Source organism: Sarcophilus harrisii, chromosome X (assembly GCF_902635505.1).
Source record: "Sarcophilus harrisii chromosome X, mSarHar1.11, whole genome shotgun sequence".
Classification (NCBI taxonomy): Eukaryota; Metazoa; Chordata; class Mammalia; order Dasyuromorphia; family Dasyuridae; genus Sarcophilus; species Sarcophilus harrisii.
The window spans coordinates 79266631-79410809 of record NC_045432.1 but is presented as its reverse complement, the minus strand read 5'-3'; the positions used below and the strand labels follow the sequence as shown (position 1 = coordinate 79410809).

Genomic DNA, 144179 nt, shown 5'->3' with positions numbered 1-144179 from the left:
AACCGGAGCCCTCACTCTGGCTCATCACGCTGGAACCAACTAAGCCACACAAGAGTCAAAAGTAATCGAGAGCAACTCCAGGTGACGGCTCCTTGGTTTCCGCAGATGCTGGGCCAGCCGGGTATTTTCATGTCTCGTTTACACCATTTTACAAAAGGTGCTTGGTCTAAGAAAGGAGGAGGGGGGAGGAGGAAGGCTGTGAGACACATAGGATCTCATTTGATTCTTCCCCTTAAGGCTAACCAAAGCCTGCACAAACAAAAGCAAAGCAGGTAGAATAAATAATAAACAATAATCTGTAATAATAATATATTATGTTTAAATATTCACAATCATAATAAAATCATAATAAAGCAAAGCAGCTGCCATTCAGAAGCTATCAAAAGAGGGAAAATGTTTTGCACTGATCACCTCTGAGAATATTCTGATATCCTATGCAGACCATTGAATATATATGTATATATATGTGCATACATACATACATACATATATATGTACACATGTGTGTATATAAATATAAGGCTAAGAGCCATTCTCCATGAGATAAAGCAATTAAAGGATATGAAGAGTTTTCGGAAGAAGTGCAAAGGATGAACCATAAAAAAATCTTCAAAATTACTAAATAATAGCGAAAACAACCTTGCAATAGGATACTGTGGGTGTAGAATGTTACATGTGTGACAAGACATAACGTCAGTTGATTTCACTTAATGGATTTTCTGGTATAAGTAAGGGTTCTATTGGGGCAGACTGGGAATATACCTAAAGACTGGCAGTCAGTTATCGGGATATGTGTTCCAAAAGATGGCCCGATGGCAGCAGAGTGAGACAGTCGATGCCTGGCTCCTACTCTGGGGGTGATTAAGGCTAAGGAGCAACTGAGGCAAAGAATCTTAGTAAGTGGCTACTGTGTGCCAGGCACTGTGCTAAAGGCTGAGGATATAGAAGAGGCAGAAGACAGTCCCTCTAACCTCAGGGATCTTTTCATTTAATGGGAGTGAAACTACACAAACAAATACATACAGAGCGAGTGATACACAAGATAAAGAGGAACAGGCTAACAGAGAGAAGGCACTGGAAGGAAAAGGGATTAGGAAGGCTTCCTGTAGAAGGTGGGATTTTAGCTGGAACTTAAAGTCAAGTTGATCAGGAGGCAGAGCAGGAAAAGAGGATTCTGGGCCTGGAGGACAGCTAGAGAAGATGCCCAGGGCTGAGGGGAGGAGGGACTTGTGGGTGAAACAGCCAGGAGACCAATGTCACCAGACGGAGGAGGAGGAAGGTGCAAGAAGACCAGAAAGTAGATCCTTTGCCTCAATTGCTACCCAGCCTCAATCACCGAATGGGTGTTGCTTTAGTCAAACTGAAACTTGTTGAAGATCTTAGTTTAAAAAGACCAAGGTCCCCCATTTCATCCGGGGCCATCTCCAGTCGTCTTGATCTATGTCTTGCCACTGGTCCCAGGTGGTTCCGGAGGGGAAAGTGAGGGGGATGCCTTTCTCCAGCCCTCCCTCCCTCAAATCCAATTCACTTGCATGTCACGGCTCCCTGACATCATGGGCCTCTTCCACTAACAACCCCGAGCAGCTCTTTCCTTCCAAACTCTAAAGCCATGGGAGGAGACCTAGTAGAAAGTGGAGACTGAATACTAATGATGACCCATTCGCATAATCAATTAAGGTTTACATAAGTGATCTCTTTTAATCTTCCCAATCACCAGGGAGTTGGTGGTGAAGTGATCTGCTCAGAGTCACACAGCTAGGAAATGTCTGAGGCTCCATTTTGAATTCGGGTCTGTCTGCCTCCAAGTCAGGCTCTCTCTTTCTTAGACTCGATATCTTATTCACAATCTGTGCAACCTTAGAAATAGTGAATTAGTACATGGAAACCTACTTTTTGCTCTTTGCTGCTGGAGGTGGGAGGAAAGAAGTAGTGGATATAGTCAGGAGGCAGATTTCAACTCTATGGAGGAGCGGTTGAGGAGCAGCTTGGTTTGGAGTAGGTCTGCCTCTGGCAAATATTCAGTTGGCCAAGTCCAACTTTTACCAATGAACTCAAAAGTTCAGCCCTCTTCAAAGGGACTGATTGCATAAAAATGTTCTTCTTTATGACCTATTACTGATTGTTGTCTCATATCTTTCAATAAGGCAGTTTAAAAATTCACACACTTGGTTAGCTATTTAAACCAAATTAATTGAATAATTACCCGATGACTAGTTTTAAGTAACTGTCCTGTGTACTGGGACATACACAGGGCTTTTAAAAAATAATAACAAAGCATATTTAATCACATCGTTCTCACTGAAAAAAAATTAATATTTTAGTGGGAGAAAAAAGTTTTTATGCCATTAACAAACAAAAGAAAATTTAAATTTATTTGTGTCATCTTTAACTCCTTTTTCCATGTCTATTTTTGTGTGTGTTTCATAATGTAACATGTTAGAATGGTTGTACATGCATGAAATTGATACAGAAACACAATTTGTTTTGCTGACGACATTGGTCTGCCCAAAGAATTTAGTCCTTCTTGCTCAAAGAGGGTCAATGACATCTGGAGGGTGCTGTCTTGATTTGTTTGGGGAAACAAGTCAGCTTAAAGCCGTAGATGAGCATTCTAATCGATTTTTTCCCGATTTATCATTGTTTTTCTTTTTGGATAAACTGAGACAATTAACTTTTTTGTCTCATGTAGTTTTGGGGTTTTTTTCCTTCTGTACATATTTTCACATTTACCAAGCTACATAAGAAAAATCAGATCAAAAAGGAAAAAAAAAAAAAAAGAGAAAAAAAACAAGCAAACAACAACCAAAGGTCAAAATACTATGTTGTGATCCACATTCAGTCTCGGTAATTCTCTCTCTGGATGTGGATGGCTCTTGCCATCAGAAGTGTATTGGAATTGCCCGAAGCACCTCAATGTTGAAAAGAGCCAGGTCCATCACAGTTGATCATCATATAATCTTGTTGTTGCTGCGTACCATGTTCTCCTGGTTCTACGCAGTTTTCATTTCTAATTTCTTGAAATATAGCTCTGAAAAATCAGGCTTTGAAAAAGCCCAATATGATTCAAATACTCGATTATCTCTTTAAACCCTTCAGCTCACACAAATTGATCCATGAGGGCTCTGAGTGAGTGTAGACAGCAATTGTTTCTGTTCTGGCCAGAAACCCTGACGGTCTCCCTTGCCAAACGGATTCTTTTATGAGGGCAAACTAGGGTATCTGTGGACTCAAATCTTACCTAGCCTTTAATTGCATTGCCTCGGGCATTGGCTCAGACAAGATGAGACCTGGGAATGATCTTAATTTGAAAAGGCCAAGGTCCCCCACGGTGTCGGGGACCATTCCTAGTCATCTTGACTTATCTTGCCATAGGATTTGGGTGACTCTGGAGGAGTCACTTAAGCCTCACTTAAATCCCACTTGCAAATCAAGACATCACCCTCCAGATTTGGGCGACCGATCCCATCAGTAAACCAAATTGTGTTACAAATTATATGCATTAGCCCTCTTTGTGGTGACTAGAAACTGGAAACTGAGTGGATGCCCATCAGTTGGAGAATGGTTGAATATGAATATTATGGAATATTACTGTTCTGTAAGAAATGACCAACAGGAGGATTTCAGAAAGGCCTGGAGAGACTTACACGAACTGATGCTGAGGGAAATGAGCAGGACCAGGAGATCATTCTATACTTCAACAACAATACTAGATGATGACCAGCTCTGCTGGACCTGGCCATCCTCAGCAACGAGATCAACCAAATCATTTCCAATGGAGCAGGAATGAACTGAATCAGCTACGCCCAGAGAAAGAACTCTGGGAGATGACTAAAAACCATTACATTGAATCCCCAATCCCTCTATTTATGCCCACCTGCATTTTGGATTTCCTTCGCAGGCTAATTGTACAATATTTCAGAGTCCGATTCTTTTTGTACAGCAAAATAACGGTTTGCTCATGTAGACTTATTGTGTATCTAATTTATATTTGAATATATTTAACATCTACTGGTCATCCTGCCATCTGGGGGAGGGGGTGGGGGGTAAGAGGTGAAAAATTGGAACAAGAGGTTTGGCCATTGTTAATGCTGTAAAGTTACCCATGCATATAACCTGTAAATAAAAGGCTATTAAATAAAAAAAAAACAACAAATTATATGCATTTCCAACTATACTAATATGCTACATTATGAAACGGATACAAAAATAGACATGGAGGAGTTAAAGGTGAAGTAAACAATTTAAAATTTTATTTTATTTGTTAATGGCACAAAAACCTTTTTGTTCTCACTAAAATATTAATTTTTTTCAGTGAAAAGAGTATGATTAAATATGTTTTATCACTATTTAAAAAAAAGTTTTGTACATGTCCCAGGAGACAGGACAGTTACTTATAAATAGTCATTTGGAGGGTAATTTTTTAGTTAATTTGGTTTAAGCAGTTAACCAAGCACATGAATTTTTAAAGCTACTTTATTGAAAGACATATGAGACAGAAATCAGTAATAGGTCATAAATAAAGGAACACTTTTATATTCCCTTTGAAATCCCTTTGAATCAATCCCTTTGAAAATGGTGGCTGAAGACTGAACTTTTGAGTCATTGGTAAATATGGAGGAGGGAGTTCCCCTATACCCTCCTACTCCTCCCTTCCCTCACCACTGATGCATCTTCTTTATCATCTCCAAACTGGCACTGAAAGCTTTGGACTTCCTCAGGATTGTATGTGTCAGAGGCTAGGTTGGCTCCCTCTGGCTCTTTTTTTTTCACTTAATAGTATTTTTTCCCAATTACATGTAAAGATAGTTTTCAACATTTAGTTTTTAAAATTTTTCCTTTTTTATTGTGGTAGGTTTATTTTAAATACACATTGCTTTATGAATCATGTTGGGAGAGAAACATCAGAGCAAAAGGGAAAAACCATGGGAGAGATAAAAAAAAAAACAGAAAAAAGTGAACATAGCCTGGGTTGATTTCCATTCCATCTCCATAGGTGGTATTTTCTGGCCAGAGTATATTGGGATTACTCTGAGTCACTGAACCCCTGAAAAAAACTGAGTCTTTCAGAGTCGATCATCCCACGGTCTTGCTATTATTGTGTACAACGTATCCTTGGTTCTGCTGGTTTTGCTCAGCAGCAGTTCATGTAAATCATTCCAGGACTTTCTACAATTGGCTTGTTCGTAAGTTTTTATAGAACAATAATATTCCATTACCTTCATCTACCACAAGTTGTTCAGCCATTCCCCAACTGATGGGCAGCCACTCAATTTCCAATTCTTTGATACCACAAAAAGAGCTGCTACAAACATTTTTGTACTTGTGGGTCCTTTTCCCTCCTTAATGATTTTCTTGGGATACAGATCCAGTAATGGCACCATTAGGTCAAAGGAGATACGCAGGTTGATAGCCCTTTGGGCACCGTTCTAAATTGCTCTCCAGAATGGTTGGATCATTTCACAACTCCACCAACCATGCACTAGTGTCCCAGTTTTCCCACATCCTCTCCAACATTTATCATCTTTTCCTGTCATCTTAACCAATCTGAGAGGAGTGAGGTGCTACCTCAGTTGTTTTAATTTTCATTTCTCTAATCAATAGTGATTTAAGAGCATTTTTTCATATAACTATAAATGGCTTTAATTTTATCATCTGAAAATTGTTTTCATATCCTTTGACCACTTATCAATTGGGGAATAACATTCATTTTTGTAAGACTTTCAGCTCCAATTTTTTCTCCCTACTTTCTTTGCCCCCCTAAGACAGCAAGCAATCATGTTAAGCATATTTTGACATTAGTTTTGTTGTGAAAGGAAAATCTGAACAAAAAGAAAAAACCCTGAGAAAGAAAAAGCAAAAAATAGTCTGCTTTGATCTAGTTCTTTCTCTGGGTGTGGATAGCATTTTCCATACCAAGTCTATTGATGTCCTTCCTAAAATGCAATACCATAATCTGGCTGACCTCCAAGCACGGCAGGACTTACTCTGAGCCCTCTTCTCTTTATTCCTGAAAGTTCTGCCACTTTTCATGCAATCATGCTAAACATCATCTACCGTGAACTCATATGATGCTTGCATTCGACTTCAGGCCCTTTTTAGAACAACTGCTATCTAGCCGGGTCTCTCTTCCATGCTGTATTTGTAAAGGTGATTTTTAAAAATTCAAGCATAAGGCTATCACAACCACCCTTTCATTTTACAGATGAGGAAACTGAAGCATAGAGAAGTTAAGGGACTTGCCCAGTGTCCCAAAGCTGGGAAATGTCAGAGGCAGGATTTGAACCTTAAGTCTTCCTGATTCTAAATCCCAGATTCTATCCACTGGCCCTTGTTGCTTCTCACTTATCCCTATTACATTTAATCTCATTACATGGAATCCAATATGCTATCTAACCTGTCAAAATTTGGGGTATTCCTGACCTGGGTCCAGTGGCAAGATATAGTTCAGGACAGCTGTAGGTAAAAAAGGCCATTCTCCGCCTCATTTCTGCCCGAACCTCCATCACTGAATGGGTGTTGCTTCAGTCAAACAGACCTGTTGAAGACCTTTGTTTAAAAAGGTCAGTGTCTCCCACTGCATCCGGGGCTATCTCTGGTCATCTAATCTCCGTCCGGCCACTGGACCCAGATGGCTTTGGAGGGGAAAGTGAGGCAGGTGATCTGGCACAGCCCTCTCACACTTCAACTCAATTCACTTGCATGTCACTGCAATCGCTCCCTGATGTTATGATCCTCTTCCAGAATGAAGGACAAACAACAAACCCTGTTTAGGAGCTGTCCCACTAGAGACCCAATGGGAACGGGCTAATTGGTCAACCCAGATCTTTTCCTTTCCTTTTCTTTTGTCTTTCCTTTCTCCTTTGTCCACAAAGGGGATCATACCATTACTTTTGGGTGCTCTGCCCAAAGAAATGTAAATTTTGATCTCTGAAACCTCCCAAGATGTCTTGAGATTTATGGGCTATCTTACCTTGGGTAGCTGCTCTCTAATCAGCTGTTTGTTTTTTCCTTTATAATCTACATCTTAGCAGAGAACACAGAAGTAAAGTAAGGGTGGAACAGCTCTGCTTTCCTATCTTGTTGATTTTTATTCTCAGTCTTTCCAGAGTGGATCCATTCCATGTCTGATCCTTTTATTTCCCCCAATATAGTCATGATATCCCCGCCTTCGAAAAACGAATCCTTTTATCCTTAGCTTTTCTCGTTAACCTTAGTACCACCTGACCTTTTTCTTAATAGCGGTTTTTTCTCTCCATCACACATCAAGACAAATGCTAATATCCACTTAAATTTTTTTGTGTGTTCCGAATATTTTCCTTCTCTCCACCACCTCTCTCCTTCCCAAGACAATAGACAATTTGATGGAGGTTTTATAGCTATCTCACCCGAGCTTTGAAGCTCCCCAGACTATTTTGACAGGAGTGGACCATGCTTGGATATTCACCCTTTGTTCCTCTCCCTCTCCTGCTTCTTCTTCATTGAATCTGAGTTGGGTGGGGAGTTCCCTGTGCATCCACACCCATTTTTTCCTTGGCCGAAATGTCCCCTTTTGGCTTCAGAATTTCCTTTCTGAGGTACCCATTTTCATATATGGCAAATGTGATTATTTGTTCTGCTCAAGGGTACTTCTGTTATTACAGGAGGGGAGAGGGGACAAGTCACTGGGGTATGGACAGTAAACAAAAACAAAGAGTGGAAAATAAAGCCTTTCTTCTATTTCCTAATTTCCTCATTTCTTTATCTATGCCCCCCCTCCCAGAAGCCAAATTCCTTTAGAGAGGGGAGCCACTCTTTTTTGACTTGGTACCCCCGGGGCCCAGCATGGAGGAGCCTGGCTCTTCATTAATGTTTGTGGAGTTGGAATGACTTGAATAACAGCAAAAGGGGCAGCTGCCCCAGGGCCCCAAAGCTCCATTTTGCATTACAAATTGCAAAGTAAGTATTAATTTACAGGGGCCTCTTGGGCCTGTGTTGGCCCAGGCCCCCACCTGTTCTTAATCTGCTCCAGCTTGAAACCCAGAACATCTTTCCAGGAATATGGGGGCAGCAGACCCCCTGGGACTCAGGGGCCTCGGGCCCCCTGGGAATGGGGCAGTCCAGGATAGGGCTGTGCGGTGCCTGGCCACTTGCCCCCCGAATGGGCCTTCGGCCTTGGAGACCACTTCTCAGTGAAGAAGGTCCAGGTAAACTCACTCTGGTGGCTGCCCCGGTGTCATCAGCTCAGCCTGGGCCCTGGACAAACTGGTGCTGTCATTGTTTTTCGCCACCTGTCTCTCATCTGGCTGTTCTGAAAGGAAATAGGATCTGCTCTGAGGCCGCTTGGCAATTGTCGCCTAGTAGCTAGAGGGGAAAGGGATTTGGGGGGCCCTGAAAATAACTCTTGAGCCAGCCAGCTCCAGGGGCGAAAGGAGAAGGCTCTGGAGGAGCTGGGGATGGGGAGGGGTTGAGGGGGAATGTTCCCAGGCGTCAGCGGCTCCTATTTCACTAGGGCCTTAGGTTACGGTAGTGGTTCCCAAGCTCCTTCCTTTCAATAGCCCTGCCTGCCTCAGAATCTGTGCCAGGCTCAGCATTCCCATTTTACAGATGAAGAAGAAGCTGCTCCTCCGAGACAGTGAGTTAGCGGCCAGTAAAAGAGCAGATCTGCCATAGGAAAGCCGGTGTTACGACTTGAGCCCTTTTCGCTTGACTCCTGCTGCGTTTCAAAGTGGGAAAAGGCCCCGGTGCCATAGATCTCCCCAGCCCCAAGGAGAGATGGGAAGCAGAAACCACCTGGCTGCCTCGGCCCCAGTCTGGTTTTTAGTGGGCGCTCTGGACTTGACAAACGAATGAGTCAGACCCCGTGGACTGGGGAGAAGGGGCTGGAAGGGAGAGCAACTTAGTCTAGTTTGGAAAGTCTGGAATAGATCACAAGTGGCCCAGGTCAGCCCCAGCTCCAGTTTGGTCCCCCCCCCCCATCCCCTCCATTCACAATCAGAGATTATGGGGGCTTCTAAGTCTCTGGTGCTGAGTATCCCGATCAGACATCCTGCTGTGTACTAGGCAGCCTACTAGGGAAGGATGATACGGAGATGAGTGACCTTTGACCCCTGATCCCTGGTCGCATGAGGCTCATGGCTTAGCAGAGGAGGCAGCAGAGCATTGGACTTGGGGTCAGAAGGACCTGGGTTCAGATCTCATCTTAGACCCTGGGTTCTGTGACCCTGGACAAGTCCCTTGACCTCCCTGGGCCTGTTTCCTCATCTGTGAATTGAAAGGATGGGTCTTGATGACTTGCCATGATCTTTCCAGCTCTCTAAGTGATTAAGTGCCAAAAGTCAAATGCCAAACTAAGAAACCCAGACTTTATTTGTTTGCAGGCGAGTGAGATTGGACAGCTGGGTGGGGCTGCAGTGGATAGAGCACTAGCTCAGGTCCCGCAGTCAGGAGAAACTGAGTTCAAATCCTGCCTCAGACACTTCCTAGCTATGTGACTCCAAGCAAGTCACTTCACCCTGTTTGCCTCAGTTTCCTCATCTATAAAAATGAGCTAGAGAAGGAATAGCGAACCGCACCAGGCTCATTACCAAAAAACCTCCAAATGGAGCCATGTAAAGCCAACCATGACTAAAATGACCTAACTTCAGAAGTGTAATAAATGCCCAGTTTGGTACATCTCCCCGCCTTCCGTAGGGAAGGGGTTTGACCCTGGAGATGCAACCAGTCTGCGGCTTGCCCAGCGGGCACCTTGTCTGGCTCCAAACCTTCCATGCCTCCCACCAGAAAAGTATGAGAGCCTGACTACCAGGAGGATTGAGGAGTTGAGCCATTCCCCATGTCTCCAGTCCTTCTAAAGGAGGAAGTGAGGTTTCTGGGCACAATTTCTCAATGAGCCCCTGCTAGGTCTTATCCTAAGGACTCACTGGTCTATAGTTTGCAGATCCCACCCTTTTCCACGTGGGGGAAATTGGGATTTTCAGTTCTACTAATACTTTCCAGTTCTCCCCAGCTGGAAAAAAGAAAAAGGTCCCCAATAGCAGCCACTGCAGAGATGGGCTCCCACACCCCTGTTCTTCCACAGGCTGGGCTGCAGCTCCTCTAGGCCTGGGGCTCTCTTTCCATCTTCTCATCATCTTGGAGTCACCCTTTGGGTTCCTCCTCGAAGGGATGGCAGTTCTGAAGATTGATAAGCAATCCCATCATATCATAAGCTTAATTTTCATTGGCTCTTCAAGAAAGAGATGAGCTTCTGGAGGGTCCCAGGAAAGTGTCTTCCTCTAAATGTCTGATTAAACATCCAGGACCGTAAGCAACTGCCAAAACCGGCAGCAAAGCATGTATGTCAGGGAATAGCGCCTTGACCCTTGGTCCAGACTGCTTTGCTGTTATGACTCCCTTCTCATACCTGGGCTGCAAATGAGAAAGTGGGATGAGGGGATCTTCAGGGCCCTTTTCCACCGGCACGCCTTCTCTTCTATTCTAAAATCCTTTCTAGTTCAGGCTTTATTTGTCATAACACAGTTTGGGCCTTCTCACCTGTAGGGTCTCTTCCCACTCGAACAAACTGGACTTCCGCCATCCTGTCCTGTGGCCCCTTCCCACTCCACCATTCTGTGCTGTATCCTGAGCTCTGAGACACTCCATCTTGTGTCCCCTCCTGCGTCTGATGTTCCATTTTGGGCAGGCCCCTCCCCAACTGGACAATCTCTGTTCAAAGGTCCTTCCTACCTCTGACGTGTCATGGTCCATGTCTGACAGTCCCTTGGGCCTTAATGATTGGGTGCCATCTCTTATCATTTAATTCAGAAGGAAGGGCAGAGAAATATCTCTTTAGGCTCTGCCAGCCCTGCCTGCGGGGACTCCCCACAGAGACCTCCAAGTTGCCTGCCTGCCTCCCCCAAAGGCCAAAGTCCAGAACTGAAGCTGGGAGCCTCCTTTAGGGCTCCCCTCCCCATGGAGCCTCTCGCCGGCTGGCACCCCGTCCCTCAGCGCTCACCCGCCAGTGGCGCTTCACGGGGAAGCGTGCCCATGGCTTGCAACGATGCACCCTGCTGGGCGAGAAGCGAGGGCGCTGCTGAGTCAGGAACGAGCCCCCACCCACATCTCCTGGCTTCGGCTTCTCCTTCCCCTGACCCTTATTTGGGACTCAAGTAGGGGCCGGGAATAGGAGATGAAGGAAGGGGGGGAGGAGAGGAAAGGAAGGAAGGAAAGAGAAGTAATTTTAGAGCACAGGCTATTCCCGGGAAAGTTCAGGGGGCTGGGTGGGGTAGTGGAAGCTAAGAGTCACGAGCAGTGAGAAAGTGGCTTATGGGCAAAGGATGCCCAGGGGCGGAGCCATGCTAAGAGAGGAGCAGGTGTTTGTGGACATATCTGCTCCCTTCTTAGATGCTAAGCTCCTCCAGGCCAGGGACTGCTGCCTTATGTGGCCGGGACACCCCCTGACACCTGGCACATACAGTACTCGGCACGTAGGCCATGTCCAATTCACGTCGGGTGAGTTGCACGGAAACAATGTGGCCCAGAATGGCCCTGCCCTCTTCCCTCAGCAGCTAATCCATTTGCCAGCTCTACTCTGGGGAAGAGACTTAGCGCCAGGGTGAGAAGGTGTGCGAGGCGCCCAAGGTGCTCAGCAGGAGACACTTATTAATGTAACGCTTAGAAAAGCCATCAATTTTTGTGCCAGAAAAACGAATTTTCCAGGGCCTGTATGTGTTAGCTGTTAATCCTGACAGCTGCCATTGGCAGTGGATTGATAGTTTACCAAGTGCCTTCCAGAGAGTATCCCAGTTTAGCCTTACAGTGGCCCCTAGGGAAAAGAAACAGGCAGGCCTCCTCCTCCTTCTCCTCCTTCTCCTCCTCCTCCTCTTTCTTGTCCTACTCCTCTTCCTCTTCCTCCTCCTTCTCTTCTTCTGTCTCTTTCTCCTCTTCCTCAGAGCCTGATGTTCAGAGAAGTTAAAGGACTTGCCCTCTAGTTTGAAAATAGAGCCAAGGCTCAAAGCCAGTGGTTCTGCCTTCTGGGTTCCCTCCATTCTTGCTGAGTACTACGCTGAAAGCTTGAAGACCCAGAGAACCTGGAACATGACTTGTGGGGAGCCCCGGGTCCTTGGCACGGGCTGCATAGATGCCTTGCCCTGCCCATGACCAGGGATCATCCTTCAAATTCAATTGGATTTGCTCCACCAGGAGCACTTGCCCCGTATCCTCTGGCAGAACCTTTGGTGTTGGGAAAGTTTTCTTCCCCACCATGCCCAGGAGCTCCCTGGACACCAAGAGGAGAACTGAATTCACTGTACCAGAAACCGCTTTCAGGTGTTTGGGAGGAAGGTGATCCCGAGCCAAGAGATGAAATCAAACCTCCTGGGCTCCTGCCTTAAATCTTTATAACTCTTTACAATTTACAGAGACATGTCACAAAGCAAATCCCAGGCAGCTGTCCTCAAAATGACCCTAGGAGGAAGTCTGGGGCAGGGGCCCAGACTCATTTAGTACATGAAGAAAGGGAGCTTGGCAGAGAAGTGCATGTGATGGTGGCGAGAGAGAGAGTGAGGGCTTCCGGGTGTGAACACTTGGGCCTCGGACTAGTGGTCTCGTCTCGGGTAAATCCTTTCAGTTCTTTTATCCTCTGTGAAATTGAGGGGGGGGGGTAGGAGGATTGGACTCACTCATGTTGGAAGTCACTTCCAGCTCTTTCTGATATCCTAGGATCCAATGACTTGTCAAGTCACTTCCTGGCAGAGGCAGCGTTGGAACTCAGCCCCGTCTCTCACCTTCTTCAGGAAGGGGACCACTGGATTACGTGCCAGGCTTTTGGGTGGGATCTTCTATTCCCAGTGGCTACTTGATCAAAAAATGCCGATTCCCTGGAGACAAACTCTCTACCAGGAGGCCAATCATCCAGAAGCCCAACATACAAACGCCCCTTCTCCCAGAACCCTCTTCCCCAAGTCTAGATGTGGCAAGTAGGCACTAGCTCCCAAAGGGTGAGGGCCAATGTTCCTGAAGCTTTATCAGATCTGTATCGATGGTTACCCAAGAAGGGCAGGAACCCCAGGCAACAGGAAGTGGCTCTGGGCACTCATCCTAATTCAGTAAACTGATCGATTTGAGAGACGCTGGGCTGTCTTGTTGCCAGTTCCTACTGCATTAGAACGAGAATTCCTATTTTAAGCAAAGAAAGAAAGGAGGGGAAAGCAGTAGTTCTAGGCTGGCTCTGGAGGTGGCGACGAGCTAGCAAATCATTCCCCCGTCCCTGGCCAGACAGATTTGCAAAGCTGACAAATGGTCAGGAGCTCAGCGGGCCTGCCCCACATGCAAAGGCCATGCCGTTTCCTTTGGTTTGTCTCGTGGCCGGGTGAATATTTCAGCTGACATTTGGACCGGGTTCTCAAGTAGTTTCCTAGTAAGCCGATGGTTTTTCCATCCAGTTTCACCAGTCTATACTGTCTACCCAATGAGTAGGAACAATATGGTAGAGCTCACTTTATGGGCAAAGAGAGGGGAAGGTTTTGAAAACGCTGGCCCAGGGTTCTGGCCAAGAGCCTCCACAGAAGGTGGCAGAATCACTAGGGCATTCACCTAGTCTGCCCAGTCTGATCCCGGCAACAATGGGGGCCCCAGGAAATGACCCAGTCTTGGACCTAGCAGAGCCTGCTACCAAACTTGAGAACAAGGATGGCTATACTTGATGGTGGCTGAGAAGAATGGATGGGGAAGGGAACCGAGGAAGGCTTCTGTCCAAAGAAGGATTTGCACTGACACCTGAAGGAGGCCCGGGGGCCAGGATGGAGAGGAGGAGGAGGGAGTGCCCGCCTTCCAGGCATGGCAAGCAAGCCAAATCACGGATCCAGGAAATGGCTGATCAGGGGCCAGCTAGGGAAGAAATCAGGTGTAAGGAGGCTACAAAGGTAAGATGAGAATAAGTAACGAAGGGCTTTTAAAGTCACAATGGTGGGGAGCCATTACACTTGTGATGTGATCCTCCTGGTGCTTTAGAAAGGTGGTCTGGAGGGCTGACTGGAAGAGGGACTGGGGTAAAAAGAAACTGAGGCAGGGAGACCGACCGGAAGGCAGCAGGCATGAGGTATCGCAGGATGATAGAGCAGAGAGAACGTATTGAAGAGCTATTGTGAAGGCAGAAATGACAAGACTTGGCATTGCATTGGATCTGTGGATGGAGGCCCAGTGAAGACCAGAGGATGCTACTGAGCCTGAGCGACCGGTAGGATGACAGGTCCCTTGACAGCAATCGGGAAGTTGGGAAGAGAAGAAAGTCTGGAGGGAAAGATAGAGTTTAGTTTGGGACATGCTGAAGTTAAGATCCCCCTACTCCTTTGGTGGGACAGCAGCTCATCCAGCTTTGGAGTCCATCTCTCACCGGACCCTCACTCCGAGAAGCAGTAGCCTGGATGTGGCCACACCCTGGTAAAACTGTCTGGGCAGGCGGGTTAAACGAGGATGAGAGCAGCCAACGAGCCTTAAAGTCATCATTGAGTTAGAGGGCATGTGAAGACTTCCCCCGGCAGAATGGATAGACGAGAATAGCTTGTTCCAACAGTCATGAAGGTGGCTGAAGAAGGCACCGTGGAACAACACTCAGAGCTTGGTCAGACGTCAGTGATCCCAAGGTCATCCCCTGCATCTCAGGCCATCGTCTGGCATCCTGACTTTGGTCTTGCCACTGGACATCTAGGACTCTGGAAGAGAGAGCGACTCCATCTCACTTAAATCCAGTTCACGAACAAGTCACGAACCATCCCGTGACGACCCCGGTTTTCAAAAATGAAGGACAAACAACAATTCCAACAGGTGAGATGCCTGATCAGAGACTATGACCCCTCACATCCCCAGGCAAATGGAAATGCTCCCTAGTTATGGCTCTGTGTGCTATGAGCAGGCAGTAATAACTGGTGAGGGACAAGGGGGAGGGAGCAGTGTGAGAGGATCTTCTTCCATATGAAGGCTTGAAGATTGGAGACCATTCCCCCTCCCCATTCCCTCTTGGAAGGGTCAAAGCCATTTCTGGTTCTGCTCCTAGACTCCAGGGATATAAATAACTACTGGGGAAATAATCCGGATGGAAGGGATGGAGGGAGAGGGAGGGAGACTCTGAAATGCTGCAAGTATAGAATCAGATTACTTGGAAAATCTGGGAATGGAATTTCTAGTGTCTTTCCAAAAGTTTATCAGAAGCCTTGGTGATCATGGTGGATTAGGATTTTTTAATCATGGTGGTTTTCTAAATTATGAATAAATGCTAATAAGTTAAAAAAAAACCCAAAGCAACCTCATATTCTAGGAGGTTTAAATACAACTTCTATTTAGGGCCCGGCTACTGATCCCTAAGTATGGGCGATGGTCGGTGCCATATGGGAATGGTCCGGAAACCCTGGCTGTCTTTCACAGGTTTGCCAAATGTTTCGCCACTAGTAGAGATAGTGTGTTTTGTGATTTGAAGCTACACAGTATTACTGGGAAAATGATGGTGTAACAAAGGCAGGTTTTTATAGCAGAGAACAATCTGAGGGAAGGTGATACTTAAGACTGCTGCAGTTTGCTTTTTTCTCACTCAAACCCATCCACTGTGTGTGGCCATGGAAAGTGTTTTGTGTACGGATGGACTGACTGGATGAGCAAGTCATCCAGCTACACGGTCTGTACTCTGGACAAGAGGTTGGGCTTTAAAAATATCTTCCAATGGGAATTGTTAAGCTGAGCTGTCTTGAGTGGTTATGAATCAAGTTTGAATTCATTAATGTGGAGAACTTCCTAAGTATGGAAACTCTCTCCACCTGTGCAAAAAAGAGACTTGCCTCTAGCTTAAAAGTATTAGATGTATGTCTGGGGGACACTGCAAGCATCATTATGTTGCCTGTGTCAGAAATGGGACTTGAAACGTTGTTGTTCAATCAAAACTGACTCTTCGGGACCCCGTGCTCCCTACTGTCCATGGGGTTTTCTTGGCTAAGATCCTAGTGTAATTGGCCATTTCCTTCTCCTGTAGATTAAAGCAAATGACCTGCTCAGAGACACACAGCTAAGTGTGGGAGGCTGGATTTGAATCCAAGTCTTCCTGACTTGGAGCCTGGCACTCTCTCCACTGTGTCTCTACTTCTGAAATAAGATGACATAAGTCATAAGCGTTTCTGGACATTACCAACAAAATCTAGCAAGAAGAGAAAAAGAAATTATGTTTAAAATAACAACTGATAATATAAAATACTTGGGAATTTACCTGCTAAGACACACACAGGAACTCTATGAACATGGCTTCAAAACACTTTGTACATAAATAAAGTCATCTCAAAAATTGGAGAAAAAGGAATTCCTTATGGGGGGGGGCAAAGATGCCAATACTGCTTACATTCATTTACTTATTCAGTACCACACCATTCAGCCTACCAAAGGATCACTTGATAGAGCTAGAAAAAATAACAAAATTAATGTTCAAGAAGGAAAGGTCAAGAATCTCGAGGGAATCAAGGCAGAACGTTGGGAAGTGGGGGAAAAGGGGAGCTAACAGTCCCAGACCTCAAAGTGCATTAGAAAGCACTAATTCTCTCTCTCTTTTTATTTAATAGCCTTTTATTTACAGGTTATATGTATGGGTAACTTTCCAGCATTAACAATTGCCAAACCTCTTGTTCCAATTTTTTACCTCTTACCCCCCACCCCCTCCCCTAGATGGCAGGATGACCAGTAGATGTTAAATATATTAAAATATAAATTAGATACACAATAAGTCTACATGACCAAACCGTTATTTTTCTGTACAAATAGAATCAGACTCTGACATATTGTACAATTAGCTTGTGAAGGAAATCCAAAATGCAGGTGGGCATAAATATAGGGATTGGGAATTCAATGTAATGGTTTTTAGTCATCTCCCAGAGTTCTTTCTCTGGGCGTAGCTGGTTCAGTTCATTAGAAAGCGGTCATTCTCCAAATGCTTTGGTACTGGATAAGAGAGAGTTTGATCAGTGGAATAGATTTGTTCAGTCACTTCAGTCCTGTCTGATTCTTCCTGAACTTATCTGGGGTTTTCTTGGCAAAGACAATGGAGTGTTTTGCCATTTCCTTCTCTAGATCATTTTACAGATGAGGAAACAGAAGTAGGGTGAAGCGACTTGTCCAGAGTCACACAGGTAGTAGGATCTGAGGCTGAATTTGAACTCAGCTCTTCCTGACTCTAAGTTCAGCTGTCTTAATTGCAGCACCACTTAGCTACCTCCAATCTGGTGCTCTTAATTTTAAGGTCAGCTCTTTATCCACTGTGTCGGGCTGCTCTCTGACTCAAAATATTTAAGTCAGTCAATCAGTCAATAAATATTATGCATATACATATGTCAGGAACAAATCCTAGGAATACAAAGAAAAGGCAAAAGCCAGTGCCTGTCCTCCCAATCTATTGGGGGAGATGAGAAGTCAACATATATGTGCAAACATGCCGTATCCATGATAAATGGGCAAAATGAGCAGAGGGAAAGCATTAGAATTAGGTGTTGGGAAAGACTTCCTGTAGAAGAGGGGATTCTAGTTGGTACTTGGAAGAAGCTGGGGAATAGGAGGCAGAGATAGGGAGGAGAGCATCACAAGGAGAGAGCTGAGAGATCATGGGTCTTGTATGAGATAGAAGAAGCCCTTCAGTTATGAAGGGCTTTGAATACAAAGTTGAACATTTTATAGTTGATCCTGTAGGTGACAGGGAGTCACTGGCATTTAATGAGGAGGGGGATGAGAAGCTTTGGGAAAATCACTGCGGTGGCTGAATGGAAGACGGAGGACAGACTGCAGTGGAGAGGGAGTAGAGGCAGGCAGAACCACAATCAGGGGCGAGGTGATGAGGACCTGTCCTAGCAGAAGGGCTGTGTCAGAGGAGATATGAAAGATGTACTATCCGAGGAGTGGGTGTATCAAGAGCAGGTGGTCTGCCTGAGGGTATCGCTGAGACCCAGGGAATGTTTGGAGAAAAAGGCTCCCAGTGCGGTGGATAAATCCTTAGTGGAAGAGTGATGAGGGACTCATAAAAACAATTGCACGGGATGAGATGATGAAGATGGTTATGTTCTCCCCCAGATGAGCTCATGAAACCACTGTTGATATTATTGCCCTACCAGGAAAGTCTGGCCTAGAAGAAAGAGTCAGAGGAGAAGCTGACTTAAAATGGTGCCGTAGCAGGAAGAAGTCAACCCTAGTCTTTTCACAAAGATCTAGAAAATGTACCCGACTGAGTCCCAACTGAGAATAAGTCCCAGTGAGTCATTTTTTCCTGCCCAGGTTGGAACAGGGAGGAAGACTGAGAGGTTTGTGAGCACAAGGGGCGGAACTGTGTCCAGGGCAAATAGAGGTCCAAGATCCAGGATAGAAGGGCCTACACTTGTGCAGAGGGCACGAACAGGTGTCAAGTGGCAGCTCTGTTGGTCATTGCCCAGTTCTGGGTCACAGATCCAGGGTGGACTGAGGAGGGGACCGGCCCTTAAGGGTGCTATTCCAGGCTAAGGTGTGGCTGTGGGCTCCGAGCTGCTCTCTGAACCAGATATAAGTTCACAAGCAAACAGAAGCTCTTTGGCTTGGATCCCAGGAGCAGAGAGGGGTCTCAGCTCCAGGCTAAAGCCTGCAGGAATAAATAGGACAGGAATCCCAGACCAAAGGAGAGCCTGCAGTTCTGTCTCTCTGGACCGGTAGAGCTTTCCAATTGGCTGATAGCGGCTGAATCCAGCCAAACTACAGGAACTTCCAACCTGGGGCTAAACAGCAGAAGTGCTGTATAGATCCAAACCTATAACAGGAACTTGCAGAGATCAGATGAAAAGGGCAGTGATCAGATTGAGTTAGAGCAGTGAAAGTTTACATATCCCCAGGCTGATCAGTCCTTGAGATCCTAGAATAGCACAATATTCAATATCCCTAAGCAAGCAACAGAATGACCCAAGAAAACAAAAGTTCAACTGAGACATTTCTTTCAGAAAGGCACAGTGTAGCTTTACCGTAAAACATGAAGTCGAAAAGTAGGTTATAAGAATGAGCCAATGAAAAATAGAATCCCATCATAAAAAAGCTATTGTGGTGGCAGGAATACTCAAGACACAAACCCTATAGAAAGGAATGACTCCTCAATACCCACAAGCAAAGCCTCAAAGAAAAACACAATTTGGCCACAAGTGATGCCAGAATTCCTGGAAAAGATGAAATAAAAGGTTGTTGTTTTTTTTTTTTTTTTAAATAGCAAAAGTGATGTCAAAAAACAAGTGATAATACCAGAGAAAACATGGGATAAGAAATGAAAGCTATGGAAGAAAGATATGAAAAAAAAAAGAATTATCAGTTTGCAACAAGAGAGACAAAATCTTACCCAAGTGGAAAAAAGAACTCTCTGAAAAATCAGAATTGATAATAATGAGAATAGAGCCAATGACTCCATAATGTAACAAAAAACCTTCCAAAACAGTTAAAAGACTGAACAAAACTCCCAGAAGACAATATAAGGTATCTTACAGCAAAACCAAGTGATATGAGAAAAGAGATCAACGAAAGGTAATTGAAGAATTATTGGATTATGATAAATGTGGAAATATGTTTAGAAGAATCGCACATATTTAACCTATATTGGATTACTTGCTGTCTAGGGAAGGGGGAAATTGGGGAGGGAAGGAGAAAAATTTGGAATGCAAGGTTTGCAAAGGTGAATGTTGAAAACAATCTTTGCATGCGTTTTGAAAAATAAAAAGCTATTATAAAAAGTAAAATAAAAAGAATTATTGGATTAAAGTCAGTTCCCTATTAGTATAAATAATTAATATCCTGAAGTAGACACATTATTCAAATTCCCACTGCAAACTTCATTGTTCCATTGACTTGGAACCAAGTTCAATATTTTATACAATTATAACTTTGAGTAGTGCAAATTCGAATACGTCCGACCACTTCCCAGAATCCTTTGTTCACATGCGACAAGATAATCAGGTCCCAGACTCATAAAAGAGAGTAGATACCATATTTCCAAAAAATCATGAAAACTTTCAGAAATGTCCATCAAAATCTAGAGCTTTAAAGTAAAAGGAAAAAAAATACTGCAAGTAGTCAGAAAGAATTCAAGTACTGAGGTGTCATAGTCAAGAGAACACATGGTTTAGCAACCATTACTTTGAAAGAGTGAATATCTTGGAATATGATAGTACAGAAGACAAAAATACATATAGGCTTATAACAAAATACAGTTACCCAACAAAATTGATTATAATCCTTCAGGGGGAAAATGGATTTTTAATAAAAGAGAGGACTTTCATGGATTCCTGATGGAAAGATCAGAGCTGAGCACAAACTTTGAAAATACAAACACAGAAGTTAGGAGAAACACAAAAAGAAAAATAATAGGCTAAACAAAGACAAACTGTTTACAGTTTAATATAGGGAGATGATGCATAAATCCCCTCAGAACTTCATCATCAGTGTAATTGAGGAAATCTAGTTAGACAGAGGCCCTGGGAAAGATTCTGTTATATCTTGATGATTTTAAAAGAAAGATGGAAATAGAGAAGAAGATGAATACATGAAGAGGGGCTGGAAGAAAGGAAGAAGGAGCATGGAGAGAAGTGTTTCACTTAATTGTCTAAACAAACAGGGAGAAAAGGATGGAGGAGGATTTGTAAATGACACTTGATCCTCCTCATCTGAACTGTTTAAAGCAGAGAAGAATTTACACATCATTGAATATAGAATTACATTTTACTCAACAAAAAACAAGGAGGAAAGTGGGGAATATACGGGGAGGGTATATTAAGAGAGGAAAGAATAGTCTTAGGCAAAGGAAACTCAAAAAGGGGATGGGAAACAAAGGAAAGGAAAAGTTTAAAAAATAGGATGAAATCAGTTCCAATAGAGCAATAATGAACTGAACCAGTTACACCCAGGGAAAGAACTCTGGGAGATGACTATGAACCACTACACAGAATTCCCAATCCCTCTATTTATGTCCACCTGCACTTTTGATGTCCTTCACAGGCTGATTGTACACTGTTTCAAAGTCCGACTCTTTTTGTACAGCAAAATAACTTTATGGACATGTATACATATATTAAATTTAACTTAAACTTTAACATATTTAACATGTATTGCTCAACCTGCCATCTAGGGGAAGGGGTGGGGGGAAGGAGGGAAAAAGTTGGAACAAAAGAATATGCAAATGTCAATGCTGAAAAATGACCTATGCATATATCTTGTAAATAAAAAGCTAGAATAAAAAAATAGGATGGAAGGAAATACACAAGTAACAATCATAATTGTCAATGAGAATGGGATGAATTCACTGCTAAAATGGAGAGAATAGTTGAATGAATCTAAAAAAAAATCAACAATATGGTGTTTATAAGAAACAGCCTTGAAAAGAGGATGACGTACACAGAATTAAAATGAGGGCCAGAAAAATCTATTAAATTGTCACTGAAGCAAAATAGGCTGGGATTGCAACCATGACCTCAGACAATATAACAAGAAAAATAGATTAAATTAAAAGAGAAAACGGGGAAATGGCATTTTGCTAAAAGGTGCCATAGACACTGAATTAATATAAATACTAAACACATAATGCACCAAATGCCATTCACATTTCAGAATTAGAATTTGGTGAAACTGGATCTCGAGCTCCTCAATACCTTCACTCGCCACATTTTTATCCCTTCCTGTCTGTCAGTGGCCATCCCCCATTGAGTCCTCAATCCTGAATACTCTACCTTTTCCTGTGCAGGACCAGAGACCAAATCTAGGGGTTTTCTTTGCAACAGCATCTCTGAAATCCACATATTCCTATCTGTCTCCACTGTCTTTCCTTCTCCTCCCTCTTAAGCTGCAGTGCAATGCATTTTCCTTGCCCATCACTTCCATGGTCTCTATTCCAACTTCAAAATGCTATACATATTTTAATAATAAAGACACTAGCTGACATCAATGCCCTTTCTAAGCATCTCACTTGGGCCTCCAGATCACACTGTGCTTTGTTATTCATGTTCTGTAAATGAATGGACCAAGGCACAGGAAAGTGAAGGGGCTCAGCCATGGTCACAACTACCATTTGTCAGAAGCAGGATTCGAATCCTGAGCCCAGCTCTCTTAATGTAGTTTCTCCTGAAATAAACACAAACGTGCACTTGCCCACTGCTTTCCAAAGCAGCTGCCAGCCACACAGTACGGTCTGGCTTTTGCCTCTTCTTCTACAACAGGCTCCTTTTTAGGTGTGTTCACTGAATCTGGGCTCCATCGCTCTCATCTCCCTGAGCCTAGGTCCCTAGCGTCTGGAATTGCACACAACACCCCCTATTTTGCAGCCTTCCCATCTTATTTTTGAAAATGGTTTTTGAGGCTTTTATGTTTTATAATCACTTTCCAAAATCTTCCCACACGTTACCACAGCGAAGGGAAAATAAATCCTGTCGGATAGGATATGCAACATTCCACACCCACAGCCAGCATTTCTCTAATAAAAGTTAGAAGGTACACTTCCTTATCTCTTCTGAGGGAACAACTTGGTCATTATTGTAACAACTATGTCCTTTTCCTTCTTCAAATGCAAATGCAGGCCCACTTTCTTCCTGATTAATTACTTCTAGCCCATCACAAGATCAGTACCTTCTCCCTAAGACAGATTGTCCGGGAAAATTCCCATAGGTTTCAAAGGATTTACAAAATTGTACATTTGCTTCTCCCACGGAATTGGAAAGGCTCCATGCCAGAGACAAGGTCTGATCACCGACATCAGCCCTTCTCTTCCCCGGCCCAGCCCCGGTCCCTTTACTGTTTACTCCCTGAATTTGCTTTTTGTTATATCCCATCTTTTGCTCCCCTGAAGTTGACCACACTTCGGATAAGAAGGAAGAGAAGCGAGAGCAGAGGATGATGGAGCTGTGAGAGCCACTGAAGATGAAGGGAATCATTCCCCAAAGGCCCGATTGACAGCCACAGGGTTTTAGTAGGTGACCAACCAAACCCAAGGCCACTTAGCTGCTTTACCAGCCATCTGGGCTGCTTCTGCTCCTCCAGCTGTCCCCCTCGGGCTCCACAATGTTCAGGGACACGCTCTGGCATTTGTGAACTGATGGGTTATTTTTCTGAGTGGCCAAAAGACTTGAATCTGAAATTCGGATTCTCTTGGCCTGTCACTCGAAAGGACAAATACAAGTTGTGTTAAGGAGTTTAAGTTATTATTTTTTGATGATGCAGCTGCTTTGTCAATAGGAAATGATGGGGGAGAAGGAGGAGAAGATTTTTATTTTTATTTTATTTTTTAACAAATTGTGGCTATCCGGAAAATTTGTCCCAGAGAAACAGCAAGTGGTGGTTTAGTAGAGTGTAGAGCATGGAGTTAAGCACAAACCATAGGTAAAACACTTGGATTCCTCCTCTTAAGTATCTGAATGTGATCCTTAGGAGGAAAAACAGTCTAGTAAAGAACATTAATTCTTCATGACCCTCAAACTTGTCCAAATCACCCAGCTCTTTGACGGTCTGAAGACAGATCATAATACAAGGATCCATTTTGGGCACCTGATGGTTATACGCCAAGATCTGGTCCTGAACTTGGAAAGTTAGGACATTTTGATTCAGGTCACCCAGGAGAGATAAGGCTTAGGGACAGAGATTGAGGCTAACCAAGTTCCTATGGAGCACGTTGATTATTCAGAATGACATCAGATTGGTTTACATTTGGTGACAGCCTCTTCCAGGGACGAGAATATTCCCCTCTTCCCAGTGGTAACAATCTCCTGAACCATCCCCCAGAAAGTTGCTTTATGAGCAAAAGCAGTTGGATGAACCTGCGATAGAGATCGGTGGCCTAGTGGCCATGGACAGGCCGAGACAGTCACTATTCCAGCCACTGGAATACTCTGGTGTGGCAGCCAGGTGCCATGTTTCTCATCCCCGGACAGTGTTGGATAATCTCAGAAATATCTTTCCTTCTCCGGCCTCCTTTTTTACCCTTATCTTCATAAGGCTGCCTGCTTCATGATCTGCCAAGTCTAATGCCATCTTGCTAACTGATCTCAAAGTTATTTTATCATTATACCTAAGCCCTGAATTGTCACCATAACACCATGAAGAACCAGAGTGACAAATACTGTGTTTCTCATGGAAAGAGAAGGAATAAATGGTAAAGAAAATCAGAGTCATTTGTTCACACCCTATCGCAGGGCTTCCCCTCTGATACTGTCACCACCTTGGTGCAGATCCTTCTCATGTCTGGTGTTGGTCTCCCCACCTCAAGATGCTCCCCACTGCAATCCATCCTGCCCTCAGTTATGGAAGTGATCTTTCTAATGGGCAGGTCTGACCATACCACCTTCCCCTTCCCCATTAAGAACCAAGAACTTCCCTACTTCAGTGTGGCAGACACCATCAAAAGCAAGAGTTTTTAACATTTGTTTGTGTTCAGGGCCCTATAAAAGTTCTGCCCCTTCCTTCTCAGCATAAAATAAAATCCATAGGATTATAAAGGAAACAAACGATTCTGAAAAAGGTGTGTGTGTGTGTGTGTGTGTGTGTGTGTGTGTGTGTGTGTGTGTGTGTGTGAGAGAGAGAGAGAGAGAGAGAGAGAGAGAGAGAGAGAGAGAGAGAGAGAGAGAGAATGAGAATTAGGGTTAAATGATTTGTCCAGGGTCACACAGCTAGGAAGTATTAAGGAAGTATTAAGAGGCCAGATTTGAATCCAATTCTTCCTGACTCAAAGGCTGCTGCTCTATCCATCATCTGGCTGCCCCTTCCCCCATAGATTTTTAAAAAGAAGTTCACAGATCTCAGGTTAAGAAATTCTGCTTAAAGAACCCCTGCTTGAAGCCTCTCCATCTTAGGTAGAATCAGACACTGGAGGAGGCCTTTGGCCGAAGACCAGTGAAATGAGTGAGAAACAAGGCAGCAAGTGCAAGGTGATGTCATCTGTGTGGACGGTGGGTTTCCCAAGCACTTTAACAATGGATCACTTGGCTGTTAAAAATATTTATAGAGTCATATAGCATTGGAGCCGCAAGGGATAATGGAGGCCCTGTAATCCAGTCCAATTGTTGATTCACTACCTACTCTGTGCCAGCATTGAGCTGAGTGCTGGGAACACAATGAATAAAAAGCTAGCCCCTGCCCTCAAAGAGCTTGAGTCTTCTATGAGGGAAGGAGGTTAGTATTCCTCCCTCAGCCCACTGATCAGAGAAGACCCAGAGAGATGGAGGGGCCTTCAAGGTCTGAGCTAGCAGCCAAGGGCTAAGTGTAGAAGTAATGAGTTGAGACCAAGCAGAGCAGCAGATGCAAAGTGAAGTGGCACCCTATGGAGTGGTACCTTACAAGTCTGGAAAATGAGGTTCAGAGTCTGTTTTTAGGCTCAAATTTTCTGACTCTTTTTCTTGTTTATTTTAGTTTTAAAGATGTCTCTTCTCTTCTTTCTATCTTCCCCTCTCCACTGAGAAAGCAAGGGGAAAAAAACTATTGCCAACATATATAGTCAAGTAAAACAAATGCCCACCTTGGCCATGTCCGTCAAAATCTTACAATGATTTCTGAGTCCCTTATCTCTTTCTTAGGAGATAGAAAGCAGGTTCTATCATGAGTTCTCTGGAATCGTGGCTAGTCATTGCTTTTGTCAAGTCTTTTCAATGTTGTTGTTATTAACTAAATTATTTTCCTGGTTCTGCTCCCTTCATACAAGTCTTCCCAGGTTTCTTTGAAATTATTCCCTTTATCCCCTCTGAGGCTGTTCAAGATTAAGATAGAATTGAGAAATGCTTAAAAAAATAAACATAAAATATGATGTACTGTTTTCTTAATGTGATTTTCTTTTTTTCTTTTTTCCCCTGAGGCAATTGGGGTTAAGTGACTTGCCCAGAGTCACACAGCTTGGAACTGTTAAGTGTCTGAGAACAGATTTAAACTCAGGTCTTCCTGACTTCAGGGCTGGTGCTCTATCCACTGTGCCATCTAGCTGCTCCTAATTGGTGGTTTTCTAAGTCAATATGCTGCCTTTGGTGTTTGTTTCTATTTGAGTTTAACACCACTGCCTTCTTAAAGCACTATAATATGCATCACATTCATATATCACAACTTGTTTAGCTATTCATGTCTATATAAATATACATAGGCATGTATGTATATACACCTATAAGAAGTACACACATTTTAGTTGCTAATTCTTTGCTACCACAAAAAGAGTTGAGATAAAAATTTTTGCATATATGAGTCCTTTTCCTCTTTCTTTGATCTTTGGTGTATAGTCCTAGTAATGGGACACATTAAAGGGTCTGCATAGGTTAATAGCTTTTTTGGTAAAGAGTTCCAAATTGCTGTCTGGAATGGCCAGTCCTGTCCACAGCTCCACCAACAGTGTGTTAATGCACTTGTTTTCCCACAGCCCCTCCAGTATTGTCATTGTTTGGTTAACTTTGCCAATCTGATGGATGTGAAGTGGAACCTTAGAGTTGTTTTAATTTGCACTTCTTTAATTATTACTGATCTAAAACATTTTTACAAATATGGATATTGACAGCTTTGATTTAGTTCTCTGAAAACTGCCTATTTATATCTTTGACAATGAATAATAATAATAATAATAATAATGGTACTGGTAACAATAGCTAACATTATACAGCGTTTACTGTGGGCCAGCCATTGTGTTAAGCGCTTCAGAATTATTATCTCTTTTGATCCTCACAAAAATCTTGGAAAGTAGGTATTACTATTATCTCCATTTTGCAGATAAGGAAATGGAGGCAAACAGAAGTTAAATAACTTGCTCGGGGCACATATCTAGTAAGTGGTTGAGGTTCAATTGGAACTCAAGTCTTCATAACTCCAGGCTGAGGATTTTATACATTATGACACCTAACTACCAACTAAAAATTGAGAGATGGTTCATTCTTATATATTTAAATCAGCTTCCCATATATCTTAGAAATATACTCTGATATTTTATCAGAGATACCTATTGCAAAGATTTCCCCATACACACATTTACAAGTACTTCTCTTTTCATTTTAGTTGCATTGGTTTGTGCAAAAACTTTTAATTTTTCGTAAACAAAATTGTTCATTTTGCCTTCTGTGATCCTTTCTATCTCTTGTTCACAAATACTTGCCTATTCATAAATGTTTCAGATATTTCTTCTTTTTTTCCTCTAATTTGTTTATGATGTCATCCTTTTTTGTTTAACTCATGAACACATTTGGAGCTTGTCTTGATGGATGGTGTTAATATTGCCCTATACCTAGTTTTTGCCAGACTGCTTTCCAGTTTTCCTAAAAGTTTTTGTTGAATGGTGAGTTCTTGTCCCAAGAGTCAGGATCTTTGGGTTTATACCACAGTAGGCTACTGTGCTCATTTGCTTCTGTATATTGTGTGCCTAATCTATTTCATGGGCATCGAGGTGGCATAGAAGAGAGAGCTCCAGCCTGGAGTCAGAAAGAATTGAATTCAAATATAGGCTCAGACACTTACTAGCTGTGTGATCCTGAAAAAGTCACTTCATCCTGCTTGCCTTAGTTTCCTCATCTGTAAAATAATCCGGAGAAGGAAATGGCAAATCACTCCATTGTCTTTGCCAAGAAAATCCCAGGTAAGTTCAAGAAGAGTCAGACAGGACTGCAGTGATTGAACAACAAATTTATTCCACTGATCAAGCTCTCTATTTCTTGTCCAGTATCAAAGAATTTGGAGAATTGCTGCATTCTAATGCAGTTTGAGGTCTGGGACTGTTAGCTCCTTCTTTCCCCCACTTCTCAACATTCTGCACTGATTCCCTTGAGATTCTTGACCTTTTATTCTTCAGATTAATTTTGTAATTTTTTTCTACCTCTGTGAAGTGATCCTTTGGTAAGCTGAATGGCATGGTATACTGAACAAGTAAATGAATGTAAGCAGTATCGTCATCTTTATTATATTGGCTTGGCCCCCCATAAGTAATTCCTATTTCTCCAATTTTTTAGATAGCTTTATTTATGCAAAAAGTGTTTTGAGGCTGTGTTCACAGACACAGTCAGGTCTTCCTGACTTCAGGGCTGGTACTCTATCCACTGTGCCATCTAGCTGCTCCTAATTGGTGGTTTTCCAAGTCAATATGCTGCCTTTGGTGTTTGTTTCTATTTGAGTTTAACACCACTGCCTTCTTAAAGCACTATACTATGCAGTACAACTTGTTCAGCTATTCATGTCTATATAAATATACATAGGCATGTATGTATATACACATATAAGATGTACACACATTTTAGTTGCTAATTCTTTGCTACCACAAAAAGAACTGAGATAAAATTTTTGTATATATGAGTCCTTTTCCTCTTTGATCTTTCTTGAATAGATCTAGTAGTGGGACACATTATGTGTCCCTATGTGTGTCTTAGCAGGTAAATTCCCAAGTATTTTATACTGTCAATTATTATTTCAAATATAATTTTTCTTCTTGCTAGACCTTTGTTGGTAATGCACAGAAATGCTTATGATTTATGTCAGTTTATTTCATATCCTACAACTTTGCTGAAGTTGTTAACTGTGTTGATTAGTTGTTTAGTTGACTTTCTAGGGTTCTCTAAGTAAACCCTCATGTCTCCAAAAAACAATGATTTTGTTTCCTCTTTGTCTATGCTTATTCCATTTTTTTCTGATTAATATAGTTAGCAAGTCAAGTACTCTATTGAATAATAGTGGTGATGATGGATATCCCTGATGTTATTTGAAAGGCCTCTAGTTTATCCTTATTATAGATAATATTGGCTTTTGGTTTTAGATAGATACTACTTATATTAAGGAAATGTTTATTCTTTTATCATTTTTTTAAAAACAGGTATGGGTATTGGAACTTGTCAAAAGTTTTTCCACATCTATTGACATAACCTTATGATTTTTTATTGTTATGATTAATATGGTCACTTCTTTTTGTAATCTTTTTGATAATGAATCAGCCCTGCCCTCTTGGTATAAATCCAAGCTTTGTGATTTGTGGCTCTATACTCTTTGCTGATTTTTTTTTTTGCTTTAATATTCTGTTTTGTCTTCCCCTGGTATAAGTATCAAGACCATTTTTGTATCATAGAAGCAATTTGATTTCCACCTTGTCCCAGTTTTTCAACTATTTTAGGTAATACTAGAATTAATTATTCCTTTAAAATTTCCTTATAAATCCATCTGGACCTGTTTTTCCCCTTATGGTATTTATATTTGCTTTGTTCAATTTCTTTTCCTAAAATTGTATTATTTAAATCCTCTAGTTCTTGTTCTGTTAATCTGTGATCCAGGGAACACAGAGAGCATTGTATCTGGAGTCAGGAAGACCAGAGTTCAAATCATACCTCAGATAACTATTCATTGAATGTGAGACATTGCCCCAAGTCATTAATGAGAGAAATAAAAATCAAAACAACTCTGAGGTTTTACCTCACATTCAACTAATCAGACATGATAAAGGGTAGGAATAGTCAATGTTTAAGGGGATGGTAAAAGATAGTTATACTTTGTGGCCTGAAAAACCCAAAAGGTATTAATGAAGACTTTTTAAGATTAAGTTGACAAAGGTGATTGGACTGACCTGACCAAATACAAAAGAAACCTGCGAGAGTAGTGATAACATTTTCAAGGTACTCAGATCTACTTGGAGGTTATCCTGAAGAGATATTTTCCATAGAATGGAAAAGAACACAGAACATTATTACCTACTAAAAGGCAATTCAGAACACGTCACCAACTAGTGAGCACAGGAGGTCCTACTATTATCTCTGGCAAATCTGTATGAGAAAGATTTATGCATGTCATGGAGGGCTTCCTTGGTAAAAACATGAGAAAGATGAAGAAAGATTTTCACAAATAATTTTTAACAATACATCATATCTTTAGTTGCACAGTGGAAGAAGTACATATATATATATTATATATATGCTGTGCTCATAATTTCTTAAAAATTATTTTTATTGATATATTCTGTTTTTTACATCACCATAGTTTTTCTCAGTATCTCTTTCCCTCCCAGAGACCTACCCCATAAAACAAGTAATATTTTAACAATTAAAAAAAGAAGAGAAAAAAAAATCAGTATAATTAGTTCAGTGAAAAATTGTGCAAACCTGTCATGTGTAATGCCTGTGGCCCCTTCACATCTGGGAAGGGGTTGTTTGGAAGCATCCTTTCCTACCTCTTCATTTGAGTCACTGTTAGTCTGGCTACATTAATTTTTGACTTGCTTTGTTGACTTGGCTGTGTCCTCTGTCAGAATGGAAGCTCCCTGAGAACAGGTATTGCTCCATTCTTTGTATTTGTTTCCATGCCCCCCCTCGCCCAGCACAGGGCCCAGCTTAGAGCAGGCACTTAAATGGATGCTTGCTAATCCATATATTTTCATTACATAGGTAAGTAAAGTGCAACTTAGAGAGGTGACGTTTATGGTCATATGACCACTAAGTGTTATATTGAAATTAACCTCTAAAAATCCAATCCTTTCCACAAGACCTACCACAAATACCCAGCTGGGAGAAGGGAAGAGAAACTGATCTCAGGGGCAGGCCAGAGAAGGATGAAACAGTCATCTCTGCCTGACCTGAAGGACAGATGGGTTTGAGGGCACACATGTGGAGCTAAAAGGGGCCTGGGGAAGCCATGGAATCTTCTGTAGAGGAGGACATTGAGGTCTAGAGAGAGATGAAAGGACTTAGATGAGGTCACAAAGGGATTAAATGGTAAAACTGAGATATGAAGCCAGACCCCTCTCCTTCTCCATCTTATACAACTGCCTCTTTTGTAAACTAGCTTATGCATTTAATTACCAATGGTAGACCTTTCTCCAATTACACAGAAAGTGCCTTGCGCTTGCTCAAAGGATGGGTGACCTATTGCTTGGGTCTTGAGTTATTTTTATTCACACACTCATACACACACGTGCACACACACATGCACACACACACACACACACACACACACATTACTTCCTCTAAGTCCTGCCAAAAGAGTACACTTTCCTTGCTGTGATTTTGACCCTCCTGGTGTATCATGTGCTGTTTGCCATGGTTACTACTTGTTACTTGGTTTTATAAGGATGCCCTATCTGTCTGTCTGCCCCCTCTCTTTCCACAGCTGTACCCCTATCCACTGTACTAGGTGCCAGCCTGAGCCATCCTGGGGGCTAGAACCAAAGGCAGGGCAGGCTGAAGTCCATTTAGGACAGTGGCCTTCATCCCCACAGGCTCAGCTCCTCCTTATCACACATGCAACTGGGGCCCCCTAGTGATCAAAGGACATCCCTGGCCACTGAGGCTGACCCTTCCAGTTTCTGGTACTTTCCCCTGCATCCCACTACCCAAAAGAACTCGACCCTCACATGTAGGAACATGGGCAGAGTCAGGTGTTATCCTAGATTTAGAGAAGGATAGTCAGGCTCGGAGAAATTACCCAGAATTACCCAGTTACATGTCAGAGACAGGCACCAAACAGGTTTTTCAGAGCCAAGTCCAACCTGATGGGTAAGGGCCCCCTGGTACTTCATGTACCTTTTATCCACCCTCTGCTAACCAGTACGTATGCATACTCCTTGATCATTCCTCTCCTGCTCATGAAATCTTCCCCGATCTCCCAAACTGACAATTAATTCCTCCTGTGTGGCCTTTGCTCACATTCTGTATTGCATTGTCACTTTGTGCAAGTCTCATCTTCCATACTGGTTTCCAAGCTTCTCGGGGGATATATAGTATCCCCCTCCCATTATCTAATCATTATATGTCTCTTGAATGGAACTGTCTAACCAGATCCCCTCATGGCACCTTAAAGGGTGGGACGGAATCTTAAAGAACCTTAATTCCTGCAGCCCGGTGCAAAACCATGCTCAACTAAAAACCAGCTTTCAGTCAAATTATCACTCAATATTAATTGGTTTGATTTCAGAAAACCACCAGTCTATTTAGTTCTAACTGGGTATTATAACCTAAAATCTCTCTATATAGATCATACACGGTTTATTTTGCAACAGTGATCATTTAAAAACCCCTCACATTTGTTGAGCATTTTAAAGGTTTGCAAAAGGCAGTAAAATATTCTGTACTGTTCTTGTGAATTTATTTCTCATTTTAATTTCCTTTACTCTTCTTCCCAGACTTCTGCTAACCAGGAAGCTCTGGAAGACAGGATTTCAAAAGTGTTTTGAGTAGTTGAGGAATAGGAGATGAACATGAACATGACCACGCAGAACATTTAAGGAGGAATACTGAGAACTTTTGGACCCTGGTGGTCAAGTCCCATTCATTCGTGAACATGCAAGTTCCAAATGTTCCCAAAGCAGTGTCCACCTTTGTTAATAACTCTATTAAGTGGTCGATTCAGCCAGAATCTAAAGATTATTTGTTGCTGCTAGAAAGCATCACACCATCATCCAAGGGTTTATATAACCTGAAGGTCAGTGTCATCACATCAGCTTGTAAAAGACCCATGCTTGAAGTGAACCAAACCAACATAAGATCATTGCAAAATGGTAATAATTGTAAATACAAGTGCAGTTATATTCAGGAAGCATCTAAATAGTGAGGGCCCTTTTCTTGTTTCCCTTTCTACAATCTTACTTGGTGAACTAGCTTATCAGTTCCCACAGTTTCAATTTTCCAATGTCAATGCAGATGACTCAGATCTCCTTTTCCAGCCTTTAAATCCATCTGCTGACCTTCAGCTTCACATCCCCAAATGCCTTTTAGATTTCAAGAACTAGATGTTCCATGGACATCTTAAAGTCAACATGTCCAAAACCGAATTTCGTATCTTTCCTCCCTTCTTAATTTTCTTATTACTCTTCAGAGTACCACCATCCTTCCAGGCTCACCCCACAAATGTCACCCTCAGCTCTTCCTCCTCTTTCATTCCTCCATTTCCAGTCAATGACGAGTCCACCAATTTCTACTTTCATAACATTTATTGTTTACTCTTCCTTCTCTCCTCTTGCACTGATGCCATCTTGGTACAAGCAGCTTTACCACCTCATTCCGAGACTATTCCAATAGCCCGATGGTGGGTCTGCCTGCTTCAAGTGTCTCCCACTGCAGTCCATCCTGCTGCCGAGGTGATCATCCTACCATGCAGGTCTGACCGCACTATTCAATAAACTTCAGTAGATTCCTATCAACTCCAGGATCAAATAAAAAATTGGTTTTCAGAGTCCTTCATCAGCTGCTCTCTTCCTAGCTTTCCAGTTTTCTTATACCTTGTTTCCATGTTGCCTTCCTCAACAGATTGGGAGCTCTGTGAGGGCAAGGACTATTTGTTTTTTGTCTTTCTTTTTATCTCTAGCACATAGCACAATGCCTGGCATACAATAAGTACTTTATTTTTTAAAAATTTTATTTATTTATTTTTTAAAATTATAACTTTTTATTGACAGAACCCATGCCAGGGTAATTTTTTACAACATTATCCCTTGCACTCACTTCTGTTCCAATTTTCCCTCTCCCTCCCTCCACCCCCCCAGATGGCAAGCAGTCCTATACATGTTAAATATGTCACAGTCACAATAAGTACTTAATAAATGCAAGTTGACTAACAAATATTGATGCTGAAATCCAAAAACTCCTTCAGGACTGCCCTGGATCTATCCCTTGCCTGTCTAACACTTTCTCTTCTTTCCTGGACACTTACATCCTTCATTGTTGTACAACTATGGTTTCCCCCAGTCAACTAGGATGGGAAATCCATCATATATAGCGGTGAGAACACCCCCCCCCATAAAACCCATGACCTTTGGGCTGCCTTGAGGCAGCCTTGTCCTGCTGGTGAGTGGATGAGACCCCATCTGTCCTACACATTGGCTAGGTGAAATGCTAGTGAGCTTGACCAAGATGAAGGTGCAGAGTTTGAGAGCAGTCTCTGGGAGGGGTAATAAGTGGCCTCCCAACACCTATTCTTCCTCCTCCTGTTGTGTCTATGAGACCACTGTAGCCAATGTTCTCTCTAGCTCCATGACTACAGCCATTGGTAATTTGTTTAAGGTTTTAAGCCACTCCTTGGGTAGGTTAATCATGATATAACAATATAAATGGTCAGGTCTAGGGAAGTGAGTGTCCCACAGTATTCCAGCCTCATAAAATCACATCTGTAATATTATATTGAGTTCTGGGTATTACAGGTTTGGAAGGGCATTGGTATATGGGTAATCTTCCAAGGGAGGGCAGTCAGAATAGTGAAGAACATGGCCAATTAGCTGAAGAGACTAGAAGGAGAGTCGGCCCTGGAGAAAGGAAGACTTAGGGGGGGACACAAATGCTATCTTCAAATTCTGGAATTGTTATTATTTGGTGTATAATGTGCTACCATCCTGTCAGTCTCCCACCCCCAGTTTTTTCCCACAAGTTCGTTACTAAAGAGTCATCCAATTAGATTTTCTTGGGGCTTTATAGACTGCTCTGTGCTTATGTGATTCTTGCCAGGTGCTCTAGATTGGGGATTGTATAGTTTCCTTATAGATCAGTCCATAGTTTTCAGGGTTTCTCTGGAGAATTCTAGAATCCATCGTTAAACATGGAAGACACTGATACTGGACCATCCGGTCTGGCATGCCCGCATTGAACAAGGCACTGTGATCTATGAACCAGGCAGAATTTCATTAGCTTAAAAGCAACGTGAGATGAACAAATTCAGATCTATCTCCATTCCAAATGTGCACAGGAACTATTTGTGCCCAATTTGTGGGAGAGCCTTCTGACCTAATATCAGGCTGATCAGCCACAGTTGGACACACAGTACCTTGACCCCAACATCATGATGTTATTTTGGTCCTTTCTGAGATCAAAGGACAGCAACCCACAAACTGTGTGACAAGCACCGGGTAAAGTTTTCAGAGATACAGAGAGAGACAAGAGACAAGGATATGTCCTCAAGGAGGGCGTATTTGTTGGGTGAGACAACAAGCGAGCTACCTGCAGGATTAATTAGAAATAATAAGCAGAGCAAAGGGACTGGGGCTAAGGGGGCTTGGGAAAGGTTTTGTAGAAGGGGGGGTTAGTTGGGGCTTGAAGGAGGACAGGAACAGAATTAGGCTGAGATGGAGAGGAAAAGCATTTCAAGCATGGAGAAAAGGTCCAAAGTCCTAAGATGGTGGGGCTGGTTCATGGAATAGCCTGGGGACAGCATCTCTGGCTTGAAGAGAATGTGTCAGGGACATAAGAAGAATGGAAAGGGAGAAGGGGGCTAGATTACCAAGGGCACTGGATGCCCAACAAAGCATCTGCAATTTGGTTCTGGAGGCAATACTGAGCCACTGGAGTTGACTGAGTGTGTATGTGTGGGGTGGGGTGGACATAGGTAGACTTGAACTTAGGTAAAATCACTTTGGGGGCTGCTCATAGTTTATATTTATGTATGTAGGTTTACTCACATTGTACAAATCAGATTGGAAACTTGACTCTGGAAAACATGACACCTTATCTCATGCTACTTAGGCTAAGGGAAATGATGAGAAAAGCATACTGAATGGAGCATTTTCCTAACCCAACTCTTCTATCCTAACCACCATTAAATAAAGAAAGAAAAACATCCCAAACAACAGAACGCTGCCCATGATGGTCAGTCATTTCATAAAGTTGTGTATTAATAAGAGAAAGTTGAGGGCCAGGAACACCACTGAAGAACAGAACCTCCAGAATGTGGAGGGGACTTTTCTAAGGGAAATGATGAGAAAAGCATATTGAATGGAGCATTTTCCTAACCCAACTTTTCTATCCTAACCACCATTAAATAAAGAAAAACATCCCAAACAACAGAACACTGCCCCATGATGGTCAGTCATTTCATAAAGTCATGTATTAATAAGGGAAAGTTGAGGGCCAGGAACACCATTGAAGAACAGAGCCTCCAGAATGTGGAGGGGACTTTTCTAAGGGAAATGATGAGAAAAGCATATTGAATGGAGCATTTTCCTAACCCAACTCTTCTATCCTAACCACCATTAAATAAAGAAAAACATCCCAAACAACAGAACACTGCCCCATGATGGTCAGTCATTTCATAAAGTCATGTATTAATAAGGGAAAGTTGAGGGCCAGGAACACCACTGAAGAACAGAGCCTCCAGAATGTGGAGGGGACTTTTCAAACTCAGCCTTCTTCTTTGGCGAGGGGGCATGAAAATATGCACAGATTCGAAAGAGTTCTTTGTATCAACAGGTGACCTCTTCCCACAGTTGCCGTAATTAGCTGAGAATTGAAAGTTGGTTGGTTTTTCAGATTCTTTGTCAAAAGAGGCAGGTCTCGGATTTTCAGAAACAAGGGTCTACTATACTTCCAGGACAGTGCATTATTGTGATTGGCACATCTCTCAACAAAATGGTATTGAGTGGCGAGGATGGGATTTTGATTAGGTGGAATGACTCAGCTTTTGCCATCAAAGAAGGGAGGCTCTGACGGTCCTACCTCATGATCTAGGATCTCAGAAGACAGTGTTCTCTTTAGGATGACCCCAGGCAAGTATGTCCAGCACCGGGGGGTAGCCTCCTACCGTCGTCAAGAATTGGGAAATTAGAAGGAAGTCAGAAACCATAAGGAAAAAGAAGAGGGTTGGAGTAAGAAAACATTTTATGGACAAGAAAACCTCATGGTCCAACAAGACACTTTCAAATCACGTAGCACATAAGTGAGAGTCTACAAAGATCACATAAGCTCTCATTTTGGAACATACAAATCTACCTTAAGTCTAGGCAAAGAGATCAACAAAAAGTTAAATGGGATCATCAGGATCTCATGAAGTAACCAACTCAAAATGAAAGGCTTCTTAGCAGAAAACCATGGTCATAGTCTTTACCCTCCAGACAGCTGAAATAGGGTCCATATTTTAAAACTGTTGGTCCAAACCCAGAAGACAGCATATTCCATTTGCATTATGCTTGGCAATTTTCAAAGTGCCTTCATATATACAAGTATTCCCCAAATTTTAGTGCAGTTTTAAGTTTCAATAGCCTGAAACTTTAATTGAGACTTTTGGAATATCCTGTGTTATGTGACTGGACCCTTACAACAACTTTGAAAATAAAAAAGAATCTATCCTTCTTGTCATGGTCACTTTCTTAGCCCCTAAAAAAGAAACTTCCATTGCACTGGATCTCTTGGCCTTTCCTTGAGCATGCTAACTTCTCATATAAACTATTGGGTGGGGACTCAGGAACTTGTCACTTCTGGAATCACTTCTGCCCAAGGTCTAGCATTATCACAACCCATATAATCATGTTCTCAGACAAAGCAAAAAAAAAATTAGTTCTAATTAAGAGACGAGGAAGAAAACTACATCTTGCTAGACAATGAAGTAATAGTGATACTAAATACACACACACACACACACACACACACAAACACTCCCCACAAGTGATATAGCATCCAAATTCTTAAAGAAAAATTTAGGTGAGTTAGAGGAGCAAATAAACAATGAAACTATCCTAGTCGTGGACCTCAACTTTCCTCTCTTATAACCAGATAAATCTAGTCACAAAGTAGAATTTTTAAAAAGTTAGATATGATAGACCTCTGGAGAAAACTGTATGGGGATAGAAAAACATATCTTTTTCTCAGTGGTATATGGCACATACACAAAATTGACCGTGTATTAGGGCATAAAAACCTCACAATCAAATGTAAAAAAGCAGAAATATTAAATGCTTCCTTTTCAGGTCATAATGCAATATAACAATTACATTCAATAAAGGACAGGGGAAAGACAGAGTAAAAATTAATTAGAAACTAAATAATCTTATCCTAAAGAATGGGCAGGTAAAAGAATCACAAGAAACAATAATTTCTTTAAAGATAATGACAATAATGAGAAAACATATTAGGATTTATGGGCTGCATCCAAACCAATAGTTTGAGGAAAATTTTAGAGCTAGAAAAATTCATAACAAAATTCATTTGGAAGAACAAAAAGTCAAGAATATCAAGAGCATTAATGAAAAAAATGTGAAGGATGGTATCCTAGAAGTCCCAGATCTCAAACTTTATGATAGAGCAGCAATTGTCAAGACTATCTGGTACTGGCTAAGAAATAGAGTGGCACAACAGAGGAATAGATTAGGTACAAGAGGCATAGTAGTAAATGGCGATAGTAATCTAGTATTTGATAAACCCAGAGATGCCAGATTCTTAGACAAGAACTCATTATTTGACAAAACTGCTGGGAAACCTGGAAAACAGAGTGGCAGAAATTAGGTATAAATCAATATATCATACTATATATGAGATAAGGTCAAAATAAGTATGTATGATATAAGCAAACTAGGAGAGCAAGTCACCAGTCAGATCTATAGAGAAGGAAAGAATTGATGATCAGAGATAGAGAGCATGATGAGATGTAAAATGGATAATTTTAATTATATTAACTTTTTTCCACAAATGAGAAATACATTTTACAGCAACTGTCTCTTAAAGGCTTCATTTCTCAAATATTTAGAGAACTGAACCCAATTTATAAAAATACAAGTCATTCCCTATCAGAGCAGCTAATATGACAGAAAAGGAAATGTTGGATGGAGAGCGATTTGGAAAAAGTCCAAAGAGTAATCAAACTCTGTAACCCTGTGATTTAGAAATACCACCACTAGCTCTATATCCCAAAGAGCTGAAAAAAAGGAAAAGGGTCTATCTGTGTTGTGTCCTGCTTTCTAGAACCCCATGCTGGGGTGATTAAAATATCCTGCTTTCTAGAGCCCCCAAGTTGGGGCGACAAAACCTACCATTGCTTTCTGGAGCCCCCACGCTGGGATGATTAAAATATACCTTTCTAGTGGAGAAGTGTTGAAGATGGACTCCTGAGGATGGTGGGAAAATGGAGTCTGTTTATTTCAAGGACTTTCCCCTTTAACAAAAACAACACTGTGCATATGGGACCACATAAACAACTTGCAATGGTACATAGTTTGCCACAGAGTATCACTCTTCCACCTGCTTTCACTCTGCTTCAATCACAACACAGGTTGTCACCACCCCCACCCCCTGACTTCTCAGGAAGGCCAAGAGCCCTTACGGGAGATGGGGAACCAAACCAGACATTGATAGCAGGTTCACTCTGGGCTGAAGCGTCTTCTACCTCACCCAGAGTTCCCCCACTGTCTGTGACCCTCTACATATTTGTATAAAAATATTCCAAGCAAAGTTTTTTGTGGTGGAAAAGAATTAGAAAATAAGGGGATGATCATCAGTTGGGGAACAAGTTGTGTATGAAGGTAACAGAATACCATTGTGCTTGAAGAAATGACGACTAGGTGGATTTCAGAAAAATCTGGACTTGCACTAATTGGTATAAAATGAAATGAGCAGAACCAGGAAAACAATGTGTACAATAACAGCAACATTGTGTGATGATCAACTCTGATGATTTAGCTATTCTCAGCGGTACAATGATCCAAGACGATTCAAAAAGATACATGAAGAATGTTATCCACATTCAGAAACAACTGATAGAGTCTGAATGCAGACCAAAGCACACTATTTGTCACTTTTTATTTTTGATGTTTTCTTTTTGTCTGTTTCTTCTTTCCCAAGACTAATATGGAAATGTGTTTTTATGATTGCACATATATAACATAGCAAATTGCTTATCTTAGGGAGGGGGAGGTGAGATAGGGAGAGAAAATTCAAAACTCAAAATTTTAAAAAAATCAATGTTAAAAATTTGTCTTTACATGTAATTGAAGAAAAATATTATTAAGGGAAAAAATCTCAAAGAACTAAATCAGAACTAAAATATGTGGGTCTTCATAATTAACATTTAAAGGAAGATAATTCATTTTTTTTCTTCCTTTTAAAAGTAAAAGATCCTTTAGTGAGACTATAGTGACAACATTCATGTTACAAGTCTCTACTCTTATACCATCTGAGTATAGTTACCTCACACTACCACAGAAATTTAGCATTACTTATGGGAATCTAGACCTAAATGATCTAAATTCATCTAAAATGAATTAACTGGATAATCGAGAAAAGCTAATCACACTTGATATCTATTATGGAGAATTAGAAAAAACTAAGTAAATTGGAGTCAAATGAGCTTGAGGCCAGTTTGCTTTAAAATATTACAAGAAAAACAAGGCCATATTTAGAGATTAGTATAAAAATGGACCCTTCGTCACATTTTGTCTAAGAATTAAAAAATGACTTTTGTCAGTAAACATGAGTCAGGAAAAACTGGTTTGACAGTATAGTCCCAACTTCTCAAGATGCATGTTTTCAGTCAGATCTGACTTATTTAAAGTTTTCTGGACAGATACCATAATGCAGTGGTCCTCAAAGTGTAGTCCAAAGAATTGTTGGGGGTCTCTGAAACCCTTTCAGAGGGTCTACAAATTCAAAATTATTTTTTGTTTCTAATATGGTAAATAGCTATAAATATAACCCATGTGAACAAAAACTCTTTAAACAGATCCTCCATAGTTTTGTTTTGTTTTGTTTTTTAACAACATGAAGATACTGAGAACAAAGGTTTGAGAACCACGGCCATAATGGTTTGCCATTTCCTTTGCTCTATCCACTGAGCCAATCAGTTGCCCTTAATAACCAAGGAGATTGGTCATTAGCCCATTGCCCAACCTGCTAATTAAGTTTCCCAGGCCCCTGGCCCTGATTTCTTATTGGGAAACTTGATGGTTTTGATTTCACAGTTGGTGACAGGGAAGTCTTCTATTGGCTTTTTTTTTTCTTAAACATAATATAAATTTAAACCTGGTAGGGCTTTAGGCTTTTTACTGGAGTATGAATACCATTGCACGTTCAAAGCTACCCTACTATGTGCTGCCGATGGCAATGGAAGCCATGCACCTATGCTATCCCCCATTGTCAACCCTATCATTGGGGGTAGCCATAAAGTTTTGATTTTATCTCCGTGTGGCGCAGTTGCTCTTTGCCGGAACCACTCCCTCCCTCTGCTCGGCAGTTAATAAAAGGTAAATTCCATTTTATTTGCAGATCTCAGGTGTTTGATAATTTTTTTTTTTACCTCCAGCAAACATTATACTTGAAAAATTATTAAAGTCTAACCTGAAACAGAAAGTATTTAAAATAAATTTTCCACTGACTTCTTTTACAAAACAAATGTACCATTAAAGGTCCTTTTAAATGACCCAAACTAGAAGGCACTGTTACTTTCAGCTAAGCTATCTGTACCTCCTGAAATGAATAGGTCATTGACCAAGATGCAGTACTTGATAATTCTTGGCAATAAAATTATTCAGATGACCTAGAGTTAACTCAGGAGCAAAAAGGAAAAAAAAAACCTTCTTAACATGAAATAATGCTAACATATTTAATTTGAAGTAAAGCAATTAGAAGTGAGCTTAATTGATTGGGCCCAAGAGAAATAAATAGTTTGCCAGTACATGGAGGGCAGGAGGTCAAAGTTTACCCTTATAAAGTAGCATTCTTACTTTCATCCCATAATATTTCCACCATTGAGCTTCAGCTAGCCAGCAGTAGAGTTTGACTTTTCTTAAAGCTTGAGTTTCATATAATAACTACTCAAACGAGCATAAGCAGTCTATAAGACTTAAAAAAGTCTGTGTATCTTGAACATACAAACCAATGGAAATCGTTGTATCATTCTGTCATGTTAGCAAAAACTTGTGAATAAATCTAATTCTTCATCAATAACACAAGCTCCAGCTGGGGTGGCACTTCTATAGAAACAGCATTGCTTTTTTTGCACTAGCAGATCTGGAACCTCTTAAGTTCTAAAGGGATTTTACATTAACATTTCATATGATTCCAGCTCCTACCAGAGTGGGTGGCTTGTTTAAAAAATTGGGGGATTTTTTTGCAATATAAAACATGGGCTTTTGATTGTTTGTGCTTCCAAAATGACTCTTTTTCTAGTAAGCTTTTTGTTTCCTAATTCCTATATGAAAGATAAAACACCTCTGATATTATCTGCTTCTGCTTTTCTCTGTTATAGTCAAAAGCAGCATCATATGACTTAGATGTTTGTGAATTTTGTAAATTATATTTCATTTCTATTTCAATTCTCAGCCCGAGGAAAATTTGGTATATGCATGTTTCTTTTATAAGTTTTCATTGATATCTTCTGTTTCTTACATCACATTAGTATACTTAAGTATCCCTTTCCCTGGCCCTTCTAGAGAGCCATTCCATATAGTATTTCTTAGAGAGGGAAAAAAAAATCAGTTATCACTACATTGAGAAATCTGAAAACTTGTGTAGTGTGTAACACTCATGGATCTCTCACCTCCTCAGATCAAATTGCTTACCAGCTCAGGGAGGAGGGATGGGAATGAGGGAGATAGATAATTTGGAACTAAATTAAAAAAATAAAACAAATGTTAGAAACTGCTTTTACATGAAATTGAGAAGAAAATTAAATATGACTGTTTCTATTTTTGAAAATCCAGAAGGGGGGGGGTATGTTGGAATATCTTCTCATATGTCTTTATTCAAGTCATGCTTTTTCTTGATATTGTTCCATTCCCCTTTGTATTGGTATATAATTCTTTCCATTATCATTGTTATAGTACTGTGTATATTATTTTCTTGGCTATGCTCACTTCCTTCTGAATCGGTTCTCAGAGATCTTCCCAGGCTTCTCTATATTCAACACATTGCTATAGAACAGCAATATCTCATAGCATTCCAGTACCACAATTTGTTTATCCCTTACTCGGATGATGAGTATCTACTTTGTTTTCAATTCTCAGCTATCACAAAAGTGTAATTATAAGTGTTCTAGAGAACATGGGGCCTTTTTCCTTATTGATGATTTCCAGGGGGGTAGAAATGTAATTAATGGAGTCACTGTAGTTACTTTTCATAATTCCAAATTATTTTCCAAAATGGTTGCACTATTTCACACTCCAGCAATTTTCATTTATCACCCCACAACCCCTCCTACATTGTTGCCATTTTGTGTAATTTTAATTTTCAATTTCAGGGTTGTTTTGAGTTACATGTATCTTATTAGTGATATGAACATTTTTAAATGTGATTGAAAATACTTGGAAGTTCTTTTGAGGACTTTTTGTTCACATTCTTTGATAATTTATCTACTGGGTATGGCTCTGTGTGTGTGTGTGTATGTGTTTGTGTGTGTGTCTATATACATATATATATGTATTAACTTTTTATATATCTTAAATACCAAATCCTTCTAAGTGAAATATCATGCAAAGTTGTTTTCTCCCCCACTTGCCGACTTCCCTTCTTATCCTAAATGATTTATTGTAGTCTGTGCTGGAGTTTTTCAGTTTTGGCCCCACCAGATGGCTTTAACGACTTTCTTTTTTTAAAAAAAATTATTTTCTCCAGTTATAGGTAAAAACACCATTTTTATACATGTACATTCATTTTTTTACACATTTCCTTATGAATAATGTTGGAAGAGAAAAGTCAGAACAAAAGGGAAAAAACACAAGAGGAAAAAATAGAAGAAAAGGGCAAAAAAGGTGAACATAGCATGTGTTGATTTCCATTCAGTCTCCATAGTTCTCTCTCTGGATACAGATGGTATTTTCCATCCAAAGTTTATTAAGATTTTCTTGGATCACTGAATTGCTGAGAAGAACTGGGTTCTTGCTGTTGCCATGGACAATGATCTCCTGGTTCTGCTTGTTTCACTCAGCATCAGTTCATGTAAGTCTCTCTGAAATCAGCCTGTTCATCATTTCTTACAGAACAATAATATTCCATTACTTTTATATACCATAGCGCATTGAGTCATTCCCCAATTGATGGGCATCTACTTATTTTCCAATTCTTTGCCATCACAAAGGGAGCTGCTACAAATACTTTTGCACATGTGGGTCCTTTTCCTTCTTTCATGATCTCTTTGAAATACAGACCCAGTAGTAGAACTATTGGATCAAAGGGTATACACATTTTGATAGCCCTTTGGGCAGAGTTCCAAACTGCTCTTCAGAATGGTTGGATCGGTTCACAACTCCACCAACTAATGAGTGTCCCAGTTTTCCGACATCCCCTCCAACATTTATCATTATCTTTTGCTGTCATCTTAGCCAATCTGATAGGTGTGAAGTAGTAGTTTAGGGTTGTTTTGATTTACATTTCTCTAATCATTAGTGATTTAAAGCATTTTTTTTATATGACTATAGATGACTTTCATTTCTTCATCTGAAAATCTTCTGTTCACATCCTTTGTCCATGTTAATTGAAAGGCTTGTATTATAAATCTGACTCAGTTTTTTACATATTTTAGAAATGAGGCTTTTATCAGAAAAATACTGGCTATAAAACTTTCCCCCTAGATTTTTACTTCCTTTGTAATCTTGGCTGTGTTTGTTTTGTTTGTGCAAAACCTTTTTAATTTAATGTAATCAAAGTTATCCATCTTGCATTTAATAATGTTCTTTAGTTCTTCTTTGGTCATAAATTCTTCCCTTCCCCAAAGATCTGATAGGTAAACTATCCCTCACTCTCCTAATTTGCTTATGGTAACACTCTTCACACTTAAATAATGTATCCATTTTTGATCTTATTTTGATATGAGGCTTGAGTTGTAGGTCTATGCTGATTTTCTGACATCTTATTTTCCAGTTTTCCCAGCAACTTTTATGACAGCTTCTTTAGAATATAGAGGTCCCAAAATACTATTTACCCTTTGCTCTTACTTCTTTTCATCATTTTCATGGATATTTTAGATTTTTTGCTTTTCCAAGTGAGTTTTGTTATTATTTTATCAGGTTCTATAAAGTACCCCCTCGGCAATTTGGTATTAACTTGATGTGACATTAAAAGTATAAGTTAATTTTGGTCATATTGTCATTTTTGTTATATTGGAATGATCCAGCCATGAATGCTGAATGTTCCTCCAGCTATTTAAGTTGTTCTTTAAGGAGCATTTTGTAATTTCATCCAGACAAGTCTTTTATGTACTTTGGTTTGTTGATCATCAGATATTCTATACATTTTGTAGTTAGTTGGAATGGGATTTCCTTTTCTGTAATTGATGTATATTTTGTTATTATATTGAAATGGTATTGATTTTTGAATATTTTTTGGTAGACTGCAACTCTACTGAAGCGACTGTCTCAATTAGCATAGTTGCTGATTCCACTGTATTTTCCAAGTAAACCATATCATCAGAAATTAGGGATGGTTTTATGAATTCTTTACTTATCTTTATGATTTTAATTTCTTTCTTTTGTTTTATTGCTATTGCTAACATTTCCAGAACGATATCAAATAATAGTGGGGGGAATGGACATCCTTGCTCCGCTCTCATATTTATTGGAAAAGATTTTAGGGTATGGCATTGCATATGATGCTTGATATTTATATTTATATAAATCATATGTATGAATATATGTATGTATATTCTCTGCCAAAACTCTGTAGAGTGAATTGATTTCCAAATACCTGGGCTTCTTGACATGCTATTCTCCTTAATGGGTTATCATAGAATGTCCCCTACAAAGGCAATGTAATCCCCAGATCAGAAGGAAGGCGCCAACTGTTGTTTTCTTCCAGTGATTCTGAAAGGTTTTGACAAGTTGAACCATCTTCAAGCACCCAGCAGCACCTGGTGAAACAGCACCATCTTCTGGTGAAGCTGATAAAAGGTGACAAGAGAAAGTCTATCTCCCCCAAGAGATTTCTTAGATGAGAATTTTTAAAAGGTTGGTTCCAGACAGAAAAGAACAACAAAACCAAAGGGAAATAGCAGTACAACTGCTTCATCTAGTTCAAGACCATTTAAGAGGATGGTCAGAAGCAAGTAGGAGTTCTAGTCCAGGAGATGGAGAGGGAAACTATGGACTGAGAGAGGGAATGAAACCTGGTTCTGGTTCCTAAGCCTTGTTGGGCTTTGAAACCTACTTTTGTTAACCTACTTTTACTCCTCTTGCTTGTATTGGATGAGCCATTTATCCTGTCCTGACACTTGGGTTTACCACAACTTCCATATGGTAGTTTCTTAGGAGATCATTTTCCAGAAAAAATGATAAATTTAGAAGCCTGGATATTGCAAGAAATCATACAAGAAGACTACACAGACATTTTGAAAACATACAGCAAAGTACTGATTAATAGCATCCACAGATCTCTGCCAGAGAAAAATTCACTTCTTAAAACTCTAAGTCATGCAGTGCTTGAACTTAATTTCCATCACAATGATTCTGCAAGCATCCACAAAGAAGGAGAGGTCTTCAACTATAGAGGAAATTAAACTTGAAAAGCCAAAAATACTCTCTATATCTAGCAATCAGAGGAGATATTACAATAAGATATTCTAAAAGCAAATAAGAACGAACTATCCCGGCCCAAACATATCCTCCAAAGCTGAGTCTAATAATCAATCCGTGAAATTTATGGACTTTGAACCAAAGATAAAAATTAGTAGGTACTTAATAAAAGTTTCTTGATTGATTCTTGCAAAAGAAATCAGAGGTAATCAGGACATTCTATTCAAACATGATAAACAAAAGAAACCTAAGGGAGGAAAAGATCACTTATCAAGAAAAGAATGAAATAAATAATTTGCATCTTTCTCAGGCAAGGCTACTGTTGGTTTAAAACCCAATGAAGATTTAAAATAAAGGACAAAGAAGAATCAAGAGACAAAGGATCTAAAGGACTAAAAATTTAAGAGGAATTTCAGGAGTCAAGGGAAGGGATGGAAGAAAACCTATACTCCCTTCTATGTATAAGAATTATTTTTCTGATCCAGCCATTCTGGAGAGCAATTTGGAACTAGGCTCAAAAAGTTATCAAATTGTGCATCCCTTTGATCAGCAGTGTTTCTACTGGGCTTATACCCCAAAGAGATACTAAAGAAGGGAAAGGGACCTGAATGTGCCAAAATGTTTGTGGCGGCCCTGTTTATAGTGGCCAGAAACTGGAAAATGAATGGATGCCCATCAGTTGGAGAATGGTTGAGTATATTGTGGTATATGAATGTTATGGAATATTATTGTTCTGTAAGAAATGACCAGCAGGATGAATACAGAGAGGATTGGCAGACTTACATGAACTGATGCCGAGCGAAATGAACAGAACCAAGAGATCATTATATACCTCAACAACAATACTGTATGAGGATATATTCTGATGGAAGTGGATTTCTTCAACTAAGAGAAGATCTAACTCAGTTTCAGTTGATCGAGGATAGACAGAAACAGCTACACCCAAAGAAGAACACTGGGAAATGAATGCAAACTGCTTGCATTTTTGTTTTTCTTCCTGGGTTATTTATACCTTCTGAATCCAATTTTTCCTGTGCAATAAGAGAATTGTTCGGTTCTGCACACATATATCGTATCTAGGATATACTGTAATCTATTTAACATGTATAGGACTGCTTGCCATCTGGGGGAAGGGGTGGAGGGAGGGAGGGGAAAAATCGGAACAGAAGTGAGTGCAAGGGATAATGTTGTAAAAAATTACCCAGGCATATGTACTGTCAATAAAAAGTTATTTAAATAAAAAAAAGAATTATTTTTCTGGAGTTAGGAAAAAACATAATCAGTAGTCACTTAAGAGGGGAGAGTCGGGAAAGAGCCAGAGAGAAGAGAGTGTTTTAAGTGAAAAGGAAAGTCATATCTTCAGATCATGCTTCATCTTATGTCATATCATCGTATGTCATACCATTTCATACCATTTGCTTTAATTATTTATTATCCTTTTTCCTTACCTGGACCCAAATGCCCGAAAAAACAACCAGTTTCCAGAAGGTGGAATATACTCAGCCCTGGTATTCCCACTCTAGGGCTGAGCTTTCGTAAGTGATGAGTAAACTCAACTAATGCCCTATAGCTAGCATAATGATTGTGTGTATATGTATATGCACATATAAAAATATACCTATGTATCTACAACCATATATGTATGGTCATAATTCATTCTTCTGAGGAGTTTATATCCTACTGGGAAGTAATGAGACATATGGGCAAAACCATACATATCCACATATAAACAACTATGATTGTTAGCAGGAGAAAACTTTGGCTGGAGACTCAGAAGGACAGTCTTCTCCATTTAACCACCCTTGTTAACTGGGGGACAAATCACTTAAAATAACTGAGTTTCTGTTTTCTTATGAGTAAAATGAGGATAATAAAATATACCCCTACTATCTGATCTGATAGCTGTGACAGGAAAATTGTTAATACGATATTGTTGTTTGCCCTGCATTATCAAAGAGGGCCAAGATATCATGGAGGTGATACTGTGGCATGCAGGTGAATTGGATTTAAGTGAGAGAGGTACCTGCCTCACTTTTCCCTCCAGAGCCATCTGGGTCCAATGAGCAGATAGAGATTAGGATGACTGGAGATGAACCTTAATGCAGGGGGAGACCTTGGCCTTTTAAGGGAAGGTGTTTCATAGGTCTGTTTGACTGAGGCCACACCCATTCAGTGATCAAGGTTAAGTCAGAAATGAAGCAAAGAATGGCCTTTTTAACCCTGTCAAAAAAGAGAAAAGTTATCTGGGAGGGGTAGGCCCTTAGAGTTTTGGGTCCAAATAGAAGCAGTCGCTATTTACATTCAGTCTGAGGCAATGACAGAAAATTGTTAATAGCAAATGTAATATTACTTGCCAAGTCTCTTAAATATCCTAATTAATGTCAAAATTTTAGTAATATCTTGCATTCCTATTCTTAAGATACTTGCCCTCAATTAGGCTGAGCTGAACCCTACCCCAAATCCCACTCTGGGATCTTACCCTGTAAACAAAGCCAGTTTCCAAAGTAGCTGCTCTTACTCTTGTGCCCCTTCCACTGGGATTCATGGCATGGAGGACAGAAGAGCTAGAACGAAATGGTTTTCCTTGCTTGGACAGCTAGAGTGACTAGTATCACGTGATCAGGTCTAATAGGGTCTACACGGTTTCCATTCCTCTTTCTCCTAAAAGTACAAGACCCTTTTTCACGAGTCTCCCAGTTGGGAAAATCCATAAAAGATCCACGAGTGCTCTGCACTCGTGGGACATCCCCCAGGATGGCAGGCTTGATACCCTGTTATCTTGATTAAAAGATACCTTATTTCTTCTCTTACATGTTTATTTCAGGATTTGACAGCTGCAAGCAAAGCTTTATCAACTGTAAAGCTTGGGAGCAACAAATGCTACTGGACTAGATGGCATCTTCTTTCTCTCTAAATATCTCATCCAGCCCTGAGATTCTGTGACCCTATTATTATCTCTAATGCCAGGCTTCCTATACAAATTCAGTAACCACTTATTAAGCAATTTATTATGCACAGTGTTCAGTGATTCTAATCCAGCCCTAATTGATTTCCCTTCTCTCTTAATAACAGTTATAAGCTCAACAAATTTGGATCTTTATCATATGATATATACTCAACGTCACTTATGGCTTTCATGTTTATTTCCCGTGTGATACTGGGCAATTCGCTTTCGCTCAATGGATGTCAGTTTCTTGGTCTGGAAACAACAGGTTTGGATTAGATGAACTTTAGAGATCTCCTCCAACTCTAGATCTATCATCATCTGTGGATTCGTGTTGTCTAAACTAGATTATGAGGTCCTTATAGTCAATGACTTTTTCATATTTTTTTTTCATATCTCCTGAGGTGGCGTGTAAATGGATACTTCCTTTAGGAAAGCTGCTCAACAAAGCCCAAAGCTGCCTGCTCTTTTTCACAATGCTCAAAGCCTATAGGAAATAAATGCTGATATGTAGCTCCACTAAAGATAAGCCCGACTTGCCCCTGTTCCTTGTCTCCAAAGTATAGAACCGTTCTCAGCTTAATTACCTGAAATTACATCTGTCCCAGCCTAGCAAACTAATTTGTTCTTTCCCCTTGCCTCACCTCTTCCAGACTTTTGGTTCTACCCTCAAAGCAGACAACTGGGGCTTCTCCCAAATTCAGAGGAGGTCATTCAGGTGTAGCTTTCTTGTCCTACTGAGGCACCTCCACGTTTTTTAAAATGCTAAGCAGTTTGATTTTAATAAGGAAAGAATTTGCCAATGATTGGTAGAGTTGTGGATAAAAATAAACCAAACTCCTTCCTTCCTGAATTGGCTAGGAGCCCTCAGATTTCCTCTCATTCCCACTACCCATCCATCCCTAGTCAGACTGCTAGCTGTGGAATGGGATTCAGTCAGCCAGAGTGGTAGAGCTCTCCTACCCCTGGGGATAGAAGGGAGGGCCATAGAGAAGTCACACCTTGAAAGTGGAAAAGACCTTGGGGTAAGAGGACTTGGGCTCCATGCCTGGATCGAGTCAAGTCACTACCATTCACTGAACCTCAGTTTCCTCGTCTGTCAAATGAAGGGATTTCACTAAATTATATCTCTGGTCCTTTCTGATTCTTGCTAGAAAGTTGTCTGAGCTCTTAAATCTCTGCTATGTGCTCATCCCACTGTGAGAAAAGATATGAAAAAAATATGAAAAAGTCATTGACTATAAGGACCTCATAATCTAGTTTTAGACACCACGAATACACAGATGATATGGGAGGACCGAGTTAACACCCTGGATACTTTAGAATCAGCCAGAGTCAGGATAAGCAAAAGTCCTTGGTCTTTATTCTTGGTCGAAATGAGAGGAATGGACACAGGAATCTCCACACCTCTCTTCTTCATCTCCCGGTCAGAAGTGACTCTGGCTTGTCTTACTCCACCCTCTAATCCCTCCTCCAAATCTCTCTATACACCAATAGATCGAGCCTGCACAGAATGGTGGGAAGGGCCATTTTCCAAGCATATGCTAATAGAGTATTGTCCAATTGGTAGTTAGCCTTAAGTGCTCAGTTGTCTGACCTCGGTGCATGAACTCAAGAGTTTCAGCCCTTTTCAATCATAGATCTAGAGTCGGAGGAGACCTCTAAAGTTCATCGAATTCCCCTATCACCCAGGCCAAAATCAAAACAAAACTAGAAGTATAAACTTTCTTGAAGAAGATATATGTTGCCACATTGACCAAGCCCGAAAAGTTTCATACTTTCCTGAATCGCCCATTGGTCACATCTGGCTCTAGGCTGTTTGTGGTTGCCTTGCTAAACCTAAACCTAAATGTTACAAAAAGAACATGGAAGAAGGTTAGATTATTTGTTATTTTTTTTATAAAGTAAAGGATAATTTGCATGCCACAAGCTTGGTGGCTCAAGACATTCGAGACCTGCCATTTCCCCAATCTTTTATGTGAAGCAATAAACAGATTGGTTTATTTCTGATATTAAATGAAATGTATGCCCTCATCACTATTGATCAGAAAAATTCAAACTAAGACAGCTCTGAGGTACCACTATACTCTTCTTAGATTGGCTAAGATGATGAATGTTGGAGGCGATGTGGGAAAACTGGGACACTGATACATTGTTGGTAGAATTGTGAATACATGCAGCCATTCTGGAGAGCAAACTAGAACTATGTTCAAAAAGTTATCAAACTGGGCAGCCCCTTTGACCCAGCAGTGTTTCTACTGGGCCTGTATCCCAAAGAGATCTTAAAGGAGGGAAAGGGACCCACATGTGCAAAAATGTTTGTGGCAGCCCCCTTTTGCTATTGACAATTTTTTTTTTAATTTGGGTTAAGTTCACACAACTATTATGTGTTAAATGTCTGAGGTCGGATTTGAACTCAGATCTTCCTGACTCCAGGGCCAGTACTCTATGCATGCCACCATCTAGCTGAGCTATTGACTAAATTTTTAATGTTTTTTTTTTTATTATAGCTTTTTATTTACAAGATATATGCATGGCTAATTTTTCAGCACTGACCCTTGCAAAATCTTTTGTTTCAACTTTTCCCCTCCTTCTCCCCACCCCTTCCCCCAGATGGCAGGTTGACCAATACATGTTAAATATGTTAAAGTATAAGTCAAATACAATATAAGTATACATGTCCTAACAGTTATTTTGCTGTACGGAAAGAATCAGACTCTGAAAAATTGTACAATTAGCCTGTGAAGGAAATCCAAAATGCAGGTGGATAAAAATAGAGGGATTGGGGATTCAATGTAGTGGTTCATAGTCATCTCCCAGAGTTCTTTCACTGGTGTAGCTGGTTCAGTTCATTACTGCTCTATTGGAACTGATTTGGTTCATCTCATTGCTGAACAGGGCCACGTCCATCAGAATTGGTGATCATATAGTATTGTTGTTGAAGTATATAATGATCTCTTGGCCCTGCTCATTTCACTCAGCATCAGTTCGTGTAAGTCTCTCCAGGCCTTTCTGAAATCCTCCTGTTGGTCATTTCTTACAGAACAGTAATATTCCATAATATTCATATACCACAATTTATTCAGCCATTCTCCAACTGATGGGCATCCACTCAGTTTCCAGTTTCTGGCCACTACAAACAGGGCTGCCACAAACATTCGTGCACATACAGGTCCCTTTCCCTTCTTTAAAATCTCTTTGGGCTATAAGTCTAGTAGTAACACTGCTGGGTCAAAGGGTATGCACAGTTTGATAACTTTTTGAGCCTAGTTCCAAACTACTCTCCAGAATGGCTGGATCCATTCACAACTCCACCAACAATGCATCAATGTCCCAGTTTTCCCACATCCCCTCCAACATTCCGCATGATCTTTCCCTGTCATTCTAGCCAGTCTGACAGGTGTGTAGTGGTATCTCAGAGTTGGTTTATTTGCATTTCTCTGATCAATAGTGATTTGGATGTTTGTGGCAGCCCTGTTTGTAGTGGCCAGAAACTGGAAACTGAGTGGATGCCCATCAGTTGGGGAATATCTGAATAAGTTACGGTAATTGAGTATTATGGAATATTATTGTTCTATAAGAAACAACTAACAGGATGATTTTAGAGAGGCCTGGAGAGACTTAACAGGAACTGATGCTGAGTGAAGTGAGAACCAGTAGGTCATTGTATACAACAACGACAAGATTATACAATGATCAGTTCTGAAGGACATGGCTCTCTTCAACAATGAGGTGATGCAGGTGAGTTCCAATAGATTTCTGATGCAGAAAGCTGTCTACAGCCAGAGAGAGGACGATGGGAACTGAGGATGGATCACAACATAGTATTTTCATCTTTTTTGTTATTGTCTGCTTGCGTGTTGTTTTCTTTCTCATTTTCCCTCCTTTCTGACCTGGTTTTTCTTGTGCAGCATGATAATTGTGGAAATATGGATAGAAGAATTGCACATGTTTAACATGTTCTGGATTACTTTCATCTAAGGGAGGAATAGGGGAAAAGAGGGAGTAAAAATCTGGAACACAAGGTTTTGCAAGTGTGAATGTTGAAAACTATCTTTGCATGTATTTGGAAAGATAAAAAGCTATTAAAAAAAGAAAGAAAACGAGGGCAAAGAGGCAGCAGGTGACAAAGCTAGTTAGTGTTCAGTTTTCTGTTCTTTTGCCTTGACTTTTCAAAATTTCAAATAAAGGCTATAATTTTTTTAAAAGCAATGTACTATTAGTAATTACTGGAATCTTGTCAGGAATCACCTTCATGCCAAAGGATCAGTGGTTCAAGACTCTCAATACCTAGGAAGTATGTGATGAAACACCATTTTCAATCTTTTATTTAAACAAATAAATTTGTTTCTGATTTTAAAGAAAATAGTTATCCATTTTGTAAACTGAAATTTATTCATGTTTTTTTCAGTAAACAAATCGAATCACTCATTTTAACAAAAAATATATTTCTCTATATTTTTGGACAGCTTTTACAAAATGATACTGCCCAGCCAGCCCCATGGAACAAACTTCGAAAAATGTCCAAAAAATTCTTGCCAAACTTAAAGCCAAATCATTATCATAAAGCAGCCTGGGAAAGAAATGACTCTTGGCACATTGGCCATGCCTAAAATCATATGATGCTGCATTTGAAATGAATCACCTCCCTAACAGCAAGTAGCAAGGATCTTCAAGATTCTGTTCTTTTGCTTCAATATTGCCATAATTCCAACAAATGCTATAAAAACCGTAAGGAAAGACAAGGTGACTTTTATGATTTCCTGTTACCTTGACAGGAATTCTCCTATTGTCATGAAGACTGGGGGTAGGGGCTCAAAACCCCCAGCACCAGAAGACACTATTATGTTTTAATCTTTTTTTTTTTTTTACTATTATTTAACCATTTTAAAAACCCAAAGGATCAGCTAGTTTAAATCTAGTTTTTAAAGGAATATTTTCATTGATTTATGTTAGCAAATTTATTAATTTGTTCTCAGCAAATTTATTCCATTATTTTTGACAAAAAAATTGATTTCCCTATTTTTGGGGGAAGAGGGAACAAATTTGTCAAAATGGTGTTTTTAAACACCCTCATCCCCGTGAAACAAAATTTGGAAAATTTTCTAAATACATTAAAAAAAACACTTGGATCCAAGCCTATATGACCAAGCAGTCTGGGCAAGGAAATAGCTTTGCCATATTGACCATGTCACAAAACTGCATGTACTTCACTGCCATTTTAAATGAATATCAACCATGGTAGAAAACATGGAAAAGTCTTCAATTCTGTTAGCTTAACTGTACAAAACCTCAAAATAAGGGACACAAAAGTGTTAACAAAGGGCCAGGTATCCTTTGCTAAAGATTTCTGATTTGCCAGGAATCATCCATGTCTCTTGGAGTTACAAATTAAAGAACTTTAACATGATTATAGCTACACTTTCAAAAATCTGTTCTTTCGCCCTATAGCCTAACTCGTTTCTGATTTGAAATGAATAAATTTCCACATTTCTTTTAATAATCGAATACATTTATACATTTAGTTCATTATACAAATTTATCCCATTACTTTGCATTTTTTAGAAAACTTGTTCAAAAGAGTCATTCCCAGCAACCCCAACAACATGCAAGAAAAGTTGGGAAAATGTCCAAAAATATCCTTGAAAAAAGTCCAATCAAATCTACATTTCAAAGCTTCATAGGTAATTAAAAAATCCTTGCTGGCTAAGTCAAAAATACAATGTAATTTGCTGCATTGTTAAGTAAACTCCATCATAGCAGGTGACAAGATTACTCTCTGGTCTTCTATTATTTTTGGTTTAGTTTTGCCAAAGTTCAAATTAAGACATTTAAAAAAAACACTAAAAAAGGGGGGGAGGTGAAATACTTCTTAGAATCTTGCCAGGAATCACTGTTGTGCCAACAGTGCAGATTCAAGACTTCTAACACTGCTCTATACTTTATTCAAACTTTTATTTAAACAAATAAACCATTGGTTTACTTCTGCTTTGAAAAACATAAGTTTAATTTTTTTTCAGACTAGAAATTATTTCCTTATTTTGACAAAGAAGTAAATGCATTTGCCTAATTTTTTGACAACTTATAGAAAATGGTGCTTCTTAGCAACAAAAACACCATGGAGAAAAAAATAGGAAAAACATCCCAAAATAACCTCAACAAATGCTGAAGATGGGCAAGGAACCCATCATGATTTCTGTGACCTTATCAAAAATCAGCCTTTTGTTAAGAGGCCAGGGTAGGGAGGCCCTGCTGCTCTATTGTCTACTTTATTGAACAGATTCAATGTTCAATTTTTGCATTATGAGAATAAATTTATCAATTTATTTTAATATATTCATTTTTATTCAGCAAAAAATTATTCCTTTATTTTGATTAAGAAAGATTAAGGTTTTTGGGGGGGTGGATTTTTTTTCATCCACCAGACTCCTACATATACTTTTTTTTCCCCCCGAGACAATAGGGGTTAAGTGACTTGCCCAGGGTCTCATCTACATATACTTTTAAAGTTCTTAAAAAGGAACATAGGATCCCGTACATTTTTCTTTCTTTTTATTATTAAAGATTTTTATTTTTAAAACATATGCATAGATAATTTTCAACATTCACCTTTGCAAAACCTTGTTCCACATTTTTCTCCCCGCCCAACGGCAAGTAATCCAATACTTGTTAAACATGTGCAATTCTTCTATACGTATTTTCACAATGATCTTGCTGCACAACCAAAATCATATCAAAAAGAAAAAAAAATGAGAAATAGAAAAAAAGGCAAGCAAACAACAAAAATAGTGAAAACACACTGTTGTGATCCATACTTAGTCCCCACAATCCTCTCTCTGGGGGCTGATGGTTCTCTCTATCACAAATCTATTGGAATTGCCCTGCATCACCTCATCATTGAAAAGAGCCACATCCATCAGAATTGATCATTGTCTAGTCTTGTTGTTGCCATGTACAATGATCTCCTGGTTCTGCTCATCATCAGTTCCTGTAAGTCTCTCCAGGCATCTCTAAAATCATCCTGATGATTGTTTCTTATGGAAAAAGAATATTCCATAACCTTCATATACCATACATAATTACTCTCCAGCTGACAGACATCCAGTCAGTTTCCAGTTCCTTGCCACCACAAAAAGGGCTGCCACAGACATTTCTGCACCTGTGGGTCTCTTTCCCTCCTTTATGATTCCCAGGACATTTTTCTACCCCAAACTGTCTACCATTGCATAACCAAGCAAATGTGTACACAAACTGCTCCAAAGCTGAAAAACCCAAGAAAGGCACATCCTGATCTAATGCATCATTCTGAGTAGAAACCATGCCCAAACTTGGAACTCAGGGATAACGTCAAACAAATGGGGTAGCAGAGATCCACACTGCCTGTTGCCCTCTTCAGTTGGGCCAGGGGAAATTAGCAACATGCAGTACCCATGAGCAAACCACTCAAGCTGTTGCCCATGTTTCTTTGAATGATTTTTATGGAATTTTCTGGGGGCAGTTCCTTTTCTTCCCCCCAGATAGCCAATAAAGTTATTTCACAGGGATACAGAATCCTAGTCGATTTTTCTAAACAAACTGATAGTCCATCTTTGGGCTGCCAAATAAAAGTGGCTACAATAGTTCAAAGCTGGATAGGCCAGAGAAGGCACATCTTGATCCAATTCATTGTTCTAATTGAAGTCTGTTATGAGATCAAACCCCAAAACCTGAAGTGGTTTTTATAAAGAACTTTATTAGCTAATTTGGGATAGTCGAGAGCTAGAAAAAGGTGAGTGGCTCTTTCTGAAATATTTGTGAGTTCAGACAAAGTCACAAAGATATATGTCTCACTGTCTGCAGGTAGGCAGTAGGCAATGTACTGAGACAGACTGAAATGTGTATCAGTAGCAAAGTATAACTACTCAAATTTGGGGAACCCAAAACACAAGCTTTAGGTGGAATCTAAGCATTCCCTGCAGCCATCCTGTTTCCCCAGAGCTCGAAATTCAGCCAGATCTCTAAGGTAAACTTCTGGGTTAGACAATTTTCTAGCCACATAAAGCTGGATTCAGGCAATATGGACAAAGGATAAATAATAGACTTTTCTCACAATTCCTCTCTCTTGGAGCCCTTTAAAGCCCAACATTGTCATAAGCAAAGAACCAAATCAAGTTCTCAAAGGCAGTTCATTAAAATAACCCAACTCATTAGAGATAGCCTCCTCACTATCTATCTTGTCTAGAGCTTAACAGAATTCCTTTAAGGAGGGGTAAGGGCCAGATAGGTAGCAAACTTTTCCCAACCTCTCATGGTCAGGGGAATCTATCTGAATAAATCGTAGGGGTTGTAAATGAGGGAGTATTCAATTTACACCAGGAAACAAGTGCCCTGTACTCATGAGAATTAAAAAATACTTCTTGTCTTAAAAATTAAACAAATCTGAATCATAATCTCATACGTTCCTTAAGGAGAGAGATCTCATTAAACAGACTTGATAACCTGTTTACAGACTAAGTCAGGTTACAGAAGAAATGATATTTAGAGGGGTCACGATGGACTGAGAGGAGAGACTTAGCTAGCACCAAGATAATAGCTTGTCAGGGAAATTCTCCCTTATACAGTTAGCTGCGCTAATAACTAAATCACTTTGCGGAGTTCAAACTTCCCTTTGGTTTCTACCCAAAGAATGTCAAAAAGAGTTGCCAGTATTATTCCATAAGTTGGGTTTTGGTTCGGTGAGGCTAATATGAACACAAGACAGGCTTTCAGTTGACCAAAAGTTGCAGGAGGAATGGCTCTAAGCGCAAAACAACAAAAAGAAATGGGGCATATCTCTTCTGCAAGCAAACTCACACCATGAAATAGTAAAATCAAAGTAATTGATATTAAATAACAAAGTCTCCCTAGGGTCTGGTAACTCACTCCAAATGACCGTTTAATCATCACATTTCATCTTGAGAACCAGCTGTCTGATGTAGTCATCTGATCCCTGGAAACATCTTCCCATGAAAATTCTGCAATGGGGTTTGTTCTCATCATAGGAATGTCAATCCAATTTAGTACATCCTCTTAAATCTGGTTTTCCTGAAACTACTTTGTGTGATGAAAACCAGTCCAAACCTTATGGAGCTAACTCTATTAATGACTCTCCAAGAACAACGTCAAATTGGGAGTCTATAATTCACATGAAATCAGAAAACACGTTTTTACATATTATTTGCTCTATCTTTACTTGATCCTCATACCTTATGTGAACAATGCCATCTATAAGCAAAAGGAAGAATCTTACCAAGGACCCAGAAGGGCTTGATTTGTAAAAGGAGCCCTTCTCTTTCTTAATATTATCAAGATAGAAACTTCAAAATATTAAATTTTCTTTACATCATTATCAATGCAATTTGATGTATAACATTCATAATCCAACTTTGAGAATTTATTACTAAGACTTGATTCAAAGCTTATATATCCCATTAGAAACATATGGAAGCCATCTAATCATATTCAGTGCCTCTCACGCACAAACACAAGTTCTCAGAGAAAAGTCTAATCTTGTTGCTTTTTAAAATCAATATTTACTATTTCATTAAAATCTGAAAACTTTAACATCTGTAACCCATCCTCACCTTTAAAAATATATATATATATATATATATATATATATATATATATATATATATTCCTCATTTCTAGGAAGAATGAGATACTTTAAGGACCTACTTTTTATATGTGAATATATAGTCATTAGCAAAGGGATGACCTCTAACAGTTACTACAGTAGTTCTTAATCTGTTCTCCCTTTGGGAAGTCTATGGGACTTCTCTTCTGAATGGTAGACTATTCACACCAATTCAGACAGTCATAACTGAAATCAAACCTCAGAGCAACATCAGATCACAGTCCCAAGAAATGTTATTTCAAATGGAAAAATTTCCCTAATCACAGCTTAGGGCTACATTCCTTTTGTTTTTCATGTTTCAGTAACAGTGAAAAAAAAACACATATAAGTCTTATCTTATTTGTCCTTTCTAGTTTAATCCATTTTGGAGCAGAAATCAATCATTACAAATTAAGAATAATCACATTCTATAGTTTCTCATATGTGGTGAATACATGGTATTCATGTATCACACAATGGTCATTCAAAAACCCTGAAAAATGTTGGCTATCATAAGCCCACAGACCATCAGATAAGCACAGTGCCTATTAACTCTTAAGGAAAAATAAAAATTTCAGAACTAGGTCTCTGTTGATACTAAATTGGCTGAAAAGTGTAACTTCAACATGTACTTTGCTAGTTACAATTTTATAATTTTTATAAGCAATGAGCAAACAATATCAGATAAAAAACATTTTTATAGAAACTGGAAAATGAATGGATGCCCATCAATTGGAGAATGGTTGGGTAAATTGTGGCATATGAATGTTATGGAATATTATTGTTCTGTAAGAAATGACCAGCAGAAGGAATACAGAGAGGCTTGGAGAGACTTACATGAACTGATGCTGAGTGAAATGAGCAGGACCAAGAGATCATTATATACCTCAACAACAATACTATATGAGGATGTATTCTGATGGAAATGGATTTCTTTGACAAAGAGAAGATCTAACTCGGTTTCAATTGATCAAGGATGGACAGAAGGAGCTACACCCAAAGAAAGAACACTGGGAAATGAATGTAAACTGTTTGCATTTTTGTTTTTCTTCCCGGGTTATTTTTTACCTTCTGAATCCAATTTTTCCTGTGCAACAAGAGAACTGTTCGGTTCTGCACACATATGTTGTATCTAGGATATACTGCGACATATTCAACATATATAGGACTGCTTGCCATCTAGGGGAGAGGGTGAAGGGAGGGAGGGGAAAAGTCGGAACAGAAGTGAGTGCAAGGGATAATGTTGTAAAAAAAAATTACCCAGGCATGGGTCCTGTCAATAAAAATTTATAATAAAAAAAAGCTAAATATAAAAAAGTAAAAAAAAATAACATTTTAAAATTGAAGACTTTTAAGCCCTTCAAATTCAGTTATGAGAAGTCCCAGTTTCTAAAACAATTTTTTTACTTATAACTTCATAACATGCTGTCAGCAGCTTCTCTCACAGAACTAAGATCTACCCAAATATGTCCTATTTGGGTAGATCTTACCCAAATAAAAGATCCCAAAGAGCCTCACAAAGACAATTTACAAGATCCAGGATCTTTCTCTTTACCAAAAGTAAATTATTATTATCATAGGAGATATACTCACTTAAATATTCAGTTTAACCTAACATCATAATGAGAATTTTCAACTATTTCAAATAATATAACCACAATACCTTCTAGGTATCACTTCTCAAATTAACAGAATTTATTATACAACTATTTCCCAAAATTCACAATGCAAGAAAAATGAGAAGCCTAACATTTTGTCAAATTATATTTTTAAAGCATAATACAAAACTTTTTGACAAAAAGCACTGATTTACTTTAATGCATTTGTGAATCTTCTTGCTAATGGGATTCAAAAACTAATAAAGAATTATTATCATTAAAATAATAATCATAACAATAACTAACATATATATAGCACTAAGTGCCAGGAACTTTGGTAAGCACTTTATAATTACTATGCATCTGGTCTTCACAATCCTCTCCGGGAGGTAGATGTCATTATTATCATCCCCATTTTACAGAAGAGGAAATAGAAGCAGCAAACAGAAGTGAAGTGATTTCCCCAGGATCACACAGCACATTTGAACTCAGGTTTTCCTGAACCATGCTGTTTTTAAGTTTATGAGCTTCAATATCGAGAGTGCTTTCTTTACATTAAGTTTTTATTCACCACAATGATCCTAACAGGAGACAGAATACATTTCACTTTAAACAAGACCACTTTTTAATCTAGTTTCAGGACAAACTCCGACCAAATTAAAGCTGGATTGACAATCCCAAATGATAACATTCAAAGTCTCTATTTTCCCTGAAGCCCAGTACCTAAAATTCTAGAGCTTGCTGATTTCAAAGCGTTCTTGGCGGCAGTCTCACATTCCCATACTCCTCTTCTGGAACCCATGAGGCTGTAAAGATGGGAACGCCCCTTCGAATGGTCCTTAAAGGCCAGAAGTTTAGTAGGCTATACAAAAATTATTCCATGCTGTAAATTTGTTTCTATGCAGCATGTTCATGTAATCTGACAGAATATATGATTCATTTGGAATTGTAACTGATTTCTGGAAAATTTTTCCACCTCCTTCCTCTATCAGATATTTACAAAATCTCAATTCTTCCCAAACTTCCAAACCTTATATATCACACTATCCTCCATTCACAAGGTGAGTGCAAAAAGATTCCACCTTCCCTTAATATTCTACCCATTCCTCTTCATCTCTACTTACTTAAAACTTTCTGACATGTATTAGTAGCACACAGTCTCATTAGATACCTCCACAAAGGTACGGGGGGGGCAGCAAATAAATAAATGGGCAGCAAAAAAAATTATCCACACTGTCTGATGCCCTCTGTGCTTGAGACATGTTGAAAAACCCATCAACAAACCACTAAATTTGCTGCATGTTTTTTTTTATTTTTTTCAAAGGGCTTTGGGGGACAATTTTTTTTACCCCAAACTCCTACATATCACCTTTAATGTTTCTCACTGGGGATACAGCATCAGTTCTTTTTTCTACACATACTGATTCTCTATCCTTGGAAAACCAAGACAATATAGATATCAGAGTCCAAAATTGGATAGATCTGTGAAGGCACACAGCTTGATCTAATTTGACATTCTGATTGAGCAGAAACCTTAAGACCAGTTCTATAATCGGTACAGAAACAGCGAAGAAGAGATGTATTGCCTGCTGAACCCTTCACGTGAGCCCGAGAAAATGCCATAAGATTAAAATCTCCCAGCAAACCAATCAAAATGATCCTTATCTTCTCTTTCATAGGTTTTTGACAGAGAGACTTAGTCGTATTTAGGATAGCCTTTGGACCAATACTCATCCATACTTCAAGAATGCTGAAAAAAGACAGACTTGCACTCATCTAGACTGCATGTTTACCCACTTTCCATCTGTCAACAAAATTGTCCCTAGTCCTAAATCATTCTCTTCTTTGAAGCTAGTATTCGGTCTCCTGAAGCTACCCTTCAACCCTCTTAAATGGCTATACATTTTAATCTTTTTTATAGGCATTTTCTAAAAATCATTCATAGTTGGTTTCTTTCCAGGACTTTTTCCTCTGAAGCTCACCAGCATCCCCACCCAAGGCTTTTCCAGGATTTCTCTAACCACTCTAAATGCTTAGACCTTACCCTGAACCTAACTTACCCATAGCTCAATGGTCTCCATACAGACAAATTACTGGTCATTTACATTTCCTACTCTCTCCTTTCCATGTATCATGGACGTTCTCTCAACTGCAAAAGGCTAAATTAATCACAAGGTATTGATACACATTTTTATTCTAAAATTTTTTTCTCTACTGGCCACAATGGCTATTTGGAGGAAGGGCAGCCTGCCTGTGTTCCATGTACCTACCCAAGGTTTACCAGGATCAGTATTATTTCCAAATCCATGCATATACCCTTTGATCCATTACTAGGTCATATCCTGAATAGATCCCAAACCAATATGTCCACAAATATTTATAGTAGCTCTTTTAGTGGTGGCAAAGAATTGGAAATTGAGAGAGCAGCCCATCAACTGGGTGAACAACAGTGTGGTATATAATTGTGATGGAATACTATTGTACTACAAGAGATAAAGAGTAAGATGCTCCCCCGGGAGAATATTGTTCATAGTAACACTGGACGACGATCAACTGTGAATGACTTAGCTATTTTCAGCAATGCAATAATCCCAAGACAATTTCAAAGGACTTATGAAAACTGCTGTCCATCTCCAGTTAAAGAACTGATCGAGTTTGAATACAGATATGGCCATACTTTTTTTTTTTTACTTTCTTTATGTTTCTTGGTTTTTTGACCTATGCTTTCTTTTACAACATTAATAATATAGAAATACATTTTGCATAACTGCACATGTATAACCTATGTCAAACTGCTTGCCCTCTTAATGGGAAGGGGAAGGAGGGAAAGAATAGGAACTCAAAATTAAAAAAAAAAGAACCTTAACAATTGTTTTTATATATAATTGGGGGAAATTAAATATTAACTATTTTTTGAAAAGAAAAAAGCTTTTGACATTTCTATTAAAACATTCCTATTAAAAGACTCACAAACACAGGAATAAATGAAGATTTTCTAAAAATGATGAATAGTATCTGTCTAAAACCATCAACAAGCATTATGTGTAATGGAGATAAATTTGAACCAGCACTATTATTCGATATTATACTAGAAATGGTAGCTATAGCAATAAGAGAAGAAAAAATACAATAACAATTTTTTTTACATAAGTTTTTTCCTCTCCATAAATATAATGAACACTATCAAAGGCGATTATGAAAAAGATGTACATTTATTTGTCCATTCACCATCTTCTCAGTCCCTTCCCTTGCAGCCAGAAGATATAACAGCTAAGGACTAGCACCTTGCTGGATTTCACTGGACTAGAGTTCAAACCTCAGTTTACTAATAGTTAACTACAAGACATGACAGAAGTTCTCCATGTGGACTACTGTCAACTTTAAAAGGGGTACCACTGAACTCCAGATGTGCCATGTAAAGACCCGCAAACTTTGTAAAAATCCCATTGAACCTGTTTCTCTAATTCAAAATTCAATGAAAGTGCAGTTTTTCCTCAGTCTTTCCCATGAACATGAGGCTTTCGAGGGGATTTGATAAAAGTGAGACATCTGTCTATCCTCAATAGTTTGTTTCTTGGTTTCCATTAAAAAGAACAACATTTCTCTATTTTGCCAAAAGATGGGGGCTCAAGTCCCTTAGGTCTGGGTTACTCGATCAGTTTCAGTGGTCTCGAGGCAGGGGTTCCAAGCAAACATTTGTAACTACATCACAGGCCAGGCAGCGGTCAGCCCAAGTGCCTGCTGCCCATCCAACAAGGGCTACCACTGTATGGAACAAACACCATATTAAAGTCATCATCTGCACAGCTTTCAAACAATCCCCTGGAGCTCTGCCAATGGTAAAAAATGCAATGAGAGCACGATATGTTTAGTTTTCCTCCAAACATCCCACAAATCCCGTGAACACTTTCAAAACCCCTTACAGGAGGTGCTCATTTGTGTCTCCATGATATTCTCACCACATTATTCACTATCCTTTCTATTAAAATTGTTCAAAGAAAAATCTAGGCTGGTCACAAATCGGTCTAAACTTGTTCAGATTTACTGATCTTAAAGAATAAAGTTAAAACTTAACCTTTCGGCCTCCTATCTCCTGGGTGGGGCACAAGACACGGCACCCGTTCTGTACCCTGCTGGCCGCCAGCTCAGTGTGTGCCCTCGTAATGTTTATCACGTACAAAGTCTGCAAAGGAGCCCTTGGAGCAAGGCTTCTTTCTCAAAATTCAAACAGGATATTTTTGTCCAATCTTGCCACATCTCTCTTTTTCCTGTGATCTGGGGTGAGGTAGGCTTTGGCCATCCACCTTCCCACCAAAACATGGCTTCTGCCTGGCACCAAATATTTCAAGGATAGGGCTCCTTCCCTCCACTGCACTCAAGGGTTGGAGCCCGAGCTGAACTTGATGGGCCCATACCTTTTGGGGGCACAGCTCAACAGGGAAGCCATTCTTCACTGCTTGGGGAAACTCCCTCAGTTTCAAAAAACAACCTGCCACAGGTTCCTACTTTATTATATTCCAGTGGAAGCAAATTCATTCATTTTGGGGTTTTCCAGGACTTTGTCATCCCCCCCTTTCTGCTTCTCACCACATCCCTTTTCACAGCTATCATTGCCGAGGAACCTCATTTGTACAAGAACTTTTCTCAGTTTCTTGGCTTCCGCTGACACTGTGACTCCTGATGGCTCTAAATGGGTAGGCCACCAAGCTAGGAACCCTGATTTTCAATTGCATCTGGCTGATGACCCCAGTCTAGGTCTACTTTCCCTCATCTGGTTTTCCATCCTGCCACCATAGTCACACATGTGCCCTCTTGCCCACTTGGAGCTGCTGCTCCTCTTTCTGTTTTCAAGAGTGAAAATGGAATTGATCCGTCTACAAACATTTTTCTACATCATCTGTCCTAATAACATGTCTCTTGGCTTTCAGCCCCCAAATGGGCGGACCCCTAAAGATCAGCCACCCTGACCTTCCTTGCATGGCTGGCCAGTTGATCTCCCTTGGGAAGCGCCACATGTGAGAGCATCAGATGCTCCAGTTCATCACGTGCCTGCTCAGAGGGGTCTAGCAGGGCAATACTGACTCTTTGCATACACTGTTGCCCATTCCCCACAGCATCTTGGGAGGGCTATCAATTTCAAGAGCTTGTCAAAATGTTTCCTTTGGCTAACCTCTTTCTCTCAAGTTCACCCCAATTAACACACCCTTGCAAAATAAGCAAGAGGAGACCTGTCTCTCTGCTGCTCCTCTCTGAGGAGCCAGACAGCACTGCAATCACCTGCTTCTTCTGGGCTCTTTGGGGTTTCATCTAGTGTTCTTTATCTGAGGCTTGGTAATGCGCCATTCACATCTGTCCAGGGTTTTCAGCATCCTCAGTGCCCACCCGATTCTGAGACCCGAGCTTAGACTACTCCCCCATATCCATACACAGCACAGACCTGAACTCCAAATCTGCCTTCAGGCCTGCCCGTTCCCCCATACAGAACCAAGTCTGGCAGTCGATTAGTTCCATCCCACTCCACAGCTGACAGATTATTCATAGTCCCTTTATCCAGCCACATTATTCTCATTCTTTCCATTCACAGTATCTAAGTATCTACCCCTAACTCAATGCTTCTCCTTCCCCTGTCACTCAGGGGTTGCCTATTATTATTCTCCCATTAAGTGATGCTCGGTGGTCAGAGCTTTATAACCCCAGAGGAAATGGTTTCCCAGCACAGCTTTATCGTGTGCTCACCTTAGCAGTTTCCAGCTTTTTAAGCAGAATTAAAAAGGGAAATGAGCAAAAAGTAAAGACTAAATCAAATCTATTTGAAGTAACAAACCTGATGTCTATGAGCTGGCTCTCCAGGGAAGTCTAGATTCTGTCATATAAATGGAGGCTATACCAACCGAAGCCATTAACACATCTGCACTTGCTTTCCTTGACTGGATCGTTTTCCCCACAAATTAATGCCAAATATTAATAGCTGACACTCACAGGCAATTTAAGGTTTGCAAAGTACTTACGATTATTTCATTTGAACACAAGGTCTTTGTTATTTAAACCCGACGGGCATCATTCCCTACACTTCACAATAAGGATGCTAACCAGCAGAGCCACTTGGCCACAGTCGGTGGCACAGGTGGGATCTGGGTGTTTTAAGTCTTCTATTCAAGCGAGCGGGCTGCACGCTCAGTGGAAGAGTCGAGATGAGCACATAAGGCATCGGGGAAGAGCTCATTTTCAGCCACCTCTCCCACACGCAAGCCTTTCTTGGCTCCGCTTCAATCCAGCCTGGATTATTAATCTGCAGGTGAAAGTCCCCTGAGGTCCACATCTTAGCCAAACTTGCCCCATGCCACTTGCTAATGGTGAGAAAAGAGGAATAACTGCGTGTTGAAAAGGAGGCTGGGACGCCTGCTGAATTCACTTAGCCAACTCTGGACCAAAGGAACATGCTTTGAAATCTTTCATTTAGTTTTGAGCTTTTGTTTATTTAAGCTTTCCTCTGCCCATATGTAAACAAGATCCTATTTTTACAAATATAAAGAACATAAAATAAGCTAAATAAACTAACCCTCACAGTGAACACTCACCTTCTGCCAAAATGCGGGTCACCAGCTGCCACTGAAGGATGTACTTAAGACTCCTGCCAAGAGCCACTGCAGTCATCCTGAATGAACACATAGGGGCTCCCGCTATTGCATCCACTCCCAGCTGAAAAGCGGCTGCTTTGGGATTCAAATGTCATAAAAGAAACATTAGAATGGTAAACGGCAAAGGAAAAAAATATTTGCATCAAGGAAATACTTTTTAAAAAAAAAGACACAAAAGCACACCTTTGCATTCATGTTTATGTTTTAATCCAAAGCACTTAAAGCTTCTAAATCCCAGGCTTTCTTCCAGATTCGGCTCAGGTGACACCCCTCTCTCCCCCCATGGCACAGCTGGGGTTTCCTTCCTCCACAACTTACTTTCCATGTACTTATCTTTGTGTGGATTCACACACATACACACACACACATAGATTCACACATGAACATGTGTGGGTACATGCATCCCCACCCCCCCAAAAGACAATGGAACAGGTTCAAGAACAATCTCACAGGAACCTAACATTCAATAAACCCAAGAATACAAACACAGGGTAAGAGCTCTCTGTCCAAGATCTGCTAGGAGAACTGAAATCCAGTTGACAGAAATTAAGGTTAGACCATTACTTATATTCTATATACTTACCGTAAGATCCAAGCAGGTGAGAAACTTAGATGCACAAGGTCACATCACAGCAACTGGAGAATACGAAGAGGAGCCTTTGAGATCAGTTAGGAAGAGGATTAGAAAGGGCTAGAAGTGATCACAAAGGACACTTTTTATTACAATTTAAATTACAATATTAAAATTTAAATTTTATTACAAATTAAATTTACATTAGGTGCCATTAAAATAAGAAACGACTGAGGAGGGGCAATGTTTCCTCAGATAGTCTTGTTAATTCTGAGAGACAAGATATATAGAGAATTGATAAACAGGCAACTCAATCAATAGATAAAGGGTCAAGAGGCAAAAAACTATCAACAGTCAAAAAAATTCTCAATGACTATTACTAATAATGCAAATTAAAATGACTCCAGGTTTTACCTTACAGGCAGCAAATAAGCAAATGTTGTTAATAGACAAAAATAGTTAATGTTGAGGAAGATGAGGGACAACACTAACAGTTGTTGGAGCTATGAATTAGTTAAACTTTTTGGAGAAATACTTGGGAATTAAGGAAGATGTTCCCTAAGGGTTCCTCCCCTTTTACCCAATAATCACGGTACTGAGCAAAATCCAAGAAAGTCCAGTTCAGAAAGAAAAATCTCAGAGACTAGTATTTTTTTCTGTTAAACAAAAAGAAAATGAAATAACTGTGCCCACTGACTGTGGAATGGCTAAGGAAAATGTGGCGTATGAATGCAACAGAAAGCAAAAATGCTCAGTAAGATATAACAGCTTTAAACTATTCCAAAAATCATGAGAAGATATATCAACCTTTACAGAGGGAAGTAAGTAGAATCACAAGTGTGTGTGTGTGTGTGTGTGTGTGTGTGTGTGTGTGTGTGTGTAAGACACTAACAAACAGAAAACAAATGACAACCCCAATCCAATTAATATCAATGAGCAATTTACAATCTCTGCCCTATTGAAGAGATAAGAAAATAGATTTCCTTCCTCCAGTTAGGTGGGCTGAGTGTTGTGAGTACACTCAGTTGTATTTGACAATTTTTTTTTCTTTCAAGTAAGAATTTAAGTAAAAGTTGAGAGAAATTTTGAAAAAGTTTAAATACATTTAAACTTTATTTAGTTTAAATAAATATATTTATTTATTAATACATTTAACTCGCACATCAGTCAAACTCTTAAAAAGTTCCTCATCCTACATGGCAGCCTGTGATAAGTGAAACGGTAGTCGTCCTCACAGCTTATGGCCTAACGGGGAGACGATCTGCACGTATATAGATACATCCCAGAGACAAATTTGATGTAAATGGCGTGTGAGGAGCACCAGGTGGGAAGCAGCATAGGGGGATAATAGAGTGCATGAAGGGGACTAAATGTGAGAACACTAACAAGACAGGAAGGGCCCGGCAGTTTGTGAAGCAGTCTGAATACAGGAGGGCTGTACATTTGATCCAAAGGAATTTCCCAAACAGGGAACTACTGGACTTTCCAAATGGGGGGAGAGGAGGTGAGATGGTGATATTAAACATGAGCATTGGGAAAATCTCTTTGGGAGCTGAAGGATGGGCTGGAGTGGGAGGGGCTTGGAACAGAGACATTCACTGGGGAGGCTGGTGCAGGGAAGAGATGATGAGGGTCTGGACTAGAGTAGTGGTTGTCTGAGCAGATGGGAACATATGGACTTCTGTGCTGAGGAAAGACAAAGGCCGAGATATGTGGGATGAGAGAGAACAACTGGGTTTCTGATCAGAAGTGGCAGCGAATTTGGAAGGAGATGGCTTTGTGGGAAAAGTTAGGAGTGTTAATTTGAAGTTGTCATGTTTTCTCTATCCACAGGATACCTAATTCCTAATATTGAATAAGACTCAAACTGGTAAATAATCAAAAGGTATGAGCAGGCCCTTCTCAAAGGAAGAGATCCAAGCTATCGACAACTTTTAATGTCCAAATTAAAAATGATTAACAAAAGGAAAATTAAGGCAACTCTGAAGTTCTAATTCATACCCATTAGATTGTCAAAGGGGACACAAAGAAGAACTGTGCCTTATGGGTAGGGTTGTGAGCTATGATGCAGCCATTCTGGAAAGTCATTTGGACCTGTGCCCACAAAATCACTACACTGACCGTACCTTGTGACCCGTGATACCACTACCGGCTTATATCCCAAAGAGATCAAAGAAAGAGAAAACAGATTCATGAGTACAAAAATATTTATAATAGCTTTCTTTTTGTAATGGCAAAAGACTGGAGACTAGGGGTGCCCATCAGTTGGGAAATGGCTAAACAAGTTCTGGGACATGCATGGAAATGAGGCAGGATTGTGCTGAAAGAAATGAAGGGGAAGGCTGAAGGGTTCAGAGAAATCTGGGGGGACTTTTAGAAAGTCTGACGCTCAGGTGGTGTGAAGGGGGCAGAAATAATGTACACCAAAAGAACAACTTTGAAAGACTTTCCAACACTACTGACATTCAAAGATTCCAGAGGAGGAATGAGGAAGCCCATCCCAACCTCCTAAAAAAACAGCTACAGAATGGGACCCGAATTTTAACAAGGCCATCAGGAAAACTGATTGTGATCGGTATATATATGTATGTATGTTATGTTTCCCCCCAATTTTAGGGGGGAGAAGTTAGAAGCAGTACAGATTTTTAAAAAATTTTGAATAGCTTTTTATTTACAAGTTATATGCATGGGTAATTTTACAGCATTGACAGTTGCCAAACCTTTTGTTCCAGTTTTTCCTCTCTTTCCCCCCACCCCCTCCCCTAGATGGCAAGATGACCAATACATGTTAAATATGAGAAACAGTATAGATTTTTCAATTTCATTGAAAAAAGACAAAAGTAAATTTTAAAAAAAGAACCAAATGTTCTTCAAGATATGGGACCAGAACTAAGGAAAGGGGAAAGAGGGGCGTCTTCAGCATAGACATGGAAACAACCCATGAGAGGATCACCAAGAGAAAAGAGGAGGGTCCTAGATAGCTATGTGGGTCAATCAAAGTATCCAGGAGAGAGTCTTCAGTGTTGAGGAGAGGTCAAGGAAGAGAAAAGGTAGCTGCCTGAAGGGGAGGTGGACGTCCCAGCTTCCAAATACCTATTTCCATCCCACATGTGGCAGTCCACAATAGAGTGAAAATAATCCAGAAATCCAATGTGAAACTATAGTTAGACCACCTTATTTGACCTCAGAACTCCACATATAACAGCTAAAAATTGCTACCATTGCAAGAATGGCTTAGAAGTGCTAACCTTACCCAATCATGGGCTCCCCTCTGAAGGCTAGAACAGACCAAATTGAAAAGCCATGATTCCCTGCCACATGCACCCTCTAACTCCGTAATCTCCAGTGGCTCTCTATTGCCAGGATCAAAAACAAAATGTTCTTGTTCACCAAAGCCCTTCATAACCAGCCCCCTCCTACTTCCAGTCTTCTTTCTCCCTGACAAATCCTCTTCAATCTCTTTCTTTTTTTTTTAATTATAGCTTTTTATTTGCAAAACACATTCATGGGTAATTTTTTTTTTTAACATCGACCCTTGCAATACCTTCCGTTCCAAATTTTCCCCTCCTTCCCCCCACCCCCAGTCAAATACATGTTAAATATGTAAAAATACATGTTAAATTCAGTATATGTATATATATTTATACAGTTATCTTGCTGCACAAGAAAAATAGGATCTATAAAGAAAAAAAAAACCTGAGCAGGAAAACAAAAATGCAAACAATAACAGAGAGAGTGAGACTGCTCTGTTATGGTCCATACTTAGTTCCCATAGTCCTCTCTCTGGGTGCAGATGGCTCTCTCCATCACAAGCTCATTGGAACTGGTCTGAATCATCTCATTGTTGGAGAGAGCCATTTCTGTCAGAATTGATCCTCATATAGTATTGTTGTTGAAGTGTATAAAGATCTCCTGGCCCTGCTCGTTTCACTCGGCATCAGTTCCTGTCAGTCTCTCCAGGCCTCTCTGAAATCCTCCTGCTGGTCATTTCTTACAGAACAATGATATTCCATAACATCCATATGCCATCACTTATTCAGCCATTCCCCAACTGATGGGCGTTCATACAGTTTCCAGTTTCTTGCCACTACAAAAAGGGCTGTGACAAACATATTTGCACATGTGGGTCCCTTTCCCTCCTGTAAGATCTCTTTGGGAGACACGCCCCGTAGAAACTCTGCTGGATCAATGGGTATGTACAACTTGCTAACTTTTTTAAGCATGGTTCCAAATTGTTCTCCAGAATGGTTGGATTTGTTCACAGTTCCACCAACAATGTATCAGTCTCTCTTCCCTCTTGATTCTGGGCATTTTCTCTGGCTCCCTTTTCCCCTTCCACCTTGGCTCTCTCTTCCACCTACAATTCCACTTCCTCTAGCAAGCCTTTCCCAGTGCCTCTTTCTTCTAATGCCTTTCTTAATATTTCCTTTTTATCCTGCATCCATCAGATGGCACCTAATTGCATGTTGCCCCTCCCCTTAGACTGGGAGTTCCTTGAGGTCAGAGACTCTGATTTGTCTTTCTGTATCCTTAGCGCCTAGCAGAGACTCTAGCAGTTGTCTTTGTCTGCCTCAGTTTCCTGAATTGTAAAATGGGGATAGTAGTCCCTACCTTCCAAGGCTATTGTGAGCATCAAATAAGATTGTTTTTATACACACAGGATGGGACATACAGTAAATATCTAATTTAATATTTTTCTTGTACTTTAAATTTTTTTAGCTTTTTATTTTCAAAATGCATGCATAATTTTCAACATTCACACTTGCAAAACCTTGTGTTTCAAAATTTTTCTCCCTCCTTCCCTCACCCCCTCTCTTAGACAGCAAGTAATCCAAAATGTTAAATCTGTACAATTCTTCTATACATATTTCCACAAATATCATGTTGCACAAGAAAAATCAGATCAAAAAGGAAAAAATGAGAAAGAAAACAAAATGCAAACAAACAACAAAAGGTGAGACTACTCTGTTGTGAATCACATTCAGCCCCCATAGTCTTCTCTCTGGGCGCAGATGGCCCTCCCCATCACAAGACCATTGGAACTCGCTTCAATTATCTCATTGTTGAAAAGAACCACAGAATTGATCATTGTATAATTTTTTATTCATTTATTTTTTATTATTCAAACTTTTTATTTACAAAGCATATGCATGGGTAATTTTTCCAACATTGACCCTTGCATAACCTTTTGTTCCAAATTTCCCCCTCTTTCCCCCCACCCTCTCCCGTAGCTGGCAGGTAGTCCAATACAGGTTAAATATGTTGAATACATGTTAGATTGATCATTGTATGATCTTCTTGTTGCCGTGTATAATGATCTCCTGGTCCTGCTCATTTCCCTCAGCATCAGTTCATGTAAGTCTCTCCAGGCCTCTCTGAAATCCTCCTGCTGGTCATTTCTTACAGAAAAATAATATTCCATAACATTCATATACCACAATTTATTCAGCCATTCTCCCACTGATGGGCAGCCACTCAGTTTCCAGTTTCTAGCCACTACAAAAAGGGCTGCCCCAAACATTCGTGCACATACAGGTCCCTTTCCCTTCTTTATAATCTCTTTGGGATAGAAGCCCAGTAGAAACACTGCTGGATCAAAGGGTCTGCACAGTTTGATAACTTTTTGAGCCTAGTTCCAAACTGCTCTCCAGAATGGTTGGATTCACTCACAACTCCACCAACAATGCATCAATGTCCCAGTCTCCCACATCCACTGCAACATTCCGCATGATCTTTCCCTGTCATTCTAGCCAGTCTGACAGGTGTGTAGTGGTTAGGTTTGTTTTTTTTTTTTTTTTTTCTTTTCCTGAGGCAACTGGGGTTAAGTGACTTGCCCAGAGTCACACAGCTAGGAAGTGTTAAATGTCTGAGGTCAGATTTGAACTCAGGTCCTCCTGACTTCAGGGCTGACCTTCTTTCCATCCACTAGCTGGCTAGTGTTTAATTTTAAATGCTCAGCTGGATTTGATTCTCAGTTCTACCTGCTGAGATCATTTTGGTAAAGCACTAATAAGCACCAAGCAGATGCCCCTCCCTTTCCTTATTCCCTGTGTGACCTCTGCCACTTAACTACTCCGTGCCTCAGTTTCCTCCTCTTTCACACGAGGGCATTAGCCTAGTTACTTCCAGGGTCTTCGGGATCTGGCAGCAGGAACCAGACAAGGGATGCTGAGCAGAGCAAAGCTGGGGGGGGCTCCCCCTTCTTCCTCCAAACTTGCTATGGGAAAAAAGAAAACAAAACAATGGAGGCTCCTTACATCGCTCTGGGGCCAACCTTGAGCCGGGCCTGCGGTCCCTCGGGGCTCCGTCCCTCCCACCGTCCCTCCCCAGTGAGCAGCTGAAACTGCCCTATCCCCGCCCCAAGGGAGCCTCCTTCCAGCGCGGGGCGCCCCGGGGCCTGCCGGGACCTACGGGAGGGCGGCCTCCAAGTCCCCGAACTCAAGAAGCGGGTACCTGCCCGCAGGGCCTTCTGTTCCCCAGGAGCCCCCCCCAAACTCACCAGGAACATTCCCGGGCCGCAGCAGCCAGGCCGCAAGGCGCTCAGCCCAGCCCACCCTCCTGCCAGCGAGGCCGGCCTGGCCCGGGGCTCCCCGGCACTGGCCCTGCCCGCGGGGTCCCCTCGGCTGAGCCCCGCTTCCCCGCCCCGGCCAGAGGCGCACGTGCCGCCGCCCCCACCGGCCTCGGCCCGACGAGGAAAGTGTGCTCCGGTCTCTCTCTCCCCCAGCAAAGACGCCTCCCCCCCCGGGGGCGCTCGCCCTCACCCCGCCCTGCCAACGCGGCGGGAGTTTGGGACACTAGAGCTGCCGGCCGGGTCCCCCCCTCCCCAAGCTCCCCGCTGCTCCTGCTCACCCGCCCCGGGGCCGCCGAGCCCCATGACCGCCGCTTTCAGCTATTTCTCCGCTTTCCAAGCGGCCGCTGAGGCTCGGGGGCGAGCTCGGGCTGTCACTCGCCGGCTGCACCCCAGCCTCGCCTCTGCCCACCTAACCTCCGTCTGACCCTTGGGGGCTGCCCGCCCCCGCCTCTCCCTCAGACAGCCTGTGGAGAGCCCCTCGAGGCATGCCGGGACTTGTAGTTTCCCAGCAGCAGCTCCTGGCTGGACGGACACCTGCCCCCTCATGCCCACCTGCCCCGCCCCGGCTTCCCTCCCACAGTAGTTGGTTCGCTCCCCTGGGCCGACCTCCATCTACAATCTTTCTCATTACCAGGGGTCAGATGGGCATAGGAGGCCTGGGGGAGGGGCAGGCATCCCGCAGGTGACTGTGCTGAGGGCCCAGCAAGGGGAGACCTGATCACCAAACCCCTTGGCCCTGTCCAGGGGCTCCTGGGAAGAGTGACCCTTTCCTGGCTTGCTGCTGCCCCCAAGAACCAGGGGACTTACTTTGCATCTGATTGGAAGCTGAGACCTTCTCCCTGGTCCTTGTGAGACTGAACTTCCTGAGGGCAGCTTTCTTACCTATTTGTACACAGTAAGCGCTTAATAAAAGTTTCATTCAAAATTTGCTAGGGGGTGCCACAGTGGTGAGAGCTCTGGGCTGGGAATGAGGAAGTCCCGAGTTCAAAATCCAACTCGGACAATTAGCTGTGTAAGCCAGGCCAGTCATTTAGCCTCAACTTCCTCATCTGTAAAAATGGGAGCAAAGGATGGAATGATGCTGTAGCACATGGCAAGTGCTATAGAAATGCTAGTTGTTATCACTATTATTCCCAAGGAGCGACTGAGCTCATTTTACAGATGAGGGACCTGGACTCCCCACTCCCTGGAGTATCCGGGCTCTGCTTCATCCCAGGGACTGAGCTGGGCGAAGGACGGCTGGCATTTACCCACCAAGGGGTACTTTTCCTCCTGAGGACAGGACGAGCTTCCTAATGAGCAGAGCGGTCTGAAAGGGGCCCAGCCAGTCCCTAAACAGAAATCTCGCTCGCACAATCCCCGAATTGTCTCCCATTTGAGGGTCTCTGTTAAAGGGAAGCCCGGCCCCTTCCCATCAGGGACGTCTCTCATTAGAAAGCCCTCCCTGACATTAGGCCGAAATTTCACTCTTTGCCTGTTCTGCCCAGGGTCACTCCTGATTCTGTCCTCCGGGCCCAAGCAAGGCAAGCCCATTGCCTCTTCCACTCAAAGAGGGCTCGCATGTCCCTCTGAGCCTTCCCTTCTTCCGGTTAAATGTCCCCAGTCCCTCCATCTGCATTGATATTGTAGTCGTTGCTGACTTTTGAACCCTTTCAATCTGAAAACGTGATGGCCGGAGCCGAATACGACCCAGCGGGCCCCAACGGCTGAAAACGCCAGGCCAAGTCCGAGATGTTGGCGGCAAGGACACAGACAAGCACTGGGCTTATTTTACTTTTATTCTGTCAACTTCCACAACATGGCAGCTTTCTTTTTAAACAAACCAAAAGGCTACACACACCGTCAGTGTCAAGTGCTTCCAGGTGACTGCTGACGTTAAGTCAGTGAAACGCCATTGTGTGAGGGGGCACTGGCAAGGACGCGGCAAGGAGACCCAGAAGTCCCAGCGCTGGGAGCCCTAAGCACACGCCAAGCCGAGCTGAGCTGGCAAACAGCAGTCCAGGCTGTGGGCTCCGTGGGGGAGGCCCGGGGGCCCACCTCCAGGGCAGCTTCATCTCTCTAGCTGCCTCTTGCCCTCTGACAGTGAGTGGGCAGAGGGAGGTCTTCTTCCCCCCTGGGGTTCCTGACACCCACTGCTTGTTCTTCTGTACCCTGAGCTTGAAGCTTCTCTCGGTACCAAGGACACTGGCTCAGAGTTGTTCTCCAAGCCTAGAATGATTGTCGGGAGAGGGGAAGGGAGAGGGAGGAAGAGCCAGGAGAAAGGGAAATCAGAAGGAAGAGATGGAAAAACCTTTAGATGAGGTGACCTAGGTATAGGAGCAGGGCCAGAGAACTGAACTTAGGGCAAGGGTTCAGGAACCCCACCCTGAGAAATCCTGCTGGGCTAGAACCCTCCCATCAGGCCCACACAGGCACAGTGAGAGTCCCATCCATGTGCACACTCAGCTGCAGCCAGATGTGTCCCACACCCTCTAAGTGCCTATGGAGAAAGTGAGGGGAGGCTGGAGGCTGGTGGCTGGAGGCCCGGAAGACAGTGAGATGGAGCAGGACAGCCCGGAACCTCCTTAGGGAAGGAGGACGGAGTCTGCCCATTGACCTGCCCGGCCTGGGACCCCACAAGACAGTAACCTGAGAGGAGAGGAATAAGTTAGGCTGAAAACCGGGAAAATGAGTCAGGAGTGGACTTAACATCAAGCCAGCGCACTGGGAGCCGTCCCTGGTGAAAGGGTGCCAGGGACCGCTCTAAGTGAGCTTCTAGACTTTGCTTCTGCCCAAGCTTGTGGTAGGGGCTTCCCCTCTAAGCTAAGGAGGAAAGGGGAGGGAGGGCACGCTCAGCCTCCTGCAGCAGCCCCCGGCCGGACAGAGGCCTCACTGCATGGCGCAGACGCTGTGAGGCAGGAACTCTTGCACGTAGGTAGCTGCAGCTTTCGAGAGGTAGGTCATGGTGCCGAACCTGCCACTGGGGGCGCTGTCGTACAGGAGGGTACAGATGCCAGACGACGGATCCTTGGCCAGCATGCTGTCGTCTGCCCCGAGCGCTTTCTGGGTGGGTGGGTGAAGGAGAGGGAAAAACATGACTTGCTGGTTGCTGATGCTGCCCAAGTGGCTCCCCCCACCGCACCCGCCCAGTGCCCAGCCAGATCTTGGGACGGGATGTAAGGCCCAAGGGCGTGAGGATGGGGCTCTGTGTATGTGTAAGAAAGAACCCGTCCTTTTTCTGAGTCTTTGCGGCTCCAGTCTCTTCCAAGTGGAGTTTAGTGTCTGCAGGCAAATCTGTGTGGTCAGGGAAGAGCAACTTTGGCTCACTGAGACTCTGTTTTCCCCTCTGTGAAGTGGGGACAATGATGACCCTCAAGGTCCTTGCTGTTCACCTCTACTACCCTGGTAGCTGTTGTCTGCAGACCCCCAGATCACTTCCCTTCCCTCCTCAATGAGTTCAGTATCTGGCTACCGGTCTTTCTCTCCTCCTCAACTCTTGCCCACATACTAGAGCACTTCCACACACCCAGGGAGCCTCCTTCTAACACCCTAACTACTGAGCTCCCCAGCTACTGCCTCTCTACGCCACCTCAGCCGCACATAAACATGGGCGTAGCCCTGGATCTTGCCATCTCTCACAAATGCACTGCCTCCACCTTCAGGATTTCAGAGCCTTCACGCCAACCATAACCTACCAGCTTTCTACCTCTGCCTTCCCTTACATTCCCTAACGTCTGTCCACATCATGACCTCCATCATTTGACCCTTCAATTCTCTCCCCACTCACGTTCCTGACTAGCCATTCCCTCTCCTTTCCCCGTCTAAGCCCTCGGTGAGCCAATTCCACACTACGCTGACCTTCTCTCGGGACTCACTGGCCCCCTTATCACAGCTCTGGCTCGCTCCCACCACTGACCGACTTCATTTCTACACGGCATTCTATCCACGTGATGTTGGAAGATGTTCACTGGCCTATGGGGAGCACCGATATCCAGGCTCTCCTGCTAAGGCCTAAGACAGGTCACGTCCCTTACGTTATCCTCACCTGCCACATATCCAGTCTATAAAAGGGCTACCTAGCGTCATGTGGACTTGGGCAAGGTCTGTCCCCTCTTACCTCAGTTTCCTTGGCTATATAACGAGGGAGTTTGACAAAAGGCCTTTCAGCTCTACGTCCTCTAGGAATACTTGTCAAGACCCTTGGGAAACTACCCCCCCCCTTCCACTAATGTAATGCAACTCAAATCGAAAAATGCTGTGCTGTTCTCTCTATTGTAAATGGCTCCGGGCTAGGAAATCCGAACGAGTACTGCAGCCCAGCAAACGTCTGCAGGGGCCGGACAGCGGAGCGGAGAGTGGACCAGGCCACCTAATTGTTTGCAAGAGGCTGGATGGTGGTGCCCGCTGTACCCAAACCCTTCTGCCCATACAGCGGTCCAGCTCTGTGGATAGAGCCATGGAGAAGGCCATGAGAAAGTGAGTTCTGCCCCCCCTCAAGGGTTAGGAAGTCACGAGGCTCCCTGTCCGAGCTCGGTTTGGGAAGAGAAGGGAGCATGCAGGAGAAAGCCAAAGAATGAAATAAAAACCGGCTGCCCTGGCATGATTAAGCCAACATGGCCCGGCTGTCAAACTCTGGCTTGGCCGACTCTGTTCAGACCCAAAGGGCCGCACATGGCCCACCCTGCACGGACCTGCTCTTGGAGGAAGAGCTCGTTGGCGATGTGCACGATCTTTTCCACAGCGATGATGCCACCTACGCTCTGGATTTCAATGTCTGCCAGCATGGTCAGGACGAGGATGGCTTCAACCAGGAGCTGCCGGTATTCTGGCTGAGGAACACGGTTGAGGACGGACTCCACGTGAACCGAGAACTTGATCTCCCCTGGTGTCATCTAGGAGAAGGGAAAAGAGCACCATTGCCACGCTGGAGATGCGTGAATCATGGATCTGTGAAGGCAGAGAAGCCACCGGAGCCACCAGCAATGTCTTAGCCCCTTCCCAAGTGCTCCTTAGGAACTAGGCCCGCTGGCTCCCGCTGGGCACTTTGACCTGGCTTCTGGGTGAAGAAGGGAGGCAATAAGCATTTATATAGGACCTACTATGTACCAGGTAGAGTGCTAAGCACTTTTTCCTTTAAAATAAATATCCTGTTTGGCTTTAAGAGAGAGGAAGTGGAGGACACACAGAGCGTTCTCAACCCTGGGACCAGGAGCAAAGCCTGGAACACTCAGCCCTCTTCAGCAGACGAGAGGCTGCCCACACTGACTACGGTGGGGCCTCCTCCATAGCCAGGCCCATGGGCCATTCTGATTCCCCCATCTCTGTCACCACTGTTCTCTCACCACCATCGACCCCAGTGGACAGCGGGCAGGGAGGCTGCCCTGCTCCCACTCTATGCCCGACCTGGGGCTGGGGGCTTCCCGTTGCTCAAGCAAACATTTCTCCTTTTTCTTGATGTGATCCCTGAGAAAGAAGCCTAGAAACTCTCTGCCCACGTCCAGGACTTTGCCGAGTGGCCACAGCATGCATCACCCCAAGGCAACTCGGGGCTGGGAAGCCACCGGGCTCTTACCTCTCTGGTCGTCGAAGAAGGGAGAACGAAGCCTTCCACGGAGAGACCGTGGCACTGCACAAGAGGAAAACTTGGGTGACTAAGCAGAAATGGCAGACTTCAACACTCTTTGTCGGGCTATGTTAACACCTGGGCATTGCAACACTGGGTATGGTCAAGGATCACAGGGCAGAGGAGGAAAAGCTTCTGGAAGGCCGGGACTTGGCGTCACATTTGCCATTCTCTCTGTAGCACCTGGACCAAAGAAGGTGCTTGGGAAAACCTGGTTGGCCTGGGAAGCTCTGAAGCCCAAATACCCAGGACATGGGCTGGGACCGCAAACCCAGAAGCCAAGATGGCACGGGACTGTACAGTAACTCTTCTGCCCCGTGTGGGTTTGTGTTTGGGAAAATGTGCATGTGAGCAGGTGTGCAGGGCCAGGCTAGGCCCATGGATCCAGGGAATACCGGAAAACTTGGCAGTTCTACACGCCACCTACAGGGGTATCAGCAAGCCAAACAACCCCAAAGTGCCTCAATGCTTCTGGGGGTGCCCCCAGGTTACTAAGGGGGATCTGGAGTTCCTGGCCCAGCTCCCTGCCACACTCCACCTCCATTCTCTAGGTCTCCAGCAGGACAAAGTCCGGCCCCGTGCCCATGTTACACAAAGAGGTCACGTTAGGTTAGAAAGCCAACATGGTCGCCCCGAGAAGGAACGTCCAAAAGACCCAAGAGAACCCTGGTGAGAAACAGCTGCCTCCCAGGGGCGGCTCCCTGCTACTGAGGACAGAGGGGCAAGTGACCGTGTGCAGCCCCACAGCTCATGGCAGAACAGAGCCTCACACCCAGGTCCCTCTCCTGATTTGGCCTCTTGTGATTTTGTTTCTATGCTATGCTAGGGGCCCTACTTAGCCTGAGAGTTCCCTGGGTTCTAGAGCTTTCTGTCTAGCATCCCACCCCCATCATAATCGTGTCCTCCCCTAGTCCCATCTCTTGTGTAGGAGGGTAGAGGGGCACCAGACTTCAAGGAGAATGAATCCACTCCCCCAAGGGATGAGGCACCTCAGTGGTAACAGGAGGTCCCAACTATGAGGCTCAACCATCCCATGAGTCTCTCCTTCACATTTGCCAGAAGCAGTCCATGGGATGTAGCATTAGAAACGTCAAGCACGTGTGTAAGTTGGCTAGAGGGGAAGTCAGTTCTAGGGGAAAGTCATCCAACCTGAGGGAAGACTTCCTTTGCTGGCAGACAGAGAAGTCCCCTCCCCCTTTCCCTTCCCAAGAGACCTTATTCCTGGGAGAAAGTGAGAGCCAGTGAGTGAAAGCTATCCCTTGAGCTTGGAAAACTAGTTCTCTAGGGAAGAGAGTCTTTTGTGGTAGTAGGGAAAAGGAGAAAAGGGGATACGGAGTGAGGGAGTAGGGAAAAGTCAGGCCTCTGACTACCACGAGAGCCCAGCGCTATTCTGGCTGAGGGCTTACAGGGGACACGAAAGGGAAGCCAGACCCAAAGCCACATGGGGTCAAACCTTCTGCAGGACTTTCCACACTTTCTGATAAAACCCGATGGGGACCCTGTTCAGGGCTCCATCGAGCCTGCGCCGGCGCTGCCACTGGCCCTGGCGAGAGTCTTTCCAGGCCTGCTCTCTGAAGGTGCCTGTGAAGGAGCTCCCACTTGGGCTTAATGAAGGTCCGGGAGACTGAAACAGAAAAGAGAAAAATCCAGTGGAGCCAAAGGCAAAAAAAGGGGCACGGCTGCCACGCTCGAACCTGGTGTTCCAACTGCCATGGCGTCCCAGGGCACTGCCATGCTCTCAATCACCCAAGCTCCCAACCTCAGAGGTGTCCTCTATTCCATTCTCTCATGCCTTTACCCTACATCGTGCCCTCTCTCGCTAACTTAGGTTTGTCGAAAGCCATTGGACTAGAATTCCATCAAGGAAAGGAACTTGGAAGCTAAAAACTGAAGTGGGTCGAGTTCATGGGAACGACAAAATCCCCAGTAACTTGGAGTGCTGCCCTTCCCCCCCCCCCAAACTCCAACCAGAATATCGGCCTTCTTGCCCCAACCCTTCTTCTCTGTTACATTTCTGACAACGACGACATACGCACGAAGTGGTTATTAATGACATAAAGCGATTCGTGTTTTTCAACTTAAAAGTGGGCAGAGGGAGGTAGCCGTACTCCCACCTCTCTCAGAACTTCTTCCAGCTCTAAATCTACAATCCCAGGAGTCCCCCAAAGCAAGCTTCTTTAGCTCGTTTTGGCCCTCAACAAGAGTTACCAGAAAAGGCGAGGATGTTGGCTCAATACTCAGGCCATGGCCACCACTGGGCTAGGGAAGCAAATCAAAGAATACCAATTTCAAAGGAATGGGTCACTTAAAAAATAAAGCGATTAATAAATGCAAAGAATGGGTTAGTATATTATCATCGAAAAGCCCAAAAGAATACTACTAGTCAAAGACAAACCGCAGGGAAGGCAGCCGGCCCACAAACACATCCAATAAGCCTTTTAGTAGAGCCGATGTATCGATTAAATTCCTTTTAGAAGGAGGATCAGTGGGAGGAAAGCAGAAGTAACGGGACACAGTGGGATGAAGCTTCTAAGAGCCCCTCAGCAGAAGAGGGCAGAAGAGATTGGCAACTCGCTCAGCACTTCACACGCAATACTCCCACCTCCCTGTCTTTGCCCCCGAGAAATAGAAAATTAGCAAATTGAAATAGCAGGACTAGTTTTTCTAAATCCCACAGAGCCCCATCTATGAGTCTAATGGTAAACAGACACTTGAGGCTTGAAACCCCAGGAGCACCCACTATTTCTCTCTGATCTGGCGATTTGTAGTCAATTCCTCTCGATCACTATCGATCACTGTGAGTATTTTTGACACACAAAGTCAGTTGAATTGTCCTCTGGTAAATGGGGCCCATCCCCCTTTCCAATTTGAATCTCTCTTCCTTGTCCTGGTTTTCTTCCATTCTCCAGGATAAAGACACTTGAATCATAATTATACTGAGCCCCTCTCTCCTTTTCTTCCTCGACTTACTCTCTTTTCCTTCTACCATTGGCTATTTGAAAATGTTCTTTTGGGATGATCTGGATTTTCCCTCCCAGCCTACCTATGGCTGCCTTCCTGCACACCCTCATTACCGTATATGAAGGAGTGCACAGCTACAGTAATAAAGGCACCTAGTCAGGTGTATATTTATTTTTGGTCTGGACCTGTGAAGTCGTCACTTTGGGGAAGTCCCTAGTGGTGAAACTCCCTTTACCAATGCATATTGGCCAGCTGTCTCTTACTTCTGGCTGCTGTACTGAGGTGCTTTCTCTAGAGGATTTCTTCCCACCATTTCTCCTTGTCTCTTGGCTGACCACAAACCTACCCATGTCCCCCCCCGTGCTGAACCCCCTCCCACTCGATCCATCCATGCCCACTAGCTCTCATTCCACATCTCTCCATTGTCTAAATTCCCTGAGAAAGTTGCCTGTAATCGCAGCCTTCACTTCCCCTCTAACCCATCCCAGTTTAGCACAATGGCTGGCACAAAGAAGGCACTTAATAGATATTGATTGATTTACTGACTAAAGCCTCTGCCATCTGGTTCCTGATCTCAGCAACTCAAACCGTAATGCTTTTGACTTTCTCGTTCCACTGAGGCGCTCACCCCAAATTCACCGGGCATCTCTTAACAGCCAAAGCCAGTGGTCTGTTCTCAGGCTGCATCCTTCCTGACATCTCTGAGACCTTGGACTCCATCCATTTCTCCTTGACACTCTCTTCTGGTTCTCCTCTAATTTAACAATCTCCTTTGGTGGAGTCAAAACCAGGTTACACCTACTAACTCCAGGAGGCCCACCAGGCTCTCTCCAGGGCCCTCCGTTCTTTTCCCTTTATGCCATTTCATCAGTTCCCAGAGTTCAATTAAATCTATGGAACTGATTCTCAGATCAATTTTTCCGGCCCCAACTCTCTGCTGACAGCCAATCTGGCACCTGCAAACACTTATTCATCGTATTGAACTGGATGCCACATAGACATCTAGAACCCAACATGTCCCAAACTCAATTCATTCTCTTTTCTGCCAAGTCCTCCACACTTACGAGTTTGCCTTCTCCAGTTGAGGGCACTGCCATGCTCTCGATCACCCAAGCTCCCAACCTTGGAGGTGTCCTCTATTTCATTCTCTCATGCCTTTACCCTATATTGGATTTGTTGTCATATTTGATCATTTCTACCTTGACAACGTCTCTCCCCTATGTCTTCTTTTCTCCTCTCCCACTGCCCCGACCCTGGCCCTCATCACCTCCTGCCTAGACTGCTGAAATAACCACTGGTACAATATCTGCCTCGGGTCTCTCCCACTCTGACCCATACTCCACTTGGCTACCAAAGGGAGGTTCCTAAATCAACTCCAGACTGACCATATTACCTCGCTGCTCAATATACTCTCAAAGACCAAATGCTTGGCTCTAAAGCCCTTTCTAAGCTGGCCTCTTCTTACCTTTCTGGTATTCTTACATCTTCCTCCCCTCTATGATCCATCGATACTGGTCATCTAGCTGTTCCTCCACACGGTAGCCCATTTCTCCTTTCCGTGACACTATCCTGGCTGTACCCCATGCCTGGAATGTCGTCCCTCCTCAACTCTGCTTTTTGGCTTCCTTCAATACTCAACTCAAACCTTGCTCTCTTCAAGAAGCCTTTCCCGGTTCCCTGCCCTTCCCCTGTACACATCCCCAAAGCCCTCCCTCTCTCTCCCTTATAATGTTTTGTCCTTTTCTGTATGTCCCCACTGCGTTGCACGGGTCCTGGCCCACAAGTTCTTGCTAAATGCTTGTTGACTGGCTGCCTGAGATTAGGTGATTTTAGGGGGCTCTGTTTCTGAACTAGAAAACCGATCATATGACTACTCATTTCTGAAATAAGACATTTTATAGGGAGGTTGAAATTGCATTTGGCCATTGATCCTCTGTCGTGCGGGACCCAACGTAGTGTTCAAATTTTTCTGGAAGAAGGATATGTCGATCTGTACTTTCCCAATTGAGAACACAAATCTGGCACCAATGTGAAGTGCTCCCGATTTCGTAGGGGACCAACCAGAAAGTCTTCTCTGAATCATCCCTTTGTGCTTGCCAGACAACTCATCCCTCCATTGCTCTGGGTCCGATGGGTAAATGGGTTGTTATCTATACCTACTGGCCATTCACAATTATGGAAACCAAGTCTTTCCTTAAGTTAGATCTCAAGGAGAGCAGAATATTCCATTGGTGTCTGTTGAGTGAAAGCAAAGGCCCTCCTTGCAACATGAGCTGCTGGGGCTTTAAAAACAATCCAGCCTGTCTTTGGTCAAGTTCACAGACCGTACCCAGAGAGACATGTATCCAGAACAGGCCTCTCTGGGAATCTAGAACTCTTTCTACTGCTTCGTCCTATGGGGCCAGACAATAACTTCCCCAAAGACAACTGAGCAGGTCTCAACTTTTCAGGATCTAGAAGGGGGACTGGTGATGGACAAGATGGTGGCTGGGTTCTTTTCCACAGCTGCTCCAAAAGCACTAGTATCTAACTGAGAACTATATTTGATTTGCTTATCTGTGGGCACCTTGCGCCCCCTGCCTAGTAGAATGGGAAGCCCCTTAGGAGCAGGGCCTAGCTGCCTTTGGAATGTATAGGTCACACACAGAGAGCACACAGTAGGTACTTAATACATGCTCCCTGGATGATTGTTTGAAAGGGGGCTTAAGCACACACAGCCATCTAGTCTAGAGCACATTTAGCCATGGCGGAAGGGGGGAGCGGCAGCAGAAGCTAAATAGCTAACGTATTTTACCTGATTCTCAACTGAGATAGAATGCCGGCGTAATTCCACCTGGAAGATAAATGGATCTGCCTGAGTTCCGAGGGGAAGCTGAGGCCCTAATGAGCTTCCTCCCAGCGCTGCTTTACCTGCTTTATGTCACTTTTTAACTGCATGATTCCGGCCCGTTCGGTTCGGCTCACTCCCACAGCGCCGACTTCATGAATGGAAATAGCGGGGCTGACATTGGAATCGGTAGGACGCACTATGGGTTAGAGTGAGACAATGAGAGTGACAGCAGGAGACAGAGGAAGGAAGGGAGGGATAGATGACAGATGGAGGGAGGGTCAGAGGGAGAGAAAGGGGGAGGAAGAGAGACACACACACAGACAACCTATGGAGAGAGGAAGAGACACTAACACTCTCACACACACACACACACACACACACACACACACACACGCACATACAGAGGGAGAGGGAGAGTGAAAACATGGGGCTCCGAAAACCAGAGGCCACTTGGCTCTTGCCAGGGCTTTCAGTTAACCAATCAGGCCTCTTTTACTTCTCCACCAGCTCCAGACACCTCCTCTGAGTTCCTCACTGAGGATGACCCAGGGGCAGCTCAAACCTGCCATGTGCCAAAGCACCTGCCCTGAAGCTGCAAGTGCTTTTTTCTGACATCTCTCACTCAGACCTCCAGGGGAATTGCCATGGCACCCTCTCTGGCTCTCCTTCTCGGCCACATCTCCTCTAGTCACTTGCTAAGCTCTGTTGATCGTACCCGTGACGTGACCTGCATCGTCCTCCCCTCGCTGGACCGCTGCCCTAGGACAGGTCCTTGGCCCCACCTTACCGGCCAGCCGGCGGCAAGGCCATGTAGCAAGTGGTGGCCAAGCTGAGCTCCAAGGGCAGCACACGGCTCAGGAGGGATGGCACCGAGGAGAGCTCCCGCACTCTTGGGACGTGAAAGCCCCAGGCCATATAAGAAAGGAGGGCCACCCGATAACTAAAAGCTTAATGCTCATATGTATGCATGTTTTCCAGGACAGGGGGATTTGAAAAAAAAAGGAGAGAAAGATGCCAGTGGAAGGCAGCAAGCCAGGTTACAGAACAAATGACACTGAATTTCCACTGTGCTCAGATCCAGTGGGAAGTCCACATACCTGTTGGCGCTCCCTGGTACCCTCTGGCCTCCACGCTCATGCTTACGTTGTTCTCATTCTGAAAAGCCGTCCTCCCCAGCTCCCTGCTTGAATTCCTGCCCATCCTCAAGGGCTTGGGCAAATATCCCCTCCAGAGGAACACTGTCAAGGGGCACTGCCCGCCCACCCTCCAAACCCACCGTGTTCTACTCATCTGGGCCCTGGTTGTATCAAGTTGGCCATTAGAGTCATGTCTGTTGGTTCTCCTACCAGAATGGGAGCCTGCATCCTGACTCAAGACTGCCCTCTGGTGCCATACCTGGTACATGGAGGCACTTGGGAAGCACCTGCTGTGGCAGGATGTAGTGTGTGTGATATTGAACTGCCTTCTCTCACTCCCCTCCCACCCTGGCACCAGAGCAAAACTGAGCAAGGCGGAACATCCCCTTTGTCTGTTCTTCTTGAACCACAGGCACAGATGAAAACTAGCTAAAGCCTGGGACCCTGGGGCAAAAGTGAGGGCCAAGTGTAAGTAGGTGCCCCAGAGGCTGAGCAGGTGCAGCTGGGAGCCCAGAGCCATTCAGGCCTCCGCTTGGGCCTCTGGGGGCAGAACTGCAGAAACGGGATCCTGACTTCCCACTGTGACAGTCACAAAAATGAGTTCCCAGAACCCCACACACAATTTTCTCTGGTAGAAACCGGCACAGACTGGAGCACTTCAAGCTTACCACTTCTTTCCACGCCAAACTCTTTGCCACTGAGAATGTGGTGCAATAGGTTCTTCATGGCCGAAGGACTGAGGTTCATCAGGCTCTCTGTGGCTTCTTGAGCTGCACATGAGAAAACAAGGATGGAGGGGGGAAGGCCATTGGGGCTAATGGGCTCTTCCCCCTCCCCACTTTTCTCTAGGATCCGTTTCCATTGTCAAGATCCACAGGGCTGTATGGGTGTATTCCTTGCCTATATCAATTGCCCCAGAAGCATCTGTTAAAGATGGTTGAAGGTCCCCAGCCTCCGAGTCAGGAAGGGCCAAATCCAAGCCCTGCTTCTGAGACTCCTGGCTGAGTGATCCCTCAACAGGCCTTTTAAACTCTCAATGTTCTGGGCAGCTCTGAGACTTGACACTGAATGGGAGGCACTGACCTCCATGGGCAGCAGAGAATCACAGGCCTGGTCTAATGCTGTATGCCAGGCCCTCTGCCGGGTACCGGGGATCCAGGGATGAGAAGGGACTTGGCCCATACTCTACAAAATGGATACTGCTCTTGGGATTGTGGGAAGATTGGGTCCTGACTCAGGGGCTTGGCAGCATGGCTCCATCATTGCTTGGTCATGGAGAAAGACCAAGGAATGGAAGGCATCAGGGTATCTTAAGTGTTAGGGTGGAAGGATCCTGCAGTTCAATTGTTTTCAGCCATGTCCACCTCTCCATGACCCGTTTGAGGTTTTCTTGGTAGGGACACAAGAGTGGTCTGTCATTTCCTTCTCCCTAACTTATTTTACCAAAGAGGAAACTGAGGCAGATCGATTTCCAAACCTGCATGGTTACCCTCCCTCCACTTTCCTCCAGTGCTCCAACTGCCTGTTGTCTGTCTCCACTTTGCTATTCCCCATCAGGACTTCTGATTAAGCCGAATTCATCGACTAAACCTCAATACTTTCCTGTGCCCTTTGGGCCTCTATTTTTGCTTATGAAATCACTACCTTACCAGGCTTGCAGGCCCAAACCATCCAAGGGATTACTGAACTTCCTTTTCTTTCACACCTCATGCCCAATTAGTCCCTTGCCCATATCTGACAGAATGGGGACCAGCCAGCATAACAGCAGGTTTGCCAAGGGCAGTTTGGGGGTTCATGCCACAGGCAGCAGATGTACCAGGCTACATTGCCCTTTTCTGGAAACAAGAGACTAAATAACAAAAGTAAAGGCAATCTCCCTTAAGAGTATCACTGAATGAGATACCTGAGCAGTTAAGCGACTGCACCAGTTCCGTCGCCATCACCTGGATGATGAGACCGATCCGGAGCCGGAACATCTCCGCAAAAAGGCTGGGTTGAGTTCGCATGTACATGGCCAGGTACACCAGGATTTCCTGGATACAGAACAGTTTAGACAAGAGGGGAGAAAAGAACAGGGGACTCGACTCTGGGGCTCTTGGCAACCAACAATGAAGCCAGCCCTCCCTTGAATGTGCTTGTCCCCAGTGCCAGCCACTTTGCTCACCTGGGTGAGGATGGAGATGTTTACATCGTTCTCACTTGCTTCATCGATCAGCTTGGTGAGCTCTTCATAGGGTAGGGGACTAAGGAATGAAATCTTCCATCATTGAAAACCATATTCTAGTCTCACTGGGACCTTCCTACCACCTCCCACATCCAAAAACAGACTGCGACCCAAGGGATTGTCTTCCACTTGCCCATCACTCCTGTCCAGGGCCCAGGCCCTTCAGCACACTATCCAGTTCACTCTCAAGAGTGAAAAAATAGCAAGAAATGCTAAACAAAATTAATGAAAAGTACCTGGATCTATTAGAACCAGAAGAGATAAAAATAATCCACTAGTTACCTCCTAAAAGGAATCCCCCAAAGTCTGAAAAAATCTCAGGAAGAGATCCCACAGAAAAAATATCACAAACATCTAGAAAAAAGGAATTCAAGTACCAAAGAACCAGGATTACACAAGATTTGACAGCTTCTTCCATAAAGAAAAGGAGATCTTGGATTATAATACCACAAAAGGCGACATACAGACTCGCAACCAAGAATAATTTACTCTGAAAATGTGAGTATCCGGGGGAACAATGGAGGCCAGAAAAAGACCCATATATTTGGATGTAACATCTGAGTAGATAAATTTTGCTTAACTATGTTGATTTTTACTAGGAACTTTTCCTCCTTTCAGTTTTTTAACTAAAAAAGGAAGAAGAAAAAAGATTAACAGTAATGATACTCAAAAAAGGGACCATTGAATCATTTTTTTCAAATACAGAGAGGAGAACAGAAAGAAGTAGATAAGCAGGACAGTTCTGAATATATGTGGAATTTATTAGAAAGAAAAAGACAACGTGGAGATTCAGAATTTCATATACATTTTGTGTGATGCTGTGGATATGGAAATGCTCCTTCAGGGGTGATAAGAATAAACAAATAAAATTAAGAAAAAAATAGAGGCTTTTCTGGAGTTTTGCCAGGAATCTCATATACCTAACAGCATAATCAGCAGTGTCCACCACAAGAGAGGCCAAACTGGTCAATGGAAAGGGCCAAACTGGGCAGAAGGAAGACCGGAAGAAGGGCAGGAGTTAAGAGTAGTGGGTCTGGTTCCCTGGGATTGGTGTGCAGGGTCATGATTAACCTGGAATAATTGCTGCAAATTGGAAACTTGTCCATTTCGGTCTAGGACCTTACTTTCCTCCACCCATGTTTCTCCGGGATATTTTGCAGTAAGTGACGAAAGTATCAAGGTGGTGGGATGATACTCCAGGGGATTGGGATAAAAAATAAGGGCACAGAGGAGGTTTTTTTCCTGGGAACAGGAATTTCAGAAAACAGAATCGCTCAGAATTAGATCAGGTTGGCTGAGAATGCTACAGACAACCAAAAATGGGTGCTTAAGAGTCATATAGGGGCAAGAAAGGTCAAAGAGATACCTAGGGAGGATGGGAGAATAACTGATAATAGATGATAAAAATGCTCTCTACACTACAAAGGACAGACCAAAAATGCCTAACAGAGAACTGAAATGCAAGATAAGGAAGGAGAGAAGAGAGCACCTAACTGCCCTTGATGAGTTCAGATTTTCAGATGAAGTGCATCCCCAAATACTTAAAAGAACTCAATGACCTGGCACCTATGATTGCTCCACCAATTCTGTATTCAAAGAAAGTGGGAGAGGTACTGCAGGGCTAGACAAGGACAAACGTCCCAGTTTTCTTTTTTGCCCCCAGTTTTCAAAAATAAAAAGACAAGAAAACTGAGTCTCTAAACCATAGGCCAGTGGGCTTAATTTTAACTATGGCCAATGAGCTTGACTTGGATTCCTGGAAAAAATCCTAGAATATATTTGAAAAAGAAGAGCTCTTGAGAATCTAGCAACAGAATCAATGATCACAAAGAGAAGTATGCTTCTGCCAGAACCCTTTGCTAACTAGAAGGTACCTGAGGACAGATAAGATGTTGCAGATATCATTAGCTTGATTTTAGAAAAGTATCTGGCAAAGGTCTCATGCTTTCCTTATAGATCAAACAGAGGTCTCTCCATGAGAAGTTGGATGGACTGAGCCTGGAAGACTGGCCAGACCTAAAGGGTAGATCCAGCTTGGAGGATGGTCTTTCTAGGAGTTCCCCCAGGAAATACTGTTTCAGCCTGATTTAATTTTGCAGTAATGGAGGTGCAGGGGTTTGCTCTAGGGGACTCGCTTTGAAGCTTGGGGATGCTGAGTTTTATGACTGGCTAATGTCTATGCTTGGTGGGAAGGGATATGGGAAAGCTTGGCCTGAGAAGATGCTTCTGCTTTTTTGGGGACTTGCTTCAGGGGCCATGTGATATAGTCCCCGAAAGCCTAGGCTTCCCACAATGCACCTTAAGCTATCATTAATATTTAATCACCTTCAGGCCAGTTCTATTGGACTGGTGATGGAGAGAGCCATCAGCACCCAGAGAGAGGATGGTGGGGACTGAGTGTGGATCACAACATAGTGTTTTCACCTTTGTTGCTTTTGTTTGCTTGTTTTTTTTTATCTCAATTTTTTCCTTTTCCTTTTTGGTCTGATTTTTCTTGTGTACTATGATAATTGTAGAAATTCATATAGAAAAATCGCATATGTTTATTCTATATTGGATTACTTACCATCTAGGGGAGGGATTGGGAGGGAGAAAAAAATTTGGAACACCAGGTTTTGCAAGAGTGAATGCTGAAAACTATCTCTGCACATGTTTTGAAAATAAAAAGATTTAAAAATAAAAAAATTATCACCTGCTGATCTGATGTTTATAATGTGTTGTGATGGTACTATGGATGGCTAATGGGAAGACCTAGTGGATGGGCCCAGTAACAGAGAGGAGGATGGGAGCCTAGTAGCCTCATTCTCTCAGTTATTAGCACCATGGCTTTCCTCACTTCCACCCAATTAATTTGCCCATACCTAGGCCTAGGTGCACATGTACTGAATGGAAGCTCTCTGAGAGCAGGGAGTAATTCTCCCTTGTCTTCGTATCCTATCACCTTGCACAGTGAGTGGTGCATAAATAAGCGTTGCCTAAATGCTTACTGAATTCACTGCCTTTCTCTGAGGAAACTATGGCCTGACTCTCATGTACAAAAAAGAGACAAAAGTGAAACACAATTATTATGAGCTCGTGTTGGTGCTAGTGTGGGAATATATGAAAGGCCTGCATCCCAGAGCATGGGGCCCATGGGTGGCTTAGGACATGGGATGGGTCCTCCAAAGTCACTGCACAGCATCATATTCCACAGCTCAGACAGGCTACTGTGAGTTCCTTACAAGCCCCAGCTCAAGGCCTCAGTTTTATATTCCCTGCCACTACCCTACCTGAATGGTAAGGACCAGAGGGAATTTAACCTCAGAACACGGGAGCATGAGCAAAGATACAGCATGGAGTCGAAGTAGTATCTTACAACCCAAGAGATAGTAACGTGAATCATGTAAGAGGGCAAAGCTTGGATGGTGCTGCTGCCAAAGGAGCATGTGCATATGTGGATGGGTCTGCATCAACGGGGAGGAGGAGAGAAAGTATGCATGTATATGAGTGTCAAAAAGCACACCTGCATGGGCACCTGCCTGGGCACCTACAATGCCTCCTAAAATCACAACTCTATGAGTCGGCAGGCTGCAATGATGGCCAAATCTAAAAAATGGCACTTAGGCTTAATGTGTGTTTCATATGGAATAAAAAACAATCTACTCCAGAAGTAGAGGCAAGGAAGAGACACAGCAAGACAATAGTTCAAATGACAACAATCTGGGTAGAATCTAGAGGACCACCAAGAAATCTGATGCCATCCGAAGGGACAGTAAGAGGGAAGAGGTAGTTGTGCTGTCTCTCCCGGCTGGGCTGGGTCACATCTGACAGGACCCACTTTGTTCCAGATGCCACTTTTATGAAGGCCACTCATAGGCTAGGAGCAGGGAAGGAAACTGAGGGAAGCTATCCAGCTAAGGTCAAGGATTTAGCCATTGGCAGAATCAGGCCCAGAACTCAAAGCACGTGCTATTGTAGCTATTTACAACCCCACTGGCTGTGTGTGAGCTTATACACACACACACACACACACACACACACACACACACGTACACGTACACACCCTCCCCCCATAAGCCTGGCAAGCTGAGTGTGCCAGATGAGCGGGCTCAATCAAACCAACCAGTTCTCACAAACCAAGCAGCTGACTCACGCATTGATGGTCTTCTCCCGTGGCTCTGGAGGGAGTCCCACCGTCAGGTGCTTCTGGTGAGACAGCAGATCCGTGCAGGCCTAAAAGACAGCCAAATATGCCAGGCAAGTCCATGGCCAGCTCCCTCTCTTGCCCTGAGAGCCAGAGCAGGGGCTCAGTGAGAGCTGGCCTGGATTCCCCTGTGTTCCTCTCACCAACCTCACATCCCTTGACACATCTACCGGCCTCCCCCAATCACATCAGTTCTCCAAGTCAGTCTTATACATGTAACATGCCAACTCCAAATGAATTCACTTCTCCAGCCCCCTAGGGTGAAATGGACAGGGTTCCCTCCTGGAGAACTGTCTTTTCAAAAAAAATTTAGAAATCATTCACTTGGTGATTGTCAAAAACTGGTCCAAATTCAAAGCCATTGTCCAAAGTAATTCCATCTAAGGAGAAGCCAGGGTAGGGTGAGTGACTGGAAAGCAGCCCTCAGAATAGGGCAGCCCTGGGTTCAAATTCTGCTTCTGTCACACACTGGCTGTGGGACCCCAGGCAGTGTTCCAAGATCATAATTAGAAGTAAATTGCCATTGTTCACCAGCAAAAGGAGTTTCTGAACTGGAAGGTCCCGATACCAATGAAGTCATTGATCCAAGCCCTCTTCTCCTCCAACAGATGCATCCAAAACCAAAAAGCAACATCAAATCAGAATGTATTTGGCAGTGATGATGACATGGTTAGCTCTGTGCCAGGCATCGTGGGTAAAATGAAGCCTAAGATGTGGCTTTTCAAAATCTGTGAGGCCACCAGAGCCTTTCCTGTGGTTTCTTTCCCACATCCTCAAAGCAAGGAGGGCGGGACAAGGATTAGGGTTTACCTCATCCAGGGCTTCCACTTTCTTCTTCAGAATGCCAGAGATGTAGCGGATCAGGCCCCAATGGCGTGCTTCCCCGGCTTTGCCGTACAGGGCAACGAGGAGCTCCTGGACCGTCCCACTTTCCTCACCGCCAGCTATGGAAGTGTTCCAGTCAGGACCCCTATTTTTGGAAAAACAGGAAGAGAGAAAGCATAGTTAATTTGGGAAAGTGTCCAGCGCTTGCAAATATGTTAAGCAGTCCCACAACAAACACGTCTTTAAAATATAAAACAAAAGGATTCCCCAGTCTTGCACGGCCGCAAATCATCTTTGGACAAGCTAAACCGTGGGTGACCCAAAGGGCAGAGGAGAGAGATGTGCGTGGGGGTGTCATTGTCAGGAAAAGACCACAGGCCACACTGGGACGGGGGGTGGGGTGGCAGGCCCAGAGACCCAGGAAGGATTTAGCCACAAATTGCCTAGGACAAGAAGGCCTGGGGTATTGGGCTGTGGACTGGGGAAGGGAACCCCTCATGGAGGAGCTACATCCTTCAATCACTGAATACGCTTTTGTTAATAGGCACTTACTGTATACCAAGCACTGGGCTAAGCCATTGGGACCAAACAGTTCTTGTTCTCAATGAGCTTATAATCTTTTGAGGGGGAGAAACCAGATGTCTACTTTTCCCTCTAGGGGAGAGTATAGCAACAATTGGGAGGAATCTTCTCTCCTTGGATTGATGTGGTCCAGCCCTTAGGAGTGATGGAGTAATAACCCCAGGCTACCTGGCATTGAGAATGATGGAGTAGAGACGCCAGTAGCAGTAGAGACCCCCTAGACCTTTCAAGAAACCCCAGACCATTTGGCCTTGGAAAATGATGAAGTCCCCCTGGGAATGTAGCTCTCAGGAATAATGGGGCACAACCTTGGAGAATGTGTGTGAAAGAAAGGGAGCTGGGCCTGATACTTTTACTCCACCAAGCTAGCCTCCGGGCACGGCTGGTTTGTCGCCCAAGAGTCCAGGCACCTGGACCCGAACAATGAGCGTTTCTCAGTTTCGTGAGAGAAGGAAGGGGGTCATCGTCAGCCCCCGTGACCAAACTTCCCACTGATGGTGCGAACCTCAGCCCCGTGATGTCTGGCTCTGTTCTTTGTTCTGTATTGCCTAAATCCCTATAAATGTATCTGCTTATCCCCTACTCTTGCTGCCTTCCTCTCTTGAAATCTAGCCCACTTTAATTACAATTACAATAAAAATCCACTCTTAACTTGGAGATTATCTAAGCCTCTAAATTCTTTTAGGCACCTGCATCACTGGCTTATAATACCAATATTCTGGGGTCCCCCCAAACCAAAAGCTTAGTCCCCAGACTTCTGCCCTCTGGAGCAACGGTCCTGTCTCTACGTGTCTCCCATCCCTCCCTTCCCTTCCCTCCCCTCCCCTCTCTGTGGTGAAAATACCCATTCCCTTGTTGGGCATCAGGCAGCTCAAAGGGAGAACAAATCTGAAGGGGGGCATCCTTCTAGAACAATCTGAATCTTAAAAGATGATACTTTTAAAGTCAAATAAATGAAATCTATGTAAGTGTAATTTGGGGCACCACAAAGAGCCAGTGGGGAAATTTTCCAGCAGCTACTCCCCAAGTCGATTCTGCTAACTTCATCACACCCCAGTAGCCCTTGATTATGTGACTCCAAACTCCTCTGTCAGCTTCAATGGTCACTGCTCCCCATTCCATGCACCATAATCTAGCCCAACTGGCCTTCTCTCTGCCCTTCCACCATGGTCCGGCCTTGTCTTCCCTTAGAGAGTCCTGTCTTCCTTCAGCTGCATTTTGTGTGTAAAGGTGCTCTGGTTCAGTCTTCATCTCGAACCCAAGTCTAGTTCTCCCATTAGAGGGCTTCAGGTCACATACTGACACTCTCCCCAAAACCCTCGCCTCCCAGTTCCTTAACTCACTCATTTCTCATAAACTCCTTCCCCACCCAATCTCTGCCACACACATAAATTACTACACCCTTGACCCTGCCATGACCTTGAAATGTTCTATTTCCAAGGTCCCATTATCTAATCATAATCCTCAACCATTCCATCTTTCTTTCTGTCTTAACCCTAACCCTACCCTCCATTCTCACCGTGACCTCTAATCTCCTCTCCTACCCCCCAATTCTTTCCTAGGCCATCACCCTGTACCGCTCCATTCTCCTCCCTTCCATATCTTGCCCCGTTGAGGAATCTGGATCATCCTCTGCACTTGAGACCCTTGTACCCTTAACCCCTGGTCAACCTTGGATCCCAGCCAACATCCACTGCCCTGTTCCTACTCATAAGCTGCTTGATGGAATTGTGCAAAGGGATGATCCAAATTGATGTTATGGAATCTCAGCTGGGCCCTCGCTGCCACAAAGCAATCATTTTAAATGGTCCCTCCTCCATTTACTAACCCGACTCAGAACATGCCTATTCCCAACCTTTTCATCCTATCTCAAACCTTCCACGGCTCCTCTTCCATCTTCTCAGATGAGGACTTTGGTTCACACTTCACTGAACAATAACTGGAGCCCACTCACCAAGAGCTCTAACCCTCCTGCTTTTTTCACTTCCCCCAGATGCCTTCTGCCAGTCTTCTCCCTCTCTCCTGTCTCCCTGCCAGGGCAAACCCCCAAATATCCCATCTGATCTTTTTAGCAAGAGGACAATCTGCTTGTCCTCACTTTCTCTCTAATTTTCAATCTCTTCCTGTGTCCCGGATGCCTCCCTAATGTCTACAAACATGGCTATGTCTCCCCAACCCTTACACAAATCCCATGAACCACTGGCAATCTCTCCTCCCCTTCCTGGCCAAATTTCTTGACAAAGCTGTCCACAACTGTCGCTTCTATCTCCTTTCCTCTCACTACCTTCTAAACCCTCTGCAACATGGCTTCTGACCTCATCATTTGATCAAATCAGTTCTCCTACATTTCCAATGATTTCTTAATTCCCAAAGCGAATGACCTTTTCTCACTCCTCAAGCTTCCTGAGTGCAACAGCTTGGCTGCTGCCCAGCACCCTCTTCCCTGAGATTCTGTCTCCTCTCTAGGTTTCTCATTCTCTTCCACTTCTCCTCTTACTGGTTTGACTGTTTCTTCTCTGTGTCCTTTGCAGAATCTCCCTCCAGGTCACATCCAAGGTCAGGGCCTACCCTAGGCCTTCTCTTCTCACTCTATATTCTATTATTCCTCATCATTTGCCATAGATTCAATGCCCTGCTGGCTCTCTTGACCTCCACTTGCACATCCCCAGCTGCCTTGTGTACACGTTGAACTGCATGTCCCACAAGTACCTCAAACTCAAAATGTCCAAACAGAATTCATTACGGTTTTCTCCTAGTTTCTTCCCCAATTCTATTCCTATCAAGGAAATCATCCTTCTCACTGTCACTCAGATCACAACCTTGACGTCACTCAAATCTTCACTCTCATCCATTGCACAGAATCGATCTTTGGCCAAATTGTGCATTTCTACTTTCAGAACGTGTCTTTCCACTCACCGAGTCGGCCCTCTAGTGAAGGCCCTCATCTCCTCGTGCCTGGACGATTGCAGCGGTCTTCTAGAATCTGCCTGCCTCACTCCAGTCTCTCCCCACTCCAATCCATCCTCCACTCAGCTGCCTAAATGCTTTTCCTAAGGCTCAGGAGTTTGGCCATGTTATCCCACCCAGCAGCCCCTGTGTATGAAGTATGAGCTGTGTGGCTGCCCTTGTCCATGTACTCAGTAACACTGGTGTCCTTATCCCAATTCTGTATCTTTTCCCCTGGGACAGTCTCCTAGTCCCAGAATGCCCTCCTCACCTCCACCTCCACCTGCTCTTCCAAATCCACTCAAATCTCACCTCCCACAGGAGGCCGTTCTTTCCTGTTCCTCCCAACTACTAGGGGCCCTCCCTCCAAAACTGCCTCCCATTTATTCTGTCTAGATCTTGTTTGTCCTTTATGTGTTGTTTCTTCCACTAGACTGAAAGCTCCTTGAGGGCAGGGAGCGGGTTTTTGCCTTTCTCTGCAAAACTCCCAGATTTCAATGTGTTATGTACAAAGTTACTCATCACCCCATGGGAACTTGTCAAGCTTCAGAATAACTTAGTCAAGGCCACATACTTCATGGTGTAAAGCACGTAGAGGATGTCAGCTTGGTCCTGTAAGCTTGGGCACGCGTGCAACTGGCCCACCAGGGCCTGGAAGTCTATCTCCCCAGATTCGTCCCGGGGAAGGTGCATCTCCACGTGGACAGAAGGAACCTGTAACAGTGCCGTGGGCAGGAAGGGGAAAGGAAGGAGGAGGAGGAAGGAGAGGAAGGAGAGGAAGAAAAGGAGACCGAAAAAGGGAAAGAAAGGAGAAAGGGGAAGGAGGAAGAGGTGGGGAAGGAGGAGGAGGAAGGAGAGGAAGAAAAGGAGACCAAAAAAGGGAAAGAAAGGAGAAAGGGAAAGGAGGAGGACAAGGGGAAGGGGAAGAGGAAGAGAAGGGGAAGGAGGAGGAGAAAGGGGAAGGAGGAGGAAAAGGGGAAAGAGGAAGAGGTGGGGAAGGAGGAGGAGGAAGAGGTGGAGAAGGGTCCCAAAAATGGTTTTCAGTCAATCAGATAGAGGCCCCAGACTCAGTCAGTCTTCTCCCTCCCATCCCCAGGCCCATCAGAAGGCTGCAGCTCTGAGAGGAGTGTTAGCATCTGGGACAAACACAAAGCCAGAAGCAGCTGCTGCCTCAGGCCTGTCACCCAGAACACAACTAAGCAAAATCAAACAGAAGGCAACTGTTACTTCGCTGTTGTCCTTTGTTCTCCAAGAGGGCCAAAACGACTGTAACTTGCTAGAGTCAAGTTACAGGGGTTTCTGCCCAGAAAGCCGCTCCCTTGGATCGGTGCCCGTTTCCTAGAGGGGTGCCAGTGGCTGGGGAGCTTTCTGCCAGGTTACCTGCTCAGCTTGGGGAGACAGAGGCGTGGCATCCAGGAAGCTGAAGGAAGTTCGGGAGGCTGGCAGTAACTTTGTGGGAAGGTACATGTGAGCATCTGGAAGAAGTCAGTGGGGGAGGAGGGTTGGAGGCACTGGAGACTGAACAATTCACACTTAAGAAAAGGCTACCCCGGGTCTCCCCATTAACGGGCAGTTCTGTGGAGTACGGCCAAGAGAGACCACCTTTTGGGACGATCACCTCCAAGGAACAGAGGAGTCGCCATGAACTCCTGAATGTCCAAGATCCTGGGAGCTGGAAGGAGGCTCGAGAATTCTGAGTCTAGCTGCACCTCAGGGTGAGGAAGCTGGAGATTCCTCCCTCTGGCCAGAGGCAAAGGCCCAGGGTCCAAACACTGGACAGTGCCGATGTCTAACAGACTGTGCCTTTGGTCGGAGGGAGTCAGGGGCTTAGAGATGGCAAGGCCATGCGTGATGTTTGTCCAGCTTGTGGAAGGTACATTTGGGGGCCCCCCACCTCCAGTCACAGAGCACTGCTCTCCTTGGGGCTCAGAAGAGTGATGACAGCCTCCATTCCAGGCCCTGCTGAAGGAAGGGGCGCTGGGCAAGGCTGTGGGGAGAGTGCCACCCTGAGTGCACCCTCTAACTTCTGTTTCCCTCCTCCTTCTGTGGCTCTTGGCAATATTGTGTTCCATTTCTCCTCCTCTCACGAAATTCTTTCTAAGGGAGCAAAGAAAAAGGTCCCTCCCTGTCCCCCAGGGGCCTCCTCTGTCCCCCAGCCTCTCTGCTAGGCTTTCATCTTCCTCCTCCCTCTCCTCTACTTCCCCTTCCTCTTCCTCCCCCTTTTCTCCCTCTCTTCCTCTGCATTCCTCCTTCTTCCCCTCCTTTTCTTTCCTCCCCTCATTCTCCTCCTGCTGTCCCCCTGCTCATCCTCCCCTTCCTTCCTCGCTTCCTCCTCCTCCAGGGAGCCAGTGTTACTCACTCTGTACATGCAGCTCCTTAGCCTTGGTCACCAAGGACATGTAGTCATGGGTTGTTTGTACTGCCGTTCGGGAGGCTGGCTCCTTTGGGGAAAGGTAAGTGAGCTCTAAGGTTGGGGAGGGGTTGGAGGCAGGAGTAACAATTCCCCTTAAAAAAGGGTTTCCCCTTCTCTTCGGCATTTGTATCCCCCAAGAGGAAACCCCTTTGGGAGCAAAGGCAAATCCCAGGGCTCCCTAATTCCAAATCCTGGGACTAAACCCTTTTTCTACTCCTCCCCTTTTCCTCCCTCTCCCCCCTCCCCTCTCCGTGTCCCCCAGCTCCTTTTCTCCTTAAGGGAAAGGCCAGGTGATTTTTCCAGCTTTGGAAGGTCTTGGGGGCCCCCCTCCAGACAGACATGTTTTGGGGTCAAAAGGAAACCTCCTTCCGGCCGCCTAAAAGGGGCTCAATTTTAAAATTTATTTTTTTTTAATTTTTTTTTTTTTTTAAATATTTTTTATTTTTTTAAAATTTTTTTAAAAAAAAAAATTTTAAAATTTTAAATTTTATTTATTTTTTTTTTTTTTTTTTTTTTTTTTTTATTTTTTTTTTTTTTTTTTATTTTTTTTTATTTTTTTTTTTTTAAATTTTAATTTATTTTTTTTTTTTTAAAAATTATATTTTTTTTTATTTTTAAAATATTTTTTTTTTTTTAAATTTTTTAAAAATTTATTAATAATTATATTTAAATTTTTTAAAAAAAAAAAAAATTTTTTTTTTTAAGAGAAAAATTGGTTGGTCGGAAAGGGCCCACAGGAAGAAAAAGGTCTGGGTCCTCGCCCCCAACCCCGGACCTGGCAGCCCAACCACTCAGGAATCATTTATTTGTCTATTCATTCGGTCAGCACTCACTGACCCCCACCACTCGGGGAACCCATACAGTCTCTGCTCTTGGTTGTTATAATCTAGTCAGGGTGGTCCTTAAATGTGGCATAGGAAGAGACCTTCTCCTCAGAGCTCACACAGAAAATTCAAGGGGACCAAGACCTAGAGAAAGGAGAGGGCAGAGGCCATGAGGCTGACCGATGCTCTCATTTGGTGAAGGAGAAAACGGGGCCTCAAAAGACCAAATCACACAGGTCACGGCAAAGCAGACTGGATCCCAGTGCTCCTACTTGAGCGTAAGTGATTTTCTGGTCAGAGCAATAGCCAATAGGGTCATGATGGGGATGGCATTTAAGCTGAGATTTAAAAGCTGGGATCTCAAGAGGGTGATATGGAGGCAGGTTGGGGCTGGGAGCACAAGGGAATTCTGGGGGAGGGAGAAGAAGACATTTGAGAAAAGGAAGACTGGAACAAGGCCTTGGGTAGGTGGGCGGGTACAGGATCAAGGGCACGGGTGGTAAGGTTTGCCTCGGAAAGGGGGAAAGACACAATTGGCTTCTGATGCATCTCTCCCTCATGGCCACAGTTTGACATCTTCATCTCCTTTGTGGGTTCAGGGCCCTGCTTCCTTTAGCATGATTCTTCTGAGAGATGACACTGCCTCGTGACCCTATTCTGAGCCTCTGCTCTCTCCACTGATGAGGAGATTAAGGCTTCTGGGAGGAGTACCTTTACTTCCCCTCTTCTCTACCTTGGGAGTTTCTTTTCACTTCTTTTTCTGTCTCCCTACACACACCTGATTCTGGATCACATGGGTCTGCTTCGCCACTGCTTCCTCCTCCTGCAAAACTTCCCCTCTGCCCCCAGACTTCATGGAAAGTGACCAGTGGACTGAGGGACATGTCCGACTGCTGAGGTTGGAGCTTCTGCCCCAGGATGGTAACCCAGAAGCAGACTGCCGAGAGGCGAAGCCAAAGTGGAGCAGAGATCGAAGAGTATTCAGTCAGGGTGAAGACGGGGAAGTGAGACCACTTGTGGTAGCGGCAGATTACGATGGCTAGTAACATTTGGTGTCGTCACCTATGGCTACACTCCTTTGCTTCTCTGTCTCTTACCTTGCTTGCGGGAGTCAAAGCCACCCAGCCAGTTGTCCGAGTAGAGCTCTTCATCATTATAGTCATCTTCTTCATCATCATCACAATTCCCACCATACAGCTTACCCTCCTGGCCAGGATCCATGAAGCTCAGGCGTGTACAGCAGGATGTCGTCAGGAACTCAGACAGCTTACCAGCTTGGACCCTGGTAATAAGGAGCAGAGAGAAGGGGTACAAGTGGGGTGTGGTGCCTCCTGAACTCCATGTTCTTCAGGGGAAATCTGCAGATTCAGACTAGAGACCTCTGCTCGGGGATCCTTTGTGTGGGAGACTGTGCACTTTCACACCATCCCTACACTGATTCTGAAACTGTGCTAACAAGGCTCAAGGAAAGATCAGCGATCAATAATCAAGAAACATGTATTAAGCTCCTGCTGGGTGTCACCAGACGGACCAGTTAACTTTCCTTTGTTCCAGTCCAGGCACCTAGCGAACCCATGCCCGTGGTCACAAAGGGAACTAGGAAAGAGAATGGGTGCAGCTGGGGACAAGTCTATGACCAGGATCTCCCAGAGAACTCCAAGGCCTTTGGGAGGTACCAGTCCAACGGGATGGAAAGTGGATCGGACTTGGAGTTAAAGGACCCAGGGTGTTCACAGCTTCACTCCACCCCTCTGCCCCAGTGTCTTCTCTCTGGACTTCAGGTTCCTTCTCCATAAAATGAAGAGGTTGGACCAGACAGCCATCTCTACAGCCCTACAGACAGCACATTGCCTTTGTGTTTGTGAACTAGAGAAGCAGGAAATAGTATCCTCCAAGGCCCCAGTTCTGATTTTCGATTTGGGCTGTTCTCCAAACCTCAAGTGATCATGGGATCTTGTCTCCGACACTGAAGCCAGGTAACTGGCAGGAACACCTCTCTTCATCATACACCCACCCACATCCTTGATCTCCTCCATGAGGTAGCCAGTGCCTAGCAATAGAACAGGATCCACCAGGAGATAAAGGGCTCTGTCAGCTCCCCCAACCTGACCTACAGTCCTGTCTCCTGTGCCCCACTCACAACTCTTATTCCACGGGCCAGCAGGAGAGGTTACTTACCTGGCCCCGCCGAAATAGCCATCCTGCATTTTTCTGAGCATAGTCAAGACAGATGCATTTATGGCAGTTCCCGATTCATCTTTATAAAGAAAAGAAATATTTAGGGCCAGAACTGTGAGCTTGTAAAAAAAAATAGCAAGTATTTTCAAGTACTCCCTCAGAGATGATAGGGCCAGTGAATCATTTACCCTCTCAACCTGAATGGGGAGGGGGCTGGGTGGTATTTTAACAATCATGCCCCCTAAGAAGGGAAGCCAGTGTAATGATATTGACCAGCGCTTGGCATCTGAGTCCCTAAGGCCACACCTTTCCAGCTCAATGAGACGCTAAGCTCTTCATGGAACCTCCATGGAGATCAGCTTTGGCCCAGAGCAGGCCTCTGAGAGCCACTATGGCCAGACATCTGGAGAACAGGCTGGGTTCTAGATCAGCCTTCCAAGAATTCTGAGCTATTCCAAAGGGAGAGGGAGCCCTGGCCCCGCCACCAACCCACAATGTGACTTTGAGCAAGTCACTACCTTCCTGCCCCTGGTACAAGTCAGAGTGCTTAGTCCATCAGTGAACTGGCACTCTCTCTTTGGTTGTGTTACAAACTGAGAACCTGGCCTCCAGAATTGGCATTCTATTACGTGTGGCCTTACACTGTTTCATGTGAGTCTCCCTTCTCTCCAATGAGATTTGAAGCTTCTTGAGAGCAGAGCTTGGCACATGCTCACTCCTCAATAAGTGCTTTTGTAACAACTGAAATGGGGGAAAGCATAACCCTGCCCACCTCCTGTATCCAAATGTGACAACTCCCCTGAGCCAAAGCTGCAAGGCCTCTGTCTGAACCACGACTGTAACCTAAAGACTGCTTATCACCAAAGGAGTTTTGGGGTACAAGGGGGAGACTGGCTGGACCCCAGAACAGAAGCCATTGCATCAATGGCAGCCCCAATTCCTGGGCACTAAACAGAAAGTGATGTCACTACCCCTTTTCAGAGACAGATGCCAAAAGGGAGAAGGAAAAGCCAAGAGTTTGCGCTCTCCTGGATCTGAGGGCTGTGGTTAAGTTAGCGGGCCTTGTGATGAGAGGCCCACACACTTATTGCTGACTGCTTCTGATGCTGGCAGACACCTGCAGAACGGCACCTTCCATGTGCAAACACAGCTGAGGGAGTGTGACAGGAACTACAAGGTATCATCGCCTTTGTTGGGAATGAGAAAATGGCAAACCAGAGAGCCTAGAGGACCATGGAGCTTAACTGAAACCAAGGGGAACCAAAGGGTCCTAGCTTGGAGAGGAGAAGGGTGGGGATCAAAGGTCACCAGGGGATTGGTGGCTATTGGCAGAGGCTGGATTGGGGCCTCCCGTTCTCTTGATTCCAAGCCCAGCACTTTAATACCTTGATTCTCCAAAGAGAAGCCACATTCAAAGTATTCATCAAGTATCCCTTGTCTTGAGTGGCTGGGCTTGGGCTACCAGTGGAACCACTGGTTCAATTGGATTCCACTGACCAAAGGGCTCATTGATGGTTCTGGGAGCTTAGAGGGATCAAGCACTCTTCGAGCCTTCTGGCAAGCCAGCTGCCCGACTTCCTCCATGCCTCCCACAACTCTTACCAAGCATGGTGTGCAGGATGGGAAAGGTGATGGTGGGCTGGCCTGTCATCCTCCAGCGGCTACACAGGTAGGACAGGTCTGTTCGCAGCATCTCTACTATCATCTTGTTGTCAAGGGCCAAATAGAACTGTTGCTGATCTATGAACTGGGGACAAAATGCAGGACACAGAGGAAATCCCAGTCACCAGTGGGAATGCCCACAAACCCACAGCTACACAGTGTCCTACAGACTCACCACCTAAAAGCTGCCAAGGTGCTTGGTGGTGGCTCCCAGGTTTCAGGAGGGGGCCCCTAATGATGGGTATGGGATGTGTGCCAAGATATGTGCCATGGGCAAGGATGGCAGACTATTCCCCTGACCCCACAGTGGAAAATAGTGCCCGTCCGTGCCCGTGAAGCTGTCCACAGGACAACAAGCATTTACTACCCCAACGCTGAGGCTTCACTCAAATTCTGGGGCGTTGTATGATAAGATAAATATCAAAATGACATAAAGAGCAGAATTGAAGGTCTTACTATGTGCAATTAGGAAAAGTGCTGCTCTCTCCAAAGTAACTCATGATCTTATGGCCCAATCCAATGGTTTCTTCTCAGGCCTTATTCTCCCTGGCTTCTCGGCAGTCCCTGACACTGCTGGCCCCTCTTGATTCCCTGCTACTTTCTTCTCTCCAGGTTTTCAGGACCGTCCCTCTCCTGGCTCCCCTTCTCCCTTTCTGACTACTCCTTCTGGCTCCTTTGCTAGCTCCTCCTCCAGATCATACCCTTTAACCACAGGTGAGCCTCAGGCTCTGTCCTGGGCCCTTTTTTCTCTTTGTCCTCTAGAATACTTTACATGGTTATCTCACCACCTCCCACAGATTTTATGACTCTTTCTCTGTTGATGATTCTGCCCCAAATTCTGTGCTGATGGCCAGTCTCTCATCTCTCACCGACCTCTGACATATCTCCAACTGGATGTCCAGTGGGTGTCTTCAACTGCACACGTCCAAAATAGAGCTTGTTCTCTTTCCCTATTATTGTGCAGAGCAATGCCCTCTTCCCAGTCCCTCAGCCTCTTATCCCAGAAGTCATCTTGGACTCCTCATTCCCATGCCATATCCAATATGGTGTCAAGGCCTGTCCACATAATGTTGTCACTAGAGATACCAGACAACAAGAAGCTCATGCCTTCCCGACCACCAATTGCCATCCAACTGCCATTCATTCACCGGCCCATTCTACTCACCTGTGGTGTGAAAGCAAAGATGGTTTTACGAATGTCATAGAGTTTAGATGTTCCTAGGACCCCCATGTGCCGATACGGTCTTCCACTGAGTTTCATCCGGTTGTTGCGGCCTAAGATAGGATCAAGACATTGTCACCATGTTGTTATTAGGTTGTAAATTTGTTCTGAGGGTCCGGTGTAGGTAGATTAGTCTGGTGGGCTCTTCAGTGGGAAAGAAGGGAAGTTCCTCCTTTTGAGTTGCTTACTCTCGAATCAGGGAGCCATGTTGAACATCCAAGAAAGTTACAAGAGGAGAACAAAGACTCTCTCTAGAAATGAATGGCTTTGGTTGTACTTAGGGTCTCCTCACTTCTTCCATGCACGAAATTTTAAGAAAAACCTACAGATCTGCCCAATTTTCTTATAACTGACATTTTGTTTCAAGGTAGCCAACTGAAGTGAAAAATGAACTTGGAATGTATTATCATCATTTTGTTGTTTCTTTGTTTGTTTTTTTTACCAGCATACCAACTTTAGTCACCATTAGCTAACATCTTGAAAAAGGGATTTTGCCCTGATGCATCATTGGTAGAGCTGAAAACCAATAGAACCCTTCAGGAAAGCCATATGGAAATATGCAAAGAAAGTAGCTAAAATACTCTTGGACCCAGAGATTCCACTACTAGGCATATACCTCAAGATTAAGGATTTTAAAAAAAAGACAGGGTGCATATAAAACAAAATATTTCTAACACCACTTTTGTGGCAGCAAAGCACAGGAAACAAAGCAGATGCCCATTGATTCAGGAATGTTTATACAAATTGTGGTATATGAATGTAATGGAACATGATTGTGCTCAAAGAATCAACAACTGTAGAATACAGAGAAACTTGGAAAGATCTGTAAGACTTCTTGCTAAGTTTTGTCCTCCTATTAAACCAAACCTGAAATCTTAGTATAAATCTAACTGGGTCATATTGTATGATATTTTGAATATGTTATTTTAATCTATTTTCTAACATTGAATTTGATTTAATTTTTGCACCAATCTTCACAAAGTATACTGGTTTACAGTTTTCTTTCCCTGTGTTGTCTCTTCCTATCTTTGGTATGAAGACATACCATTTGGTATATGCATCATCAAAAGTGTTAGGAAAGATCCTTTGTTTTCCTATTTTTGCAGTTTGTGTAATTTTGGAATTTATTATCCTTTAAATGTCTGATAGAGTTAATTTACCTGGACCATCTGGTCCAGGAAGTGTTTTCTTTGAGTCTTAATTTATGGTTTATACATTTTGTTTTTGATATAGATTTGTTTATCTAAGCTATTTCTTCTGTTAATCTATGATTATGTTTTAATTTCTTATTTAAGTTATATTTTTAATCAATGAAAATCTGCCTTCTCTCCTCACAAAGCACCTGCTACAAACATGTATATGCAAACAAAAAAATTCCTGCATTATTTTATTTTTCTTTTGAAACATCCATTTTATCTAAATTATTGGGGGTTTTGGCATATAATATGGCAAAAGAGTTTCAAATAACCTCCTTTATTTCCTCTGCAATTTCTGTGAATTGTTTAATTTTGAAAGGAACAATTTTTTATTGTTTAAAAAATCAGACTATTTATCTAGTTTATTCATTTCCCTTTTTGCTTTCAATTTTGTCATTCTCTTTTCTGTTTATTCTTAATTTCTGCTCTGATGTTTAGTTGAGGGAGGGGGTTTAATTGTTGCTTTTCTAGTTAAATTTGATGATTTTTTCTTCCTTTATTTGAAAACAAGACCATTTAGAAATATATATTTTCCCCTAAATACTGCTTTATCTGTTCTAGCCCATAATAATCAGTGATTATTGGGCCTTGATGAGTTTTCAGATCAGTTGTTTTCAATAATATATATCTTACATCTTGTTTTGTTTTGAGGGTTTTTTCCATTTAAAAAAATATTTCTTCTTGCTTCTTGAAGTTGTTTTCTTTTTGACCCACTCAAATTTTCAGGTAGTACATGTGAAATGGCAGTGGGCCAAGCTTAGATCCTTAGGGCACTCCACTGGAGACCTGCTGCCAATGTGACTGCTCCATTAATGACTATACTGGGAGGCCAGCCACTCAACTCTGTAATTCAGTGACTGGATAGCCCCCCTCTCCCCATCTCATCCACAAGAAGAATAGCCAATAATACACTAAATGCTCTGCTGCAGAAACTTTCAGGAAGCTAGAGCCACAGCTCTCCCTGCTCCACTGTTTTAGTAACAAGGGAAGAAAGAATCCTTTCATGATCTAGCATGTGGTTCTTTGAAGTTAAAGGGCAGCCTCAGAAGTTTATCTAAGACATAAATGAATACAAACTTCAAGCCAATATAATTTCTTGGAGGCTTATACAACACCCCCCCCCCCACCAACCCACATGAAATCCAAATCTCCAACAAAAACAATAGTTACCATTTATAAAGAACTAAAGTTTGCAAAGACTTTACAAATATTATTTCATTTCATCCTCACAATAACTCAGTGAAATCGTTGCTATTATCACCTCAATTTTGCAACTGGTGAAACTGAGGCTGAAGGCAATTAAGTGACTTGATGAAAAGTTAAGGGTTAGAGGAATCCAGGTCTTGATGATACCAGGCCCAGTACTCTACCCGCTGTGCCATCTGCTTATGTAAGTAAGATTTCACCACTGTCATCTGGCACTCTGAACGGGGCTTCCAAGAATGGAAATGGAGCCAATACTTTCATGAAGGAGGCTCTTGGGATAATCATTCAACCTTACTGGCCTCCAATGATGCCCTGCAGTATCTGATGAGAGGAACCTGTGATAGTCCCCACAGGTAGTGAGCCATTTTGTGAAAGAGGCCTTCTCCTTAAGGCTATGTAGGAGGTAGAAGGGGGCAGAAGGAAGCTGTCTACAATTTCACAATTCCAGCTTAAGGTCAGTGAAATACTGGTATAGGATGAAGTCAAGCACCAGGGAAACAGAAGACCTTGCTTCCTGAGCTGGCAGAGTTCCTTACCTAGGCTGGCATAGATATGGCTGAGGATTCGGGCTGGTTGTACTCTGATGGGGTACACTTCGGCAATGGTCTCCACATCAATTCCATTGTTCCTCAAGATGGTCTTGATGTCTTCTGTCTCAGCTACAAAGGACACTGTAGGGAGAAAACAGACTATGCAGAAAAGAGTGTTTTCTTCTTTAGTCTTTTGCACTTTACGGTCACCTCCCAGCATTTCACAGGCCCATTGACAGTGTGCCTATCTTCCTGTAGCCCCTCCAACAACTGGCATTACCCTTGTCTGTCTGATGGGCATGAGGAGGAACCTCAGAGATGCTTGAATTTGCATATATCTTATTGTTAGTGAGTTGGAGTACTTTTTCATATGGTTATCGATAGTTTGCATTTCTTCTCTTGAGAACTGCTCAATCATGTCTCTCAATCATTTATCTATTGGGGAAAGGCTCCGATTTGTCACCAGCAAAACTAAAAAACTATGTCTACAAAAAATCCTACTTTTGAATGATTTCCTTTAAAGGGATCAACTTCTAATATCTAGTCCACTAGACTCTGCTTCTGGCTCAATCACTGAGAGCTTATGAATAATTACCCTGGGAGCTATTTCTCTTCATTTATTTATTTATTTAAATTAAAAAGATTTTTTTCTATTTTCCCCCAGTTACAATCAAATTTTTTTTCATTTGTTTTTAAGATTTTTGAGTTCTAGGTTTTCTCCCTTATTCCCACCCACAATTAAGAAATCACATGTGAAGTGATGTAAAACATTGCCATAAAAGTCAAGTTGTAAAAGAAAACCCAGATCTCCCATCCTGATGAAAATAAAAACCCTAAAGAAAAATTAAGTTAAAAATAAAGGGAGAGATAGAAAGAGATATCAAAAATGTTTTCATCTGTATTCAGACTCAATCAGTTCCTTCTCTGGGTATGGATAGGATTTTTCATCATAAATCCTTCAGAGTAGTTGTGGATGATTGTACTACTGAGAATAATAAAGTAATTTACAGCTGGTCATCCCAGAACATTGGGAACATATTACTTTGCATACAGGACATTTCATTTTGCTTGAATTCATAGAGGACTTTCCAGGATTTTTTTTTTCCTGAGAGCATCTGGAAGCTAATTCTAAGAGACAAAATCCTTTGCAGAACAATTGGCAGCTTCTATAGGAGCTATAGAAGCTTCTATAGAAGCGGGAGAAAGTAATTGCGCCAAAGATCACCAATAAAAGTCAATATACATATTATATTTCATTTTTAAGCACTTACTATGTGCCAGGTATTTAGGATTATTGATTTATGGTTGTCTTGTTGATTTGTAGACTTAAGAATGTGATGAAGAAATTGTTTATGATGCAGATTAAATTTTTTTGGAGGCAATCAGGGTCATACGGATAGTATAAAATAGGAGTAATAACAGTACCTACCTCATGGGGTGCTGAGGGGATCAAACAAGATAACCGGACACAAAACATTGAGCAAACCTTGACAGAATATGCACATAGGCTATTATGCTACACACGCCCATTCAAAGGGTTTCTGCCTCCAAGAAGCTGTTCAATACACAATTTCTGCTCTTGGCAAAAAAACATACCCACCTTGAACCACAACATCTGGCTTGGGGACAGTTGAAAACCTGCGATTCAGAGGATCAATTTCTCCAGGTGCTAAAAACCCCTAAGAAAAAGAAGCAGAAATAAAGCAATCATAAACTCTCCCCTCTTCCCCCGGCCGATGGGGAGCAGCTTGCCTTGGCCCATCCGCCTCAGCAAGAACGTGCATGGAAGCAGAACTGCTGCTTATCACCCTGTGACCCTGGTCACAGTTTTTTCTGTGCCTCAGTTTCTTCATCTAAACCAGATGATTGCCAAACTCCTATGGTGAGAGCAATATCCTCACTTCCCCTCTTCCTTCCCCTAGATATCAGGCTAGTTTTTCCTTAAAAGATGTCGAAATTTAAGTTCAAATGCCTGAAGCTCAGACCATTGGAAATCACTTCTAGGAAGGCGGGATAGAAGGTTATAATAGGTGATTATAATGGGAGGGGATAATGAGAGGGAAGCTTCGTTCACATCCTTGTAGAATACCCTTCCCCAGCTAAGGAGATGTCACGCTACTTTAATTAGATATTGATGGATCCACGATTATGGAATATGTTTCCACATCAAAGAGGAGTGGCCACCACGGCCTTGACCTGAGTCAGACCCAGTGCAGAGCAGCATCTTTCTAACTCCAAACCTATGATCTCGTGACTTTCCGCCAAATTCTTTTTTCCAGAACCTAGTTTTGTTTCAGATTCCAGTCTTCTCTGGACATGTCTTAACTGGTTGCAAAGCTTCCAGAGCCAACCTCTGGAATGTAGCTCCTCTGTCCTGCTGATTTCTCATTTGTCTCTCTCTGGCGTGTCGCCCGCTCAGCAAGTCACCTCGAGCTTAGGAGTTGTGGTGACACACGTGGGCCAGTGAACTAAATCTCCCCTGAAGGATTGTTACTCAAAAGTTCTAGGACGTCAAGAGAACATAATAAACATCAAATGAAAATCGAAAAAGGTGGGAACGAAGCGGGAATAACATTTCCAGACCTTAAACTATATTACAAAGCAGCAGTCATCAAAACCATCTGGTATTAGTTTAAAAATAGAGAAGGAGATCGATGGAACAGATTAGACAGAGGAGAATTCGAAATCACAGAACCCAATAATCCAGAGTCTGATATACGTTACTTTGGAAAGAACTCATTTAATAAGAACTGCTTACAAAAGTGGAAAGCGAGTTAGTAAAAGCTCAGCGTCGGCCAATATCTTGCCCCATATTCCATAATAAATTCAAAATGGATACGTGACCTGGATATTTGAGACCAGAAGAGAAGCAGATCCTATACTACCCATACCTGTGGGTAGAAGATGGATTCTTCAGCAAAGAAGAAGGGACATTAAAAACGTTAAAAGAGATCATTTTGATTACCCTATACTGCAAAGCTGCTGCCCAAACAAGGACATCTGCGACAAGAAGGGAAGTAGTTGAATGGGGAAGAAAAACAAAACAAAAGCAAAAACAAATTGTATCAAATATCCCCAACAAAGACGTAGAATCCAAAATCTATAGAAAATGAATAGACTAAAAGTGAAGTGATAAAAGGATATGAATAAATAGGTCTCAAAAGTAAAAAATGCAAAGTATTAGCAACCAAAGAACGCTTCACATCACTTGGCAGCCAGAATATTGGCGAAGATGACAAAAGGTGAGATTACAAGTGTACCCATGCTTTGTTGGTGGAGCTGGGAAGTGGAAGTACCATTCTAGAAAGCCATTTGGAATCATGCTGAGAGAATGGTGAAAGCTTCCACTGCCAAGCACATATCCCAAGCAGGTAACTGAGAAAAGAAAGATCCCCAGGAGCAGCTAGTTGGTATCATGGTTAGAGCACTAGCCATGAAGTCAGAAGGACCCGAGTTCAAATGTGGCCTAAGACACTTAACACTGCCTGGCTGTGCGACCCCGGGCAAGTCACTTAACCCCAATTGCCTCAGGAAAAAAAAGAAAGGTCCCTAACACATATTTATATTTACATGCTATATTTATAGCAGCCCTTTTCTTGTTTTAGCAAAGAACTGGAAACAACAATGCTTATCCAGTAGGGAAGAGCTAAACAAGTATGGCACATGGTTAGAATTGACTGTGTCTGTGCTATAAGAACTGGTGACTGCGATGACCATGGAACCCGAGGCAAAGGGAAGCAAGTGGAGCCAAGAAGGCAGCAGACACACTACGCGCCAGCCTCCCAGCCCCCCAGAGGCAGAAGCTGCATTTGATGTCTGACTTTTTTCAACACAGTGATTGGTTTTGCTGCCTGTTCCTTAGCTTTTTAAAAGATTCTTTATTATACAGGATGGCTTTCTGTAGCAAGCAAGGAGACTGGGAGAAATTTAGGTGATGTAAAAACAAAAACTATCAATGAGAATTAACTTTTTTAAATCTTGAAAAAAGAAAATCAATGTTGTGAAATGCCAAAGAGCAAACCTGACCCCAAAGAGCAGCTAGCTTTCTGCTACTCCTCTGGAGATGGGGCCCGTGGGTGCACCAGCTTGCATACAGTGCAGGATATTTGCTGATCTGCTGTTCAGTTTTGCTAAATTTCCCCCCCCCCCCTTCTTCCACTTTTTATTTTCTAATTCCTAGTCATCTCTTAAGGAGGACTCTCAGAGGTGACAATTAAAAGAGAAAGAAAAATCTAATTGGTGGGAAATAAATGTGTTCCTCCATCCTCTTCCAGTTCTCCTCAGTCCCATCTCTTTGCTCACCTGACCACAAAGATTGGGGACATAGACGTCCTCTTAAACTATTCAGCACGGCCTTGTTGGTACACCCAGAAAAGGGACAGGAGAGATATTCATCCCAAAGGAAAGGCAGAGTGACCATCAGTGTCCTGGGAAAGCAGGAACCCACCCTCCTGGCCCAATGGGAGGGTTCAAGCTATCTTTTACAGAGATGATACTTCATGATAGTTTCTGGCAGAAACCACAAGTTTGATAGTCTCGCACATTCAGATCGGGGATACAGCTAACTCACACGGAAGGCCCAGCTACTTCAGGAAGCCTTGCCTAAGTGACCCCAATGAGCAGCGGTCGCCAACTGTTCCAGAGATGCCCTGATGCTACCAAAGTTAACGACAAACTAAAGGAGGCTGGTTCAAGCCTGCCAAGGTCCCCGAGAGCTTAGGGCCAGGCTCGACTCCCCACGGAAGTGGGGCAGGGGAAGGCTGGAGGAGGCCATGAAGACAGTCAGCCTTCTCTTTAAGAACCAGTTATCACTTCCAGTTGAAAATGGGGAGATGACAGCAGTATCTACTCCCAGCTTGTCTGGGAGGGTCAGGTCTGAACAGAGAGCTTTGTAAAGAGCTCTGCAAAGCCTCCCCAATGCTGGGGAAATTCATGCTATCATCATCACCATTATTATTGTTATTATTTTTAATAATATTTTCCCAAGGAAGGACTCTTTACACTGTAGAGTCTCAAACAAAGCCCTGGAAAGCTGAATGACACTATTAGCATCCCACCTTTTCCTCTAAGGGGCATCCCCCCAGGCTGTGGGCAGGAGACTCCCCAGAGGGCAAACTCAGCACCTCCAAGGAGCCCTTCCCACCTCAGGAGAGCTGGCAGGAAATTTCTCCTGACCCAAGCCTAATGTGTGCCGCTCTCCCCCATTGCGGCTCCCGGGTCTGCCCTCCTTGGCCAACAAAACTAATCCCTCCTTCGATGTCTCCAGGGCCATCCTGCCCGCCCTGGCTATGCGTGGCCACCTCCTCCAACTGGTCACCCTTTGGTGTCTGCTTTGACATGACCCCGCCCTGCCCTGTTCCACCCCATGCCCAATGCCTGCCGGCCACTCAGATTAGAGGTCAGTGCTCTTGGTACCTCGGCCATCAAGCTTCCCAGGATGTATAGGGACTGGCCCCACATGTGGGGCAGCTTGCCCATGGGCACTCGGTCCACGGTGTGAGGATGCTGGTACTCTTCGTCGACCTACGAGAAAGCAGATGAACAGTGATTGCAAATGTCAGAGACCGGACCCGATCTCAGAGTTTTGGGATCCAGGGAGGTCTGAGCTCTGGGTTCTCGGCCAAGGGGCCAAATGCAGGGAAGACAATCTCAGGGCTCCTTCGTGCACTTCCTTGGCCCCTCAGGGTGCCCTGGCTGGATCCTGTGGGGAAAGGGGTCCCAAACCCCCTTTCTGTGCAGAATGTGGAGGGTCCTCAGCCAGCCCTGGCCTAGACCACCAACCCCTCCTGTAAGAGGTACCTTGTGGCTTCTCAGGCCCATCATCCCAGATCTGCTTTACCATAGATGCCCACCCCAGATTCAGGCCCTGTGGCTACCCTTAAACTCAGTGCATGATAAAAGTAGAGGCTCATTCCCGAGAGCCCGCCTCAGTGCCAGGAGATCCAGGCATTGTGAGGAAGGCCGATCCAGTGGGACAGCGCCCTTCAATTGCTGTGCTCTACTCACCTTTTCAGGAGGGACACTATAGAGCTCAGGGAGAAGGCGAACCCCATTCTTGCCCTTGATAAGGACCCCTTCAAGGGCTTCCCGGTACTCCTGGACCTGCAAACGAGAGCGAGACAGGGGGACACATGAGGGCCCTTTCTGGGGAGAGCCTGGAGGCGGAACTGAGTCCATGCGGAGCCATTGCCAAGGAGCTTCATCCTGGATTGAGGGCAGAGGGGAGGAAAAGAATCAAAGAACCAAGGTGGGTCTGCTGGGGCAGGGGCCAGAACAAGGGACCAGGCCAGGCAGGCCATCACTTGAGAGGCTCAAAGCTCTTGGGAGCCAAGCAGTGAGAGCAGAGTCTGTGCAGCCACAGTGGGGACATTGTGGGAAAGCTGAAGACAGAAGGATGGGAAAGCAGGTACCTGGCGTACCTGGCACTTGGGCCTTGAGCTGCTGGACCAACAGAGACCCCACACCTGTCGTCACATGCTTGCAGACTATGTTCTGATAAGGATTGGCTGTTTGCCGAGAGTGTCTAGACCACTGGCAACGCTTATCGCCAGCAATAGGGAACGACCCCAGGGATTGCTGGTGGGAGATTGTTGTTATTGACTGAAGAAATTTGCTGAGCCCTCCACTGAACTCAGTGGGCCTTCCCTCTCCTCCAGTACTTAGGGGGCACCGGGCACGGGACCTGGGGAGCAGCTCTGCAGACCCAGGGCAATCAGTGCACCGGGTATCGTACACAGGCTCCAAGGCACAGATGGGCAGCTGGATTTGAGACACGTGAGGTATACCGTGTCCCCCTGGAAGGACTGGGGATTGTTTGGAGGGCTTGAGTTAAGAAAAGCTTTCATTGCTTATTACAGGAGACTTGGCTCTGGAGGAGGAGGTGAGGCTGGCAACCTTGCCCCGGCCTCCCTCACTGGTATCCAACTTGCGTGTTGGGTCATCGCCTCCTTGATATTGTGGGCCTCTTGAGAACAGGAGACATTTCATCCTGAAGGTTACGAGGAGCCCCTCGTGTGGATTGAGTGTGGGTGGAAGGGGGAAGAGGGAGGCTGCTGTGGTCAAACCTCCACTTTGCAAGAAGTGCCATGGCTCCCGGCTAGATGATGGTTTGGAGGAAGGATGAGCTTGAGGCAGAGGGTCAACGGTCCGGGACAGGGGTGACGGGGTTGGGTGAAAGAAGGGGAGGATTCAAGGTATGCTGGGAAATGGGAAGCTGTGGGATGGAACAAGAGACCAGACTCGAAATAGATGATCGGGGATGTTGGCGAGATCGGTGTCGGCTGGATGATGAGCTCAGAAGCCAGACTACACGGGGTCTCAAAGGGAGGGAGAGGAAATGGTGACGCGTTAGGACAACGGCGTGAGTAGGGTTTTCTTTGTCACCCGGCACTTAGTACAGTGCTGGGCACACAGTAAGCACTTCAGAAATGTACACTGGTTTACTGGTGCAGGAGTAGAGAATTGTGCAGTTGGACTGGTTGAGTAATATGTGCACTCCTCTCAGAGTGCAGCAAGTGTGAGGGTGATGGCCCGGGGAAGAGCTAAGTGATGGAGGGACTGGGGGTCATGGTTGAGGATGAAGAAGAGGCTTGGGGATCATAAGGCAGAGGGAGTGAATGACGGAAGGGGCCGACCCGATAAAGGAATTCCAGGGTTCCTGATAGAGAAGCAGAACACTTGGGGGTTGATGAGATCAAAGTTGTGACTGCCCCGGGGTGCGGTCAAGCTGGAGAGGAGGTGATCTTGGGATTGAAGAGATCGCAGAGTCCCCCAGCATAAGGGCAGAGGCTGGGGTGGCAAGGAAGACAGAGCCAGGAATGGAAAGGCCAGGCCTCCGAATCCGAAACCCTGAGGTTGTTCCTCTGTGCTTCTCTCTCCCCGGGGCCTGGCGATATCAGACCTGAACAGGGACCTTGGGATGAAGTGGGAAGCAGACCGGCTGTGGCACCTGAGGCCCGGCTGTGGCACCAGCAGCCTGGGGTTCCTGGCTCTGTGACCTGTGGCTCTCCTCCCGGGAGCCTCCCTGGCCTCATCTGCAGTGTGATGGTGTTGCCTCAGGGATCTCTAAGATCCTTTTCCACTGTGATCCCGACGCTCTCTAGGCAGGTCACCCAGATCCCCAAATCCCTGCCACTGAGACAGAGTCCCGGTCCAGTCACTGACAGAAGGAGAAGCAGGATCTCAGGACTCTCCTGATGGAGAAAACCACAGCCCCCATCGAGTGGAGGCCCCCATACCTGCTCCACGTTGCCACTGAAGACCCCGTCCAGGATGAAGTAGGTCCAGAACAAAGGCCATTCACACTCAATGTTCTCAAACAGCTTCAGCTCAGCTGGCTCATAGTACAGACGATGAGGATCCTGCAAAAACCCAGGCCTGTCATGTGTCACGATGCTCAGAAAAGCTGAAAGGGTGGCTGAAAGGCCCACGTGCGGGCAGTAGCCTTCTGCCCACTCCGAGACTGCCCATTGGCAAACACAATCCCCCCAACCAAAGAGCCTGGGCCCTGGGCCACGTGCCACCCCAGCTGGGGCAGTGATCATGATGGAAGCAGGAGAGCCAGCCGGGGCCCTTTGTGGCAAGGCTGGTGACCCGGTGACTGTCCTTGTGTCACCTGGGCACAGAATACACCAAGGGGCTGGCTGATAATGGCTGCATCACTGACTCGGGGACATCCGTGCCCTTGCCAGCACCTTCAGTTCCCCAGGGCATGCTCAGGTTACAGGTCATGGAATGCTGACAGCCTGGTCCTCCCTCCAATATCAGGGCTTTGGCTAAAAATTAGGGGACATGGGTATTGGGGCCCTGACTACTCCACCCCTCAGTTTACCCATTTGCAAAATGGGTTTAATAATACCATTTCCCCTACAGATCATGTTTGTGAAGTGCTCCCTACATGTCAGTTTGGATGTAGCTGATAAAGGAGGCAGTCGTGGAGCATAACGTGGCCCCAGCATTAACATTGTGGCAGCCGGGCCTCCTGTTCGTGTCTCTCCCTGAAGCACTCTAGCAAGGAAGCAAAGTTAACTCCACTTGGGGAGTGGCCATGCCGAGGAGACACCTGGGAAGCGGCCACGCCGAGGGGACACCTGGGAAGCGGCCATGCCGAGGGGACACCTGGGAAGTGGCCACGCTGAGGGGACACCTGGGAAGTGGCCACGCTTAGGGAATACTCAGAAAAACAGCAAAGGTGGGGAGGGAAGTGAGTGTAGGTGGAAAAGTTGGTGAGCTTCAGGACATCATGAGGTCACTGAAAAGGCAGAATTGGAGTAGGGGAGAGAGGTCAGGACAGGACATGGGGATTCTGATGGAACAGCCCTGACACCAGCTGTAGCTCTCCGAGGGAAGGACTGTGAAGGAAGTACAGAACATTAAGAAGAGGATTCTGGGAAGATTCTGTCACTGCTACCACCACTGCCCCCACCCCAAAGTGGCGTCAGGGAAGAGGGAAGAACTAACATCAAGGGCAAGCAAAGGTCTGGCTGGTATGTCAACTGGCGGAGCAAATGAGTACACTGTCCTCGAAACCAAAGGGAGGGTAGGAGGATGAACGGTGTGACATGGTACAGAGATCTCAGATTCAGAGTGAAAGGGCACAATGAGGAACTGAGGGTTAGAGTCATCAAGCTAGCAGGACTTGGGCTTCAGGAAGGGCACTGGATATGGTGATGGAGGCAAGCTGGAAGACAGCTGGCAAGGGGGCAGCAGGGAGAGGGCACACGTCCCTGAAGAGTTTGGGTCACGTCTCCAGGCCGTCCCTAACTTGAAAAAGGTAGCAGAGTCTTGAGCCTGAAGACACCGAGCGTTGCCTGGAAGCATACCCTGGCTCGGCCCCCGATGCCCTCAGCCCTTCAGACAGGGTCCCGGCTTCTCCCTACAACTAGTTCAACTCTTTGAGGCCAATGGAATAGAACTCTGGGGGCTTCGATGCACACAGTCAGCTGCCCACTGCCTGGTGCTCCCTGCCTCTTTTAGAGCCCAAACACCAAGCCAAGGGGGCCTGACACTGCCGGCGGCCGAATCCAAGTTTTTAGTCTGTGAACTCGGGCAAAAATCAGAGCTGCATGTGACCTAGGGGAGGAAGCTCAGCTGAAACGTGCCCCAAATCCTCCCCCGGGCCAACTTCTGCCAGCCTCAGGTGGGGTTGGGGGAGGGCAGGAGGAAAGAAACTTACCTCTTTGGGGGTTTTGTACCCATCTCGGAGAAAGCGACAGCAGCCATAACGACCCTGGGCGTGGGGACAAGGAAAAGAGAGCATCAGATTGCTGGGGCCCTCTGCAGACCCAGAGGGAAACAGAATGTGCCAGCCAAGTCCTGGGCACAAGCCCGCATCACAGTAACTGGGGAAAGCTCAAGCTGCAGAAACACGCAGCTCTTCACACTTGGCCCCAATACCAAGCTGGTGATTTTGGTACGACCAAAGAGTAGACCCTGTGTCTGGCCAGAGGGCTCAAAGAGCCCAGTGAGACCAAGCCCTTCATCCTTTCTGTGACCTTCAGGGCCTTGCCTGTTTGCCCATCCTATTCATGCTAGGATCACAGATACCAGCCAGTCTTCATCCAGCCCCATTCCCCAACCTATCAGGGCCCACTGGTACCTACTTGATTGGGCATCATGATTGGGCACGGTGTGGAACAACTATTTATTAAAGACCTATAATGTGCCAGGCACTGTGCTAAGTGCTCTGCAAATATGATCTCACTGGATCCTCACCACAATCGTTGGAGCTAGGGGCTGTTATTATCCCCATTTTACAAATGGGGAAACTGAGGCAGAAGGCAGTGAAATAAGTTGCCCAGGGTCCCACAGCTAGTAGGTGAGTCTGAGGCTGGATTTGAATTTAGAGCTTTGCGTCTCAAAGTCCAGTCCTCACACACTGTGCTCCCCAGCTGCCTCGGTGACGTCCGATGGGAACGTTCAACGAAAGGGCCTTGGACTTGGGACCAAAGGATGGGACCAAAAAGGATGTGGGTGCAAATGCTCACTGTACCACTTGCCACTCAATGTGACCTCTTTGGTCTTCTGGACAAGATGAGCTAAGCTCTCTTTTAGGATTTCATCCCAGAATCCTATTGTTTTTCAGTTTTATTGATTGCATGACAGCCCCCCAGAGCTTCCACACTGAATGGTCCCTTGGTAAAAAGCAAGGCGGGCAGGGAAGGCTGTGTCTGACATATGGGACATTCTGCTCTTGGAGCCCACTGCCTCTCTGCAAAGAGGGGAGCGTGTCCGCCGCTGCTCCCACCTTATAAAAGAGCTGCTATGCCGGCACCCGCCGAGTCTGAAGCAGACCAACATCCGGCCCCACAGATATTGGCCTGTCTCCCTAAAGCTGGCACCCTGAATGAGAGAAGGGGCTGGACAGTGACTCACCTGAAGCTTGGTGACTATTTCTTGCTTCGTAATCTCCACCAGCTGACTGTCCTCTACCGCGAATGCTGGGAAGGAAATCACCGAAAGGACACTGGCGTCCACCTCTTTGGACATCGAGGCCCGGGGCAGCATGGAATGGAGGATGGACTGCATGAGAGGAAAGGAAGGGCCCCATCAGGCAAGTCTTTAGGACTTGTCCAACAAGCCAGTTTTCTTTGGAGGGTTCACTCCAAAGCACAAAGGGCCGCCGGGGAGGGCTCAACCAGCTGAGGGGCCTGGTGTGCCTCCATTGGCAAGTCTGGTCAGACTCAGCAACTTCTGCTTCCAAACACCTCCATGCTGGCTCACAGTCTAGTCTACCCCAGATCGGGGTATGAGGCAGTCAAGAATAAGTTCCGGGCCTGATGATTTCAGAATGAAGGGACAGATTGGGACCTCCACTCGCCATAGAAGTCACCCTTTGTACTCACGCCACTTTCCTTGCCTACTACTAACAGGCCCAGAGCCCTCAAGCCCCATTAGCCCATGGGCTATTAGCCCATGGGTTCAAACAACTGGGAACCTGCTTAGACAAGGGAAACCATAGCTGCCGAGCACATCTGCGTGAGACTGTGGGTGCCGGCGCCTCGCATGGGCCTTCTCCCAAACAGGCAAAGACTTTTTAATAACCTCAAAGGTCAATGTAGACGCCACGAGCCACAGAATCGATACCCAGACAATATTCCACATCATGTTCCGAAGTTCTCACTGGGCGGCATCCAAAAGAGCCAAATCCCCTGCCCCGGCAGAGGGCCCTAAAACACTCCAAGCCCTACAGCAATCCTAGTCTGATTGTGAACACTCTGCCAGGATCGTCTTCTCTGCTTGGCTTTGGGGCCACCACCAAGGGCGGCTCAGCACATACTCCTATTCTGCCAACTCTGCAGATCTAGAAAAGGAAAGACTTTGGGAAGGCAGCTCTCAGTTAGCTTAGGGGCTGAGTTGCCCCCAAGATGGCGGCCAGTCCTCTGCAGGGGAACGGGCCCACCCCCCCATACCTGAGGCCCGCTGGTCCGAGCAGTTGTGCGATTCAACACAGGGCACAGCCAAGCTGAGCTTCTATTCCCTTACCTGGCAGTGCTGGACCTCATCCGACAAGACGTGAATTACGGACTGGGGACCCCCCTTCATGCCAAACAGGTCCAGCTCATCCAAGGCTTCCAGGGCCGCCTGTGAGCAGCAAGCAAAGAGACAAACACCTGAGCACCCGCGGATCTGCTTCGTCTCTGCCCCCACCATCCCAGACATCTCCTGGGTACACAGACAGTGGCATCTCGAAAAGGCTCCGGCCTTTCTCTGTGGCTGGACTGTGCGGGACAAGCCATGACTGTGCCTGATGTGAGCCCCTCCTCCACGTCCCCCCAGCACACTGCACCGGAGAAGGCACCTAATGAAGCAAGGGGCGAACAACGCTATTACTTTACGGGCCTCTGACAAAAGACAAAAAGCATTATTATACCAAAGGGGCAATTCAAGCGGAGCTCTGGCTGGGCTAGACAGTCATCAGCCACCCCACGAGGGGGCCCCAGGCACTCCTTGGCTCGGCGTGCCGCACAGACATGGGTCCTACCTAACCCAGCCACCCCCAGGAGGCCCGAGGGCTTCCCAGCAGTTTCTAGTGCCGCCTCAGGGGTAGCCAGAAGCTTAGGCTGGCCCACCAGCACATCGCAGGTCTGCCAGAGAGAATGAGTTGGAGGAGATCCCTGGCAGTGTCTTTGGGGAGCTCTGGGGCCTGGGCGCCTTTCCCATGTTTCTGCATCCTCTGCCCATGTGTCCGTGGAGGAGGCTGATGGGCTGGCCCACATCACGGGTCGCCTGCAGTCTGTGACAAGGTTGGCAACAACTGTGTCCTCAACAATGCTTCTGGTGCCTTCCTTTGGGCATGTACATAGAAGAAGGTTCAGAGAGGTTTGGGGCCCTCTTTGTAGGGAAGCCTCTAGAACTAGGTGGCTTGATGAATCCGCCAATCAACAACAAGCATTTATGAAGCACTTATTGTGTGCCGGGATTGACCTTCTAATGAGAGAACAGCCTACACACGGACGAGCAAGGAAGCAGTGACAGATAAGACCTATGTCTTGGGGACGGGGACAAGAAAAAATCTGGAACTCAAAACCTTCGAAAAGTGAATGCTGAAAACTCTTGACATTTAATGGAAAAATAAAATACTATGTACAAGAAGGAGAACGAAAATATGTGCAAAATGGAGGCTGGGCAGTTTTAGGCTGGAGGCTGAGCAGCTGGAGGTGAAGAAAACGATGCTGAAGGAGAGCAGGGATTCCAAAACATAGAGTGAAGAGGAACAGTGGCTCCAGGCATGGGGGGCAGCCAGGGCAAAAGTGTGGAGTTGGGAAAGCTGGATGTCGTGTGTGAGGAACAAGGTTTGAGTGGCTGGGACCCGGGGTATGAACCGGCAAGTCAAGGGCAAGAAAGTTAGATAGGCAGGAGCTGGGTTTTGAAGAGCATTCAATGGCAAACAGAAGGTAATATTGGATCCTGGAGGCAATAGGGAGCCATTGACACTCAGTGAACAAGGGGAAAAAGGGTAATGTGATCAGACATGCACTTGGGGAAAATGAGTACTGGCTGGCTTGGAGGGGCCCGGAGGCCACCAGAGGCCACCACATTATTCCAGGTGAGAGATGACAAACCTCAAGTAGAGTGAGAGCGTGAAAGAAGAGAAAGGGCACATGGGAAAAACACAGGAAAAGGCAAAGAGAGACAGGAAGGCAGAGCTCTCGGCCAAAAGATGGCAGTTTGGAAGAGGGCAGAGTTCTGCTTTGGATGAGTCCGGCTCCAGGTGCCTCTGGGAGCGCCGGCAGGAAATGTTTCATGGTAGACTGGAGACGCGGGGCGGGAGACAGCGGGCTCCATGCTGTGAGGCGCCACTCTGAGAGGGCCAAAAGGCAGGTGGCATTTCAGAGCCAGAGCTCAGGAAAGAGGTTAGTACTGGACCACCAGACCAGGGAACCACCCACAGAGAAATGAGAATGAGTCCCGGGAGCCCACTCATGTGCCTCAGCCCAGTAGCTTGCGTGTCTTGCAAACCTGCATCGTGCTCCCCTTTAGGTCTACTTCGTCCTGTGTCCTTCATGCCCCCGTGCCGTGTTCCCAGCAATGTGCGCTCCCATGTAGCTGGCCACAACGGGCCTCTTTTTTGTCCTCCATCTGTCTGTGTATCTTCTGGCTGTCCACATCTCATCCCTGCTCATCCCTGGCTGTCCCCGCTTCCGGGTCCCCCACCTCTCTCTGCTGTCTGCCGTACTCTTGTACATCTGCATGGCTGCACTTCTGTGTGGGTCTGTCCTGCTCCCCTGTATGTATTTGTCCCTCGGGTTTGTCTGTGACCCACATGGGCAGTTTTGAGGATCCAGAAGGGGCTGCCACAGAGGGAACCTTGAGTGTCCCTTTCAGCTTGAGATCCATTAGCCACTGGTCCTATGAGGGGCTTCCTACCAATCTGGACTGCCCAGCAATGGATAAGAATCAAAGTGAGGAGGCAGCAAGACCCAGATTGAGAACTGGAAGGGGCCTTTGAGATCGTCAAGTCCCAACTCCCTCATTTAACAGAGAAGGAAACTGAGGCCCCAAGAAGTAAATGGTGCCCCCAGGGCTACACTAGTAGGAGCTGCCGGTAGTGGTACAAGTAGTAGGCTAGCTAGTGATGGGGAGAACCAGGATTCATCCCCAGGTCCACTGTCCAAGCTCTCACCACGGTACCCCAAATTCCTGCTGAGCACTGACAAGTCAGGTGCCCCTTGCCACCTATACTGGAGAGAAGCTTCTTGGTCAGCTGTGGGTTGTCTCCTATAATTCTCTGAGTCTACAACCTGGGTCAGGCCTGGTGCACAAGGTGAGCCAACAGGATGAGGCTCCAAGGAAGATGAGCTTTGTATTTTTAATTACAGTGAGAGTGAATTACCTTGGCCATCCCGACAGAGCTCGCGTTCAGTTCCGATATGCCTTGGTTGGTCTTATCGCCACGTTCCCATATGCCAAAATCCTGCCAGAAGAAAGCCAGCCCGGTCAGCAGAACCCTGACCAAGTCCCCGTGAGCCATGTACCCTGGGCCACATATCGGGAGGACGACTGGGAGCAACCCACCCTAGGAGCTACCAGGGGCCCAGCAGAGCAAAAGAAGGAACCAGGAGAGAGCCGGCTGTGTCCCAGCAATGCCCAACTCTGAGATTTCAACGTGACCTTGCCCCGGGGGCCCTTGGCAGCCCACAGGAGCTCAGCCTACTATATGCTTACAGTTGCAAAGGGCTTAGTTGCACTTGGCAAAAACAACTGAGCTATTTCCTGGGCTGTCATGGGGAAGGTGGCCACACTATTAGTGATGAAGCTCTCTGGCCCTCTGAAACCCAGCAGGCCGCTCGACACCAGGTTTAGGCCTGAAAGCTCGCCAGCTTGGCAGGAAGGGCAATGCTCGGCCACCGTGGCGGAGCCCCTGGGGACGCGGGGGGCCATCCCTACCCCGGGTTGGCAGCAGGATAGGGGTCCGTCCCCGGGCTGCCAAGCCTACACCCAGAGGGCTACTTACAGCTGTTTTATAAGCAGACTCGATGTAAAACACAAGATTCTGTATGAAATTGACCTCATCTAGGCTGTGGATGATGTGGAGCCCTAGGAACAGAATAAAAAGAGCAGGTTAAACACTGATCACCAAGCACTTCTCATCATGGACTTGCAGGCTCTCAGCAGACCCGGAGCCAAGAGGGACCTCAAAGGCCACCTCTCCCCCCATCACCCCTGTACACCTCCCCCTCTGCCTGACAGGTGAAGAGACAGGGAAAAGTCAAGCGGTTTCTCCAATGTGAGGGAACACAAGCACCCCAGACAGGAATGGAAGCCGGGCCTTCTTTACTCCAAAGTCAATGCTCTACCCACCGCACCACCCAACTGCACGTCTGCTCTAATAATAACAGGCTGCCTTTTCTTTTTCTTTTTTTTTTTTTTTTTTTAACAGGAGAAGCCCTCTAACTTGGGGGAGGATTCCTGCCCCCTCAGCTTGGGCCTGAAAAACACTGAAAGGCAAAGCAGACAGGGGCATTTCTCAGAATTCTTGGCTGGGCTGGACAGCCTCGAACATAGTAGGTGAGCAGTAAAGGCTTCTACATAGGGTCATCTTAGCTCGTCGGGGAAAATAAGCCCCCACTGGTGGCGGTCGCAGCCAGGAGGGATGTGGCCACCAACCAGGCCCAAGGGAACTCTCTGAATCCGATCACACGGCTTATACTTCAGGCAAGATGAGTCAAGAGCCCCCGATTTCAAACTGGGTGATCAGTGAAAGTTCCAGACTTAACAATCTTAACAAGGGTTACTGCTCCCCCTGAGTCACTTCTTGGCTCTTAAACTCAAGGGGACCAGCAGGTCAGAAGGAGCTTAGAAATGGGGAAGCATGAGGGGAGGGAGGCTAGAGGCTGACCCTGACACCCGAGGGAGCAAACATCCTTCACCGGTCACAGGGCCTTGACCCAGAGGAACACCAAGCGAACAAGTAATCAGTAAGGGCTTACTAAGTGTTGGGCACTGGCGATGTAGAGACACAATGACAGAAATCCCTGCCCCCACAGAGCTTAGAGTCTATCAGGAGAGACAGCATATACCCATGGAAGTGGATGCAGTAGAAATCGTAAAACAATAAATCCCAGTAACCGCCCTATAGTTAAATATAAGGTAATCTGGGAGGAAGAGAAGGAAGTAAGGAGGGAAGGAGGCGGGGAGAGAGGGAGAAAAAGAAAGGGGCAGGGAAGGAGGGAGACAAAGGGGCAGGGAAGGAGGGAGAGAAAGGGGCAGGGAAGGAGGGAAGAATGGCACCAGTACTCAGGGATTAGGGAAAGTTTTTCACAGAAAATGGGGCTCTACCATGCCCCAAATGATAAATGATCACAACATATGATCTATGCCCAAAGAGCTGTAAATTCATGCATATCCTTTGACCTAACAATACCACTACTATGCATGAATATCAAAAGAGATTTTTAAAAAAGAAAAGACAAAATATTTGTAGCAGCTCTCTTCTCGGGGCAAAAAATTGGCAACTGAAGGGACACCCATCAATTGGGGGAATGGCTGAATAAATTGTGGTTTGTGATTGTCATGGAATATTATTGTTCTATGGGAAATGATAAGCAGGATGCTCTCAGAAAAACCTGAAAAGTCCTCCATGAACTCAAGCAAAGCGAAATGTGAAATGTACTACATACAAAGGAATAGCGATGTTCTGGGATGACCAGCTGTAAATGACATTTGTATTCAAAGTAGTACAATGATCCACAACTACTCTGAAGGACTTATGAGGAAAAATCCTATTCATACCCAGAGAAGGAACTGCTTGTGTCTGAATACAGATTTTTTAAAATTCTTTTTTTTTATTATATAGTTTTTAATTTACAAGATATACGCATGGCTAATTTTTCAGCCTTAACAGTTGCAAAACCTTCTGTTCCAATTTTTCCCCTCCTTCCCCCCACCCCCTCCCCCAGATGGCAGGTTGACCAATACATGTTAAATATGTTAAATTAGAAGTCAAATACAATATATGTGTACATGACCAAACCGTTATTTTGCTGTACAAAAGGAATCGGACTCTGAAGTATTGTACAATTAGCCTGTGAAGGAAATCAAAAATGCAGGGGGACAAAAGTAGAGGGACTGGGAATTCTATGTAATGGTTCACAGTCATCTCCCAGAGTTCTTTCTCTGGGTGTCGCTGGTTCAGTTCATTCCTGCTCTATTGGAACTGATTTGGTTGATCTCATTGCTGCAGAGGGCCACGTCCATCAGAATTGATCATCATATAGTATTGTTGCTGAAGTATAGAATGATCTCCTGGTCCTGCTCATTTCCCTCAGCATCAGTTCGTGTCAGTCTCTCCAGGCCTTTCTGAAATCATCCTGTTGGTCATTTCTTACTGAACAATAATGTTCTACAACATTCATGTACCATAGTTTATTCAGCCATTCTCCAATTGATGGGCATCCACTCAGTTTCCAGTCTGAATACAGATTGAAGCATATTCTGTCTCTGTCTCTCTCTCTCTCTGTTTTCAGTTTGCAAACATGACATCTTGACCTTTACACAGTATTCAATATATTCTGTTCAAGAAGGCAACAAGTATATTATACGTTTTTAAATATTTTCATAAAATTGAGTGGATGTCTACCAGTTGGGGAATGGTTGAATAAATTATGGTATATGAATGTTAATGGAATATTATTGTTCTGTAAGAAACGACCAACATGAGGATTTCAGAAAGGTCTGGAGAGACCGACAGGAACTGAGGCTGAGTGAAATGAGCAGGGCCAGGAGATCACTGTACACAGCAACAAGATTATGTGATGATCAACTGGGATGGATGTGGCTCTTCTCAACAATGGGGTGATTCAGGCCAATTTTAATAGACTTGGGATGGAGAGCCATCTGCACCCAGAGAACAGGCTTTTGGGATTGAGTGTGGATCACAGCATAGTATTTTCACCTTTTTTGGTGGTGGCAGTGTTTGTTTGCTTTTTATGTTAATGTTCACGTTTATGTTAAGCATATGCAATCTTTATATAGTTCTACATTTATCACGCTGCACAAGAGAAATCAGATCAAAAAGGAAAAAAAATGAGAAAGAAAACAAAATACAAGGAAACAACCAACAACAAAACAGGTGAAAATATTCTGTTGCGACCCACACTCAGGCCCCACTGTCCTCTCCCTGGCTACAGATGGCTCTCTCCATCACATCTATTGGAATTAGCCTGGATCACCTCATTGTTGAAAAGAAGCCCGTCCATCAGAATTGATCATCACATCATTTTGTTATTTCCATGTACAATGACATCCTACTTCTGCTCACAGAAGCTCTCTCACTATCTCGTTGTACACCAACCAATCAGCTTTTACTGAGCACCTCTGCCAGACATCGTGCTAAGCACCGAGGCTACAAAAAGAGACAAAGTACAGAACCTGCCGGCAAGGAGCTTACGATCTATTCTTCCAGTCCAAAGATTATTTTCCTTGTTGGAGAAAATGATAACAAATAATAACAGAACAGGCCCAGCCTTCTCTCATCACCTTATCCACCTCTCTGAGCCTCAGGCAACTTCCAAGAACTTAGCTACTGATTATAGTTAGAATTGCAGTCCCTCTGGCCCACACCAGGAAGTTAAGAAATTCACTAGAGAAACCACAGACCTTTCTCATCCTCATGCACACTAAGTATCTTTGTGCAAATGTCTTACAAATAGTTTCCTAAAAATAAAGCCATTTATTTCACAGTTATTATTAAAATCCTGGAGTGGGTTTAGCTAAAAACATTAATTATATATACACACATCTTTCTCAACAAGGGAAAATATTTGGAATACGTGAGCTTGTTGCTACAGTTAAAACTGCCTCCTTTTCCCAGCCCTCAGTTTCCTCCTCCGTAAAATGCTCTCTATGGCCTCTCCCAATTGTATGATCTATGACATGTAACAAAGCAACCTGTCTGTGGCTTTGGTGAAAATGACAACAATAATGAGTGTTACTATTTCCACCTGCAGGGTTACAAAGTGTTCTTTTCGTGTGTTATCTCATTTTTTTATCCTCACAAGATATCCTAGGAGGTAGGTACTGTTATTATCCTCATGTTACAGTTGAGGAAACTGAGGCAGAGGTCAGATGACTTGTCCAGGGTCACCCAGCCACTAAGCATCTGGGGTAGAATTTGGACTCAATTATTCCTGACTCCAGGTCAAATACTGCCTATGGGGGTATCCTCAGATGCTTACTCACTCCTAAATCTAAAAAAAGGCCCCTACTAAAAAAAGAAAGGAAGGAAGGAAGGGAAGAGGGAGGGAGGAACAGAGGGAGGGAAGGAGGGAGAAAGGGAGGAAGGGAGGGAGGAAGGGAGGAAGGAAGGAAGGGAGGAAGGAAGGAAGGGAGGGAGGGAGGAAGGAAGGGAGGAAGGAAGAAAAAGAAAAAATAGGGTTGGCTAAGTCACCTCCAAGGTTCTTTTCCCTATAATGGGTTTACCATCACAGTGAGTCAATGCCCTGGCAGTGCCTGTTAGCTTTAGTTTTGTGCTCCCCAGTCCTACATGAGTTGATGGTGAATAAAGATGAATAAAGACTTTCTTATACCATTTTCTGACACGGGGCCCATGGAATCTGACGAGTCTCCTTTAAAACACCGAGGGTTGGCACCCTCCCGGGAAGCCAGCTCAGGCCCAGCGCCAGCCCCAGCGCCAGAGCAGAAGAAGAGGCTTCTTCCACAAAAAGGGGAAGGAGCTTTAGCCCTAAAGCATAAAGCTGAATTACAATGACATGAAAATACAAGAAGCCCCTTTTCTGGGGGATTTTCCTGACTCCAATCCCCACCGCCTGGGCAGCCAACACAATGGAGGGCCATCGCCACAGCTCATTCCCCCTCGGCACTGGGGCCTCCTGACAGCCCTGGGAGGCCAGGCGCTCGGGACCGTGGGCGACCCCTCTCCTCAGCCCGGGAGGGGCACGGAAAGCAGTTTCCTTTAGCACTGTCTCATCTCCCGGGGCCCAGCCGAGAGGGCGGGCCCAAGGCTTCTGGCTGTGCACTGACTCACCTGAGGCTGTCATTTGGGCCAGGAAGAGCAGGAACACGGAGGTGGCGTCCAGCTGCAAGTGGCCCCATTGATCGTCTCCTACCACGGTGGCGCAGGTGTTGGTGTTGTACTTGGCGTGGAGACTATCCTTGGTGCTCTGACTGTATTTGAAGGACTCGACTTTGTCCACCTGAAACAGAACAGGTAGGCGTAGAACAGCTCCAGTACTGGAGCTTGGGGACCCCCTTTCCCCTCAGCAAAATGCTCTCCTGCCGCCACAGAAGAGCTTGGCTAGGCTGGCAAGTTCCCTTCTGTTTTTCCAGGGGCCACCAACATTTACGAAGAACCATGAGTGCTGTGCACTGTGCCGGGCACGGGGTGGAGGAAGCAGTTGGAGGGAGACGCCCAACCTCTTGGAGCTCACCCCCCTTTCTGAACTTGAGTATTTAATGGATACAAAATCCTAAATGGCCACATCCATCCCTATAGCTGCTCCTGCACGTGTCCACACCCCCTCCCGCACCAGTCGAGGCTCCTATGGCCAACGGCCTTCGGGATGATGTGGCCCCTCCAAATGGGCTGCCATCACCTCAGACTCAGTCTGGTCCAGCCTGACCCTGCCATCTTCTTCCCTCAGCTGGGCCCTGTTCTGCCAGTGTCTCAGGCTCAAAAGCTCTTGCTCGTTTGTCTCTGTCTTCCTTATCAGTCCCCGCACCCAAACCTTGCCCTCTGGATGGCATCCTACCCCCTGTCTCCCCTCATGGCTCCCACCTTAGAGCAGGCCCTGGACACCTCTCACCTGCACTGACGTACTAGTCTCCTAGCTAATTTCCAATGGCTTCCAGTCTCTTCCCTCTCAGGTTAGTTAAATGCTCAGCCTGGAGTCAGAAACACTTATCTTACTGAGCTCAAATCTGGCCCCAGATGCTTCTTAGCTGGGTGACCCTGGACATGTCATATGATGCCATCTGCCTCAATTTCTTCATCTGCAAGGTGAGCTGGGCAAGAAATGGCCAACCACTGCAGTATCTCTGCCCAGAAAACCTCACAGCCGACACCGGCGTGCTGGGGCCCACAAGGTTACCGAGACAGACACGACTGAAGGACATAAACTGAACTCCCCCCAACTTCTGTGTGCCCCCGTTATGACAGTGCAGTCCCTCTCTGAGGCCTTCTCAAAGTGCCGCCACAACCTCACCCCTGAACCGCTGCTTTCTCCCCTTCTCCCAGCTCCTGGCCTCTTTCCACTGTCCTGCTGTGGACACAGGCAGAGTCCCTTTGGGTGCCACGCCTTCCGTGCCCAGCCTGACAGCCCAGATAATGGCCCATAATTCTCCCAGCCTAAAGTGTCACGGCAATGACAGGGAAAAGGCTGATCGGGGACATTTGTCAGCTGTTCTATCAACATGTGCTAAGACCTTCAGAGAAAAGCTCAGAGAGAGCAGGTGCCCATCAAATGCTAGTTATTCCTGCCACTCGAGGACGTGGAGGGAGAGAGGGACAAAGGCCGGCCGGGCGTGCGCCAGGGTGACCCAGAGGGCATTTGGGTGGCTTGGGAGCCACAGGAAAGCAGCCCCAAGCTCTGGCCTCCTGGGACCTCACCTCCGCCACCCAAGGGTGCAAGTGCACTAATGAGAACTGATTTGGAAAGCACTGGGAGGGGAGTGAGCATCTCTGCTTCCCGATGCTTACGTGGAGTGTCCAATGGCAAGGCCAGAGCAAAGGAGCATGGCTGCAGCTGGGCCATCCAGCGGGAGGGAATCTGGAGGGCAGCGAGAGGCCGTGGGGGCAGGCGAGGCCACAGGAACGGCCCCTGTTCCTCTCAACTTAGAGCCTGCTTGTTGGAGCCAAGGGCCTGGACTCACCAGCTGGGCCAGGGTGGGTGCACAGGGGGCAGCTCCTCCCTAATGGGGGCCCCTGGCAGTGATGCCCTGGGCAAGAAGGGGGGGGAGGCTTCTCTGCCAATTCCCTTCCTTCCATTTTCTCCCTTTTTCACTCACTCTCTCCTCATCTCCCTGTCTTTGTCTCTGTTTCTCTCCCCCTCCTGTCTCTCTTTCTCTCCCCCTCCTGTCTGTCTCTCTTCCTCTCTCTGTCTCTCTCCCTCTCTTGTCTCTGTCTCTCTTTCTCTATCTGTCTCTTCCTCTCTCTTTCTGTCTCTCTCCCCCTCAGTGTCTCTCTCTCTCCCTCCTGTCTCTGTCTCTTTCTCCCTCCTGTTTGTCTCTCTTCCTCTCTCTGTCTCTCTCCCTCTCTTGTCTCTGTCTCTCTTCCTCTGTCTTTCTGTCTCTGTCCCCCTCTGTGTCTCTCTCCCTCTCCCTGTCTCTCTACCCTCTCTCTTACCCTCCCTGTCTCTGTCTCTCTCCCCTTCCATGTACCCTCCACTCCTATTACCAACAGTGATTCCTTGATCTGCCTGTGAAGAGGGAAGGTCAAGGGGAACAGTTGGCAGCTGGGCAGCCTGTGGGCGTGTTTCCTTCTATTCTGAGTTGGGAGGCATCTCAGAGGTCACCTGACAGAGGAGGAAACTGAGGCTCTAAAGGTGGCCATGGTTTGCCCAGGGTCTCCGGGGTCAGCAGCAGGTACGGGGATCACATTCAGCCCCATTATCTAAGGAGCCACAGCAAGCAGAGAATTCTTGAGGCACCATGGTATCTTCGGGGCTGGAGAGAAAGGGAGGGCTCCCCTTCCAGGCCACCCTTTTATTCTACGGAGGAGGGGAGGTCACGGGTCAGCCTTTGGCGGGGCTGGGCAGTGGACACCCACAGCGGCATACCTGTCTGATCATGCACTGCAGCAGCCCCCTCATCAGCTTCACGACACTCTGCAGGGAGGAACAGAAAGTCGGCCTGTTAGCCCATGTCCCGGGTGGAAGCGCCCTGACTCAGCCAGCACAGCTGGTCCCCGACCTTTGCAAAGCACGTAACTCTATCCCCACCGTGGACTGACATGGCATTTGCTTCAGGAGCACACGGAAGAGCATGGGGTGCTGGGAGCAGGGTGGAAAACTACCCAGACACGTCAGAGAAAGAAGCTGAGCTGCATTTGTCCCTGAACTGGCCGCTCAAAAGAGTCTGGGGGCCCCCCCCTGAGCTGGCTGCCCCGGAGAGCTGAGGGGCCGCCCCGAGCTGGCCCCTGGCAGGAGGGAGAAGTTGTCTTGCTGAAGCCCGGGAGGACAGACTGGGCTTCAGAGCCCCTCACCCCTTCTTCTCCTAGAGCCAGGAGCTGTGTTGGAGACAGCACAGGAACACCCACCTGGACCTTGGCCAGGGAACAGGGAGCTTCAGTTCAGAGACAAGTGCAGGGGCACCGTGCCCAAAGCGAAGCCACCCACCCCTCCATCAGTGGCCCCGATGGCTGGCCTCCCCAGCCAGCTGCCCCTCATGCCCCACTGGGGACTGATTCGAGGCTCTTCTGGCCCGAGGAGCCCCAACTTGGGGCCTCTAACACCCCAGGCCCCAGACTGGGGCCACTCACACAACCCTCGCGCCCGAGCTTGGAGCCCAGCCCCACTTTATAAGCAGCTTTTGTCCCGGGCCGCCAATAGAGCACAGCCAGACAGAGTGGAATGAGGGCTCGGGGGAACCAAGGACATCTGGGAAGTGAAACTCCCCACTACCGCTGGAGACACAGATAGTGTGGGGTGGGGGGCAGGGGAGAGGGGGGCTCCTAATGCCACCCCAAGCCAAGGACTTCAGGACTCTTCCCCCAAAGCAATGGCCCTCCCCCCAAAAGGAAAAGGGACCACACATGTGTCCTTCAAACTGATTAACAACCAGCAAGGACTCTTGCTATGGGATTGGAGCCCAAGTTCTCTCCGTCTCGCCCACAAAGAGCTGCAGGAGGTGCGTCATCCGGCATTGGTCAAGCACTTTGGGGGATGGGAGGGAGGGGGCTTGGAAAGGCTTTCTCTACTCTGTGAGAGGCCAGATGCAGTTCTGTGGCCCCACACAGCCCACCCCACACAGCCCACCCCACGGTACTGCCTCAGGGGTCATGTCCACTGCCTCTTTTCTCCTTTACCTGAGTGAGCCAAATACTGAAGTAATCAATACAGTCTCTGTCTCTGTCTGTTTCTTGTCTCTGTCTCTCTCTCTCCATTTCTCTCTCTGTGTGTGTGTCTCTATGTCTCTCTGTCTCTGTCTCTGTCTCTCTGTCTCTCTGTCTCACACACACACACACACACACATACATACACACACAGCAGGATCTGTGTTCAAAGGAAACTACAGGCCTGCAATGGAGCCTTTCCGACATTCTGTAAGAAAGCTGGATCCTCTGCCCATTCCCCCCTCCCCATATCTCTACTACCCTGACTGCGCTCTTACCCTCTGCCACCCAGCCCCGAGTCCTCCCAGCTCGGTCATTAATGGCAGAGCCAGGGAACTTCACAGCCCATGGAGGGCACCTTCCATCCCTGTAGGCTCCACCCATGCCTGACCCTATGAGGTCAGACTGGAGATAGCGAGGGTCTCCTGAGCCCCCAGAGTGGCTGTCTGTGGCTTCAAGCATCAGATAGACACTGAACTAGTATCTACTGGAGGCCAGCTGGCCCGGGCTCCAAGAAAGGGCCTTGTTTTGAGGGAAGAAGGCAGACTCTTGGAGTCTGGGTCCTGGTTTGCAGGACTGGCCCTCAGGACTATGTGCGTTTGGTCAAGTTATGAGGCCAGCGATTTCAAGCTTGGAAGGGTCACAGAGGTCATGTAACTTGAGGAAAAGGAAGCCCGGAGAAGTAGAGTGAGTGTCAGTCTCACAATTAACAAGGGGCAGAGCTGGGTAGCATTGGAACTCAAGTCTCTGACCTCTAGACATAGCCCTGTTCTAGCAGCTTGCTGGATGTATGAGCAGGGACCAGCCACCTGGGGGACGTGACTAGACTAGGTGTCCCGAGTCTCGCCTGCCTGCTCAGGGGCACGGTGGAAGCTCGGCAAATGCGGCCCCTATAGTACGATCTTGAAGCAAAGCAACAGAGGCTGAAAGGGGGGCCCGGAAGTAAGGAAGCCAAAGAAGCCTTTCCTTGTGTCCAGCCAGAAGAGCTGCGGCTGCTCTGTCCGGCACCGGTCCAACACGAGGGGCTGGCCCCCCCAAAGTAATCCTAGAATAAATACGCCGAGCACAGTGAAATACAGTTATTTACTGGGAGGAAGCCGAGCTTTAGGAAACACCCTCAGGCAGCAGCACGGGTGGCTTTTGAGAGAGGGAGTGACTGCACTCCCCAGGCAAAGCCAGCTCCTAATGACGCAGGAGCTGGATACAAAGGAAGAGCGAGAGAGGGGAGTAAAAGGCCCCCACGCAGCTGAGCCAACTTTGCTCAGTCCTGCCAGGTAAGTCCTGGCCGCCTCTCTGCCTCCTTCCTGTCCATCTCTTTCCAGCCCTTTGGACATCCAGCGTCCCCAAATGGGTGTCCCAGGGTATCCCCAAGGAGGTGTCCCCACATGAGTGCCCTGGGATGTCCCTGAGGGGGTGCCCCACATGGCTGCCCCAGGGAGTCCCCAAGGAGGTGCCCCAAATGGGTGCTCCAGAGTATTCCCCGTGTGGGTGTCCTGAGATGTCCCTGAGTGGGTATACCACGTGGGCACCCCAGGGAATCACCAAGGAGGTACCTCATATGGGGTCCCAGAGTATTCCCCATGTGGGTGCCCTGAGATGTCCCTGAGGGGTGCCCCGCACGGCTGCCCCAGGGAGTCACCAAGGACGTACCCCATATAGGTATCCCAGGGTGGGCCCTGACAGAGTCTTTTACCTGCTCCAACTCATAGGCTTTGGCCTTGTCCTCGTCGCGGTCGGCATTCTTGCGGTAAGCCAGGCCCAGGCCCCACACCGCCAGGATGCTGTAGACGTTATCCCGGACCCAAGCATCTTTCTGATCACAGCTTGCTGGAAGTAAGCCAGTCACAGGATTCTGCCGAGCCAAAAATGGAAGTCAGAAGAGGTCCCGAGCCTGCGAGGGTGGGGCAGTGGAAGCTACCTGGAAGGGCCCTGAGTTCCCCGGGGAACTGGAGGAAACCTAATCCAGGAAATGGGCTCAGCATTCAGTTCTTTGGCTCTCCCAGCATTCACCTGTTGGCTCTCCCTCTCCCTCAGCTGTGCCTCTCCTCTGAAACCACAAACCCTGCTATTCTCAGGCTGGAGTCTGGCCCTTACGGCTCACTTACTGACACTGGGACAGAATGACAGCTTGAGAACAAGTCTGGGAAGAACAAATTATGAACCCCAACTGGCCGGTCACGCCCAATACCCTAGCTACTGCCTGAGGCTGCTTTCTTCCACTCTCGGGGCCTCAGTTTCCCTCCTCTGTAACATGAGAAGGTTGGGCTGGGTGCTCTCCAGTCACTTGTAGCTGTAACCCTGAGCCCACTGCCCTCTGGGGGCCTCGGTTTCCCTCTCTGCACCATGAAGAGATTGACGTGACCCTCTCCCCAAAGTCCCTCTGAGCTCTGACAACGTAAGACGAGACCAGAGGGAACAGGGGGAGGGCAAAGGATCCCAGCAAGGGGTGACGCTCTGGTATTGGTGGGACTTTTTCCGGAGCGAAGTGGGGGGAGGGAGGAGGAGACGGGAGAATCGGACACCAGGAAGCACAGCCCGGGTCTCCCCGGGGCCCGCAAGGCTCTGGCCCCAGGCCAGCGCCTCGGCTCCCCTCCCATGAACTGTTGAGAGAAGTCAAGCCAAAGAGCGCTTATTAGGCACCTGCTTGCGCCAGGTGCCGGGGAGCTCCAGCCAAAGGTAAAGGATCCCCAAACTTCAGAGGCGCTTAGAGGCCGCTCCGCTGGGGCAACCGTGTCCACGTCCAGCGGGGGAAACTGAGGCGGGGCGGAGCAGACGGTCAGGGCTGGTTTCCGGAGAGGCGCAACCACGGGGCGGTCCCTGGCCCTCTTCTCCCCTCCCCCCCCCCCCCCCCCCTCACCTGGTGGCACAGGATGGTCTGCTGTACCAGGCGGGCGTAGCCATCCAGCCGGACTCCGGAGTTGCTCCTGCTCCTCATGTCGCCTCGGTCCGGGTGGCAGCGGCAGCGGAGGCAGCAGCGGTTAGTTTGCTGATGCCGGAGGCGGGGTTGCCTGAGGGCGGGCCCGAGGCGGGGCTCTTCCGTGGGCGGGCCTTCCTGGGGTGGGGCGGGGCGGCCGCGCAAGCCAAGGGTCCACTGCCGGGACAGCAGGGGCGGGGCCCAAGGCGCAGGCCCCCTCCTCGTCCTCCGCGGGCCGGGCTCTCTTTCACACACACACACACACACACACACACACACACACACACAAAGCGCCCCCCCCCTCAGCCCGAGCCCCTTTTCTTTCTCCGCTTCAGGGGGCCCTGGGGACCCCCGGGAGGTGCTTGCCTCGGAAGGCTCCGAGGGACCGACAGCCATTTCCTCACTTAGACCCAGAACGCAAGGTGGCGCGAAGCCCGACCCGGGGCTTCTTAGCTCTCGCTTTAAATTTCGCGCAGGCCCAAAGCTGCGAGCTGAGCCCGGCTCCTCCCCCAAGCCCCGGCCTCCCCTCGGCCGGCCTCCAGGCCGGAATTGGGAGACGGTCCCTAGGGAGGCCCGCGAGCCGAGCTTGCGGCGGGCGGCCCGCAGGGGGCAGTCGGGCCGACCTGCGGCATGACCCATGGGCCTCAGCGCCCCGGAATCCCTCCAGCCCCCCCAGAACCTTAGTTCAAACCCCTCTTCTGCTTACTTCAGTTATCTGCAGATCCACCCCTTCGTTTTACTGAGGAGAAAACAGTCTGGGCGGGGGTGGGGGGTGGGGGTGGGGGAGGCTCCTTTAGCCCTTAATGCGCGTTGGAAAGTGGAGAGCCCAGTTCTCCGGGGAGGGTGCCCCACTGTTGGCCGGCTAGTCTGCGCTCCTCCCTCTGGCTAGGCCGGCCAAGGCTCATTCAGGCCTGTCCCCCGGTGAAGCCTTTTACAACCATTCTGCCCTCGCTGCTTCTGGAAGGCACTTCAGCTACCATGTAGCTGGACAGCCTCCCTCCCTCCCCCCCAGGCCCCTATCCCCCTTCCCCAACATGAACTCTTGGGGACCATAAAATCAAGAGACCCCAGAGGGAGAGAGGAAAGGAAGGGAAGAAGTCGGCTAGTGAAAAAGCCCCGTTCTGCAGATGGGGAAACTGAGGACGGCAACGGTTCCAGGACTTGCTGGAGATCACAGAAGGAGTAAATGGCAGAGCTGAAATCCCCACTCAGAAAGGCCACCAGATGGTCTGGGAATATAAAAGCTCGAGGCTCCAGGGAGAACTTCAATGTAAAGGGTCCCTGAGGAGCAAAAACTCAAAATTATGCAAACTAATACTGAAAACTAAGACAAAGCTAATGGCTTAAACTGAACAACTTCAGAGCAAAAATTAGACAAACCACCATTGAACTCTGGGTCAGACCTGCTCCCAGCCTAGGGAAATTCAGCAGCTTGGAGCCCATTGGCCAGTAAATGTTTAACAGCCTGCTTTGGGGAAGGAAGGCCATATATGTAAGATTCTTTGAAGTTTCATATGTATCATTAATATCTTTTCAAGGCACACTCAAGTCAACACAACAGATCGAGGCCAGACTTGCAGCTTTTGCTCATTTCCTAGGTGAAACCGTTGACTCTGAACCTTTCTCAGTCGCCTCTCCAGGTAAGAGCTGGCGGAAGTTCCTGCAATGTGTCTACTCTACTTTAGAGGGGGGTCACAGGCAAATCCTTTTCAAAGACAAGCCATTCCTGTGCAATTGAGATTATTTTTTAACTAGAGACAGGGGGATTATAGTGTAATGGATAGAAGAGGCCAGGAAGATCCAAATTCAAATCTTACTTCAGATAATTACTAGTTGTATGATCCTGAACAAGCCAATCTCTGAACCTCACTTTCCTGCTCTGGAAAATGGGGATAATAATAGCCCTCACCCCAGATAAGAATCTGTACAAAGTAATTTGCAAGCTTTAAAGTATTATATTAATGTTAGGTAAGGACAAAAAGTTAACACCTTTTAAATGAGCTAGAGAAGGAAATGGCAAACCACTCCAGTATCTCTATCAAAAACAAATAAACAAAATAGCAACGACAGCCACTGGCCACCCTTCATCAAGGCCTTATTAGTTTTCTCGTCTGTAAAGTAAAGGGAATACCCTAGCTAGATCACCGGTATCAAACTCAAATAGAAATAGGAGCCATGGATCCCTGCAGGCTGCATTTGGCTCTAGAAAGTCACACCTTTATATTTTTCTGTTTCTGCCAACAGAATCAGAAGCTACATTTTAATCTGGTTCCAACCAAATTGAAGACTGCTGCAGGCTGTGTGCAGCCCCTGCATGTTTGACACCTCTAAGGCTCCTTGCGGCTCTAGAGTTATAGGCCTATAATCCTCAGCATCTTCCTTCTTCACAAAGTTGCCAAAGTGATATTCTAAAAAGCATGAGTCTGACCGTGTCAGTTCCTTGCTCAATAACCTCCAGTGGCTCCCTATTACCTCTGAGATCAAATATACAATCCTATGCTTAGTATTTAAAGGAGTTAACAACCTGGCCACTTTTGGAGCTTTATTAGACTTCGTTCCCCTTCATGGATTCTGTGGTCCAGCCTCCTGGCCCTTTTGGCTGTTTCTTACGCACAACATTCCGTATTCCAACCCCCCATATCTTTTCACAGGCTGTCCTCCATGTCTGGAATGTGCTCCCTCCTTACCTCCACCTCTAGAAACTGGAATCTCTGGTTTCCTTCAAAGCACAGCTCCAGCATGTTTATAGAAAATAAGGACACCGAGTTACAGACAATAGATTTAGCAAGACATGCAGCTGCAGAAACGAATCGGCTCCAAGGCTTTTGGGCGGCACAAGGACGCAGAGGCTCACGGCTTTTTGGCTTTTATGTGAGTTTTTTACATAGCACAAGAGGACAACAGGTCTGCCTCAGCCAAGCTGTGATGAGATCACGGCATACGCTGCTGATGTCTTGTGAGTTTACAGAAAACATTTGAAGGGCATAAAACTCAGTGACAAAAAGGTCAGAGAAAGTAGAGTCCCTCACTAATTCAAAATGGAGTCCCTCACTAATTCATCGTTCGTGAAGTGGTGAAGAGTTCTGGAGAATGATTTGGAACTATGCTCAAAGGGCTTTCGAACTACACACAACCTTTGATCCAGAAGTGCCGTCACTGAGTCTGTATCCCAAAGAGATCATAAAAGAGGGAAAAGGACCCACAAGTAATAAAATGTTTGTGGCAGCTCTCTGTGTAGAGGCAAGGAACTGGAAATTGAGTGGCTGCCCATCAGTTGGAGAATGACTGGATAAGTTATGGTATATGATTGTGATGGAATATTATTATTCTATAAGTAATAATGATCAGACTGATTTCAGAGAAGCCCAGAAAGCCCAACATGCATCGATGCTAAGTGAAACGAGGGGAACCAGGAGATCACTGTACACAGCAACAACAAGATTATGTGATGATCAACCTTGATGGACTTGGCTCTTTTCAACAATAAGGTGATTCAAGGCAATTCCAATAGACTTGAGATGGAAAGTGCCATCCCCATCCAGAGACAATTATGGAAACTGAATATAGATCAAAGCATAGCATTTTCATTTTTTTGTTGGTTGTTTTTCTTTCTTGTTTTTCCCCTTTTGCCTTGACTTTTCTTGCACAGCGCGATGAATATGGAGATATATTTAGTAAAATTGCACATGTTTGGGGCAGCTAGGTGGCACAGTGGATAGAGCACCAGTCCTGAAGGCAGGAAGACCTGAGTTCAATTCTGGTCTCAGACGTTTAACACTTCCTAGCTGTGTGACTCTGGGCAAATCACTTAACCCCAGTTGCCTCAGCCAAAAAAAAAAATAGCCCACGTTTAACCTATATTGCATTGCTTGCTATCCCGGAGAGGGAGAAGGAGGGAAGAGGGAGGGAGAAAAATTTGGAACACAATGTTTTGCAGAGGTGAATGTTGAAAACTATCTGCATGTATTTGGGAAATTAAAATACTATCAGAAAAAAGAAAAAAAAAGAAAGTGGAGTCACTTTGGCCTAACAAACCTCACCTTCTAGTGGCACTTTTCCTTACCTTCATAGCTGCCAGTTTCTCACCTCCCCAATTGCCTTCTACTTTTTCTCTTATTTCTCTTAATAAAGTAAAAGATTCTTTTTTCCTGATATTTTATTTTGTTCCCAATTACATGTAAAGATAGTTTTCAACCTTCCTTTTTGTAAGATTTTGTGTTCCAACTTTTTCTTCCTTCCCCTCTTCCTTAAGACAACGAGTAATCTGATAGTTATACATGTACAATCATGTTAAACATATTTCCACATTAGTCATGTTGTGAAAAAAGAATCACAACAAAAGGGAAAAACCACAAGAAAGAAAGAAGAGAAATGGTGAAAAGAGTAAGCTTTGATCTGCATTCAGTCTCCATAGTTCTCTCTCTGGATGCAGATGGCATTTTCTATTCCAAGTTTATTGGAATTGCCTTGAATCACCTCATTGTTGGAAAGAGCCAAGTCCATCACAGTGGATCATCACATAACCTTGTTACCATATACACTGTTCTCTTGGTTACGCAATGCATGCAAGTCTTTCTGGGCATTCCTGAAATCATCCTGCTGATCATTTCTTATAGAATAATAATATTCCATTACATTCATCTGCCAAAACCTCTTCAGCCATTTCTCAACGTTGGGGCATCCACTTAATTTCTAATTCCTTGCCACAGAATAAAAGGTTCTTGAGGGTCGGAACTTGTTCGTTTTTGTCTTTGGGTCACTAGGACAGTGCCTGGCATACAGCAGGCATCTAATAAATGTCTATTACTTGATTGACTTTCCCAGGATCAGATAGCTACTATGTATCAGAGATCACAGTTGAACCCAAGTTTTGCTGACTCTGTGCCCAGCCCTCTTATCACTGAGCTGGGCTGCTTCAATACCATTCAAATAAAAAAAATTAAAGCCAAAAGAGATACAGAAAAAATCTTCAACAAAATTCATCCATCCATGATTCCTTCCCCCACCAACTCTCTCTCTCTAAAGGGAATATAGTTTGTAAAAAAGCATCTCCCAGAAACCCCCAATCACTGCCGTCATATACAACAGAGAAACATTTGAAGCATTCCCACTCAAAACAGAAATACAACTGGTGCTCAGTCTCATTCATTACTATTCCATGAAACATTAGAAACGCTAAGAATTACACTAAGGAAATCAAAGGGATTTAGAAGGATTCACATAGGAAATTCACTATGTGCTGATGACACGATTATTTATTTAGAAAAGCCATCAGCCTCTGTGAAAAAAAGGCTCGGGAGGCAATAAATGAGGCAGCCAGTCCCAGAGTCCCCCCTGTAGCGCCTCCAACAACAGTAACAGCTGGTGTTGCTCTAGCCCCTCGGAAAGGCCTTCCAGCAGACACTGAGACTCTTGTTCGGGTCGGACTTGAACTAGGGAGATGATGTGGCCCCTTCCAGCTTGGAAGTATACATGATCTCATTAGAGCTTCCCAACTGGCCTGTGAGCCTGGTGATCTGATTATTTTTCCTTTCAGATGAGGAAACTGAGGCATGAAAGGAGAAGCCACTTACATGTTCCCCTGACCCAGATTCTAATGCCTCTACCTTGGGAGATAGTCCTCAAAAGTTTCTGTCTCCTCCTCTCTCCCCCACCCCTTGCCCTGGGAAACCTGGGTTACATTACAGGGTGTCAGGAGCTGTGTATACCATGGTGAAGAGGGCCTTGCTGATGGAAAGCCTCAATGACCAGGACTCTACTGGACACAGCAAAATGGCCTTGAATGATGCTTCAGGGCTAAAGAACACAAAGGTGAGCAGATTCCATAATTGTTGCATCTATGAGTCAGAACCAAGGTGAGAAGCCACATGACTGTGCTCATGCAGATGTTAAATGGACAGAGATTAGTGGGATTAGGGATGAGGTGAGGTTGAAAGGAGCGTGCCCAGGCCTCCAAGAAAGTACACCCAGTAGAGTACGTTTGAGTAGCTGGCACTTCAGAAGGAATCAACCTACTTTCCTTTTTTTAATCAAAGCTTTTCATTTTTCAAAACATACGCGTGGACACTTCTTCAACATTAGCCCTTGTAAAACCCTGTGTTCCAATTTTCTCCCCCTTCCCCCATGCTCTCCCCTAGATGGCAAGTAGTCCAATATATGGTAAACATGTCCACCTACTTTCTAAGAGTTGCTAGACATTGGATGTGATTTGCAAAATCGGCCCAGGGATGTCCGCAAGGATGCCTCCTGTGCAGCCCCACATGCAAATGGTTCAGAAACATAGGCCAAAATATGGACGAGGTGGAATATTTAGAAATACAGAAATTAAAACTCACAAGAAGATTTCCCAAGGAGAATACCAGGGACAGTAAGGATCTCCTTGGAACAGTCTTGGACCCAGGAGACCCTGAGAAACTGACATTCATATACCATCATCTGGAGAAGGCCAGAGAGGTAGACTTGGGTTTAGCTATACTGATGTGAGGGACTGGCCCCACACACAGGATAAATGTGCTCCGAAGAGTAGGGTTAGAAATGGAATAAGGGTTAGGATTAGGGCCAGGGAAGGTCATCTTCTTAGTATGAGACAACATGAGGTTGAGGAAAGATAATCTGTGGGTCCGCCGTTATTATTTCTAGTTCATTTGCTTTTGTTTGATGGTCATGTGTGTGAGGTTGTGGGATAAGGACATGATGTATCCCACATGGTGGTCAGTTGATCAGTTAGTTGCCTTTCATGCTTGAAGAGGACCAGAATGACCTCACTATGTTGGGATCAGAGGTCTGACCGTGTCCAATCAGACCAATAGGAGCTCAGAAGGCCCTACCTCAGGATAGGCACCAATAGTTGACACAAACATTTGGAGCAGAGACGGCCCTAAGTTTGTACATCTCACAGTTCTTTTGTCCTGCTGCAATTCTGCTCTGCTCATACGGTACAGTGGCTATCCTGATGTGATCATGCCATGCAGGAGGCGGTCCTGTGCCAGTGTCTGCCATGACTCACAATCAATCTCAAAGTTCTTCGGAAAATCCTTGAGAGTGTCCTTGTATTGCTTCTTCTGAACCTTGGGTGAGCTCTCTATAACATAGACTTTTAGGCAAACTCACATTTGGCCAAGCCATTGGAGTTGTACTCTCTGTAGTGAAGTTTGATTGCCCAGAAGTTCAGCTCAAGAAAGGACCTCAGTGTCTGGTACGTTATCTTTCCAGGTGACCTTCAGAATCTCCCTAAGACAATTTACATGGAAGCCATTCAGTTTCCTGACATGGCACCGGTAGGCCGTCCAGATTTCATGAGCGTACGGCAATGAGGTCAGCACAATGGCTCTGTAGACCTTCAGTTTGGTGGTTGGTCTAATACCTCTCCTCTGCCACACTTTCCTGCCAAACACAGCCAGCTCTGGCCAGGTGTCCACGAAGCTCATCATCTATGTGGGCATCGCTGGAGAGTATGCTGCCAAGGTAAGTGAACTTAGTCAAGGCATTTAGTATTTGTCTATTTGCTGCAACTCATAGTTTCACATATAGACGGCTGGTGAAGAAGTGGTTTCTTGGTATTAACTGTCAGACCAAAATCGGCACGAGCAGCAGAGAACTGATCCATATTTTGTTGCGTCTCGGCTTTAGAGGCTGTATCGAGTGCGCGATC

General features: G+C 44.9%; 1 protein-coding gene and 1 long non-coding RNA gene across 3 annotated transcripts in view; both read right to left on the bottom strand.

The window, feature by feature from the left end:
• Positions 1 to 2025, bottom strand: part of LOC116420396 — a 4538-nt gene extending 2513 nt beyond the window's left edge. The window contains exon 1 of the long non-coding RNA XR_004230701.1: positions 1891 to 2025. This is a non-coding gene — a long non-coding RNA (uncharacterized LOC116420396). The remainder of the gene's footprint in view (positions 1 to 1890) is intronic.
• Positions 2026 to 76286: 74261 nt separating this feature from the next.
• PHKA1 (phosphorylase kinase regulatory subunit alpha 1) lies at positions 76287 to 136784 on the bottom strand. Of its 2 annotated transcripts, XM_031945175.1 has the most exons (34): positions 136472 to 136784; positions 135308 to 135466; positions 132341 to 132388; positions 129592 to 129760; positions 124561 to 124643; positions 123940 to 124020; positions 121089 to 121187; positions 119979 to 120125; positions 118780 to 118833; positions 116843 to 116965; positions 114612 to 114707; positions 114021 to 114128; positions 110206 to 110284; positions 108612 to 108746; positions 105617 to 105726; positions 104392 to 104536; positions 102790 to 102868; positions 101709 to 101893; positions 101503 to 101504; positions 99734 to 99902; positions 98755 to 98849; positions 97949 to 98088; positions 93832 to 93991; positions 92971 to 93050; positions 88779 to 88857; positions 88518 to 88647; positions 87283 to 87384; positions 85559 to 85674; positions 85443 to 85481; positions 81896 to 81946; positions 81141 to 81311; positions 79637 to 79690; positions 78756 to 78956; positions 76287 to 77127 (listed from the first exon to the last, which is right to left on the bottom strand). In XM_031945175.1, the coding sequence occupies exons 1-34, from the start codon at positions 136547 to 136549 to the stop codon at positions 76954 to 76956; spliced, it is 3741 nt and encodes a 1246-aa protein (XP_031801035.1). In that variant the 5' UTR covers positions 136550 to 136784; the 3' UTR covers positions 76287 to 76953. The 2 variants fall into 2 exon arrangements, with proteins under 2 accessions (XP_031801035.1, XP_031801036.1); XM_031945176.1 differs by lacking the exon at positions 81896 to 81946.
• Between the last annotated feature and the right edge of the window lie 7395 nt (positions 136785 to 144179).

Coding starts and splice junctions, on each gene's coding strand:
- PHKA1 (XM_031945175.1), bottom strand. CDS start 136,549: ATGAGGAGCAGGAGCAACTCCGGAGTCCGGCTGGATGGCTACGCCCGC. Junction 98,089..98,754: donor TGTCTCCCCAAGCTGAGCAG/GTAACCTGGCAG, acceptor GCACTGTTACAG/GTTCCTTCTGTCCACGTGGA. Junction 78,957..79,636: donor CTTCTTCGACGACCAGAGAG/GTAAGAGCCCGG, acceptor CCCTTCTCCTAG/ATGACACCAGGGGAGATCAA.